The sequence below is a fragment of the Anomalospiza imberbis genome, chromosome 21 (genome assembly GCF_031753505.1).
Source record: "Anomalospiza imberbis isolate Cuckoo-Finch-1a 21T00152 chromosome 21, ASM3175350v1, whole genome shotgun sequence".
NCBI classification, from domain to species: Eukaryota; Metazoa; Chordata; class Aves; order Passeriformes; family Viduidae; genus Anomalospiza; species Anomalospiza imberbis.
This window is the reverse complement of record NC_089701.1, coordinates 52,416-195,745: the sequence shown is the minus strand read 5'-3', so window position 1 is coordinate 195,745 and position 143,330 is coordinate 52,416. Positions and strand designations below refer to the sequence as shown.

At 39.4% G+C, this 143,330-nt stretch overlaps 6 protein-coding genes across 20 annotated transcripts in view; 4 read left to right on the top strand and 2 right to left on the bottom strand.

The window, feature by feature from the left end:
* Window positions 1-20,474: 20,474 nt before the first annotated feature.
* On the top strand, window positions 20,475-29,706 carry ZBTB43 (zinc finger and BTB domain containing 43). Of its 3 annotated transcripts, XM_068210856.1 has the most exons (3): window positions 20,999-21,407; window positions 22,562-22,706; window positions 22,815-29,706. In XM_068210856.1, exon 3 carries the CDS (start codon window positions 22,838-22,840, stop codon window positions 24,230-24,232), a length of 1,395 nt encoding a protein of 464 aa, XP_068066957.1. In that variant the 5' UTR covers window positions 20,999-21,407; window positions 22,562-22,706; window positions 22,815-22,837; the 3' UTR covers window positions 24,233-29,706. The 3 variants fall into 3 exon arrangements, with proteins under 3 accessions (XP_068066958.1, XP_068066957.1, XP_068066959.1); XM_068210857.1 differs by lacking the exons at window positions 20,999-21,407; window positions 22,562-22,706 and adding an exon at window positions 20,475-20,613; XM_068210858.1 differs by lacking the exon at window positions 22,562-22,706.
* Window positions 29,707-31,145: 1,439 nt separating this feature from the next.
* On the top strand, window positions 31,146-42,536 carry ZBTB34 (zinc finger and BTB domain containing 34). Of its 4 annotated transcripts, none has more exons than XM_068210852.1 (3): window positions 31,170-31,304; window positions 38,677-38,790; window positions 39,419-42,536. In XM_068210852.1, the coding sequence occupies exons 2-3, from the start codon at window positions 38,750-38,752 to the stop codon at window positions 40,938-40,940; spliced, it is 1,563 nt and encodes a 520-aa protein (XP_068066953.1). In that variant the 5' UTR covers window positions 31,170-31,304; window positions 38,677-38,749; the 3' UTR covers window positions 40,941-42,536. The 4 variants fall into 4 exon arrangements, with proteins under 4 accessions (XP_068066956.1, XP_068066953.1, XP_068066954.1 ...); XM_068210853.1 differs by lacking the exon at window positions 31,170-31,304 and adding an exon at window positions 31,353-31,773; XM_068210854.1 differs by lacking the exon at window positions 31,170-31,304 and adding an exon at window positions 37,209-37,727.
* Window positions 42,537-49,230: 6,694 nt separating this feature from the next.
* RALGPS1 (Ral GEF with PH domain and SH3 binding motif 1) lies at window positions 49,231-127,303 on the top strand. 7 transcript variants are annotated; one of them, XM_068210841.1, is made up of 22 exons: window positions 49,231-49,318; window positions 51,544-51,660; window positions 55,682-55,869; window positions 57,653-57,768; window positions 59,558-59,665; window positions 60,091-60,141; window positions 63,072-63,155; window positions 63,674-63,763; window positions 63,879-63,971; window positions 64,329-64,455; window positions 94,423-94,560; window positions 96,244-96,337; window positions 105,445-105,512; window positions 116,543-116,669; window positions 117,217-117,368; window positions 118,574-118,625; window positions 118,900-118,980; window positions 121,097-121,202; window positions 122,256-122,348; window positions 122,523-122,628; window positions 124,020-124,111; window positions 124,501-127,303. In XM_068210841.1, exons 4-22 carry the CDS (start codon window positions 57,712-57,714, stop codon window positions 124,528-124,530), a joined length of 1,749 nt encoding a protein of 582 aa, XP_068066942.1. In that variant the 5' UTR covers window positions 49,231-49,318; window positions 51,544-51,660; window positions 55,682-55,869; window positions 57,653-57,711; the 3' UTR covers window positions 124,531-127,303. The 7 variants fall into 7 exon arrangements, 5 of the variants coding, with proteins under 5 accessions (XP_068066942.1, XP_068066945.1, XP_068066944.1 ...); XR_011005543.1 differs by lacking the exon at window positions 49,231-49,318 and adding an exon at window positions 123,288-123,418 and having other exon boundaries at window positions 51,409-51,660; XR_011005544.1 differs by lacking the exon at window positions 49,231-49,318 and adding an exon at window positions 123,288-123,445 and having other exon boundaries at window positions 51,409-51,660.
* Window positions 69,942-75,993, bottom strand: ANGPTL2 (angiopoietin like 2). The gene is made up of 4 exons (XM_068210845.1): window positions 75,113-75,993; window positions 71,219-71,412; window positions 70,707-70,977; window positions 69,942-70,175 (listed from the first exon to the last, which is right to left on the bottom strand). The coding sequence occupies exons 1-4, from the start codon at window positions 75,918-75,920 to the stop codon at window positions 69,976-69,978; spliced, it is 1,473 nt and encodes a 490-aa protein (XP_068066946.1). The 5' UTR covers window positions 75,921-75,993; the 3' UTR covers window positions 69,942-69,975.
* A 9,706-nt stretch (window positions 127,304-137,009) lies between the features above and the next one.
* Window positions 137,010-138,715, top strand: LOC137486005 (uncharacterized). Its single transcript, XM_068210851.1, has one exon. It carries the CDS (start codon window positions 137,010-137,012, stop codon window positions 138,315-138,317), a length of 1,308 nt encoding a protein of 435 aa, XP_068066952.1. The 3' UTR covers window positions 138,318-138,715.
* A 2,378-nt stretch (window positions 138,716-141,093) lies between these two features.
* The window catches only part of FBXW2 (F-box and WD repeat domain containing 2), an 8,219-nt gene continuing 5,982 nt past the window's right edge, over window positions 141,094-143,330 (bottom strand). For 3 of the 4 annotated variants that reach the window (XM_068210847.1, XM_068210848.1, XM_068210850.1), the window contains exons 6-7: window positions 143,143-143,312; window positions 141,094-141,695 (exon numbers count right to left, since the gene is read on the bottom strand). In XM_068210847.1, coding sequence (XP_068066948.1) covers window positions 141,389-141,695; window positions 143,143-143,312 — 477 coding nt within the window. In that variant the 3' untranslated portion in view covers window positions 141,094-141,388. The remainder of the gene's footprint in view (window positions 141,696-143,142; window positions 143,313-143,330) is intronic. The other variant, XM_068210849.1, reaches the window with a different exon arrangement.

The window sequence follows — 143,330 nt, the reverse complement described above, 5'->3', positions numbered from 1 at the left end:
TTGCCTTGTAGGAAGCATAAATCAGGGCTGCTTTCAGCTTTTAAAATGACGTAAAGTTTGTATGAATATACTTATAGCCTCTGATGCAAATAAAACAAGATGTGACAGATAAAGAGGGCTGCCACTAGTAAGCTAATGTTATAAAACTTCAGTAAGTGACTAGCAGTTGGCAGGATGTTCAAAGAAGGTTTTACTCTCCCTGACACTGATATGGTGTCTGAGATATCTCTTTTTAAAGCTTTTTGTTGAATTTTATATGCTTTTAAAAACAGTGATTAGTTAAGATCGCCTTGAGCTCCATCCTTTAAGCCAAATTTATTGATTCCAAAGTACCAAATAATTTTCTTTAGTCATGGAAAACAAAGGTATGCTCTTTGTGGTGTTTGTTTCTTGGCAGTGATGTTGCATTTTCATACGGCAAACATATATTCTATTTTCCAAATTCAGACTAACTGGGGTTATTACGTAATGTCTCTCTGAAGCCAGTCTTACCTTATCTCTCTGAAAGACTGTATCACTCCACAAATGCCACAGACTGACACATATACACAGACATATGTGTTCATACCCAGCAGCAATGAAGAGTTCAGCTCCTCCACACCCCAAACAGCTCCCTACAGGGACTCTAAGACAAGAGCAGCTGTCCTGATTTGCATTTGCTTTTGTATTTTTTAATATATTGCTTTCCATATGTGTGTAGCAAAGCAGTGTTTAAATACTTGGGCAATGTTCTCTATGAGGTGTGCAGGTTTCATAAGTAGATATAATAATGCATACATGCACACACACACACACACACACATATATATATATATATATATATATGCCAGGTAAAGGTTGGACCAGGTACAGAATATCTGGAGGACTATCCTGTCAGGAATTTGCAAGATTTAGGAATTCTCTCTAAGAAGTTACACAACTCTTCCCCATTTGACTGCTCAGATACTCACCAAGTAATCAATCACCATGACTCCTCACAAAGATAACATTCTGAGCAAGAGTAAATTACAGAGATTAAATCTCTAAGGGAGTATTTAAACAAACTATAATTACAAAAGTTTACTCTCTATAACACTTTCAACTCCTTATCACCAAGTCTTCTACAATTTGTTACCTTAAGTACGAGTTGCCAAATTTCTCTGGTCTGACCTCTAAAATTATCAGAAATAAGAATGCCTGATACAGATTCTATGTTTTTCTAGGCCAGACACTGTAAGGGTCATAATAATGACTGCCATAGTGGGATGCATCATTGTCATAGAGGTTTGCACCAATGTCTTGCATTGCTTTTACTTCAATACATATTAACTTTGTTGGCACACTTTTTCCCCCTGCAAATAGAGCCCAGTGCTGACTATACTGGTCTTCAGTATTATCTCTGTGCCCCTCTGTCACGGCCTCTTTTTGGTGGCAGGTGACATTTACATCTCAGGTGACTTACATCTCATGTGATTCCATCTTGCAAAGGTTACTCGTAAGAACAGCTACTCCAGCCCAAGCAATGCACTCTGCCAGCTCAGAGCAACACAGAACAAAGAACCAGATTTACTCCCTGTGTAGGGAATTCTTACTTTTCATTCTGGAATAAAGCATTCTATGGTGAGCTAATTCCCCAAGGAAGTCTTCCTTCTGTCACCAGCACACAGCAATTCCTACAGATCTAAAGCAGATCTTTCCATACAGTGTCTGGCACATATTTCAGTGTCAGTTCTACTCTAGAAAATCTCTCTGACCTGTCAGAATGAGCTCTCAGAGCTACACAGGACAGGGAGGACCCAGCAGCCCACAAAGATGCTGGGATGAGTCACCCCAGAAGGCAATGAGAGTCTAGTTCCACTCAGTGTAAATGTCAGCTTTTGTGCTGCCAGAGTGGGAAGAGGATAGCTATAAACCTCTGACCAGAGAAAACTAGAACCTCAGACCTGAAGATTCAGCAGGCACCCACAGGTTTGAGGTTTCTGGTCTATTGCCTTCACCATTGTTAAAACCAAAGCCAAGCCCAGAGGACGGGTGTCTTGCCTCAGGCTGCAGAGCAGAGTGGATGCAAAAAAGGACAGGGACACGAATAGCTTGTGCAGCCTAACAGGCTGCTTTAAATCTCAGGAACTGCATTTTTGCTGTTTGCCTTCCTTGGGTCATTGCAGCAAAGGCAAGGGGACCACTACCATATGAAAAATGGAGTACATGATGTAAGAGCTGGTCATATTAGGCCCTATCATTCTGCTTTATCTCTCACTATTGCAGGCCATTTAGTCTTCACCTTCAGCAGTTGTGAGAGTCTTTGAATCACAGCTGCATTCTCTCTGAGCAATATGACTTTCACCAAGGCATTTGGTGTTTTGAGCATAATAGAGGTTTCCAAAATGCCCTGTTTTCAACTGCACTGAATGAGACTATTGAGTAACCTAATGTTGGCCAGGGCCAAAAAGCAGCTAACCTTCCACAGACAGTTCAACATCACTCCCCGTGCCTCAGCACCAACTCCACTCTGAGATGTTTTGACAGATCTCCTGAAGGATTTAGAGTCAGAGTTACAATGGCAGCAGATCCCAGCTTTGGGCAAAGTAAAACAAGGAGATCCAACAGCTGTAGCACAACAGCTGGCAGCAATTTGCCCATTGATGCTGCCATGGCAGAAACTCTGGGCCAGTGCTGGGAGGGCCATGCAGCAGCTGTGGTTCATACTATTCAGTGAACAGTTAATACAATCAATTACTTTCCAAGAATGTCTAATGAATCACTGGGCCATTAACCTGAACAGTCATAATGTATATTCCCAACATCAGTATTGCTTGAATAATCCCCAAGGGAATAATTAGAAGTGCATCACTTGGAAGAATGCATTGTATGTAATGCATTACTGGATCCTAATAAATACAATGACTCCTCAGCATACTGTCAGGGATTTAGAAAGAAGTCAGTGGATGGAAGACGAAGAGAGACAAAGAGAGTCGAGAGAGAGAGCATGACGTGAATAATACCTTGTTATGAGTTTAGAGAATTTGTGTATCTCTTTTATGACATCAAGATTAAAGATATGAAGCAGAGAAGGAAGGAAGTAACTTAAATGGTCGTACTGATTCTTGACATGTGATTTAGTCCTCACTGTGGCTAACCTACCAATCTAACTTGCTTCTTATTTAACGTAGACCCTGGTGTCTGCATAACCCAAACTTCAGTTACATACTTAAGTTCCTTTCTAGTTGTAGTTAATTCCATCCTTTAAGTAACATAAGCAGAGCTCACTGACTAATTCACACAAGGGATACTCCAGGAAGAAATTATGCATGAGAAATGCAAATGTATAATTTGCATGAGAGGCAAATTACTCTGCCTCTGTCCAGGACAGGCACTGAACACTACCTCAAAAGCCTCCAATCCACCTTTGTGCCATGCCACAAGGCACAGAATATTCATCCTCCATGCAATGTTTTAAAAATCATCTAGCCCCCTGCACCTTTAATTACTACAGAAATTACAATTAGGTGTTTTGGGAGTACATGGCATGCAAGGAAAACATGACCAGCTTCTGCAGGTATGGATAGACATGCTCTTTCTCAAAGGACACTAACCATGAACAACACAGACATGACCTATAGGCAGAGCAGGATTGTGTCTTTGTATGCTTCATGTTCCCACTCTCATAAGTTACTATTGGTATTAATATTTGTTTAGGTCAATATTAAGGCCCAAGCTGAGCACTGCAACAGTCTGTGTCCCTACACAATAGGAGCTGGTAGGCACAGCAGGATCGAGCTATGACCCTAGGAGTCAGTTATTGCAAAATTAAGCTAAGCTAGCTTCTCAAAAAAGCCCTTGGGTAGAAAAGCTCCCTTTACACACCTAAGACTATGAGAGGACATAAATAATTAATTGTCCTGTATCTTTCTTACTGCAGAAAAGATTTCAGGTAATGCAACCGTAAAAACATAGATATATATCCACCATCCACATTTTTTTCCTCATAAGGATGAAGAGTATATTAAGTGACCTTCCTCTCCAATAGGATAAGAAATCTAATGCCAGCTTAGGAAACTTAAAGTTATTACCAGTTACATATTACTGGCAACGTATTTTAAACCAGACAGCTATGAAAAAAAAAAAAGTCATAAAAATGCAATTAAATGTCTGAACTGTTGCTATTTTGGAAATTAAAACAACACACAGTGTCCTTGCTGCAGCTTATATTACTTACTTATGACTTCTGCAGTTATTTTCACCAGTTTAACCATGCTTCTTTTCCATAAATGTCTGCTGTAAATAGGTCCTTTGGGAACCTTGAAAATAACAAGATCTGTAATAAAAAAATTAATAACACTGAGAGAAAACTCAGGTTGGAAAGGCGTTTTTAGAGCACATTAAAGGGTCTATTTAAAAAAAAAAAAAACTTGCAGAGAAACACCCCAGTGCTCTGTAGCAGGTAGATCTGAACTGTCACTGCTGAGAAGCAAAAGAAGGGACACCAAGTTTTCAAGAGATTGGACTTTATGGCTGCTGGGAATACTGCTAGACTCTCCAAAGTGGCATTAAAAATTTTTGTTCTCTTCATAAAATCACACAAAATACCATTGTGAGTGAACAATATCAACATCCAGGTTTACATTATTTCTACATATCAATTTTTCTTGTACATGAAAAGTTCTAAGGCAGCACTCCCCAATTCAATTCACAAAGAAGAAGGTAGAATTCATTTACAGTTATGAATATTCCAATTGGAAAGTATAAGCTAAGGGAGAAAAAAGAATTATATCAACACATCACAGAACATTGTCAATAAGTAGCATGCTGAATTCTGGACTTCTATGGTTTCATAAGATAGCAGTTTGGTCTTTCTTGTTGCACAAAATTTGTCACATCTTTGTCTAATTGGGAACTTTGGTGTTGTATGCAGTAAGACTACAAAGAGTTCTAAAGATTCTACTGTTTCAAATGAAAATGGTACACTGTCTAATAAGACAGAAGAAGACAGTGTTCAGCATATATTTCTATCCCAAATATGAGGGAAAAAACATAAAGAATGGTTATTTTGATCGAAGGTGATGAAACAAACATTGTCAGAGTGAGTCTGATGCTTACGAAAGAGCAATAATTAGTCAGGTATTTTTAAGTCAGCAAAACCCAATCATTTGCATCCAAGCATTCAAAAAGAAATCAGTCACTGACTTGAACTTTGATGCTAATTCTATCTAGAGGGCTTTGAACATTTGGCAGTTCAGAAGAAAATTAATTTTTACTTAGAAGGTATATATGAAGGGTTTAAAGCCAGTAAAACCAGTCTTCAGTTTCACCTAAGGCCAGCCATGTCCTGGGCTGCATCAAAAGAGAAGTGGGCAGCATGATGATGCCCTACTCTGCCATCATAAGGCCCTACCTGGAGCTCTGCAGCCAGCTCTGGCTCCTCAGCATGACACAGAGCTGCTGGAGCAGGTCCAGAGGAGACCACAAAGATGACTGAGGGCCAAAACCCCTCTGCTATGGAGACAGGCTAAGAGAGTTGGGGTTTTCAGCCTGGAGAAGAGAAACCCTGTACAGCATCTAAAGAGGGCTACAAGACAATGATCTCAATCTATTCTTGATGGGTCTTCCAGTGTTGGACTTCATGGCTGTGTCTGCCACAGATTCTGATGCTGCCTTTCTCAGGACTGAGAACGTGAACAGATACAGGGAGCAAAGCTGGGAACTATCAGTCAGCAGGTCTCTCAGTAAGCCAAAAGGAACCCGCGAGGGAGCAAGATTCACTTAGAGAAGTGCTGGAAGCAAAATCCACTTCAGGAATAAATCAGTGGCCATTACAAAATGAGTAATAGTCTAATTACTTTCCAATCTCTCAACTGTTGTGGGAAACATGAGAGAGCTGTGGATTATTAGATGTTCTTCTTGTGCTTGAAGATTGTGAGGATTTCTTCCCACATCCTCCACGAGCCGCTGAAGCTAAACATGCTGAAAGCAGGCAGGGAAACCCAGGCTTTAGATGGGGCTGTGAAGGTGCAGCATTCATAAAACCTCTCATGTCCCATATGAGGGTGTGCAAGCCCTCTTTGTCCAGCCATCTGAGGGAAAGGGATCCTTGGAAAAACATGAAAAACACACTGCAGAAAAGACTGCTGTAACCTGTTTGGAAACAGGAGACTTTCAGTGGCTGGGAGTTGGGAGAAGCATTTCAGGACATGTGTCTTCTCTTTTCCAAAATGCCAAGTGGGCATCCTGTCTTTTTTTTTTTTTTTTTTTTTTTTTTTTTTTTTTTTTTGAGGCCAGAAGCCAGAAATAAATTGAGGAAATAATCACATTTATGCTGGGCCCTTAGGCTGCAATCTGTGGTCAGGGTTTTGAATCTTAGACAGACTCTATGCATCATTATTTCATTTCATATATTTATTATATGACTATGAATTATTATGATATGAATATTTTTTCAGTCCTAGCCCTCCTTTTTAATACAAAATAACTTCTCAAATGATTAAAAATAATTGCAAGAACTGATCACACCCAGACGAGGTCACCATCTTAGTTTATTCTTACAATATCCAGGCTTTGTAATGTAAAACAATAATAGAAGAGCACTTTTGTAAAAGCATATGCAAACCCCTTGATGTGATGGAAACAGCTCTGAAGACAAGTTGTAAAAACCCAGATACGTGAGAACTCTTACTCTGCAGAATTTTAAACTGCGGATTTGATGAGAGATGTATTTTAACAACTAAAACATCCTCTGCAAAGATGAACAAAGATTAATGGACAACATACTACATCACCACTAGATTATTTTTAATTATCTGCCAGTTTTATTATTTATTATCCCAGCACCCAAAATGTGTCACGCAGCAAACAAATGTGAAAGAAAGTACTAACATACAGGTTACCTGAGGGAGAAGATTTAAGATTTGCCATACTAATCCTGTAACACAAAAAACTCTGTATGATTAGAAATTTACGACAGCAGGCAATCAGAGGTCCTTATTAAATAATAATTGTACATGAGATAGTAAAAATCTCTGGTTTTATTTTTTTAACCAAACATTGCTGGCAATATTAATATAGTACTACAGCAGTGACATCCAAGACCTAGGTCTCTGACAGCTGCTCTGGGCTCAGACCAAAACTCTGGCTCCCACACAGTTAAAAGATTGAATTATTATGCTTTGTTGAAAATTTCTCCTGCTTGCCCTATCTCAAGAACGCTGTATGTGGCTGAGAGCTGCCTTGCTACATGAAGAAGGCAAATGGTTAATAGTAAACTGACATCTGGTACTCCAAAAGAGCCAAGAATGTTACTACAGAGGTCACAAGGTGAGTGGCACAGTCCCCGAATAAAATTAACTCAGAGATTTCATGCAGAGTATCACATTTCTGAGCATATTCTTGACATCTTGTCGTATACACATCACCACTGTTACAAATGGGACTAAATGCAGTTCCCTTTGAATGTGGTGCTTAAACAGCCGATATTCTTCCAACAAATTTCCTGGTTTTGAAGAGAATTGAAAGCTATACATTTTTAAAGCAATATCTCAATATGAATGAATAACAAGTCCCTGCGAAGTGTAGACAATGACTAACCAATGGAGACAAAGACTTCTACACAATTTCTGCCACCTTTTTATTTAGTTCTTCTTTTAATATACACATGTACCTGGCAAGACTGCAGTGGGATAAGCATTATCTACAGGAACTGTTTTTGAAATTATTAGGATGTAAAATGTTCTTTGAGCTTAGTGGTTTAATGTGACAGCCTCAGCTGGAACATTGGCTGGCAGTGGTGGCCACCACCTGCTCTGCCCCTCCACATGCTCCTTGGCTGTCCAGCCCGGATCCCACTGGTACCCAGGTACTGACAGCAAACTAGGCACAAGCACGAGATAAAACATGTTAGTATTTTCTCATGGGGAAAATGTAAAGCAAACTATTTTGGTTTGTATTTGCAATGCACTGAGTGCAGAGAGGGAGAGGTGCTGGTTCTGCTGGTACACAGTGGTGATGTAGTATGTTGTTCATTGCATGAACTATGATAAAGTGTCTGAGCATTTTGTCTTATTTAAGCTGAGTATATAAATACTGGTCTGTTTATAGCCTAATTTCTGGAGACAGCCCTCAAATACCATCTAATTTCACCTTTCCTTCTGTACTGCACTGCTGTGCAGTCACAGCTGTAATACATGAGGAAATGCCAGTGGAAAACCCTTTTCTACTCTGCCAATAAGATGGCTGAAAAAATGTTCTTAGAGTGGTAAGAAGGGTGAGAACATACTTCTCTGGATGGAATAGTGGAAGCAAACCCAAGACTTACAGAGTAATATATATCTTTTATTATATCAGCTAATACAGGAGCATCAGACAAGCTTCTAGGTATACAGGCATTGCTCACATCTGAAATAGCAGCATATGAGAGAGAACTGAATAGAGCAATTCAAATTGGAGAGGAGAGGCAAGGTGAGGCTGAATCTTTTCCATAAGATTTTGGCAGGTGCACATTCCATTATCTCATTCAGCTTCCCTTTGCAGGGCCAGTTTCTTCCCCAACACACAACTAATGTTTGTTTCATCAGGAGCAGCAGTTTTTAATCTCTCTAAAGGTGAAAGGAACCATGAATGTTATTTCTTTTGCAGTTTAAAATCTGGTAAGCACCTGCTAGAGCATCCTGTGCATTCCACAGGATGACCAGGTAGAAGAACCTTTCCTGTCCTCAGCTGCATTTGCTCTTACATTATGAGCAAGGATAAATGTGAGTGTGATTTTCTGTGGACTTTTTTGATTTCTCATTATTACATTCTCTCTTTTTCATCTCTTCTCTCAACAAAACCAAGTTATTTACAGTAAAATTGAACACTTTTTGTTGCCTGCCTATGGACTCACTGATATTTGCATTGTATCATTTTAAGAATGAGAGAGTAGCCCTAGAGCTTAGATCTCAGTAATGTAATTCTAGCAGTTTGTAGTAAGTTTGTCCAATTTTTATGAACTACTTTTCTTTGACTAAAGGCTGCACTTTGTCTGCAGAATTTGCTCTCCCAAACCATCTGTTCTCCTTGCTAAAATATGTTCTCACTTCTCTCTAAGACTGAGGGTACCCAAACATCCCACATCCACAGTGTCTGCACTTCCATAGATTTTACTTTGCATTGACTCTACATGTGAATGCCAGCAGGTCCTGGTGAACATTCCAAGAGTGCAATCCCAATTTGAACACCACTAGCCTTTGCTGTGCTTTTGCATCTCTTTCCTTCACTGTAAGCCTTCTGTCACCAGCAGCACCAATGCCAAAGGCAACTTATCACCAAAGTAATCTTTTCTCAAAACATGTCAGTAGAGTACTTCAAAGCTACACTTACTGTAGAAGTCATACTTGATCCCAGATATACTTCAAAGCTACGTTTATTTTAAAATTAATATTAGATCCTAGATAATGTCTATTAGTACATTCACGTGTGTTTGTTCCAAATTGTCTTTTTAGATCAGTTGCTCCATCATGTTTTCTCTGGTAATCTGACAACAACAACTGATCAGCAGTGACACAGCAAATCCAACAAGTCATTAATGGTTTTATGAATTGTAGCTAAGAGCCATCAATTCATCTAAGATGTGAATAGTCTTTACCAGCCTCGTGAAGTCCCCTCGCATCTGCTCTGCCCAGTGTTGAGGGAAACATCACCGTTTCAAGCCACTGTCACAGCACAGGGCTGGGGTACCAGCTGGTGATGACTGCAATGTGACAGCTAGCATGTACCTATGACAACAACTACCCTGAGTGTTGAATAAATGCTGGAGGACACAACAGGGCCATTTCAGTAGAATGCTAGGGATCAGCAATAAATTGTAACATGACCACTCTTCAGGCTTATGATAAGGCAGGCTAGCTATAATTGCATTCTGCTAAACTTGCCTTTCTCCCCTGTGACACCAACAATGAGCCTCCAAAGGTAAACTACACAGGGCAGTCTCCTCACAACGGCAACAGTGAGCAGACTCCATGTTCTGTGCGAAAGCAAGGAGAATTACAGATCCGATTCTTTCATTGCCCCCAACTACCATCCTAAGCAAGATTTAATAAAGACACTTTTTTCGAGCTTACTGGATGATTCATTCCTGTAAAAACATTTCCAGTTCAGTAACAGTCTGTACAGAAAATAAATTCTGCTGTATGGCTAAACAGACAGTAAAACATTTTTCTAGCTACAGTGTGGCAGAAGTCCTATTGTACTACTAGATAGGCCTATAGAGTCCTGTCTCTAGTTTTACCCTAGGTGAATGACTTGTTAAAGGGACTACATGACTGCCGTTTCTACCACAGTCCTGTCCATTGCCTGTGCACTCTGCACTGAGATCTGAGTGTACAGGTCCTCCCAGTGCTTTGGGATTGTACTGGGCGCTGGTTCTTCATCACCACTTCTTTTTGAAGATACCTACTGTCAGTGCTGAAAATATGTAAGTCTGCCTTCAAACAATAACTGGAAATATTACTGGGATTAGCTTGCATGTCAGTGTCACTATCCAGTCACTTAACAATCACTCAAAGAAATGATATAAAATATCACTTTTTTACATAGATGAATAATAGAGTGTTTGTCAGTCACTTCTATGCTGACTGAGCCCCTTTGACTTGCTGAAACTAGAGTCCTTTTTTTTTCCTAAACCTCACGAGAAAATGTTGACAAAACAGGCAATTTTCTGTAATTTCTCTGCAAGCTTCTGTCAGCACAAGAGGCAGCCAGAGCCCGCTCATTTCAGATAACACCACAGGGTAACCTTTGACATCCACCCCCTCGCTGCCGTCGGAGGCTCCTCTAAGTGCAACAGTTGTGTCTTTCAGGTTGCAGGATGCAGACCCACAATTTGGGCTCCTGTTCGTTGAAGGCAGCCTTTGTTTCCCAGCTGACTAAGAAGCTCTTATAAAAGGGATAAGAAATGTAGTTAATAGCTTGAGAGTGGCCTAATCATCGGCTGCTATTACCCCTCCAATATTAGGGAGGATGACAGACCTATCAATAACAGAGCCCCAGGTGAGGTACAGCAGCTGATAAGGTGAACTTTGGCTTGATCTTTGCTCTGCAGAGCACAGCACTTATTTGAAAAAGAAGCCAGCGCCTATTTTTTTTTTTTCTTCATATTGTGCTAAAAATCATTCAGCTGAGCAGCTTCTGTTGTGCTTTTCTATCTTAAACCACAGCGATTTGACCAATTTAATTTATAAGCAGAGATGAAAACTGAAGAACTCCCCTATCAGATCATGGAAGCTAGAGATATGCACCTGTGTGATGTGTCCACTCATGTGAAAGTAAAAGGAGGTGAAATGAGAAAGCAGGTCTCCATGTGCTACTCCTCTTTACGCACATGTGATGCGTGCACAGATTTGCACATGCATACATCATACACATACCAAGCAGCTACCGTTTCCTTGAGTAGACAACATGCAAAAGCTGAACATGCAGCAAATGCATTAAAACATCATTTTATGGTCACAACAAGTTAAAACAGGCAGAAACTACAGACTAGAGTGACTGGATACACTCTTGCTTGGAAACAAGACCACCAAGTTACTTTTAGTACCACATAGTCTCAGAAATTACCAGCACTTACCTAAGAGAGGAAGGACTGGGAGGTATGGGATAAGAAAGATGAAGAGTCAGAGTTGATGAGAGGACAAGGAAGAGCAGAGAGTGGATATGATGTTTCACTGACCTCTCCCCTAGCTGCGTTCTCTGCCTCCAGTTTGGAAAGGAAATGAGAACAGGCCCTCATTACCATGGGCTTAGTTCCATCTCTGTGGCAATGAGTGTGAGTCCTTCTACTGGCTGCATTGTGCTAGGTCTGGGGCTGTAAGCAACTGGTGCTCAAGCAGCTGGTACTGGGACTAACTCACCTTCCACCATGACACTGAGAAAAGATGCAAACCACAGAGTCCTCAGCAGGCAGCTGCAGGCTCCCATTATGTTGCACTGAATGGAGGTTAGTATTTAGAAGAGATCACAGCTAAGCAGGCTCTCTTCATTGTCAAACTATGTTTAGTTTGGTGGGTTTTATTAAATCTGTTTAATCCTTTTCTTTTGAAATAAGGGAACTTTTAATATAACCAAAGATGCTGCTTTTAAACAGATCCAGGTTTTTGAGAATTTTTTTTTCATCAAGTATTTAACTGGAGTTTTGTTACTAATGCTGGACTTATAGTAGCTAAAGCAAATATAATACTTTCCTAGTCTTGCTCAGAACTACTTAAGCTAATATTTCCAAAGCCAGAATTCTTTAAAAAGCTATGGGCACAATCTCAAATGGCTCAGAGCCATGTACTTCAGAGTCTGACACTGAAGTATTTTTTTTTTTAGGCAACTTCTATGTTCTTAAACTATTGTGGCAAATCTTCTCTGACAGCAGCCTTCTTCTGAGCATAGTCCTGGCACTCTGAAAAGCATTAGAATTTATAATGCTATCACTCATGAGAAGATGCAGTGAACAGATTAGGATCTAAACCCTAGGAAACATGAGCCTAGAAGAAATAATCTCTGTGAATTCTAGCAGCATGCAGAGGTGAAGGAACCTCCCTGGCTGTGCTCAGGGGCCCTCTGTATCTCCTGGCTCAGAGGATTAGGCAGCTGCCGGCACACAGGTTGCTTCACCCTGCAAAGGCTAACATGGTCTGGGAGCACAGAGGGCAGCAGCTTTGGTCTGAATGTCGCCGTGGTTCTGGAGGTTCAGCCTGGTCACAGCCAGGGCCTGGAGCAGGCCAGCACCACGCCCACAGCACCCGTGGTCCCACTTTTGGCAGAGCCGGGCACTGGCCGCGGCTCCACCCTGAGCTGAGCCCTGGGGGCCAGGCTGGCTCTGTCCCTCCGCCTGCAGCAGCACCCCCACGCCGCCCAGCCCCATGGCCCCGTCCCTTGAGAGCCTCAGTGGGCCAGCAGCCACGCCATGGCCAGGGGCTGGCAGAACACGAACAGGGCTGGACACAGGTGCTGGTTTTCTGGAGCAGGTGGGAACCTGGCTGGTCTGGCTGTGCTTTTTACATGCACTTCCACCAGCATGCAGCTGGGTAGCTGCCATGTCTTGTCAAGCTCAGGATATGCACTTGGAACATCTTTCTTTGCCTGCTAAACTCTCTCTGTTCTCCGTGTGTCAGGGTCGATGTCTCCGTTGTGCCATAGCAATGCCATTAGTTATATTAACCACCCTCCACCCAGAAATGACAATCCGGCATATCTCCAAATTAGCCTTTTTATTGAAATCAATAAAGGAGAAATCACATGGCACTAAACTATTTGGTGGCAGCTTTGTTACAAACTCATTACTGGAAAAACCTTTTAAGAGACCTTTAACCACAGCCATTGATTCCATCACAGCGAGGGTGATCTATGGAGTTAATCAGCTGAGTCAAAGCAAAAAGCCCTGGCTGTGTGCTGTCCTGCCTGAGACACGTCAACAAAAACTATTTACGTGCCCTAGAGTTGTAGCCTCACAAAAGCAAGACTGACACCACCACCAATCCCCAAACAGACTGATTTTAAAGGCAGTGGCTCACATTCCAGAAATAATATTAATAATAATTTAAAAATATGCAATTTCAGTGCCAAACTGGCTGGCAACACTCACTTTGGCCTCTGAAACTATCTAACCTTGGGGCATGACCTGCTTTCCCCAGCACCAGGTCTGGGGTTGTTGCAGGTTTTGGACCCACACACCCTTTGCTAGGGTGCCCAGCTGGCTCCTTGGCCCTGCCCCTGAGCTCATTCTCACAGCCACACAGAACCAGCCCTGCAGGAGCAGATCCCAGCATACCCCCAGTCTGAGCAGTTCTATTCCTAAGAGCAGTGCTTTTAGGAATAGAGCAGAAGTTTCAGAGGATCCATTCACGGAGTCAATTTTTGCAGGACTGACCCTTTCTGACCCTTTTTGACCCTCTACCAGTGACATGCTCAAAGTTGTAGCCCTTCATTTTTGGATAACTCTCATGCCTGTACATCTGAGGAAAAGTTAACATGGCTTTTTTTCCTCAGTAACTACACGTTCAAGCTCCATTTGAGTTCCTTTTTCATTGAGGTTGCTGAAAGAATAGGCAGCACCAGTACATACACTGAGCCCTATGTCTCGTTCCTGGCCTCATGACAGAATTTAGACAGTAAAACACTTAGAATCAGATTGCTTCACAAGAAAGAATGAATTGAATTTTTGCAGGTATCCAATATCTAAGAGCTTTAAAGAGCCAGCATCTGATTACAAATGATTCCTGCAGGAGTCTGGTGTCAATTTATTCCAAAATATGTCTACTTGCAGTCATTGGCATCAAGCTGCTTCTTGAAAATACCAGGATATAGCATATGACGCCAAATAATTTTTTACCTTTTTTTTTGGCCAAGGTGCTTCCAGAGAGATATCTCCTCATAAGTGCCTGTGCAGTTCAAAAAAAAGCCAGGACCAAAAGAAATTCAGATGGAATGCAAACACCTTGTGTAAAGAAATATCTGAGAATAGGGCACATTTTTTGAGAGACGTGACACTGAATTTTCTTTTTACCTCTCAGAAAACTTCTATAACAGCCACCACAACTTAGTAGTAAATTTGGAAGTGCTTCCAGCCACATCTGCACTTTCCATGCAGTGCCTCGAACAGGGTGGGATAGGACAGCACCTCAATGTGTAGCTGTAACTTTAAAATTTATCCCAATTCCCAGGTTCAAGGATAGAGGCTTCTCTGGAGACAGTCTGGGCATGTCATGCTTGGATCCCTCAATGAGTTCAGAGGAAAGGTGATAAAAGGCAAGGAAAGCATTTTGTTCAATAGCCAAGTCCACCTTATTCCCATTGTATTGCAGAGTCTACTCCACCCCATTTAAAGCAGACATTTCAGGGTCTGCTCCACCCCATTTCTACGCTTTAAAGTGTGCAGACTCTGATTTAACACTGGAACAGACTTGTGCACCCATCATGAGAGATATATAAATGCAAAGCTTACAATAGTGCTCTCGGTGCACCGTAATGCTGTATGTGTTCAGATATAAATATAATAGAAATTTTTTTGAAAATACAAATAAGGAGAAACATACAAATACTCTGTATTCCAAAATTCTAAATTTTGATCATTGCATGTTTTTTTATGATTGAGCCAATATCCAGCAAAATTAGATTTAGTGTCCTTGCTTCTTATGAAATTACACAGAGGCTGCTGCTTTATTCCTCTCCAGGACAGTAAAAAGCAATAAAATTCTTGCAGATTTCGACAGCAGGCAATTCAATAAAAGGCTATGTATATTTTATAAGTACAATAAAAACAAGTCTATAGCTGGATCATAAATGGAGGTTTGTTTGGTTGGTTTGTTTTCTGCACACGTCAGTGTTGGGGTCCATTTTCAACACAGGGTGGTCTTCTCAGCACACAGCCATCCCTTTTTGGGGAGAAGCAGAATGAAATTTATATTTTTATAATGTATTATTTAAGCTTTGCTCAAGGGATTTTGCAATGTGTGTCTGTTTAAAATTTAAAGGTGTTGTGGAACTGAATACTTTTCTATTCTTGATGAGTACTATAAAATTTTACAATTCTTTTTGTTACACTTTAAAGTGTATCTGTCTTATCATTGTGGCATTCCCTTTTTTATGAGCAAACAATAAATATTTGATACACACAAAATTATTTCCTAGACTTCCATCAATGCTCACTGGTTTTTTAATTCTTCAATAATATAATGGGGAGATTAATAGATTGTTGTATTTCTGAGCAGTAGTGCTACAATGCATTTTGTGACAGTGTCTGTCTGTTGAAATATAAAATTTTATACAAATGTAAAACCAAAACTAACAACATAAAAATGACCCACCCTACATAATTACACCTGTATCAATTTTTTCTTCTCACTTACAGAAAGAAGTTTTAAAACTCTGAAGAAGTTGATTAAAGAAAAAAATACCCTCCCTTTTTGTGTCTGAGATAAGTTCTCCAGCACTGAAAATCAGCAAGAGGTTCATTTGAGCAGGGTCTCTGGTGTCAAACCTCAAGTTTTCTGAAGAAGGAAACTTTTCTATGTAACTACACAGAATCCACAAGTACCAGTTTGCCCTTCTGAGTAGTTTGGTAGTTAAAGTCTGACTCATACAGCAAAGTATAGCCAGTGTCATCTTACTAGATGTACCAAGAATACAAACTTTCAGAATATATGAACATTATGGGACAGATCTAAAGACATTTTTTTCACCATCAGAGTGAAGCTAAAGCACTGTTGTCCTCATAAAATTGTAGAATCTTGTCATGCAAGAATTATAGAGACCTTTTGTTTACAAACACAAGGTGATGCAGACTGTCTCCATCTCAAAATCCAAACAACTATGCTTTGGAGAGACACCTGTGTCAGCCTAGCAAATGTCAAGAAAAAAATCCCTTTCAGCTCACTTATTAGAACACAGTATTTCTTGCTATAACAGAAAAGGTATGAAACCCACTGCCTTAAAAATAAATTATTTAAATGAATCACAGCAGGGAGTAGAGAGGAGTCAAAAAACATACTATAATAAGAAAAGCATTCAAGGGAGGAAAAATATAGTCTCTAAGCTTAGCTGAGTGATCATTCATAACCTCAGGAAAAAGTAAAACATACAAACATTAGTTAATGCTGTTTCCATTTGCTTCCTTTGTAAAACATAAATTTTGATTTAACAAAATAGCTTTGACACTGCAGCCCTGCTCCTGCAGTCACTGTTATCACATGAAGACTGCAGAGCTGATCATATGAAGGAAATCCAAAGTGCTTTTCATGCCACACTCATGTTTAATTATAACTGATACTGTGGCAGATGTTACCTTTAAAACCATGATTTTTTTTTCTGAAGAAAATGCTGGAAAGAAGAAAAAGATAGCAAAAAAAGTAGCAGAAAAGGGTAGCAAAAGTAGCTGTTAATTCCCCAAATCCTGAAAAGTAAGCCTTTACAGGAGCTCACAGCACAAGAGTTTCAATGCTAATTTGAGAAGTGCTTTCTATCTCTTAACCATATAGAATGATTTTTTCTGTATTTCAAATAATAATCATTATTATTGTTACTATTTCGCTCACACCACAATGCCCTTCTCCCACTTATTCCATCTACTAAGTGTGCTGCAGCCAGCTGCCATGTCTTGTATCCCTTTTCCCACAAATATTTGTGCAGGAACGTCCTTTGTTTATTCATTACTCAGTCCTGTGGGACCCTGACTCTTAACGGGGACTGCCAGCGCTAATTCAATATAAATGCTGAGCCAATATAATATTCCAAATCTTTCACTGACAGTGTTATGAAAAAGAGCAAGGTTGTATATATTCTGTAAACTTGAAGAAAATTCAAGACTTCATGACTGGCAAAGGATCAGGTGGGATGGAAGACAATGCTTTATTATTAATCCTGTTTAAGCTGCTGTATCACATAAGTGCAGAAATCCATCTTAGCAAAGAATTTAGTAGTTTCCAAAATCAGGAGAGAGAAAATGAGGGTTTGGTTTGTAATTCTCCACCATTATCTCAGAATTCTGCTCCATAGTTCAGAGCTGTACCAGATGATTCCCGTTCCAGTTGTCTTCTACCAGCCATGGCAGACACAGAGGCCATTCAGCACGAGGAGGGGAGAGGAGTCTGGAGGTGAAGAATCATCAGCACCATTTTAGCAGAGAAGGTACAGGAGATTTCAAGACTCTCACTGAGATCCCAGTTTGCAGTATGAACTTGACATTGGTTGGGATATCTTCAAAACTGAGATACGCTGCTGGGGCTCCCTGCTGGGGAGCTGTGCTGTCATAGCCAGAGAATGAAGCTTGCTGAGCCTGCTGTCAGCTGTGTGTGTGTTTTGACTCTTTACAGAAATCTCTCTTTTAAAAAGTGGAGTACATGGTTTCTTTCCTATCCAAATGCTTAGGAAATCTACCTGGCTGACCAAGTAAGGTGCAGAGTTACTAGACTGGTAGTCTAGAGAAAATATCCACAATACCTCCCTACAAAAGTGGTTTGTGCAATCAGTTGTGGTGGGAGTCAGATGACCCTTGTGAGGCTATACCTGAACAACTTCCCCAGAAGGGAGTAGTTACCTCCCCGCACCTGGAGCAACTGAAGCCTTACTCTTGTCTCCTGAACATGCAACAAGTGCTGCCAGGGCAGCCCCTGCTGCTGTTTATGACACTGGGGCTTGAGCTGAGTTCTCTTCTGTTGTGAGTTGATTTCACATCTGCTCTATAAATCATTATTCACTTTTTGCAACACTCTGCACTTCTAACTGTGAGATCACAGTGTTCTCCACACAGGCAAAAACATATGCTTGGGTTAGCTGTGTGCTATTTCATCTCTCAAAACTTCCTTGCCCTACTGCTTATAATTCTTATGTAGTGCTTTATTTGGTCATGTACTCTCATAATGCCTGTAAGAGACAACTACATAATTGTATTATGCTAAACATCGTTCTTCTCTTTTCTCATTTCTGTATTACAGTTTTTATTAGGATTCCAGTCCTATTAATGTAGGAAGGATACGTACTTAATATGGGAATGTGCACTACCAGACTTGAAAATACAGGCAAGAGACCAAATTCTGTTCAGATATAGTACTTGCTAAAGCAGGGATGGCTTCTATCTAGAATTCCTTCAGCTCCCATAGAACAGCTTGCTCTCCTTCCTACCCCAGGGTTTTAGCACGTTCTCTTGCTCCAGTTCACCCACAGGTGACCGCTATGGCTTTCACTCAGGTGAGATTTTCAGGGGCACGAGCTGGGAGCCGGGACAGCTCCGCTACAGAACCTCATGCCCCGGTTCAGAGCTCTGCCGAGGCTGCTGCCACTGCCCAGGTGTGCGCGGGGCCCTGCCCAGGTGTGCCCAGGTGTGCCCGGGGCCGTGCCCAGGTGTGCCCAGGTGTGCCCAGGTGTGCCCGGGGCCGTGCCCAGGTGTGCCCAGGTGTGCCCAGGTGTGCCCGGGGCCGTGCCCAGGTGTGCCCAGGTGTGCCCAGGTGTGCCCGGGGCCGTGCCCAGGTGTGCCCAGGTGTGCCCAGGTGTGTGCGGGGCCGTGCCCAGGTGTGCCCAGGTGTGCCCAGGTGTGCCCAGGTGTGCGCGGGGCCGTGCCCAGGTGTGCCCAGGTGTGCGCGGGGCCGTGCCCAGGTGTGCCCAGGTGTGCCCAGGTGTGTCCAGGTGTGCCCAGGTGTGCCCAGGTGTGCGCGGGGCCGTGCCCAGGTGTGCCCAGGTGTGCCCAGGTGTGTCCAGGTGTGCCCAGGTGTGCCCAGGTGTGCCCGGGGCCGTGCCCAGGTGTGCCCAGGTGTGCCCAGGTGTGCCCGGGGCCGTGCCCAGGTGTGCCCAGGTGTGCCCAGGTGTGCCCAGGTGTGCGCGGGGCCGTGCCCAGGTGTGCCCAGGTGTGCCCGGGGCCGTGCCCAGGTGTGCCCAGGTGTGCCCAGGTGTGCCCAGGTGTGCCCGGGGCCGTGCCCAGGTGTGCCCAGGTGTGCGCACACAGAGCCGGCCCGGGCTCCCAACCAACCGGGAGGGCCGGTCTAGCTGAAGTCGTTGTGATGCATTTAAAAACTGAAACAGTCTCATCTCTTTTCTTTAAAAAATATTACAGATTAAGCATAATTAATACTAATTTCTTCTCAATTTGTTCGGGACATTTTCGCGCAGAAAGGGGCGGATTTCGGGCCCGGCCAGCAGGGCCGGCCCGGGCGGGGAGCGGCGCCCCCTGCGGGCCGCAGCGGGGCGGGACAGCTCAGCGCAGCCCCGGCGGCGGCTCGGATGTGGCGGAACGGTTGTGGAATGGAACGGGACGGTTTGGCTGCGGGACAAGCCCCGCGCCCAGCACATCAGGAGCTGTGCGGAACACGCGGGCCGCGCCAGCGCCTGGCGAGGACAGCGGGCTTCAGATGTACTGTCTGGTGGTCCCCTCCTGGCAGAGCTCACAGCAGCGCTGGGACTATTGCCCTGGGCAGCAGCTGCGGCGCAAATGGAGGGGACAAGACGGGACAGGAGAGGAGAGGACAGGGCAGGACAGGGCAGGGCAGAGCAGGACAGGGCAGGGCAGGACAGGACAGGACAGGGCAGGACAGGGCAGGGCAGAGCAGAGCAGGACAGGGCAGGGCAGGGCAGGGCAGGGCAGGACAGGGCAGAGCAGAGCAGGACAGGGCAGGGCAGGGCAGGACAGGACAGGACAGGACAGGAGAGGACAGGACAGGGCAGGGCAGGACAGGGCAGGACAGGGCAGGGCAGGACAGGGCAGGACAGGACAGGGCAGGACAGGACAGGAGAGGACAGGACAGGGCAGGGCAGGGCAGGACAGGACAGGAGAGGACAGGACAGGGCAGGGCAGAGCAGGACAGGGCAGGACAGGACAGGACAGGGCAGGACAGGGCAGGACAGCTCGGCCCAGGGGGTTTTGGGGTGCGAATCGTTCCCGCTGAGCGCTCCGGTCAGATAGCTCCGCTCCCACACGGAGCCAGCAGGGGGCGCCGCCGCCGCCCCGGGCAGGAGCCCCCTGCGGGCGGGCAGGGAAGGGCTGGCGATCGTCACGTGACCGGGACGCGGAAGTGCCTGCAGGAAGGGGGGGCAGCTGCTTCCGGTGCGGGACGGGGCGGGCGCGGGCAGGGCCGGGGCCGCAGCCGGGGCCGCACCGACAGTGTCCCGCTATGAGAGAGGCGCCGCGAGCCGCAGGTGAGGCGCTGCCGCTCGTGGGCCCCGGGCGGCCGTGCTGCCGCCGGGCCCGGTCCGCGGGTCCGCGCCGGGGCGGGGCGGGGCGGCGCGAGGCCTTGCCGCGGGTCCGCGCTCCGTCGGGCCGGGTCGGTGTTCCGGCGGGGCCGCGGGCGGGGCCGCTCCGGCCGCAGCCTGCCGGCCGCGGGCGGCGCTCGGGCCTGTTTGGTGCCGCGGCCTGGAGCGATTCCCGGGCGGGCCCCGCCGGTGGGGGCGCTGGGAGGGCGAGAGATCCCGATCTGCGGGCCCGCGCCTGGCGACGGGAGCGGGCTCCCTGCGAGCGCTCACTGGAGCTAAGGGTGCGTGAAAGCAGCTCAGATGTGACTTACACCTTCTACCGAAGGCTCCAGCACGGAGATTGGTTTTTTAATTGCTATTAATTGAAGTGGAAAGACTTTGTTCTTGATGAATTTGAAGTAAAAGTGCAAAACAAAACAGATTGTAGAAGGAGGGAGTGAAACCCCTTTCGAAAACCGGTTTGCTTGACTTCTATGGCTTTCCTAATTGAAAATATTTTACTTACATTTTGTCTGCATGACGACTTAAAATACAAAAAAGTCTCCTATCATCTGGAACTGTTTTTGTGGTGACGTGCTGACTCCCTGCTGAAAGATGGCAGTTTAGATTATCAGTAGTTTTATATAAATTCTATAGGCATCTGTCTTTAAACTTCAGTTGAACATCTTCTGAAGGCTTGTTTTTTTTGTAGGCAATTATTGAAAAATAGAATCTTAAATCTGAGAATATTCTGAAGGGAGGTAAGGAACTGCATCTGTATAAGAAAATCTCATTGTTTCAAAAAATGGACATAATATACACAAGGTATAAGATAACTTGAAATACTTGAAAAATTATGTCAAATTGTTTTAAGCAAAGTGGTAAGAAAAACTTAACAATTGAACTGGCAGGCGCAGTATTCCATTGCTCACTGGAAAAGTATTGGTAACTGATTCAGTTCTGAAGAGGGTTGGTGCTTTGAGGAAAAGAACCCGAGCAGCACTGAAGACAGTAAATTTAAAGGACGTCTTCTGCAATTACGTGAGTGGCAGCTTCATGGAACTTGACCACAGCAACCACTTGCTGCTCCATGGCTCTTCAGGAATCCCACAGCACTCAATTTACACATTATCAAATAGAAAAATTGCACAAGTTTAACTTACTCAAGCAGTTAATGTTGGTTTTTCATAGTGGCATTTAAATTTCTGTCATTTTTAATTAAAACAACGTGCAAATTTATCTCAAATTCCATTTAAAATTTCAAGTATACATTTGAAAAAGCTGTATTACTGCTAAAAGGGCTGTTAACCTTTTGGTAAGACATCTCGATTATGTGAAAATACAGATGTGAAAATCTGGGAGCTCTTATCTGAGATTCTGTCTTGTAATTGTTATGTTGTTACAAATACACGAGGAACAGGCAGGAAAAGTTCTGTGCACCAAAGGTATCAATTTCTTGATTGACCTTTTAAATTCTCTATGATTTCCCTAAAAGGAGCATTATAATCCTAACCCTAACATATCAATAAGCTTGCAGTTAAGAACTGTACAAGCTGTTGCTATTCTACCTTTCAGTTAGTGAAACAATAGGGAAATACATGAGAAGGGTCTTAAGCCTTATTCTTAGTGGGGTTCTGCCTGTGCTTCCAGTGTCATCCTGTGAGTTGATGCAGTTGCTTTTGAAAAATTGATCTGAAGTGAAATATTTCATGAGTAAAATCAGTGTTTGTTGGGGGATAAATGAGATTATTTTGTTGGCATTTGAAATACAGAATCTTTAATATGCTGGTACAAACTGTGGGACATCATGGAGTTAGAACTCTACTGTATAATTCCATGAAAAAATTGTTTCATTAGCCTAAACTCGTGTTTGAAATGCTTAATCTATCCCAACTGCATAACTTGCTGTTTGTAGCTCCTGCTGTAGTTGAGTCCTCTTGAAGAGAAGAAGCACAACAAAATATGCTGGCATAGCAATTTATGGTCTTAGTACAGCTTTCAGAAGAGAGAAATGAGGTGGCTTGAGAGAAATACAACAGTGGCAAAAGGTTGAGTTCCATGTGAGTCTGTTAAGAAAAAAGCATAGAAGAAAATGGAATGGTCAATACTTGACCAAGCAGAATTTCTAATTTTATTTCTTATTTTTATTTTATATTTTTTTCTTGCAGCACAACACTAAATTTGTAATGAAATGGAGTCTGGGTCAAGCTCCTTTCGAGTGGAATTTCCAGATTTTTCTAGCACCATATTGCAGAAGTTAAACCAACAGCGCCAGCAAGGACAATTATGTGATGTGTCCATTGTGGTTCAAGGCCATCTCTTCAGAGCCCATAAAGCTGTTCTTGCAGCTAGTTCACCTTACTTCTGTGATCAGGTTCTCCTGAAAAACAGCAGGCGAATAGTCCTGCCTGATGTGATGAATCCCAGAGTATTTGAAAACATTCTTCTGTCTACCTATACAGGCCGGCTGGTAATGCCTGCACCAGAAATTGTTAGTTATCTGACAGCAGCAAGTTTCCTTCAGATGTGGCACGTAGTGGATAAGTGCACTGAAGTGCTTGAGGGAAACCCAACAGTTCTGTGTCAGAAGATGAATCATGGCAGTGACCATCAGTCCCCAAGCAGTAGCAGCTACAATGGCCTTGTTGAAACCTTTGAACTTGGCTCTGGAGGACAGACAGAATTCCACAAAGTGCAGGAACTAAGGGATGGTGAAAATGAAGAAGAGAGCTCTAAAGATGAACTGTCGTGCCAGCTGACAGAACACGAGTATCTTCCCAGTAATTCTTCAACAGAACATGATAGACTTAGCACTGGAATGACCAGTCAGGATGGGGAAGAGGGAACTAGTGATAGTGCAGAGTACCAGTATACCAGACCAATGTATAGCAAACCCAGTATCATGTCTCACAAGCGGTGGATCCATGTGAAACCAGAAAGGTTTGAACAAGACTGTGAAGGAGTTGATAATCCTTATGATGAACACCAAGTTTCTGAATCCATGAATACCATCCAGGCAGATCACTCAATCCAGTCTTCAGGTGTTGAAGATTTTCACATAGGTGACAAAAAGATGGAAGCAGAATTTGATGAACAGGCAGATGAAAGTAATTATGATGAACAAGTTGACTTCTATGGGTCGTCTATGGAAGAATTTTCTGGTGAAAGGGCAGATGGAAATTTAAGTGCTCACAGACAGGATCTTATGATGGCAGCAGGCTATGGTGAAAGCATTGATATGGCTGCTGGGATTAAAGAAGAAACATCTCTCACTGGATTCTCCCATGCCGATAAGCTCTATCCTTGTCAGTGTGGAAAAAGCTTTACACACAAAAGTCAGAGAGATCGGCATATGAGTATGCACCTTGGTCTTCGACCTTATGGCTGTGGTGTCTGTGGTAAGAAATTCAAAATGAAACACCATCTTGTAGGCCATATGAAAATTCATACAGGCATAAAGCCGTATGAGTGTAACATCTGTGGGAAAAGATTTATGTGGCGGGACAGTTTTCATCGGCATGTGACCTCCTGTACCAAGTCCTATCAGGCTTCTAAAGCTGAGCAGAGTACTACTGAGATGAACTAAGACATTAGTGCTTACATTTGTTTGGTAGAGTAAGAAAAATAAACTAATTATGCAAATAATGTCTGGTACTTGCTATTGTACATTCTCAAAAAAGAGGTTTAATAAGTATGCTGGTATAAACAGATCAAATATATTTTGCTTCCTGCAATATTACTTCAGGTGTTTATTGTGGGAAGTGCATGTGGTTAATCTGAAAGGTGCCTGTAAAATGAGGTCTGAGATTGATTGTAATCACAGCAGTATTTAGAAGCTGTCTTGTATTTCCAAGTCATCTCAATTCACAGTAAAACTCAGCTCTAAATTGACAAAAATCCTGAAAATACTTAGATGAATGAGAAATTCAGATAGTACTCCTTAATGGAAAAGAAAACTAAGATGACCAAACTGGCTTGTACGATTCACATTTAAATGAAGAAAAAAAAAGAGAATTCCATCTCAAGGTAAAGACTGCCAACATACTTAACATGCATCATTAGGTAGTGTGCATCATTCAGTAGCCTTTGTTGTATTGCATAATGAAGGCAGTGGTAAAGGTGGTTTGGCTTTCTGTTATCCATATTCTTTTTTTAAATTTATCTTCAGTAAAATAAATGTCTAATTTTGTGCTGATTTCTATTTAGAGTCTGTAATGCACTTACAGTTTTCACTATATAAACTTCAGTATATATTAAGTATACTTCATACTTGCTCTTCTAGGGTCTAATGCTGTACGACTCTTGACTTCATTAGATTTTGATTACTATGTTATGAGAGCTTCTAGAAGTGTGTGTAATAAGTATGTCGTATTAAAAAATAAGACACCAACTAAAAGTAAAATGTAACGTTTGGAACTTAGTCAAAACAGTCAAATATTTAAAGTGTAAATTTCTGTTCAAAATTTGTGGCTTACTACAGTAGCAAGTACCAAACTCTGGATTCATCAACTGACTTGTTATTGGTACAAAAACTTCTTTGAGAACTTCTATCTAGGTTTAGAAACCTGCTTTAGGAAAATTACATAGTCATTGATAGGTATTTATACTTTTAATTCTTTATTATTTGAATAGTATATAATACTGATTCTTGGTACTGAACTACTGTGACTGGTGATCACAAGCAGAGATCTTGTTTACTTCCTCAAAGTTGCTTGTGGAAAAAAATAGGAAGTATGTGATTTGGATCTTCTAATGGTACTGCAGAACATGGTACCATGCTTGTCTGAAGCTGGTATTTTTGCTGAGAAAGTGACACTTGTTCTATGTTAACATGAGGATCTATGTGTGGGGCTCTCATTCATGGAGATGGATGGAGGAGTGTGTATAGTTCTAAGGGATGCTGCCAGCTCTGCAGATTGAGTAAAGGCATCAGTTGAAAGGTGACAACAGGATCTTGGGGTTGAAAGCTTAATGCAGTCCAATGCAAAAGCAATTGCTTCTTAGTAAGCAAAAGCTTCTTCGTAGCTTACTGAAATATGACAAGGAAAGAACATACATAGAATATAATACAAAGAGGTGATAACCAAGTACAGTACACATGGGGAAAAAGTTAACCAGCTTTAAAGACCTAAGCCTGTCTGGCCCCAATTTCTGTATTAGGCACTCCTGTGTGCAGGATAATGTACTGGAACAGATGACCCTGTATGGTGAAGCAAAACCACACAAAGATTATTACACTTCAGATTCTTTTTTGAACTCCCAGTTCCAAATTGTCTTAAGATACAACTGAACTGTATCCTGAAAGTGAATGTCTGCTGCAAGCTGAGGGTTTTCTACTCAGTGAGCTGTAATTACTGTAATTTCTTTACTGGCATTCTACTTAAAATATTTTTTTTAAAGAGGCGCTTAATTATTAATCTTCTAATGCTTCAAATATTTTTTCATATGGAATACAGATGTTCCCAAGTACAACGAACCCATTGCTGGCAATGGGCATGAATGATCAGTGCCACAGAGTTCCTGTTCTTAGCACTTAATTAAACTCTACAAATACCATGGTGGCTATGTTTAACCTTTGTGATCAAGGTACTGAAACAGGGATTTTGCTCATTAACACTGTAACCTGCTTAATGTATAGCACTTTGTATTTAAACAAAACAAAACCAAAAAAAAAAAAACCCAGAAAACCCAAAAACAAACAAACAAAAGAAAAAACACCAAACCATAATACTTTATAAGTATGTTTTTTAAACTTAGAAATTATATTCCCTCTATGGTTTGTTTACACACTGCAAACACTGTCCTTTTTAATACTAAAAAGTACTATAATGCTTGCCTGTTTACATGAGGGCAGAGGAAAGGGTTCTTGCACTCGGTGGCCCTATTCTTCCATTCTCCAAGGCCTTACCCCATACATGGTGTCATTTCTGCAAGTACCATCATCACATTTGAAGGAAGGCATTAGAATCATAGACTGGTTTGGGTTGGAAGGAGACTTTGAAGGTCATCTACTTCCAACTCTCCTGCCATAGGCATGGACACCTTCAGCTAGGCCAGGTTGCTCAGAGCCCCATCCAGCCTGGCCTTGAACATGTCCAGGGTGTTTATTCTCATACTCATTTTAAGAATGATCTTGTATATTACATTAGTTCTCAGCCCCTTTCCAATTGTCACTTTAGTTTTGCATAACAAGCTTAAGGGTGCCTCTTCCCATTTAACCATAAAAAAGGCTGGACAGAAACACCAGTCTGAAAACTGTGGTCAAAAAAAAAAAAAAAGTTGAACTCAGACCATCCTACAGAGCTGCCAGCAAAACTGTTTCTTTTACCAGCTTGGAATGACTTTTATATGGGATATTTCAAGGTTTGATGTTACTTCTATTTGCAGTTAGATTACTTTGAAATAAAGCTTTAAAATCAAATGTACTGCGAGAGACACTTTAAAGAATTTATAACAGGTTCAGTAGATCGTATTATAGAACCATATCCTTTTTTAATGACTTAGCATGAATAGTAACTTTTTAGTATTTGCCTCTTGCTGTTTTACCCCATATTATGGCATTGTCCTGAAAGTCCAGCAAATGTTGCTCCGCTGATTTTTGTAGCACTTGGCTTTCTGCTGTTAATTTACATGAAACCAATTGATTGCAGGAAAATACTGATCTGATTGTCATGAGATCAGGTTGAGAGGGTTGATGAATTAAGGACAACTTGAGATACATGTCTAAAATCCTTACTTTTGCATGTCACAGGTAAAACAGTTGTCTTGTGGTGTTTTTCTTGAACTCAGTTTATTGCCCTTTGTGAATTTCTAATCACCATTTCAGGTACTGGGGAGGAAGATAAAAAATCACTTAAACCATCTTCCTCAGGCTCAGCTTAAATCTAACACCTCTTCTCCCTGCCTTTGTATTCTCAGTTTCCCTTGCTTTCACCAAGAGTTGTATTCAGTTCCTGCCATTTCCTTTAGTAAGGTGACAGGTCACAGAGGAGGTTGGGGTCATATGCACAGTTCCTTGTCTGATGCTTTTCATTTCTTAGTGGGTGTCCTCTGAGGCTTTGGCCTGGTCAGTGTCACTATTCATGGTGACAGTGGGCCACAGTCCCTTCAGGAATGTGTCTGTTCCAGCCTGGTTCTTCTGTGAAACTCAGTTATTTCAGAGGTGTACCTGCTCTGACAGGGCTTTAGCTGTAGGCCAAAGTCATCTTAGAAGTGAATCTCCTCAGGCAGGAAGTGTGTCCTTCTGTGAGTGTGTCTATACATGTTCTCAGTGACTTCTTCAGGTGTTTTCCCAAGAGCAGCTCTTCAGTTTCTCCACCTGTACCCAGGAGTATCTTCTCCAAGTGTCTCCCTGCACCTCTTGCTAGCAGCTGCCACTCTTCCTTAAGTATATTTAAACAGAAGCATTATGTGCACCTCTGATTGAGATTTTGGCTTGCAGTAGATTGTTCTCCTCCATTTTTTGTGCACGCTGAACTTCTTTTGACTAGTGCAGGGCAGCCTGCAAACTCTAGCCATGCATCACCTCTGCCACTGGTGGCCAGTGCAGTTGAACATAGCAAGCCAAGATATACAGATGCCGCTTCTGTCAAGCTTCTGATCTTTGCTAACGGAGTGGTCTTGTTCAAGGTATGAAAAATTATTTCTTATTTGTGGGGAGGAGGGAAGCAATCCATATATATATATATGTATATATATATAGTATGACTGCATATGTATATGATGAATTTCATTAATCTTCCCGTATGCTTAATTACCTTTGTTGATGTGGCTGTTGGCTGTAGTAAAGTGAGTGTCTTCTGAAAACCAGCAATATTGTATGCCCAGGTGGCTTTCAGACTTTCCTGCTGCTTTGAAGCCATTCATTGTCCTAGAAGTGGCAAGAAGACGTAATGATACTACAGCTAAGTTCCTTTTCATTCCATTTTGTAACTATGATGTTAATTACCATGGAATCTGTGTGACTGCCATTATGAAAAATTCAACTGTTAGCAGGGTTAAAATCTGCTTAGGTGTATATCGGACCCTTTTGAGGGAGAAGGTTCCTATCTCACACATCAGTGTTGGTTTGCAGGGTGCTTTTTTGTTGTTTCATTTTTTAAACTTTCCTTGTTAGTTTTATGGATGAGCAGATAGACCCTAGAAGATATTGTCAGTATAGTTTTTGGTCACAGCTTTTTTCATCTGAGGTGTGTCTAAGGTTGAGAAATCATCCTGTATCATAAGCAAGGCAGATGATCAAAGGCTGATGTATTGAGCGTTCCAGTATTACAGATTGTGAAAGAATGGAGGCATATCAGGGTTTGTAATCTCAGTACTTTTGCCAGGGTGCCAGCAAGATGACCTGTCTCTGAATTATGAGAGCCCACAGCAGTACATTGAGTGTTTTGCTATAACAGAATTAGGACCTTTCTCAAAGCAACAAAGGAAGGTTGGGGTTTTTTTGTCTTTTAAGTGCATCATTGGGTAGCTTGGCTTCTTTAGCTATTTGCTGTAAACTGTTAGTGGCCTAGGGGAAGATGCTGGAAAAGAAGATGGTATATTTTTAATGTGATTAAATTGCAAGTTCTGATTTTTGCTTGAAGCCTGTGTCTGTCGATTGCTGCTCCTTTTATTTTATTCATGGGATTCCATATTTCTTTCAGAAATGTAACTGTTTATGCAAGTCAAGTGAATCTTCCTTAATGAGCTATAAGTTTTTATTCTAAACAAGTCATTTATAATAGTAAATTTGCATATCTTGATATTTTGTGAGATGTTATGCCTGTATTGCAGAGGTTGGATAGTTTAAATATTGCTGTCCTAATTGTACAGCATGGTTTTAATTTAATGTTACTGTTCAATATTTTCTTCTTATAGAAGAGTCCCATGCCCCTTTTTTTCTATAACATGTTTTAATAAATGTTATCTGTCAACTTTGTAAATGTTTTCTTAAGCTTGAATGAAAGGAATGCATGTCTAGTACTAGTATTTAATATTTCACTTTGCCAAAATAAGTGCTCAAAATACAAATCCAAAAGTTGTTGATATATAACTTTATTAAATATATTAAAAAGTGTATCTAGTAATGTGTCTTCTTGAAATAATGATAACATGCCAGCCTAGTCTAAGAAAACTTTAAACTAAAACCTGATTTTTATGGCAGAGTAAGTTTGATGAATTTGTGGAATTAGACCCATTTCTTTGCTGCTTTAGGTAATTGGGTTCCATGCTAGTTCAAATTTGTCAAACAGGTTTTGTTGTAACTGTTTTTTGCAGAATGGTGATCTCTGAAGTTACAATAGAGAATGTACATGCTGATAGGAAAATTCAGAACACTCACTTCATAGTAGCAGCAACCACATGTCCAAAAGGCCTCTTGGTACAGTTGAAGTAGGTACAGATAACATAGATTTTTTTTTTCTTGTGTAAGTATGAAGGAAATCTCATGCTGTGAAAAGTATTAAAGATTAAGTTTCCCTTACCTTCCTGTGAGGATTCTTTCCCTCCTTGACTAAATTTAGGTACTTACACTGAACACTTGATTTTGTCCAGCCTCCATTTGCTCAGTCGTTGTGGAACTGTCCCAGCTGCTGTTTAATATGTAACCAAAAAATGAGCTCACTCTCTTTGAAAACATGTTTAGTCAATACCTGAAAAAGTCAATATTTATGTAACACACTCAGTCTTCAGCAAATTCAAATGGAATATGGTACAAGAAAATTAATTTTCTATTTTGGTTACATTTACTGAACACGGAAGAATGAGCCCAAAGTTTTCTGCCTATTCAAAATTAGTTGTTTGAGTGGTTTTTATCTGAGGGAACAAATAGAGTTTGGCTGTGTGTTCTGTAACTCTGTTATTTGTGCCCTGGCCAGGATGCTTCCCGGGCCGCTGCTTTATTTCATCAGCACAGTGCCTAATGTATGAAGCTTCTGTTCCGTGTCTTGAAGGGAGAGAAAGACGTACCTCGAGAAGACAGCATGTGGTGTCTGGTTAGCCCGGGTGGGTACCCCAGCAGGACCTACTGGCACCAGTTACTCTGACTGTTTTCAAGCAGTGCCTCATAAGCAGTACATGAACTAACTGTCTGGTTCATAAACTGAATCGTTGCCTTACCTGACCTCCAAGCATATGCAGGATAACACAAAACAAAAAGTTAGCACATGCTTGCTGAAGTGATTCCTGTGAGTGACAAGGCCAGTATAACACATGTGAACATTTTAATTCTTTGCTCAGTAAAGGTGGCGGTTAACAGCTGGAGCGGGGGATGTCCTCCCCAAAAGCTCCCTCGCTGTATCTGCGACTGCCCGTCGGGGTACGGCTTTGAGTGCGCGTTCTCTTCTGGAGCTGCACGCCGTGAGAGTTCTCGAAGAGCTCTGCCCGCGTACGCACCGGCTTCAGCCGACGCTCGAGTCCTTCTGCCTTCGTGAGGAGCCGCGCTGCTCCGGCGGCTCCGCCCTGCTCCGGCGGGGGCAGCGCCCGGCTCCGCACGGGAGCGGGGCGGGCTCCCGAGCGGCCCGGGGCACCGCCCGCTGCCGGGGCGGCGCCAGGAAGCGGAACGGCCGCCAGCGGAATCAGTTCCGGGTGCGAGCGGCTGTGGGAGCGGGCGGGAAGCGGCGCCGGGAGCGGGCCGGGCCGGCCGGGATCCGCCATGTGAGAGCCCCAGACAGCCCCAGGTGAGCGGCGCGCGAGGGGCGCTCGGCCCCGCGGCGCTCCCGGGGGACGGGCCGTGCTCAGGACGGCTCCCGGCGCCTGACAGGCCCCGCGGGGGCGGCGACCGCGGCCCGGCAGGCCGTGCCTCGCTTCGGCTGCCTGGAGTGGCGGCAGCGGCTTCGTCGAGGCGGCTTTCGCCCGGCCGTGCCTCGGCGGGAGCTGTCGCGTAACCCGAGTCGCTGGCTCTGGTGCAGCTTTGGCGTGCGGGGAGGGAGGGCGGACGCGCCTGTGTCGAGCTCTGCTGCTAACCCGAGCGAGGCGTAAAATCCTCTGCACGGCGGACTGGGGCGGAACGAACCTGGCACCTTTCGGGGAGGCGTTCATTGCCAGGAGCCGGGGGACCTTTCAGCTGCCGCTGTTCCGTCAGAGAAGGTGGAAGTTCTAGTGAAATCCCAGTCTCTGTAATGCAAAGGTCTTTCCAAATCCCGGCTGGTGAGCACAGCGTGCAGAATTGGAGCTGGCTTAGAGTAAATCGGAGTTGAGAGTTAATTTGGAACAAGCCAGAACAGTCTCAGAATCATTAACCAGGGTGAGCCTGGTTTCCAAGGGAAAACGAAGTGCTTTAGGATTAGCTGCACTGCAGTTGTTGCATGTTACAGAATACTCAACATCTGGATCAGAATATGCCTGTGTTTCATTGCCTGTCCAGGGACAGCTCCAAACAGTTCCATCTGTCCCGAGTAGTGTGCTGGAAAAACACCACGAAAATGTGCTCTTTGCAGCTATTGTAAATCTACTGCAAAAAATGTTGCTGATATCTAGAGAACATAGTCACTTCAATACTTAAAAGAAACATCGGAGCCAAAAAGTCAACAATTTGATTAAGAATGGCTACTGTTAAAAAACAAACAAAACCCCACCAAAAACAAAAAAGGAAAGTGGACAGATTAAAATGCACAATAGTGATGAAGTATTACCTTGACAGTAAATAAAATTGTAATATCAGAAGGTTCAAGAGTTCCCTTCCCACTTTGTGAAAGTTCTGGCTATGTATATATCCTCACTCTCAAAATGCAGGCTGGAGTTTTTTTATAATGGTATTGACATCTCAAAGTTGTCAGGTATTCAGAAAATGTGGCCATTTAGCGTTACGTAATGGGGATATTGTGAAATTTGTGCACAAAATAAAAGTTTTTGATCATTACTTGTAAGATCTTGCTGATTTAAAGCGTATGTATCATCAACATGGCCTTTTGTTTTGTTTATCAGGCACAATGCATTTGTTGATACTGGATTCATAGACACATAGAATAGTTTTATTTGGAAGGCACCTTTTGATCTTGGTTTCTCTGCAGTTTGCTGCCTGGTAACTTTTTTTTTTTTTTTTTGCATTCAGAAATAGATGTGTACCTGCAACTACCGTTGTGGCAATTTGATTTCTTGAGTCAAGATGTAGAGATTATTTCTACTGAGGTTTCTCATTCTTAGGTGAAACTATTTTTATGCATTGATAGGTGTTTCATTTTTTCCTTTTCAATCACTTCCACACAGGCAAGCAGTTTGAGGAAGACAGTTAAGAGAATAAGGGACGAAGGTGTCACTTGGATTTCAGTTTCATATCTGCTTTCTGTGGATATTTGCTCAAATAAGAGGGTCCTTTTTTTTTCCTATGAAATCCTAAATATGCAGTTCCAACAATATCTCTGCTGCACCATGCTGACCACTGAGAATGAGTTTGCAAGTGTTGCTGGTATTGGCATGTGCGTATGTATGCATGTCCATGTATGTACATACATCTAAATAAATTGATTTTATTTTGATGCTAAAATCATCCACTCTTTGAAGTGATTTTCTGTACATCATGTTGTGAATCTTGGTGAGGTAAAAATAAATACTCTGGAATTTTTGTTAGACAAATGTCTGAATTAGTAAAGCTTTACTGAACTGAGTGTCAGGGGTTACTGCTTTGTTCCCCAGGCAGTTAGTGAGGTTGTGTCCCACAGCACTGCCAGAGACCTCACCTGCCAGGCAGGTTTCACTGCAGGTGTTCAGTACTTTGGGTGGAACGTGGCCTGTCTGGCTGCAGAGAAGGAATAATGATTTTCACTGAAGTGTTCTGATATCTTTGGATGCAAGAATGTAAGAGCTAAGTTTTCTAGTAACTACAGTTCAACCTGTAATTAACTGGCTTGTGTTTCTGAGGAAGTGGGCATTTCCTGCATTTTTAGGAGGTAAAGTAATAAAGTTTTAAATTGTTGTGTAGTTGTCACCTAACAGATATTGTATTGTAGTCCAAACCAGACATGAAGCAGACTGAATTTCAAGGCTGTTTTCCAATTAATAATATGCCACATGCACCTTTTGTGTGTGCTTTCCTACAGATAAATTGGGCAAACTGCCTCTGTCTTCTTTGATTACAATGGGCATTTTGGAGGAAGTGAAGAATTAATGTAAAAACCAATTCTACATATTTGCATGGTGCTGCTTGTATTATTAGAAGTTTCTTGTACTTCAAAATTTTCTCAGTTGTTGGGAGATTATGTGGAGTTCTTACCCTCCTTTAGTTTTGAGGTCTTTTATTGGCTGCAGAATTAAACTCTGGCTTTTATCAGTGGGGTAGTTTACCCTGCTTTGGGGATGGAGTTTCAGTACAGCAGCAGTGCTGTGTGGCATGTTATTTAAGGCCATCCAGGAGCACTATATGTTGACTTTCAAAGGATAATTAGTATTTCACTGTTATGAGAGGTATAAACTGATAAAATGTTTCATGATCAGTCGCTCCCCTATTTTCAAAGATTATTTCAAGAGTGTCTTGGAGACCCCCCTAGCCTGTGACATGCCTGATGGCACAGGTTTCCTTCCACTAGATACTGCTAGTGTTAATTAATGTGGCTGTTGTAAATCTGAGAAGTGATGCAAATGCAGTCTGAAAAGAGTAAGAGTGATGAAGACTTTTGCCCAAAAACTTCCATGATCATAGCTGATAAGGTAACATTCCTAGGTTAAAATTCTCTTAAATTATATTTGCAATGATGTCCTGAGTTCTCACACGGATGGTGCAGATACTAGGTCCTACAAAATGCAAGGGAGGGGTGCACTGATTTATACAAACACCTGTTTATTTTCTTACCCTTTCTCTGTATTCTGAGCAGTAATGTATGGAGGGAGTATCACAGAATCACTGAAATTGAAAAGACTTCCAAGATCATCGAGTCCAGTCTTTAACTGATCACCACGCTGTCAACCAGACCATGGCACTCAGTGCCACATCCAGTCATTTCTTTAACACCTCCAGGGATGGTGACTCCACCACCTCCCTGGGCAGCCTGTTCCAATGCTTAACAACCCTTGCAGTGAAGAAATTCTTCCTGATTTCCAACCTGAACCTCTCTTGCCACAGGTTGAGGCCGTTTCCTCCTGTCCTGTCACTTGTTGCCTGGTAGAGGCATTTTTTGCTGTCCTGGAGTACTTTGTTTTGTTTTTGTCTTTACTTTCGTTATGACCCTTCTGGCTTTTCTATGCATTTCTGTTCTCAGACAACAGTACAGACAGTACTGACAACAGTACAACAGACTGCTACAACAGTAATGGTTTGTAATGTGGGTTTTTTCCCAAGGATTCCTTGTTGCTGAGCTAATTTAAGAAAATGCAAGGGATCTTTTCTCACACCTTAGTGTGAGTTAAAATGAGTATAGTTTGTGTCATTCACCTGTCTGTGGCTATGGTGAATCATACTTCAGTGAGTGAAGGAAATTAAACAGGTGCAGACTTAGAAGCAGAAACTAATACTATGTTGGCAGACACACAGCTTCGTGTTATAGTTATACGATGCTTCTCCGCTTCTACTGTATGATGTCAGTAAAATTAAATACCTAACGTGATTTGTCAACATCTATTCTTGTTTTTTAAATTAAATAAGAGTTTTCATAGAACATAATTTTTAAAGGAAATTTCTTTTGAAATCTAATAAATGTTAAGTGCCTATCCCTCTGATGTTCAGAGGTACTTCAATGAATACTTTTCTTTGAAGACACAGGGCAGTGATCCACTACTACTGAAGCCATTTTGTGGGCTATATTTGCTGTATAAAGCCCTGATGAATAAATGTAGTGCAGGTGCAAAGAGAATTTATATGATTCTTTTGAGTGTGACTGCATTATCTCCTACAAAATAGACATGAGGCTCAACACAGAGCCCTTCCAGGTCTTAGTGAACCTAGTGTGCAGTTTTGGCCTGTGCCTTCAGCCTGTTTCTTGGATACATAATACCTGTGAAAACCTTAAACACTTTGACCTACTTTTGAGGAAAGGTTAAGAGAGGACCTAATTGTAGATAGGTGCTCAGACTCAAACTTTGCAGGGCTTTGCCCTAACTGTACACTAACTCCCAGGCAGGGATGAATGCTAAAGCAAGACGAAATGCATTACTTTTTAACAGTGAGTGTACCTGACACTGCTGTGAGTTTAGAGAATGGCAGAATATTCTCAGTTGGAAGGGACCCAAAAGGATAATTGAATCCAGCTCGGGTTATCTTAGCTCTCACTACCCCCCAAATAGCTTGAGTTTATATATTGCAAATAAAACTGTCATAATTCTGAGCTATTGTTCTGTATGACTGTACTGAGCCTAAAGAACACAGGTTCCCTCTGCACGTCCTGAGATACCGTGGAAGGTACCGAATGGGACTTCTGACTGAGCGTGATTTCTTTTTCTTCTTCGCCTGTTCTAATTCTGTAAGCAATGTTATGTGTGAAAGTTTCATGATGACTGTCTGGTTAACTGCAGAGACATTTTTTTCTCTTTAGAGCATACAGTGGATGTCTCCAAAGTTAACTTGTGTTTTTAAAGTACCTTCTTGCTTCAGTTTAATGCTATATCCCCAAAAGAGAAGAGGTTAGGAAGATGTTTCAACTTGAAGGAAGTTGTTAGAAAATTGGAGGGGGTTCTTACTAGCCTTTTCAAACTGTAGTGATCTTCCCAGATTCTTTGAGAAATGTTTCAGCCACAATTACTGTTGTCTTGAAAGTACAACTGCTCTGCCAGCACTGAGGAATAATTGAGTATTGTTATGGTACCCTGCTGAACATTATTTTGGTTAATGTTACTAGAATTTTATTATGGAGCTGCTAACTTGATCCTATATACAAATAAAATAAAACCTTCTTGTGTATGGGAATGTAATCTATAAATTACTTTTATTTTCTAGATAGTAACATTTGGGACTTCTGTGAATAAAATAATTTTGTTTCTGGCTCTTATTCACCAATAAAACATGGCAAGTGGTGCCCGCTTCTCTGATGTGTGTAATGCCCAGATTTTCCCCCCAGGTCTTGCTTTCCCCAATTGATATGAGGATGTTGGGATGCTGTGGTACTAACCCTGCCAAAATTACTGCAGCCTCAGTGCTGTTCCTGCTACAGTCCATCCTGCTCCTGAATGGAGTGTCCATTGGTAACCTGATCAATTCTCCTCTAGCTGGAGATTTAAGAAATCAGAAGGGTTCCCTTCTGTACACTGCTGTAATATTTCAAAATTCTTGTCATTTAACCCCAGCTTTCCACAGATGATTTCAAGGTCACAGGAAGCATGAATCTGCAAAGGAAGAAACAAAGGTGGAAAAGTACTCACAGGAGTATGCTGTAGCTTGCTCTCTTTGTTTTTTAAGAGCAGATGGGTATAGAACCTTCTTGTGCACTGCCTTTTAGGCAGTGCGTACTTGACCTGTTTGCTTGCTCTCAAAGCAGCACTGTATGTTCCCTTGATCACTGTTGCAGGTTTTTACTGCTTTTCTGCTACACTGATGAACAGACTTACAGACCTTTAACTCCATGATCCTCTCCACTCACGGGCAGGATGTGCTGTATACTCCTAGCATCTTAAGCAAAATAAGCTTCTTTCTTTCCTAAAAGAAAGATGAAACAGCTCTGAGAACAAGGATGTAGAGATACTTACAGATATGTATATGCGTATGGAGACAATGGCGTGGTCTAACAGTCATGATAGGCAAGGATCACAGTGGATTCCTATCTCCTTGGTGTCCTTCTGGTTCTCATGCTTTCTCTGGTATGTGTTTACAGTCCATTTTCAATGTGTGGCCGTGTCCCAGGGACTGTGAATTCATCTAGAGATGCCATGATGAAAAGAACATAATTTTTTTTTCCTCTATCTTAAGGCATAAAATGTCCATCTTCTTTCTTCTCAGGTGCCTATCCTTAATTAATTCCTTCTGTCTGAACCAGTGCTAGTGGTGGCAGTTTATATTTTAATATTTTCTTCAGGAGTAAGTTATTCTCCGTTTTGCTGGGTAAGAGCCCATAGGGGAAGTATGGGACAAGGAGGAACTCCACTGTCTATATGTGACAAACTTTCTGTACATCCTAGACTAGAATGCCAAATTATTGCTGCTGGGGGCTGGTCTTTTGGTTTGTACAGAGTCCCTGACCCAGGTAACTTGTCCATTCGTGTCACTTCAAGTCAACACAAACTCTTCCTCCATTTAGCAGAGAAACTTAATCAGGAATGGCTGATGTTGCATCTGTGCATAGCTAATAAGCCCCACAAATTAAAGGTTTCCTATGTTGGGTTTCTAAGAAGCTTGCTGCCCTGTTAGACCCAAGTGAAGGTGACAGATTGTGATGGTGTATTCCCTCCTCCCTGGTGATTCCTTAAGTGACCTTAAAACACCCTTTCGTAACACAAACATGCATCCAACTGCTGAAACTCCTGTCTTCTGCGTGGGACCGGGAGAGTGATTCTCTGCACAACAGGCAGGGATGCTCAGAAAAGCAAAGTTAATCTTGCCATGTAACCACCCCACAGCTGGGATAGGTTACGTGTTGTGCTGTTTGATTTTTGACTTACAACAGCTCATAACTCTGAACTGTTCTGTAGCTTTGTTTGCTGAGTAAAAGAACTGTCCTGCCAAAGCTATCTCTGAAAGGATTGCTGCAGTCATATCACTTCTGGTAGCCATCTTGCAGTCCTTATTTCCCACCTCAGATGTAAGAGCCTAGAAAATGTCTTTTTTCTCACTTTGACGTCTCAGCCAAAAAAACTAAAATGAAGTCCCATTTACCCATTTTAATGGGTAATGACACTGGTAAGTTAAAGAACATATTTAGCAAGTCTGATAACTTAATTTTGAATGTTCTGTGAGAGTTTTTGCTAGTTTTCTAAGTCAAACATAATGTCCAGTCAGGAAGTTGGCTTTCTTGTGTCTGCTGAAAAGAAGTTCCATTTTTGAAGGTTGTGAAAGTTAGTTTTAAGTGAGGGTCAGCTGATAGAACTCCATTGCTTCCTTTTGGGCTTTTTATCCTATTTCTACCTGTCAGTTTTCTTTTTAGAATACCTGAATTTTCATAATTTGATTTAAATTGTTCCTGTGTCCCATTACAGCATGTAACATAATAGAAAAAAAATCCACTAGTATATTGTGATACATTGGATATGCTTCCTGCATCTGAAGTCAATGGATGATGTTGAGATCTGTTTGTTCAATTGGAAAAGCAGGTATGGTGGCAATCTTATATCTTTAGACTTCTGCATTGATAAGAACTAGAATAGCTATAAAAGTCTGAAGGTTCTTGGGCACTTGATTAGTGTCCAGTCTTGGAAATGCAGGGTAATGTTGCATATCAACATTCTCAGGCTGATAGTGTGTGTGTGTGCATTTTAAAATAGTAATCTGTGAAAAGTGCTTTTCTTTAGCTTTTGTTTGGAGCTCTATACATTTCTTTAAGGCCTCTTTGAATGTCCTTTCCTGCTGTTTAAGTACCCATGGCTTTTAAGTTAGTTAAATGTCAAATTATTCTAGCTGGGAAATCACTGCTGTGTCAGATGAGCTTCCAAGTTCACACCATGGTTTGTTAAAAAAAAAAAAAAAAAACTAAAATCACAAAAGAATTTTTTTTTTTTTTAATTGAAAGTCCATGGGTGGCTCAAACGTTTTTCTTTCAAATCTTTCAGATTAAGACTCTGCTTTTTTATTATATGGAGTATTTATGCTAAATGTTTTGTTGTAATGCACCTTTAACAGATCAGTGGGGTGATGTGACTTAAAACATTTGCAAGCATTTGTTTTTGAATTGGAAAACTCCATATTCATTCTCTGTTTTAAATCTTCTAATTTTTCTTTCAGATTACTCTTTACATCTGTAGAAATGGACAGCAGCAGTTTCATTCAGTTTGATGTGCCGGAGTACAGCAACACTGTTCTGAGCCAGTTAAATGAGCTCCGCTTGCAAGGGAAACTCTGTGACATAATCGTGCACATCCAGGGTCAGCCGTTCCGTGCCCACAAAGCTGTCTTAGCTGCCAGTTCTCCGTATTTCCGCGACCATTCAGCATTAAGCACCATGAGTGGCCTGTCTATATCAGTTATTAAAAACCCCAATGTTTTTGAACAGTTGCTTTCTTTTTGTTACACTGGAAGGATGTCCTTGCAACTGAAGGACGTTGTCAGTTTTCTGACTGCAGCTAGCTTCCTACAGATGCAGTGTGTCATTGACAAGTGCACGCAGATACTGGAGAGTATTCATTCAAAGATCAGTGTTGGTGATGTTGATTCTGTTACTGTTGGTGCCGAAGAAAATTCAGAGAATCGCAATGGCGTTAAAGACAGCAGCTACTTTGCCAACCCTATTGAGATATCTCCTCCCTATTGCTCTCAGGTGCGACAGTCAACAGCAGGCAGCGATCTTCGGATGGAAACTACTCCAGGCAAAACTCTTCGTAGTCGTCTGCAAGAAGAAGGGCATTCAGACCGAGGGAGCAGTGGGAGTATCTCTGAATATGAGATTCAGATTGAAGGTGATCATGAGCCAGGAGACCTGATAGTAAGGGAAAGTCAGATTGCAGAGGTGAAAGTTAAAATGGAAAAGTCTGACAGGCCAAGCTGCTCTGATAGCTCTTCCCTTGGTGATGACGGATATCACACTGAAATGGTGGATGGAGAGCAGGTGGTGGCAGTAAACGTTGGTTCCTATGGGTCTGTCTTACAACATGTTTATTCATTTACTCATGCCTCATCACAGGCTACAGGTGTGTCAGAAACCTTTGGAAGCATGAGCAATACAAGTCCTTCAAGGTCAATGCTGAGCTGTTTCAGAGGGGGTCGTGCACGCCAAAAGCGAGTACCTACGGGTCACTTGCACAGTGATGTCCAGGGCTTGGTGCAAGGGGCTGACAGTGAATCCATGGTGAGTAATCCAGGATATGAAAATAGTCCACGGGAAAGAAATGCAAGAGGTCATTGGTATCCCTACAATGAAAGGCTGATTTGTATTTACTGTGGCAAGTCTTTCAACCAGAAAGGGAGCCTTGATCGACACATGCGATTGCACATGGGAATAACTCCTTTTGTGTGCAAGTTTTGTGGAAAGAAATATACCCGTAAGGACCAACTTGAGTATCATATTCGTGGTCACACAGATGACAAACCCTTTCGCTGTGAGATCTGTGGAAAATGTTTTCCTTTCCAGGGTACACTAAACCAGCACTTGCGAAAAAATCACCCGGGGGTTACAGAAGTGAGAAACAGGGTTGAGTCTCCAGACAGAACAGAAGCATTTGTGGAACAGAAAGTAGATAATGATGCTTCAGCTTCTGAAGCCATGGATTCTAGTATGGAAATTCATGCAATGTCTAACACATCTGATTAAAATCTTACATCTAAGTGAAACACAAACAAGCACATTACTAATGTATTTTTAAAGTATTTTATTCTTTTAGTAATCTTCAGTACAAGTGTAACAACCTTTTAATTTTCCTGACCTTCTGGAAATCAGTTAGAAATAGTTTCTGGAGAAGACTTCAGAAGTATTCTTTGTTTTTGAAGGAGGCTGAATTGCTTGGGGTTTGTTTTTTTTATATTTGAAGACACTCAGAATATAAAGACTGTACTGGGGAAAGGCTAGGAAGAGTCTGGTGAAGTGTCCCTGCTGATTGATCTGGTGAGACGCAACTGCCAGTGGAGAAAGATATTAGAATAAGATTGGCAGCTCTGCTGAATGCTCAAAGAAGCTGTAATTTCCTTTATTTCTTAAATCCTGTTGCTGGTAATGAGTTACACAGCAGTTGGGAGAGAGAATATTTCAGCTTTGATTCCTCTCCTGTCACAATGAAATCTGTTCACTCTTACTAACTGGTTTTGGTAGTGAGACTGTTTATATATATAAATTTGCTTTATATATATAAAATGCTTTCACTTTGCCTGTTCTGTGTCAAGGCTAATACCATACGCCACTCTGTCAACCGTTAGGACTCCTCTCTGCTTAGGGTTTAGCACTTCGGACTTTGGGAGGATGGTTTTGGTTTTAAACAAATGTTGTTTGGTTTTCATTTTATTAAACTATTACTTTGTGTGCAAAAGTGAGCAAAGTGAATTACCTTGTTTTAATAGCTTTGCTTTATAACATATGTAAACCAAATGCCATAAATCTATTAAACTATGGTTAAATTGTTGAAAGGTTTTGTTAGTTGTCTAGAATGCAAGCTGGACAACCTGTGGTGCTGACCTTTTTATATATATAGAGATAGATATATCTATATATATATAGATATACACATATATATATATATCTATATATTAAAAAAAATATTAGCAAACTTAAAAGTAGCATTGTGGTCTAAAATGTGTTTTTACTGGCCTCAGAATCTACCTTCATTTTGTACTGTAGAACCATACCAGGTAATTAAACTTAACTTCATCACTCTTCATGGTTGGTTAAAACATGAGAGAGATGTAGTTTAAACCACAGTATTTCCAAGCAGTATTTTAATAGGTCTCTTCACAGAGAGCTGTTTTCAGGTGCACGTTGGCTTCCTACTTAAATCTCCGAGTGATATGCCAGCACTTGGAATTTGTACTTTTTTTGTATAGAAAAACAAATACTTTATGGGAATTTTGAGCAATATGTTATTTCATGTGTGAGTATTACAGAGTTGCTATGGCTTCTCTGTTTTTTCAGTGGTTTTTTTCTCTATAAAGGAGCTACCAACAACTTTAAAAATACTCTAAATCTTTTTTGTTTCACCAAATATGTGTTTTTAAAATGGTGCTAACTTCATAATTTAGGTCAGTATAATATATAACATGTGAAACATAATGGTCAAGGAAAAAAAAAAATCCCCAAAAACAGAAAAACAAAAGCCCCCCTACACAAACCAAGTTCCCCAAAATCCCAAACAAACAGGGAAAAAAAAAAATTGAAAAAAAAGGAAAAAAAAAAAAAAAAAAAACAAAAAAGGAAACAAAACCCAATCCCATACCACAAAAAAAACCAATGGCTTAAAAGACCTCAAAAGCATGGGCTGGCAAACACTACTGTTTAACATTCTACCTGATGAACAGAATTAGTTATTAAACTAATCACATACGTCTTTAGAATACAGGTTTTATATTATTGTTATTATTGGGTCTTATGTTTGTTTAGCTGATACTGAAAATACATTTGTGAACGTGCTGTTTAACTCCCAGAAATTAGAAAATAAAAGCTCATTTCTAAATTACTGGAAAGAAAAAGGCAGGTTTGCTATCTTGTAAAACTTTTTGGCCTCTTTGAAGCTGGGGCATATTTGTGCAGTGGCTTTATTAAATACACTAGTTCTTAATATTGTGACACTCTGCAGTAAGAATTAATCTCTCAAACATGGATTTACAGTATTACTGCCACCTGCTCCATTGGAGCAGTTTCAGTTAAATTAAGTACATCATTTGCCTCTTTGTCCTAAAACTGCCAAAATAAAGAGGCAGGGGGTGGGGAGATGTTTCTCTCCTTGAAGCAACAGCAGAAATTTTGTTTCCAGTAAGGGAAGGGGTAGTCTGTGTCTAAGGCAGGGTAGTCTGTGTGTTTACCCACCTAAAAACATGGTGTTTCTGATACAGTTTTTTCCTCGAGTGTTTGTTTTAAGTAATTAAATGCAAAAAGCGTGTTTTGGTAAATTAAGTTTGAGACATGCAAAATCCAAGAAATGTACAGTTATTCTTAACCCTCTATCTTGAACCTGTGCTGTGGTGCCTTTGGTGTGATTTTTTCCCTGGAAGGATGACTTGAGGATAACAGGATATGGGTACAAATTTATATTTCTTGAATTTCTCTGTGTCACAATCTTAGCATTATTTAAATCTAGTTCTTTGTATTTGTAAATGTATCAAAATGGTTTGAGTTTACCAAAGAGTGACTTATCCAAAATTGTCTCAGACAAAAGCAAACAAGAGAAGAACATGATGTTGATTGTAAGGTTCAGGTTCAGAGCATTGTAACAGACTGTTAAGGGGCAGGAAATGATCCATTTTTGTACGCCCGTGACCCAGCAGCATGCGGGCAGCACTCTTGCCTCCAAGCCATAGTCAGCTCCGCGGGGCAGCAGCGCCCGGGCTCGGGCAGTGCCCCGTCCGAGCTCTGCCGGACACCAGCGGCACCCCTGGCAGCAGCAGTGCCACTGTGCCTTGTCACATAGCGGGCTGCCAGCATCAGCACTGTCACAGACACCAGGCGTGACCCAACGGACTTCACGTCACCGGCCCACGGAGCAGGAGGCCACAACTTTAGCCAAGGGTGGAAACACTGTACCGTGTCTCGTGTCTGTGCAGTTCTCAGCACAGAGCTGTTACACATTTCATTTACAATAAATGCAGAAGTCAACAGAATATGTGAAGAAATATTTGACAGCAAAATAAGTAATGAAATTATACAGGCTGGTTCATAATTGAGTCTCTTCTTAATCTACCTTTTTAATTCTAGACAAATGTGAAAACAGTGACAGTGTCCTTTCCTCTAGATGCTTAACCTATTCTGACAAACTGTGAAAATAAAGGATTTTATACCTTTGCTAATGTTTCTGGTTTAAAACTATTATTTTAGTTTTCTTTATCAGTTATTTTCCATATTACTTCTTTTAAACTTGTAAATACATTTAGAAAATAGCTTTGTAAATACTTACAGTGTATTAAAAGTTCAGTTTGGTCACTAAGGCCTCAAGATTGGCTCTGCTTTTTGGGTGTGAAATCTTTCTGTAGCATAAAGGATACTGTCAGTTCACTGTCAGCAGGGTAGACTGTAGGCCTAAACTGAGAGTTTTAATGCAGTCTTCCCCAGCATAAATTCATGTTTTATGCTGAAGCCTTTGGTTTACTTTAGACAAAACAATGAGGCCTCTTAATATGTTTAAGCCGAATTATGGGAAGAACAACAGGAATAAAATCAAGGGCTGGGAAAATACTGAATAAGCTTTACCGTTAAATATATATATATATTATTTTAACTTTTGTATTAGTTTACTGTGATTCTTTTATTATCATTTTTCTAAACAGGTTTTACATGAAACCATTAAAAGGGACTCAAATATGCAACACCTAATCTATTTTCCAAGGGAATTTTACCCTTGAATGGTGCTTTTTGACTGGTCAGGGTTATTTATTAAATTTTATATTTGAAAGTATTTGGGGAATTATGTAAATTCTTTATATGAATCTCTTTATTTCATGAATTGTAAATTTCATAATACTCAGTGATCAAATTGGAAGTTTAGTAAAGTCATTCAAAATGTTCAAACTTTATATAATCTGTGTGCATTTTACATATATTTTATCAAGTGCCAGAATACTTGTATTTAATATTGTAGATTTAATACTACTTGCACATCCCTGTGGCAGCATTAACTTAAGTTACGCAAGTTTACATTTAAAAAGAAAAAAAAAGCTAAACAAATAAGTAAGCCTGGGACACATGTTCCTGTATTTCTTCAGGGGATGTGAAGCCACGGATCACTGACTGAGCAGGTTTGCTTCCTGCTCCTGTAGCTCACTCCTGCAATGGCAGATACAGAACTGCTGACTCCCATTCCCACAGGCCAGGGATTCAGCCTTTGAACTCAGCCTGAGAACCTCTGCTTGTACATCTGGTTAGAGGCAGAGCTCTTGCACGATTTTAACAGTGTTTGTTTCTGACTGAAAATTTGTATTTTTAAATAAATTTTATTTGTATGGTTATTTTTCAAGATAAATAATTGAACAGTTTGAATGACTTGACTTGGTGTCATTATTTTGCAATATAAACCGGGAACCTCACACCTCCGCACTTCATCGCCATGTGAAGTAAATGAAGCTAGCTAAGCTGATGCTGTAAGAATTAGTAACTTGCCATTAAGGATTATTTTACAGCATGAACTTTAAAATATTTATTCAAATGATATTTTACTCTTGTATTCACTTTGGTTTTAGATTTGTGACATGAATATTTCTGTGCTGCTTTATTTTGTTCTGATGAATTTGTTTCTTGCTTGTAAATTGCCTTTTTTATGGTATAAAGTCAATCGGAATTGCTGTTTATAAATTAAAATGCTTCTAGAGCAAATCCGTGGTGTCGGTGTCTACATTTAGATATTTAATTACTGAGGAGCTTGCACTTTAGATGCTATTACTGAAGTGTTAAAAGAAGCATTTTAATACTGATCTACCAAATAGAAATCAAAAGTCTTTAGAGACAACTACTCTTGAAGTTTCTCTGTTTTGCCAGTATTAATTGCTTAGTTCTGAACAGATGATCATTTGAGTTGTGAGCTCCAAAACCTCATCCAACTTTCAGAGCAAAACAAAAGCCCAGCCAGGTGGTGGCAATCCATCCATGCCATTCCAAGGCTGGTCTGTTGAGGAGGCACACCCTGCTTCGTTCCTCCAGCAGCATTTACGTTTTATGTTCTGCTGCGTATATCAGCAGGGGTGATGCAAGTGTAGGCAGACTCCTCCTCGCCCACAACGTTGAATTTAACAGGAGCAGCCCCAGTGCAGCTGTAGGCCATGGTTATCTTGACTGGCAGTGGGATTTGGAGGGACTGGAGTTGAGTGGGTTAGTCCCTGAGTCCCTGTTGGTGTCAGAGTACCTATTCCAGCAAAACCTCCCTTCAAAGCCCCTTCTTATAAGGTATGAAACTTCAAGTAATGCGGAATGGGGTAAGCAAGACCTGACTGTTAGGAGTGGGATAAACATACTGTTGCACCAGTATCCAGGCCACTGAGATGATCGGGTGTCTGGAGCATCTCTGCTATGGAGCCAGGCTGGGAGAGCTGGGGGTGCTTACCTGGAGAAGGCTCTGGGGAGACCTCAGAGCCCCTTCCAGCACCTGAAGGGGCTCCAGGAGAGCTGGAGAGGGACTTTGGACAAAGGCCTGGAGTGCTTCCCACTGCCACAGGGCAGGGTCAGGTGGGATATTGGGAAGGAATTGTTCCTTGTGAGGGTGGCAAGGGCCCCGCACAGGGTGCCCAGAGCAGCTGTGGCTGCCCCATCCTGTAGTGTCCAAGGCCAGGTTGGACCAGGCTTGGAGCAGCCTGGTCCGGTGGAAGGTGTCTCTGGCCATGGCAGGGAGGTGGAATGAGATAAGCTTTTAAGTCCCTTCTAACCCAAATAATTCTGATTCTATGAGTGTTCTGAAATACCTGAATTTTTCTCATCCTAGCTGGCACATCTGAATTCAGCATCAAGGGAAAAATGGACCCAGAGATTGAATACTTGTTTAAAAAGTGCTATGAAATACCAATTTCAGCAAAGCAGAAAACAAAAGACAAAGCTTTTGTGCAAAAGTTTTGTTAAGATGGCCAAGAAAAAAAATTGGTTTAGGTTAAAAAGAACCAGGTCTGTTCACTTGATCTTTGTGTACATGCAGACACAGGCCCCATTGCTTAACTTTTCATAATGCAAACTTCTTGAAAACAGGTTGAGGGGAAGGTAGAATAGCCAATGAACATGGCATACAGAATTTATACTCCTCCAGCAATAATCGTGCAGAGAAAATGAAGCCAAATCCCATGGATGCTACATTTCATGAGCTATATGAAATAGCACAGTACACAGTACATTTGTATCGTGCATGGGTTTAGGAAAAAAAAAGAGTATTATGTCAAAAGTCAGTTGAATTAGAGACAGAAACATTTCATTACAATTCAGGGAAATTATATGGCTGATGACATTGTCTAACATTACTTGTCTAAGCATTCTTTTCCACCAGAGGGTGCTGGCTGATTTTTAAAAATATGTTATGCAGGGGTCATTTAAGGTGCTGTACATAGCAGAAGCCTAAAATAGGAACAAAAGAGGTTTCCAGTCCTCATTATGACACCTTCAAGAGGAGCAGGTGCTGGGTGATTCCGTTGTTAGCAGAACTGTGTTTATACCCAGGATTTTAGAGCCTGCCCTGCTGTGCTGCACGAAACCTACCTGGCCAGGGAACACCACCATTTTACAGTACTTTAAGCATCAGTTTGGCAACTGTCAGAATCTCATAATCATTCGGATAAGAAGTTAACTGGTTTTCAGATAATTTTTTTCCAAATTTCTGTAGAAATACCAGTAACTAATGTATATTTTTCAAAGACTCTAGCACATGGACTGCTGTTTTAATGTCCTGGCATGGTGATACCAGACAGAGAAGAAAACATTTTGCCAGAGAATTCTGTACTTTTGCTCTAGTGGGAACTGATGCTGTATGTATTAAAGGAAAGTGTGTTGCTTGGCAGTACACCAATAAGATATTCAAATAAGAATAGTCTATTAAATGGTTGGAGATTAATATGAAATTAATTTTCTTTAGCCTTTCTGAGGGGGAGGGAAGTGTAGGGAAAATACTTTCTGTGTAGTGCCTTTCACTTTGATATAGTTATTGGTGTTGTGAGCATCAGGACTCATAAGCAGATCTCAAATCTATGATTAAAGTTATTTTTACAGTTTATTCTCAAACTGAATTTTTCTGCTTTGAAAAGCACACTCATACACATTTAGTTGTGATGCCTGAAGATGTTTAAACTGCTCTGAGTTTGATAGGTACTTAAAGCCTTTGGTAACCAGGAAATTGGAAAGACACCTTATACATGTATTCTGGGCATCATGCAGTACCTCAAAGCTTCCTCTGCATACCCTCACCAGGCTTTTGTTCTCTAACATGTAAACCTGCAGGCCAGTCCGATGGGCTGTGTGGAATCCTGCATGCACCTACCAGTCCACAGAGCCAATGCTTTCCTGCACTGATGCCTACACACACTGTGCTGAGCGTTGCTTTTAGAGAAGCTGTAAGCCAGAGAAAGGCGCACCATCCTTTTGCCTCGTTGCTTCAAGTACCACTCTCAGTTACCAAGAAGCCCACAAAGCTCTATTGGATTGCCTTGGAAGAACACACACGGTCACTGACCTGCAGCATCATCACCCGGACCTGAACCTAGCCCCGGCTTCAGTTCGGAGGTTCCGAGAGGTTCATCGGGAAGGGAGAGACGCAGCCCATGCTGCGGCGGGGGGACGCGAGCGGCCGGCACTTCAGCGACTCTTCTCGGGGAGCGACCAGTCCCGCTGCCCAGGGCCGGGCTGCGACCGGGGGGACGCCCGGGCTGTTCGGGAGCCCTGCCCGGACCCCGGGCTCGCCCCCGACCCCGGGCTCGTCCCCGGACCCCGGGCTCGCCCCCGGACCCCGGGCTCGCCCCCGGATTCCGGGCTCGCCCCCGGACCCCGGGCTCGCCCCCGACCCCGGGCTCGCCCCCGACCCCGGGCTCGTCCCCGGACCCCGGGCTCGCCCCCGGACCCCGGGCTCGCTCCCGGACCCCGGGCTCGCCCCCGGACCCCGGGCTCGCCCCCGACCCCGGGCTCGCCCCCGGACCCCGGGCTCGCCCCCGGACCCCGGGCTCGCTCCCGGACCCCGGGCTCGCCCCCGACCCCGGGCTCGCCCCGGACCCCGGGCTCGCCCCCGGACCCCGCGCTCCTGCCGCTCTCGGAGTCGCGTGCGTAGCCGCGCTGCGGCCGCCAGGGGGCGCGGGCGGGGCGGGCGCGGCCAAGGACGGCACCGCGGCACCTGCGCTCGCGCGCTCCCGCCCCGCCCGGGCCATTGGTGCGCGCTCCCGCGCGGGGAGCCGGTTGGCCGGCGCGCGCGTCAGTCCGCGCGCCCCGGCCCCGCCCCACGGTCCCCTGCCGGGCCGGGCCTGGTCCCCGGTGGCGCTGAGGGCGCCTCCCCTCACCGAGAGAGCCCGTGGGCGTTGCTGGGGGCACCGAGTCCCGAGCAGGTGAGCTGCGGACGAGCCCCGCGTCCCCGGCAGAAAAGGTGGGACAAGCCGCCACAGCCCCTCGTCCCTCCGCCTTCTGCCGTCCCCGCTCCGGGCGTGTGTTGCGGGCGGAGCTCTGCGGCGACAGGCCCAGACGGGCGCTCGCCCTCCGGGGGCGCCGCTTGCGGGACGCCGGCGGCGCCCGGCTCCTCGGGGGCCCGGCTCCTCGGGGGCGGCGCGGGGCGCTGCCGCATCGCCGCCCGCCGCTGCGGGGCCGGGCGCCTCCCGCGCGGGGTGCGGCAGGTGCGCGGCAGGCGGGTGGGCGCCGGGCTCTGGCGGGGCCGGGCGGCGCCTCCCCGCCCTGCGAGCGCCCCACCGGCCCCGCGGCCTCTCTGGGAAAGGGCCCCGGGCTCCTCCCCGCCGGGCCATGTCGCTCCGGCGCGGGGCCAGCGGTCGCCGCGGCCCTGCCCGCCCGCGGGGCTCCGGGGCCGGCCCGGTGCGGTGAGGCGGGCACGTGCAGCTGGTGCTGCGGCTGAGTCCGGGCGGACAGCGGGAGCAGCCTTGGTACGGATGCGGGGTCTGGGGGGAACAGATGTAAACCACCCGGGGTTGGCCATATCCTCATCTGTCCTGAGGAATGAATTTGAAAACTATTTGCATGTCATGTGGATGAAACCGTGCGGGTCTTGTTGAGAGCCTTGACCGCGATCTGTTTTCAAATCACTTCAGATAATTTTTGGTCTAGCTTCTGCAGCCTTATGTCAACCTGGAGCTTTGGCATGTAGTGGATGGAGGAATAGATGTTGAAATTCTTGGTTATAGAAATACATCATGCCTTTTGTCTGTGGTTTGTTGTCCTGAACCCAACAAAATGGAGCACATGTATTTTTGTCAGACTAATTACTGAAAAATTTGAAATGCGTTGGTGTCTGAAATACAGAAGAATATTGCTTGCCTCAGAAACCCTATCTATGAATGTTGCAATCTGTCTTGTATGTCTAGCTTTGATAGTCAGATATTTCTTCTCTTGTTGACCATTCATGCCATGCCTGGTAGATATTCTTCATGTCTGAGAAGGACAGGAAGCTGCTGTAAAGGGCAGAACTACTTCTTTGTTCGTTTTCTCTATGTTGCCCATCCTGCATGATGTAGCACCAGTTTGAAGAAAAATTAGTACAAAACACTTTCAAACCAAGTTATTTTATTTGTTTTTCTGTTTATTTGCCTTATTTTAGTGAAGGGAAGACATCTAGAAATTCAGGTGCATGGTAATTACAAGGTTTGCCCTTTATTAAAATGCCATGTGATGCAGGGCAGACAACAGGCATCATGTCTGTAATTTGATTGGAATACTTAAGTAGGTGGTAACCCATTTTTAACTTGTCATTTTGATTATTCTATGAACTAAGATCATTTGCTTATGCAGGGATTGCCTACTGGATGAGTTTTGGGTGTGTCAAAAGAGCACTGTTTTTCTAGCAAAAATTAGCTTGCTTTGATGCCGTAGGAATTGCATATAGTTATAGTTTAGAAGACAGGCTTTTTTAAGGGGGAGGTTCCCTAGTGATAGAACGAAAAGAAAGACTGTAGTAGAGGTAACACCAATTAACCTACAGTGATTTTTTACCTTTATCAAAGCAACATGGGCTTTAATGAGATTTTCATGTCAGTCTATATAAAATAAGCTATCTTTGAGATTATTTCCTTCTCATTTGATGTGTAATTTTATTAAACATTAGGTTTTATAAAAGTTGGTATAAAGCAGAAGAGGAGAAAAGGGAAGGGCTATGTCTAATGTAAATATCACCAAAATGAGTTACCTAAGCAGTATTTTTCTCAGGGTTGTAGCTGCTGATGTTTATTGGAAGAGCTATGGCTTTATTTGCTGATACAGAGATAAAAGAATTATTCTATTTGGATTTGTGTCCATTTTGCTTTGTTTAGTTAAGCCTTGAAGAAGATGGTGTGAGGATGAGTAGGATTTACAATTCATAAAGCACCTTGAAAGAAGTAAGTGAAACCAATAAATAATGCGTGTTGGCTTGGACAACTATATGTAGTTCTTTTGAGTTCGGGAATTTATCACATACCGGTGAAACTAGAATGGGGAACTGACAATGAAAGTTGTGAGGGAGAGGTAAGAATAAAAATACCAGAGCACATGTTTCAGGTGAGGAGTGCATAGTTTGAGAAGAATTGAATTGTAAAATAAATGTCACTGTAATCCTGTTTCCTGGTATTTACAGCAATGTTATGCTTTTAAACAAGAGATAAAACTGCTGAAAAGCCAGAGCTGGACCCAGCAATGAACTAATGGAGGTGTGCAGCAAAATGGGTTGAGAGCACAGCTGCCTTATTCCACCGTAAGTATGCAATTGTATTTAAAGTTACAGGTATTTCACATTTTCACCTACATTTGATAACCAGAGATTACGGAAGTGTCTGTCAGTTCTCTTCTGTTTAGAGAACTTGAGTTGTAGTAGTATTTTATTATAATTCGTAGATATATATTTCTTTTCCTGTAACTGAAGATTTTTTCCTTTCATGAAGATTCCCTTAAAGTAAAACTTCCCTAAACATTTATCTTGGTCTTCTAAGATATTCAAGTTTGCAGACTTGCTTGAAGGGTAATGACTTTTGAAGGAGGACTTCTGCTGGAGAGAGCACTGCAGCTCTGTCAGCCTTGATGTAAAGATTTCCAGACACAGATAAATTCCAGTCTAAGCAAAGTTCTTCAAATGGTTACTAATGATTAGAAACCCGTACTGTATTTCTTGTCTTAATTTGTTTAGGTAGCCAGATGGAGATCTGTCTACTATCTTTATTTAGTAGAATTCACGTTATTGCACTTTTTTGGCTTATACAAATAATTTTGATCATATTATTACTTTACTTCCTGATGCAGTAAGTGATGTTGCAGATAGAAGAATGGAGAGAAGAACACACTTAAGAGTAAATTTGTAAATATAATAAATGGTCATTAGAGTGAGCTCAGTAATCAGTGGATATATATAGTAAAAATGTGAGCCATAATCAGAAGAATAGCATTGCCCATTCAAGCCAGCATTGTCAGCTTCCTACTTTTTCATGGTTTTAGCAACTGAGGGTTGTGTGAGATTTGAAATAATTTTTGACTGCCTTTTGTTATGAAATTTTGCATACAGCTCTCAAACTAGAAAACTGAGACATTGCATTCATTATAATTTTGAAAAATAAGACATCCTTATTTTTATTCCACTTGTAGAATGTTAGCTTACCTTTTTGATGTAGAGACTGCCACATATGTCTTTGTATCCAGGTTGCCCTATGACAGTTACTTTGAAAAGCTGCTATTTTAATTGTTGTAGGGCAGCTTAGTGACAACAAAGGGATCAATGGCAGTCTAGTGTAACACGTGACAAATCAAGTAAAGCATGTCATAAATGCATGACCTGCCCATTAGGTGTTGTTTTTAATACACTGTTATATATAATTCAAATCAGTTGTGTATTCATAAAGCCCAAGAGTTTAGGACTTGGATTCTGAAGTTGTTCTTGAACTCATCACAGCAGCTGCTTCTCTGCTCACAGTTGAACTCATTTGAGTTCATGTACTGGAGGGGTGGAAGTAGGAGAGTTGAGAGCATTTTAGAAAGGGAAGTCAACTTTGAATGTATTTTTTCCTGACTTAGACTTGATCCATTGGCAGCTATTGCAAAGTGATGCAAGATTCAGTTTTTTTTCCAGCCTGTTTACTCAGGGACAATGCATGTTATTGAGGGATAGTTATTTACTTGAGTGATTTCAGTTTATGGTCAGCTGAATTAATCCACAGCCCCATTTTATTTCTGTTACATTTTCATTATTCATCATTAAATATAGTAAGAAGTTTCTCAGAAAAGCATGTGCATGAAACTACTAAATTGTTCATAGTGTATTTTATCTATAGGTGGTACTGTTGCCTAAAGCACAATGAAATATATTAGGGACTTCATGGTGAAATGGACACTGAAAATACACAAGTGTTTGCTTTGGAAGATCTTTAAAAAGCCATCACATTTCTATGACTAATCTTCTGTAGCCTAATTGCTTAGTTCTTAATAAACTGTTAGTAGGCAATTATTATTTAAATCCAGGCTTTCAAATGCTCTAGAATTTTTCATGTTATCCAAATATCCATCAAGGTCTATTAATTAATTACTTCAGAAGGACTTTTTGAAATTAAGAGATTTTTCATATAAAGCATTATGACCATTAACACAGGTCAACTGTCTGGTCTCATATCTGTGTTTGTACATGAAGTGGATGTCATAAAAGGGCTCAGAGTGGCATACAGATAGTTATTTTCTGAAGGAAGTGGGGTTCACATGGGTAATTTTTATACTTACTCTAGGAGATATGATCCTTTTCCCCTCCACTTTGCAGGAATCATATGTGAGGGGGTGAGAAATGGGGTTTGAGATGTAGTACTTACTGGATGGGGCACAAATGAAGACACATGATGTTTGTACCTTTGGGAAAGGATGCTGTCAAGAATTAAATGGTCTTGCATCAGTCCTGTTCAGTGCTTTTGAGGTTTGTGTTTCTCTAGGTTAGCAAGTATACATGTAGCACTCATCAGCTGCTGCTTTGAAAGAAGTAAAGAAATTCTCCTCTACAAATCCTCCCAGGATGGTTTGCTCTGTCACTGCAATGACAAACAGCTTCTAAATTGTGCAAGCTCAAAAGGATTTTTAAATCCTTTTGAATCTGCTTTTTCTGGACATGATGTACACAAGTGATACAAGTTTCACATCAGTGACTGATTGCAAGCACAGGGGCAAAAAATATAACCCTGTTACTGTTTCATTCTGTTTTTCTAATAGAACCATTTTCTTCCAGTAGTTAGCTGTGCTAACATACTTTGGTTTGTACTCTATGCCCACAGCATCTGAGTGTGACTTTGTTCATGGTTCATCAAGGAAAGAAACGTTCTAGTGGTGAACATCTGGAAGAATAGTTTAGGAATGAAGAAAAGGAAAATGAATGCAATGATGAAAAACAGTTCAGAACTGAATATGAGCTCTGAATATACGGCGTGTTGTAAATGTGTCTTCAGGTTGGGTGTTGCCAGTGGAGTGTAATAGTATATTGTTGGTCTAAAGGTAAAAAGCAAGATTTTTGTGGGTATTCTTCATACCCTTGTCTTGATCAATGCCAGTTAACCATTGTGATGTCTGATAGCAAATTCTGGAAGGCATATCCTCTGAGGAACAACTGAAGACTTTGTGTTTGTCTAGTTTGGAGAAAAGGAGGCTGAGCAGCAACCTCGTTCTTCTCTGCAGCTTCCTGAGAAGGGACATGGAGAGGGAGATGGTGATCTCTTCTGCCCAGAATCCAGGGGCAGGACATATGTGAATGATTTAAAGCTGTACCAGGGGAGGTTCAGAGTAAACATCAGTAAGCATTTCTTTAGCTGAGAGGGTGGTCAAATACTGGAGCAGGCTTCCTAGAGATGTGGTTGGTGCCCCATGCCTGTCAGTGTTTAAGAGCCCTTGAACAATGCCCTTAATAACATGCTTTAATGTCTGGTCATCCCTGAAGTGGTCAGGCAGTCAGACTAGATGATCATTGTATGCCCCTTCCAAATGGAACTAATCTGTTGTAAATTTATTTAGAAAAACCGCAAACCCCACTGGTTACTTCCGTTGGTTCTAACCAAGTTTCAGTGCCCAGGTGGGGCCCTAGTGCACTTTAACTGTTCTCACTGAACCAGTTGTCCAGCTAATTTAAGCTTAAGAAAGAACATTTATCTTTTGGTAGAATGCTGAAGTATATTTTCTTAAAAGCATGTTGCAGCTCTCAGTTCATGATTCAGTGGTATTAGGAAAACCATAATCAACTAAAGAAAGTAGTAAGTAAATGGTTTTTGAAATCAGCTAAGCCAGTTGACTTGTGGAGTCTGGAATGGCTGAATTGGGGCTGGTAAGAGGCATATATAGCTCAGTATTTTTCTCTTCAATGAAAAAGCAGTAAGAACAACGGTCATCAGTGGTTGCTGACATGGTTATCTTTGTATTTGCTGAAAGCAATGTGGACAGTCAGCAACTTCCTCAGATTGCTCTGCTAGCATTCAGAAATTAGAGCACGTGGACTGAGTTGGCCAGAAGTGGTTTTCTGTGCTTAAGAGTCTCAGTGACTTTCTCGTGAGTTGGGTATCTAGTACTGAGACTGAACTTATGGGCACTTTGACTGCATTACATGTGTATTACTAACAGCAGTATAAAATTTGCATTTTATTTTCGGAGAATATTGCTTCTGTGGCATAGGTAATAAAATTTCACAAATGCTGGTAAAATAATGGCTCTGAGGTTTACTTCTGTGCTTGGTTTTGATGGTGATATTTTTGTTTTTTTTTTTTTTCCAGTTGTTTTTGCCGTGTCTTCAGTTTTGCTTCAGAAAGCGCTGCATATCTAAATGGGTTTGTCAAATTGGCAAAGAAGAACAGACAACCTCTGGTGTCTGTTGCATCCTGATTTATCCACTTTACTTCTGGCAGCCTATGAAGGAGAGCTACTGCAGTGTGCCTGTGAACCTTCCGTGCAAACAGATAAGGTGTTTCCTTAGTTTTGATTTTTAGCACTGTTTGTGTAATGCATCATTTTAATGAATAACGTGAACAAGTTGAAATAAATTGTATGAATCAAAAGCTATGAAAAGAAGTTGTATGTCATTTAAGTGACTTCTTACATTTTATTGCCAACATTTTGGGCCTTTGATAATTTCTGAGATTTGAGAAATTTCTTTTTAATCTTGTTAGTGTGAAATACGGCGAGTGCAGGGGAATATTATTTTTAATATCTTTCCCTATGTTGTCTGACAGCCTCTTCATACCGTGGGCATAGTATTAGCTCCTGTGTTACTTTGTGTGCAGAGTAATGCTTTCTGCAGGTGGAGAAGCACTCCAAATGATCAAGCAGACTTGACTTAAAAGGATAATTGCTTCCTATGACTTTCATGAAGGTAGCAAAAGACGTGGGTGTGTAGAGAAGCATTTTTTCATAGATGTGAATCTTGGAGAAATCTTTGCACATAGGAAAAAGCAGTGCATTTTTAATGCTTGTATTATGTTTGGAACATTTTGGGGGAAGGGGGTAAGGCGAGGGGAATCTATTTTGATCCTGTCTAGAATGAAAGTTTCTCGCCTTGCAGGATTTATGTATGTGCTGAATGTTGTAAGGCAAAAGTATATTAGTGATTTTGAGTTTAGGTATTAAAGCATTTTTGTCTCACTTTGATATAATGAACCTTAAAACTTTGTGTAAAACCGAACTTGGGCATGATACAAGTTCACATAGGGGATTTTTCTTTCCCCTTTCACATCGTTATTGATTCCTCATGCCCTGGAGAACCTATTCAGAAAGGCAGGGATGGAGGACACAAGAATATTTTTGTGGCCTTAATGTAAATGCCACATGTTAAAGAAATTACATCTACAGAATTGCTTTCCACTTCAGGATTGTAAAGACTGTTAAGAAGAGCAACTCCAGACCTAGAAATACTGAGCAGCCTGTCAGTGCTCAAAATGAGTTAACTTTATCAGGAGAAAATATAAAAGAAATTGACTCTTGCCTTGTTTAGCAGAGAAGATTTTGGCATTATTTGAAGCAAAATTAGTGACTTGTTTCCTGCGAGATCCTGGGGACAATCGTTTGTCATTGTAGGAATGAGAAGTGAAGACTTCCATCTTTCAAAGAGAGTAAAATAAGAGGTTGTTTTTATTCCTAGCTGTTTTGCTTTTTCAGAATTTTTCTGTTGGTGTGATCAGTGTTGTGGGAGGGAATGTGAGGGCGCAGAAGGAGATGTGGCAGTATCCCTTGCTGCACATATGAGCAACTACAGATTGTGCCGAAAGAGTCCATTTACAGGAGTCAGTGGCAGTACCTGCCATGGGCTCATCCATGTGTGCTGTAGGGAATGACGACACAACCATGCTGTTCGCTCAGTTAAAGGGAGTCAGAGCCTGAGCTGACTTGTTAGTTCTGTAAGCAGTCTGTGATAGCCTGCAGTTTCTGAGACTTTGTCCTGCCTGGGAGGGACTTTGTATAAAAACTTAATTCAACATGAATGACAAATAATACATTTTCCCCCTGCATTTCTTGAGCTGAGTGGAGGTAGGGGTAAAGACTTGGCATGGCTTTAGCAATATTTGATTGTATTCCTTCACAGCTGGTACCTGGAAAAGAAAAGAGCATCTGTCTCCTAAGATAATCTTGTTTCCTAAGTCCTTTACTCTGAGTAGGAAAAATGAAATATCTTGTATTGCTGGGTTATTTTCTGTGTGCATTTTGGGGGTTTTTATAAATTTGATTTATTCCACAAATAATTTGCTTTGCAGGAATTTCTGTTTTCAACCAGTGCTGGCTGAGCTGAAACCTCCTGCATCTTGTGGAGAGCATGTATAAAAGGAATGACCTCATGGCCAGTGTGATGGTCACCTCCGCCACTCCAGAGGTACAGTTTGTTGAGTTTTATTAGCTCCTGCATCAAAATGGATATTTTGGCTTGTTTCAGCTTTCACAGAAGCCCTTGCCACTACTAGTCAAATACCACACCATTTGTAAGAAAAAGAACTAACATGGCAAGGAAGTAATTGTAGAACACTCCATGGTTTTTGGTGTTCACAGCCATGTTTTTTTTATTGTTGTTGTTAATGATTACTCATTTTGTTTAAATAGCACTTTTGACACGTTGCTCTGTAACTTAGAGCAGCCGTCAATTATTGGTGAGTTCAGAGCAGTGTAATATACCATCAAAGTGGAGTCTGGCAGAAATAGAACCCAGTAATATACAGTTTTTATACAGTTTTTTTTAATGCAGAAATATGCAGGGTGGGGTTATTTGGATTTTTTTTGTTTGTTTGGGTTTTTTGTTTGGTTTTGGTGTTGTTTTTTTGTTTTTTTGTTTTTTTTTTTTTTATTTACTGGTCTGCTAGTGAGAAAGTGCTCTACGATTTTGTTCATTTTAATGTTTGTATCCTCTGGGGACCAGGTGGCTCTTCTGTGCTACTTCTAAAAGCTACCTTGTTCCATGTTGAGCTGTGCACACAGCTAACAGCCTGTTTGTTGCTCCACGACAGCCAATGGAACACTGCTTGGGAATGAGCTGCTGGAGTTTTTCTAGTTTTTTGCTCTCATCTAATAATATGATGAAATATTATTAATCAGCTACAGTAAAGCTTGTCCTGTAAAGCACACATTTTAAATGTGGGATTGGAGAAACTTTTTCGGCTTTAAGGTGGACAGTAATACTGTATATGTATTCCAAAGTTGGGTGCACCATGGATTTATAAAGGAGCATATTAATAATCTGTTACATATTTTCTCCTTTGCTTTTCCAGACTTAATCAAATCTTGTGACCACCCTTCTCAGTTTTTCATTGCCAGGTTTTTTGTTTTGCCACATTAAATAAATGAAGATCCATAGTTTTCAATAAGACTACAGGGTTACCAGATTGTTGAATATATAATAAGCATCACTTATCTATATATAATTCTCTTTGGACTCGCATATTTTCAGTGCTAGTAACAACTGCCTTGTGACTAATTATTTACTATTGCAAGGACAGTTTTTGTGCTAGGGCTTAATGTCTTTGGAGTGAGGAACAGCATCAAAAACCTTTTGGAAGTCCAGCAAGACTGTATTAATCTTGATCCTTTCCTCACTACCCTCAGTAGATAGTGAAGCAGTGCTTCTCTTTCTGAATGCTAACTTGGCACTTTCCTGATACAACATAACTGTCTACATTTCTACAAATTCCCCTTTATTCTCCTCTTGGATTTGACCAGTACAAATGTCAGGCTTTCTCAATCAGTAGTGTGCAGGTTAAATTTCAGAATGTGTCAGTTTTCCCTTTGTTACAATGTTGTGGATAAAGCAAGTTGCTTTAGATCTGCTCAGTCTTTAATTTGCACATTTAATTTGAAAAATCCTGTGGAAAATGAATCTTCGAAATCTCAACACATTTCCTTTCATGCGACAGCTCTTTCATTTAGTCTATGATTTTAAAAATGGCTTGCAAAATCTGAAAATTTCATAGAGCTAAAACTTTGTCGCTGTAGTTTTTGCAGAAGGAAGTTGGAAATGTTTGTGAACAGTGCAAAACTAGATTTGATAATTTGGTCTGAAACTTCTTGAAGTTCATACATTTTCTTGTCCTTACTTAGTATTTCTACACATTTATTTCCTGATTTTGAGATGAAATTAATCATTCTGCAGATAAGCCTACTGTCTTTCTTTATAGGGTAGTAGCAGCTCAGATTCTCTGGAAGGGCGAAGTTCAGATTATGCCAATAAAAGCTACGATGCAGTTGTATTTGATGTGTTGAAAGTAACTCCTGAGGAGTTTGCCGTAAGTATAAATGTTATTTTTGCATTGTATTTAAGCTTGTATAATACTTGTATTTTGCATTGTATTTAAGCTTGTATAATACTCAGGGTTGCAGAGTACTAAAAAATACATTAAATACTTCTTCTTGAAAAAAAAGCCCAACTTTTAAATAAATCTCCAGTGTTTTTGAAAACAAATTTCTGACTTTATCAACTTCAATAAAATAAGACTGTCTTGGGATTTAATCATTTAGTACTGACCTGACACAGCATATTTGTTTTACTGTATAAAGTCATTTGCATTTTTTTAAGTCTTTTAGGAGACCCTAGCATAGGTTAGTTCTGGTTAGTGGGGAATATGTGTATGGTTTGTAGTTACTGAAGGGCAGATAGAATTATCATGTAATATGAAGAGCTAACAATGACTTACTTCTGTCTTCATTGCAGAGCCAGATAACACTGATGGACATGCCAGTATTCAAAGCTATACAGCCTGAGGTAGGTTTTCTTAAACCATCTGCTTACATCTTTGCAATTCAGTGCCTGAGGAAATGTGATGATTCAAAGAATGCTTTTTTTTTGTTCAAAAATGCTCACCTTCTTGCACTGCACTAATGTTTTTCTAGGTATATTCCCTGTTAGTACTGTGAATCTGTAATCCAGCATGAGTTACTTTGGTTTGTCATCTGTTGCCAAAGGGGATAACTGTGCTTTTCCTGATGTCTTCTTGTCTTGCTTTGAGTGGAGTGTTTCTTCAGGATAAGCTTATCAAGTGTAAAAATTCTTTATTCTCCCTTCTGCTGCTGTTTTTCAATTCATATCTGATTTCAGACTTTTGACTCCTGCCTCTGGCCATAATCTCAGTGTTAGACTGCATCAACTACTTTATAAGCTTCTTAATTTGTACAATCATTTTTAAGATTCAGAATAATAAATGCTGTGGTTAAATCAGCCCAAACCCTTAAAAGTTAATGTTATTATCGTCTTTTAAGATTTTAACCTTTTAAGAAAGACACAGAGGGGAACTTGAGGCCTGTTGAGGAAAAGCAGTCAAGGTTAACACAGACATTTGAAAATCAGTAACAAGAACTTGAGAAATGAAGAATAAAAGTAATTGTCAGAATATGACAGAATTGTGTGAAAATATGATACATTTATTTACTGCAAAAGGTACGGGAATCACGTGATTCCTGCTTCAGCTGTTTTTAATATAAGAACATGTGTCCATTGTGGCTTGTTGTCTTCGTGTCCTAAGGCTGGAGTATCATGACTGTATAATGGGCAGCCCATGCCCCCCCCATAATGTCAGCAGAACTGAATTTCTGACATCAGTAGGGGCAGTCAAGTTTAGAAGGTTTTGAGCGGAAGCTCTAGCCACCTAATGAGGTCACTAACAAAACAAGTCATCATTTATTACAGTAGTTCAGAGAGATGAACAGACTTCTATTTTGAGAAAATATAGGAAGGAAATAAAAAATTGGTCTATCTGTTGTCTGTCCTTCCTGTCAGATAATTACATTTTTTTCCCCTAAGAACACCAAGACAGTTTTGTAGCTGAAAACACTTCCATGCTTCTGAAATTACATGTGTGCTCCAGGCAGCTGGCGAGACTTTTCTTTCCTGTGGGGGGACAAATAATGCAATAAGAAATTAGCAATGCCCATAGAAAAATCTGCTAGCAAAAAAATTTCCATATGTACAAATTGATACATAGATATTTTTCCATGAGGAAGTTTTGTTTAGACAAATACCAGAACAAAATGGAGGAGTTTTTTTATTCTAATTACCTTTGCCAAAAGCAGAGGTAGTGTCATACTCTGAGGAGATGAATTAACTGAAAAATAAAATATGAAAGTATAGATGTTAATTTTTAAAGCAAATTTTGCATTTACTTTAGTTGCTATGAGACCTGTGCCATAGAATTTTATAGCAAAAAAATTCCCAAAACAATTGATTTGCTGTTCTTCTTTGTAATTGCTTCATTTTGCCTTTTGGAAATGAAATTTCCTGAAGTGCTACTTTGGCAAATAGATGTAACTCACTGACGAGTGATCAGAAGGAAAACTCTTGTATCTTCAGCTTCTGCTAGAATGTAGATCTTAGAATATGTAGCAGTTACCATGAACTATTAGTTGTTAATTGTGCTTTCTGATTTTCATTTTATTTGAACTGTTAATATAGTTTGCCAAAAATAAGCAACTGTTTCTATCCTGAAATTCTGCCAACCGTAGGACTAGGTTTTAAAGCAAGAAATAGTCTGTGTACTTGTCATGAAAGTGCCCCTTGCTATTAGGTAAGTTATTAGACTAAGAAAGTTAACACTTTCTAGTTGAAATTGAAGGTTTTATTATTTTAACATGACCTTAGGCATAGATGGAAATACCTAAGATTTTACATTTGGTTGCTAAGTCTTATCTCAAACACACAAACATCCTTTTAGTGTGGTATTTGCTGAGGCTTTTTCCTGCTTTTCAGTAGCTATTACTATAAAACATCCGCATTTTACTTTGCAGAGTTTAGAAAGAGGATGTCTAGTTAACAATTCTTTGTTCTCCAGCAGAAATAATTATGCTTACATTTTAGATTTCTATGTGACTTTATTTAGATTTTTTCCCAAGTCCTGAAATTGCAATGTCCACAAATTTCAGGGTTTTGCACACTTGATGGGAATGTTTCCTATGACTGTGTGCGTTGAGGAAACCACCAGCATCCCTCCATGCCAAAAACAACAAAAAAAAAAAGACATGAAGTGTAATTCTCAAACACAATATATTGTAGCAGTATAAAAAAATCAGCAGGGACATTTTGAATCACTCACATTTATCAACCTTCCTATTCAGTCTGAATTTAAACCTAGTCAAATGATTTTGCTGTACACAGGATTTTCTGTTGTTGTTACTCACTAGCCCTCTTGCAACCGCTTAATATTCTTAGGTTACTGATCTCTTCCACTTCTCTGACAAAGGTAAGTTTTGCTGTCCCTAGTAGAGTGTCTGAGATTTTTTTCCACATAAACATATGATAGTATCATAAGACAAGACATGGACTGTTCATGTGGAGAATCTGTGTCCTGACAGATGCAAATTGGCATTTTTATCTGCAGAAGTTTAAAGTCCTGGAGATGGGGAGTCAGAATGTGTTTGGAGCTGGAAGTGCTTTTCCTGCTGCTCACACAGGCATGGGCAGATCTCTAGAGTGCGTTCCATGTATCAGCATTACAAAGTGCTTTACAGAGGCAGAATTCTCTTTGGCTGACTCTGCCTTTTCATATGAAGGTGTCTAAAATCAGTAGTGTACATTTGGAAAGTTGAACAACATTTTGATTGAAAATGAGACTTGTGGTTCTAAAAACAGAAGAGTGATTTAGAATTAGTGTTAAGGAGAGCTCATTTCTGTTTTTTAAGGCAATTTTTAAATGTGTTTCCTAGGAACTAGCCAGCTGTGGATGGAATAAGAAAGAAAAACACACCCTCGCTCCAAACATTGTTGCCTTTACTAGGAGGTTTAACCAGGTATATAATTTGATTACTGTCATGAACAGGTACTGTTTGACAGTCATCTTTGAGTATAAAGTTAAACAGAACTACTCATGTGAATTAAAACCTATTTTTCCAAACGGGGATTAAGATTTTTTAAATTATAACTCCTGTTTTCAACAGGAGTTTTCAACATTTTCATGTTTTCAACATGTTTTCAACATTTTCATGTTGTTCCTCTAGACCATTTGTTCCTAATTATTAGTTCCTGATTTGTTTTGCTATGGTGCAACATTAGCAATTTTTTTTCTTTTTTTCTGGGTTTCACTTGCTCATTCAGTTATCTTGTTGTCTCACTTCTCTACTTCTTATGCTGGTAATGCTTCAGGGCAATTGCAGTGATATAGATGAGAATTCATGGGATCAGAAATCTTTTCTTTCCTTACCCTGTTTTCTTTCTGGAGCATTGTCAGAGTTTGCAAATATTTCATCTAATAGACTAATAAGGTCCATTTTTTAATAATAAATTAAAGTTTTATGTGTTTACTTTATAGGTCAGTTTTTGGGTTGTACGAGAAATATTAACAGCACAGACCTTAAAAATAAGGGCAGAAATACTGAGCCACTTTGTGAAAATAGCTAAAGTAAGTGCAGATTTCTTACGCTATCATTCGAAACCTTAATTCCTTCGTGTTTGTTTCTGCACTACTCCTGTGAACCCTTTCCAGTGTGCTAAAAGCTATTACTCCCTTTTTTCAGAAGCTTCTAGAACTGAACAACCTTCATTCTCTTATGTCTGTGGTGTCAGCACTGCAAAGCGCACCTATCTTCAGGCTGACCAAAACTTGGGCTGTAAGTGTCGCCTTGACCCTTGTCCCTTCTGTCTTGTTTGAATTCTGAGGTTCTTTGGAATTTGTCATATTGTAAACTCTGGAGGAAGATACTTATATGTTCTTAGCGACATGAGAATCACTGACAAATTAGTCAGAAATAGTGGTCATGCTTTTTCATAGCTTAAGACCTTAGCTAAATGGCATTTTTTTAACAGGTAGCATGTTTTCAAACATTGTGCTGCTTTGGATGATGATGATAAATTTAATCTTAACTAGACTATGCTGTCCTTTACTCTGGGCAATTCAACAAGTTATTGACTGTTAGTTTTGTGTGGATTTGTCTTTGAAAATTTTATGATCTCTGTTTTCTCTGTAGCTTTTGAATCGGAAAGACAAGACCACCTTTGAGAAGTTAGACTATTTACTGTCTAAGGAAGATAATTATAAAAGGACACGAGAGTACATCAGAAGCTTAAAAATGGTTCCTACAATTCCATATTTAGGTGAGTGTGAACAATTACCTTATTTATCTGTATTCATTGACAGACGAGTGCTAATGTACCATGTTGTGCACCTGAAGAACCCTCTATGTAGAAGAACGGTTCACTCCATTTCTTATTTGGAAAAATTAGGTCAGGTTGAGATTTTTGGGCTATACATATGTTTACATACTTTTGGAAGGAGTTTTTCTCTCGGATGCTGAATAAACATATGTGTAATTCAATGCGAAAATGTATTAAAAGGGAGACCTACAGTTAAAATTCTGTCCCGTCTTGATATTGTGTCTTTTTCTTTTGTGCCATACACTGAGTAGCCATTTGATGAATTGGTTTTTTGGTCAGTATTTCACCTGGAAGTATTTCTGCACAAAGGTTATTGTTAATTAAAGTAGTCTAATATAATGAACTATTTTCTGGCTTTATTATTGATTTAGTCAGATGCTAAACTGCAGCTAAAAGGAATAAAAGTTTTTAAATTGGTGACCCTGGATAGTAAGAGCTCAAGAATTCTGCTTAGCCTTCCTGGGCCAAAATTGCTATCTGTATTGGTAACCCCTAATGCCTCAGTGGATTTATCTTCTGTGAACACTTGCACTCTTGCTTTAAACACACATAAACTTGCATGCACAACACCCAGCTGGCAGGATTTCTTCAACTCTGTCCAGTACCACATTATTTTGCTTGAATTGAACATGGTAATTTTTACCTTCACTAGATAAACCCTACCTTGTTCCTTACACAGCTTGAGGCTACTCCTGACATTATGGACTTCAGTCATTATCTGTTGCCTTCACAGTAAATCTTCAATTACCTCTCTTCCAAAAGGAAGAGTCCTTGGATTACTTGATCATGCCTTGTACAGATGCCACTTGGCATCCTTGAAAACTTGCCTGGGCCGTGTTTCAGTCCTGTATCCTTTTTTTAGGGGAAGAGGGTGCACATGATGTGTACTGCCTGTAAAATTCAAGATAGAAGTGCAGGTTATATTTTATACAGTTACTTCAGGAAGCTTTTTGTGCTCTACTTAATAATTTCTGACATTCAGTTATCTCAAAGTTTAGCAGCAATCACAGAGTAGCATGAACTGTTTATTGTAATGCTAAGACTGTGCCTTTATTGGCACTGGTTTGCTCTTCTTGTTTTATATGGAAAGTCAGGATTCTTTGTTTACCCCTTGTGTGTAACACTGTCTGTAGATTTTCATCTTCTGTTTTACTGTCCAAGCAGTTTATCTCATAAATCCTTCCGTAATTCCAATCAGTCTGCCCTTCTCTTTGCTCCTCTCAGTTAATGAATCTCATTAGCAGATTTTTGTTTCTGTTAATTCCTGTTTTCAGATCACTTATGAATAGGTCAAGCAGCATGAGTCCTAGTACAACTTGCTGTGGAAAACAATCAGCACTGTTTGTCTAAAATATTTCTTATTTAATAAATTTGGCGACCATTCCTAATGGCCATCCTTTTAAAACTGTATTGAAATCTTGGTATGAGTTACTGAAACTGCTGTGTAAATAATTTCAGAGTTGAATGAATATTTAGCTTATCAAAAGAGAATATTCAATTGAGTCTTGTTTCAGTGAATAAATGTCTTCTCAAGGAAGACAACATTACTTATAGAACAGCTTCTTTATTCTATGTAAATGAACAAGTAGACCAGTGATTTTAGGAGTAGATGATTTTAGGAGTAACTACTGAACATAAAACAACTGAATTGAGGATGACCAGTTGTGAGGACTTGCAGAGTTCTTGGGGATCCTGTTTTGTGCTGTAGAGCCTCTGTCTCATTGCAAGAAAGTTACTTCGTTGTGAGAGAATGTTTCTTATTTCATCTGTGGAAGCCTGAGATTGCTTGAAATGAGCTGGAGAATGTACTGGGAAATTAAAACTGCCACTGAAGTTTTCCATTTACTCTGGTTTATAGAATTAGCTCACAGCCTTTTGTGAGAAATGTTTTAATACTACCCAGTTATTACAAAATCACTCCAAGTCACTTTTATTTAAGATTTAAAATATTTCTGAAATGACCATGTGTGTTACAAGCCTAATGAAAGACTTGGGTAATGAAAGGAAAAAATCTGCATGTTTCCTTCCTAATCCAACTGAGTTACAGGCTTGAATCTGAAATTCCTGCTGGTCTTTAGCCAGTCTCCTTGAGACTTTGAATCCTCCTGCATATGTTGTATCTTGTTTCATACATGAGAGACCCTCTCCCTCTCCCTGTTGATGGCAAAGACGAGGCTATGTTGCTCTTCTTGTAAAGTAAAGCTTTCCCTGCATTCCAAGAGGTGCAGTTGGACATTTTGTGTAACCAGATGAATACAGGAGACAACTAGTTATGTTTCCAATCTCAGGCTATAATATGAGAGACTAATTCTTACTGTGTTTAAAAGTACCTGTTAAACATCCAACATTTGTTTTGTTTTCAGACAGGTCTTTCAATTTTAAAAAGGGAGAAAGAGAGAAAGAAAAAGACAAATAATGAGATTGGCAAGGCTGCGATGTGGACTGTTGGAAGTGTTTAGCCACAGTGTGATTTAAGAAAAAATAGCAGTCACATTGTTTTAAAAATTCATGGCTGTTATTGCTAGTTACAGTCTTTTCTTGTCTTCACTGCTGATGATCCTTTAGGTTATCTCTGTATGTTACAGAACAAAGAAAGTTGGGTATGATCTTTATAATGTATAGATTTATTGCACTGTCTGCTTCTTTTCTGCTTGGAATATAACAGTGGGGGTAATTCTGAAAACTTCAAATGATACTAGAACAGTTTCAGGAAAGAATTCTTTGGAAATGTGTATACAAAAGAATAACTAGTTGTCTTCTCAGTTTACAATCTTGTGACAGCCTTTTCTCTAAATGCTATAGGTGGAGCCCCTCTGTTTCATTCCTGATACACAGATCATGTATTAGTTTGACAGCATTTTCTTTACTCTTCTGAAAAAGGTAGATACACTTCAAAAATTCAGAAGAGCAATGTCAGTTTCCTATGGCACTGCTTGAAATGGAGGTTTACAGGAGAATTGCAGTTGTTAGTAATCTTCTCTATAGTGCTGAAATTCTCTCTTGTATAAACTCACCTAATTGCTTTTGCTAATTATGGTATGGGATTTTTAGACTGCAGGGTTGCCAAAAATGTACATTTGGGGAGCAATGAAGTAATGTAATTAAAACCTTTGGAAATAATAAGGGAAATGGGAAAAACTAAGGCCTTTCACAGTTTGTAGTAATGTCATCTAATACGGTAGGTGAACCTAGTGTAAACTCAGTTCTGTTATGTGGATTTTTTAGAAAAATAAGCATGGTGAAATCTGTGATTCTGCCAATGTACTTGCCAATAATTTCACAGTATAAGTTCCAAATCCCTAATATTTAATTATTTTTGACGTGCCAGGCTCTGTGTTTAAAATTATTTTATGCAAATATGCAAACTTTATGTAAAATATTAATAAGTTGTGTTCTCACATGTGGTATCTCCAGGTAATCATGGACTGACTTCTGTGCATTATCTTTTTCAATTACATGGATGAGTATCTAGGTAAAAAGGTTAGGAAATATGTTTATTTTAACAAAAGACTGTCAGCTTGAGCATAGGTTTAAAGCCTGTTATGAGTGTATACTATAAAGATGCATTTCCAGCCATATCTCCAGCTACAGAAGAGCAACTGTAATAGCTTTTCTAGGGAATGCCTCATTCTTGAGATCTGCACAATGATACCTGAAGTTCTCTGTGTTCTGTCTTCAAGCCAAGCATGAAGTAGCCTTAATGCTACAAATTGTAAGAGCACTATAGCCAGGCTTTGGGCCAGTAGGTCCAATCTGAAATACAATATTTCCAGTATTTCCAATCTGAAATACAAATCTTTTCCAGAATTCAGTAGATGACCCCATGGAAGATAAAGCTTGAATACTGTTTGAAAAATGTGGGTGTTTCATATAACCTACAAAAAGTTATTCCTTCTTGAGCTGTGTGGAAATTGTGTATTTTTTTCAGCAGAAAATTGTTTTGGTTTTTTATGTTGCAATATTTCAATACTTCGCACACGTCAGCAGTGGTTGCATATCAGAGTTAGTTTGAATCAGGAGGTAGACTATTGTGTAGTAATCTGAACTACAACAAGATGAAATCTCAACATGTCAAAATAACATTTGTTACTTTATTAAGGGTTACAATATTACAGGGGTAATCTAATATATTATAAACCCTACTTTCAGTTATATACAGCACATGCTACATCACACATCATACTGTGGTAAAGATGTGATGAGGTAATAAGGGAAAAGTATGCAAACACACACACACACACAGAGTCAGTGTCATATAGGCTGACCAAAAAATATGTTGAACTTCTGGAGGCTTTCACTCTGCTTCTTTTATGCATTCTTCAACTTGTATTTTTTGTAGTAGTTTGATTGTAATGGGTGTGTTAACAATCTGTTATAAAAACTTATCTCAGAAGAATATTAGAATTACGCCAGTCTGTATTTCATAAGTGTGACTGACCTCTCAATATAAATGAGTAAATCTGTTTAATAATTTGACAGTAATAATTGTGAAATATGTTAAAAATAACTTTTTTGCTACTGATAAGTTCTCTATATAATTTTTTATCTAAAGGCTAAGGCTATTAAATAGCTTATAAACTGGTATCCATCATTTGCCTGCAAAGTTGGATAGACCCTTTAATTTATATCCAGCCATTTCTGATTATAGAGGTTACACACCAAGTAATCACTGAAGTCAGGTACAAAATACTGTAACAGTTGTGTAGTATAACATGTTGGCTATAGAGCACACAATACCTATTATGAATTTGGGTTTATTTCCATATGCAAATAGCTACTTCATTTTGGTAAGAAAATAATTCATGTTTTTAATCTAAAATATTTGAATTAATAGTGATCTTTTATAGGAGCAGATTATTTAAATGCACATAGTGAAGGGAAAAGGCCAGATTTATCAGGACAATAATAGTTTGAGTATCTGCTCTCAAAACAGAATTATATAGTGCTAACTTTATTCATGGTAGTTAACAAAGATTACATAATCATCACACTAATGCACATATACCAGCTACATAGTTCAAAGGATATGATTCCTGTGTCAAAAGATTGCTTATAATAACAACAACAATAATAATAAAACTCTTGCTGTACAGTTTGTAATATTTCCTGTATTTGAGAATATTTATACATAACATACAAAAATACTTAAATGTGGTGGCAGTATTTTTATCATCCAAACTTAATTTACAGGGAATAAAAACCAGGAAGTTTATCTACAGTTTTCATCTAAACTGCAAGTTCCAATAGGACCAAGAGGTGTTTTGAATGTTATTACAGTTCCTTTTCTTCAGCTCTTTTTCCTGGGATGATTCTTGAAAATATAATATACAAGCCCTCATACCTTACCAATAAATGTACAGTATCTTACATTCCTCATTTCTGAAAAGATAATTTCAGGTGATAAAATCATAGCTTTATATGATTTCTAGAACAACAAACCAAACTGAGAGAAGAGTTATTTCAGTGAAATGTGTTAGGGTTAGGTCTTATCATCATAACAACTTTCTTTAGTGAATATGATCCTCCCCGGAATTCAGCCCAGTAAACACCATCCTGATATCGACTGCGGTAGTGTCCTCCACGATACCAGACTCCATTGAGATTTGAGTGAGCACATGCATTGTACCACCATCCTCCCTTCTGGTAATGAGCACAGTTACCTGTAAAGGAAATAAAAGAAAGCTCCAGTTCAGGCTGAGAAGTAAATGAAAGATCTTAAAGCAAACAAGCGAAGTACAAAATTTTGTTGGTTGGTTGGTTGTTCTGGGCTTTTGTTAGTAACTGTATGTTTAACATGTAGCTATCCTGTGGTACAAAGTGAACTTAGGCTTCTTCAGGAACCAGCTAAGTAGTTAGGTTCTACAGATAGAATCCTTTTTGTTACTTCTCTTGCCTGAAAATCAGTGGGTGTTACTGTCTCAAATAACCCTCCACAGCATATTTTACAGACCCTTGTCTAGTGTAAAAACTTTTAATTTTGGTGTTAGTATATATAAGGGTTGACACATCAGTTTGTATTTCATAAGTTACTAATTGACAAATCCCATTGTTCCTGCAATTTCTTTTTTTTTTTTTTTTTTTATGTACGACCATGAGTATTTTTCCTTTTTCAAAAGAAAGAGATAAAGAAGGGGGAGGGAGGTGAGGATGTAAAGGCAAAAATGGCAAGGCAGCTGAGAGGGACCTCCTACCTGTGTATACGTCATGGTCCCGGTCTAGCGTGGTGAACTGTTTGCCGTTGTGCCAAGTGAAGGAATCTCCCGCGTTGCCGTTGTAGCGTCCCAGTCTCAGCTTGTAGTACTCACTCTCTGGCTCCAGCCTGAAGCTGGCATACTCAGCAAATACTTTTCGACCTGACCAGTCTTCCATTGTTATGAGCAGTTTGTAGTTGCCTTGATTTGTTAACCAATAAATGTTTTCTAATCCAAGCCAATATTCTCCATCTATATTACCAAATCCTTGCTGTAAAGGAAGCAAGAGAAACATGTTATTATCCTGCATCTGTGTTAGTGGTAAATCTGAGTGTATTCTTAAGAAGAAAACTGCAGTAACTTATTTTATAGAGATTTCCTCTTCTGGAAGGGTAAACATTTAAGTTCTTTTTTAAGTAGGCTCTTAGCCAGACTCTAAAACCACCCTTTAAATTAACTTGATCGGTAAGTTCTAGAGGGTAGAAAACATTAATTGGCTTTCTTGTCCTAACCTTGTATGTCTCCCAGTTCCTGAAAAAGTTGACAGAGCCGTCCAGCCGTCTCTGAATGACAGTCCAGCCACCGGGGTCATGCCGTTGGTCACACCAGACCTGCATAAGCTGGTTTGTGTTTTCTGGTTTTACAAGATAGATGGAGCTTGTGTCATGGCCATCTTCTAATGCTTGTAGACAGTCTCTCCAGGGCCCTGTGTCAAAACAGAAAGGCTCTGCATCAAACTGCCAAAAGCATTTCTTTAATGCAGGGCAGTATTTGAGTTGGTGACTTTTTATATTAGTTTGGTTTCACTAAATAGCATATTTGTTTTTCCTCTTATTAAAGGATGAGTATCCACCAAGTGTTTTCAAACAGATTCATTTACTGTAGCTTTATTTCTGGAACATTTAACAATGAGTTACTGGTAAAGGTAGATTTTGAAAAAAAATTTTTTTTAAGGCAGCTGTACTGGTACTTTTACCATCAGTTATATATTTGAAGAAATAAATATGAATGACTCCATAGATAAATAAGAATTTCCTTTAGAAAACAAATCAGTAACTTTGACCTTGATTCTGTCTTTGAGAAATTCAGCTTTTTAGATCCCCAAAAATGTCACTGGCACAGGCATTAACAGTGGAAGCAACAACATAAATTCAGACTGTAGGTCTTACTGCTGCCACCTTAATAAATTACAACATAACATAGAAATTAAGATTTTTTTTTTAACATAAGGTGCTTGTGAGAGAAACTTTATATAAGTGAGAGGTCTCTTAATATACTTTGAATTCACAGAAATTTCAATTAAGACAGTCTTGTTTTCAGAAGGAGAATGCATTTTTTCCTTCAGTTCAATAGAGTCTATAAAGAGCTTATGCTTTTTTGAAGTATATTATATTCCTGTTTTTTCAATAAATTTTCTCCAGTGGTAAGATAGATTATCTTTTAATGTATATGAGATATTCAGAAACAAATTATTTATAAATTCAGGTATAAATTATTTATAGTCTGTGTTGATATCTGCAGATAGACTCCCCCAGCTCCTTTGCTTCCTCAGCAGAAGAGTGAAGTCAACAAGAATCCTCAGGATTAGAGATTTGAGTCCCTGGGTTGATTCTCCCTGCCCACTGAAGGAGAAAGGCTTGTCAGATCTTCTGACTAGGAGTCTTACTGAAGCATATACTGCTATCAAGAGTAATTTCTGTTTTAAACTATGTCAGTCCTATGGTTTTTCATAATTTATTGTCCAACAATACTAATGGTACTCAGCAAATGCATTAGAAATAAATTAGTTTTATGGAAATAATCTCAGTGTTTTGGAAATTAAAACACTGAGGTTTTGATATTTTTAACTATTTTAATCAGCAAGTCAGTGTACAAAGAAGCAACCCAAGCCTTTGTTCTGTGGATGCTGTGTTCTTGCTGCCTCAGTCATAATCAGAGACTGTACCTGGAGCTGTGCTTATAAGCCCCTTCTCCATTTCTTTTGGGGCTAACTGTTTCGATTTCTGGCAGTTAAGATATAGATCCCATGCTCTTGTCACACCATTGCATGGCTCGTTATGAGAAGTGGGAAAAAAATGTCAATGAGCACTATTAATTTAAATTGCTCTGGTTTAGTTTATCACAATGTGTATGTAGTGGCACTTACTAAAAATAAAAAAGGAAGTAATTATTGAAGAACTTTCTAAAATAGTCAAACAGCTTTGACCTCTACTACACATGATTCTTTTTTCTGAAAGTGATTTAGGAGATTTTTGAGAAAGAGAGACTGTCAGCAGATTAACAGAAGACATTTACTGTTTTTATATTTTGCTCCTGTTTTCATTGCACAGGTTGGCTGTGATCAGGTGGATAGTACAGCCAGGAGCTTTGGATAAGGTTCAGAACTCAACACATAGTGTGGAAAGGACTTGATAAAGTATGGGTGGTTTTTTCCTGCTGGCTGGGCAGTTGTGGTAGTAGGTTTTGTTTGTTTTGTAGGATGTTGTTTATGAGTTTCTTTTTGCGGGTTTTTTCTACGTCCCTCCAGACATCTGACTAAAGCATCATTTATGGCATTAATTTTAAGGAGGGGTTTGAGATGTGGTTTGTAAATTGAGAACATTCTGGAGGATGAGGAAAAAGTATTAAATGTTTCTTGACTGAAAAGAAATGTGAGGAGAGGGGAAGGAGGATACTCTGGAAATAAAAAGCTTGATTAGCTTAACTTCAGTGGTTGGAAACTCACTTGAACAAATAAAAAGCTGCAAGTGAGAAAATGAGAGAATATTATAATCAATTTGTGCAGAAGAAACATGAAACTTCTTTTTCTGATAAGTGATGTGATCCAGGGAGAAGAAACAGATGTTGAAATCTATCTTAGAATTGTGGACTGCCAAAGGGACCTCTGGAGATCAATGTGAAAAATTGCTGGATAAACAGCACTTCCTCAGGTGAAGATTTGGGAGTTCTACAGGGTTGCAGACTGGTTCAGAATGAGCATTTTACTTTTCAAAAGCAGGAAAATGTATGAGGATAGATCAGCAAAAGTACTGTGCACCACAAGTAACTTTTCTGTTCTGCTGTTTGATAGTGAATCCTCAGCTCCAGTTTAAGGACTTGAAAGCACAAGGAGGATGTAGACCAATTAACAAGTTTTTGTTCAAAGAGTGTAAGGGAATGAAGGAGAAAGGTATTTCACTTCCAGAAAGATAGGGGAATACTGTTCCAAGCTTGAATCTACTTTGAGATTGAAGTAAAAATGCAATTATTAGAGACACCATGGTTTATTGCTCCAAAGGAGTTGTAGTAGATCTGATTTTCTTCTGAGAATTTTTCCTTACATAGTACATCAGAATCATTAAATTTCTGGCAGAGGTTTTGCATGCCACAATGCAGGCTTTTGGTGCACTATCTTTGGTATTCTGTGGAAATACTGCTTTGTAGTAAAATGTTTTAGAGACTTACAGACTTAAGAGACTCAGTGCATACTTGCTCAAGTTTCTTTCATTGTATTTTCATGGAGAAACAGTACAGGGGTTGTTTAGTTTTTAACATGTGGCAGTTGCATTATTGGATAATCTTAAAAAATTTGTTGATATCTTTTGGAATATTTTGCAGATACCCATGAAATATATTGAGTGCAGTTGCCCTGCATTACTCTATTTCAGTTAGCTCTGAGTTCAGAGATCTGTGACTCTCTATCCTTTTTCTGAAGAACGTTATGTGTTGCCCACACAGAGAAGAGCAGTATGGAACATATACCTGAACTGGTTTGGGTTTGGGTTTTTTGTTTTTCAAATGTGGGGCCATAGGTGAAACCGAGTCCTTTACCTGTATCAGTTGATCTCAATGTGATTTTACATCGTCAAATCACGCTGGGGGCAGAACTCCTAAGACTCTTAATAAGGGCTGTATAATATCCCATTACTATTCCACCACTTGCTTCCTTCTACTCCTGTCTAGAGCACAAGTGCCCCATATAAGGCACAGAGCAGATACTTACTCCTTTTTTAATTACACAGCCACGTTATCAGATGCTAGAGCAAAAAACTTGTAATAATTTCATATGTTTACACAGTGTCAAACTCCTTCAGATGTCATGAATTGTAGCAGTTCAGTCTTGAGCAAGGGTAAATAAAATTTAGATGACTTGAATTGCAAGATTTTTCTGAATGTCCTTTATCTCATACATGTAGTATAAATGACAGGTTTGTCTTAGCAAAGTAACATGAGAAAAATATGTGGGTATAGAGTGTCTTAGACATTCAGAGGTGTTTTTTTTGCTTGCTTTCTGTGTTTCTACTACAGCATGTATGTAACATTCATTAGCTAAATAAATTTGGACTCCATTTTTGACATTACAATTAAAATGATGTGCACTACATATTAGCATAAACTAATGTAAATGTATCAATAATATTACTTACCAGATGGTTTATCAGTTGAAGTTGGAATACTAGTAACTGCAGGCATGGTTGGTAAGGTAGGTGGCAGAACCTTTAAGTTCTGATCACTTTGAATCTCATTAGTAGATATCTGGTTATTAATGCGATTGTAAGTAGGAGGCTGGTACACTTTAACTGGTGGTTGAGGAGTTTGTGGCAGTGGCTTTATGGATGGCATTCTTTGACAATGTTCTTCCAGCTGGGCAATTATTATTGTCTGATTATTGGCAATTGACATCAAATGTTGATATTTGTGCTCTAAGTCTTTGTATTTGTTTGCAAGCTGCAACATGTCTGCAGTTTGGTTCAAAATCTTATTTTCAAGTTGAGAAAGTTCTAAGGCATTATCACGTTTTCGGATAATTTCATGTAATAGCTGCATGTACAGTTGTGTGACACGAGAATTCATATTTCTGCTCTCTTTTCTTAAGAGTTTAACTTCATTAACAATTCCACCATCCACCTCTACCAGTTGCTGGAGAGTTTCTATTTGTCTCTTTTGTTTAAGAAGTTCATTGTTAAGTAACTGTAATTCTTGTTTATTTACCCTGTTTTCAAGCAGAACTTCAGGCTCCTTAGAATTAACACAAATGGCACCTGTCACTCTCTGCTGAGGTACAATAAAGGTGTAAGTGCACTTGTCCTGTGTGTCGCTGGAACGCTTATATCTATTCATATAAATGAATTCTTGAGCTTTTTCCTTGTCATTGTCTTCAAATTCCTGTGTTTCACTTGTAGTAACTCCCACAATGGTTACTAGTATTAAACAGATGAATCTTGTTGTCATCATGATCCTCTAGTTCCCGTCAAATAATCTTCTGCAAAGAACTTTGTAAAATCTGTTTAAAATAAATTTAACAGTAATGAGTAGGAAAACAGCGTGGATTTACAAAATATAATCTCTTCTAAAATGTACAAAAAGTACATATAAACTATGTGTACAAATGAGGTCCAGCATCAACTTGTGCTGTCTAAAGGGGACCTCATGGGGAGTAGTTGTATCTTTCTATGGTCAGAACTGTAGTGACTAGTTGCTACTTCATCTAAAGCCTGCCAAGAACCATAAGGAAGTAAGCGGTAAATACAAGGACTTGAAGAGTCCTTTCTTCCAGGCAAATACCACAAAAGTTTCCAAGATTGGCGTTTTCATTTAAATATTAATTACACTTTCCATTTATTATTGAAAAAAATACAACCTTTAAATGTAAATATAATGGAAGTTAATATATGCATTAATGCTGCTAAAAGTTCTAAAAATATCAAAGTGTTAATTTGCAATATTTTAGAACTGCATATACATTGCAAGAGATACAGTTTAGGTGATACGTAACAATTTTACTTTATTCAGTAGTATTGAACCTCCATTGCTTAAAAAGAAGGAAAAACTTAATTTACATTGGTCCTTAATAACTGTAAGTTAAAAGCTCTGCTACTCAGATATTATAGGCAGTAAAATCTGTTATTTTTTTGGACTAGTAGAATTTACAACTGAAACATTTACTGTGACTCTCACTGGAGACACTGTCACTACATCAGCCTAGTCATCTCACTTCAGAGTCCCTTCTTGAAAGGGGAAAAATAGCTACAAATGTGCATGGTGGACAGTGACAATGCATCGTGATTTAAATCAGCTGGTAGTGTCTACTGGCATACTGCAACAGTTGCCCTTTGGTGAAATTGCCCTAACTTAGTTCCCCATGCAGATTCATATTCAAGGTGGACAGCTGAGGCCTTCACAGTCTCTCAAAAAATAATACTTGAACTTCGTAGGCAACAGTAGACTTGGAAACATGGGCTTAGCATTGTCACTGCTGCCAGAAATTCCCATGTCACAAACCACTCTCTTACCAGCTACTTCAACAGCCCTTTGATGTAATGTATTTCTAAAGCCTTTTTGTTGTTGATTTTTAATACTCATGCGTATATGCAACCTAGTTTTCTTAAATAAAATGAATGAAAAATGCAGTATGGAGATTTTTCAGTGTATAAAGTCAGATACTTCTTAACCAAGGTGGTGTTGCCATAGTCACCTTACTATTTGGTCATCTTTGGTACAATATTTTTTTTAATTACATGAAATGGTGATAGTAACAGCTGTGAGAAACTGGAGTGAGTCCAGCTGAGTACACCCAGCATGGCTAGCTGGAGGCTGGCAGACATAATGAATGAAGAGCAGCAGGAAGAGTGAGGTTTGTGTAGCCTCCAGGTGAGAAGGTAAAGAAGGACATGTTCAACTACTTAATGGGTGTTTGTAAAAAATTCTTTTTGTAAGTGCACAGTGAAAGTATATGGTGGATACAAATTACCTCAGGAAAAAAATTAGGTTTTATTAAAAAATTTCATTGTGAGGGTGACTGAGGACGGAAGAAGTCACCCAAATAGGTGGTAGACTCTCCATTCCTGGAAATACATTAAGTTTTGATTTAGGTAAGGCTATGAGCAGTCTGATCTAATGTCGAAACTAGACTTGCTCTGTAAGATGAAGATAAGTCCCATCCAATCTAAACTGTTTTATGATTCTAGGCAGCTGCTGACTTTTAAGAGATTTTTTTTAATGTCAAGCTAATGCTGGATATGCATCCTTTATTATTCACACTGAGAAGAGATATGGTTGTCATTTGTATTTTTCAGGTTTTGCGAAATAAACCATAGATGTTTCTGCAAAAGATTCAAACAAAGTGACCAGGACTTAATCCCTCTTAAAATTTTTGGTTATATACTTTTGCCTGTGTTTCTTACTTGGAATAAACTCATTTTCATTTTGCAAGTAGAAAGGAGTTGTGCTGTACAGAGCTTTTCAAAAATCTTGAAAACATTTCAGATGAAAATCTGGAGTTTGACACAGTTTCTGTAAGTGAAGCAATGCTATTTGGAGTCCTGGAAAATAGGGAACATAAATTCACCCCAGACAGCTTTAACTTGCATAATCAGCATTTGCACAGCAGGTCACACTTGGAAAACCTGGCAGTTTTCCAGGCCTCGTGTTCCTGCACAGATGACTGGTTTTGCAAATGTCTCTTGCGTATAGGTGTAAAATAGTTTTATTTTGCTGTTGGAATTCTAACATCCTTTTTCCCCCCTCTAAACCTGTACTTATTGTGACCACCGAAAAGATGCTTTTTTCCTCAGACTTCACTTCTGTCTGTTACAGCATCTCATATCAGCATCTCTCTGCTTTGAGTATGGCTTTGGGGTACCCATACTTTTCTGAGCTGAAGAAAGAGCAACATGTAACAGATTTTTCTCCTGATTTTTTAAGAACTGTGTAAGAAAATAATGGGCCAGAGTTCATCAGCCTCATTACAACATATCATCTTAATGACCATCTAGTCCCACTGCCTGACCATGTGCGTGACCCCTCTCTAGGAAGCCTGTTCTAGGGTTTGACCAGTGGTTGCAGATGGCAGGCCACCAGTGAATGACATCGGCATAATCAGACTGTCCTGAAATGTTTCTCTGTCATGATCTTGCCTGCTTGTCAAGACAGATGTTCTTATAAGAAAAATCAGTGGAAGGAAAGTGACATTGGTTAGAGAATGCCCCAGTACAAATAGAAACAAGAATCATACTGTCATTAGCTGTCCTCCTTCCTGCAGTCTGTATATGATAATTTTATAAGTCTCTTACTGTTTGTACTTGTTTGGTTAAAAAAAAAAGCGTTTAGAGTGAGGCCTATTTGTTGCATATTGGGAAGGACTACATGAATAAATGGCATTCCTTCCATTCTGCAGTTGGATTAAAATGAAGTTCACAACATGGTCATTTGAGCAACTCTCAATGATTAATCTTTCAGGGACAAAAAAGCTTTCTGGAATGGAGAAAGTAGGGAAGGAAGCCAGAGAAACAATTTTAAGGAAGGATTTAATGCTTTTTTAATACCTTCCTCTTTGAGTAGCAGAACATCAGATTCTTAGGACATTAGGATTCCTTCCAGGTGAGAGGAAGATCATACCTGATGTCTAGGACATTAACTTCCAGTTTTCTCCTGTGCTGAGTAATTGCTGATACTCCTTGTACTTGACTGCTGCCGTTGCTTGCTGATCACTCAGTTCTTCCTGTTTCTCTGGCTGCCTACCCCTTGCCCTCTGCCAGTAGTTCTTCTGCAGTGGACTGTGTGGAAACTATATTACTAGGGCCATATTTGTTCCCAGTGCAAAATTCCACTTGGGCAGCTGTAGACTTTTCAATCTAAAAGCACGCTTGCAGGTTTGGGGCAAATTTTCTTAGTTACTGGAAATACAGCATTGTCTGTCTCTTATCCTCAAGCATACTGACAAAACTTTAACACACAAGCATACAGGTGAATGAAGCACACTTAAAAAAGTAATTATTTTGGTTAAACATCAAATGGAGCTTCTAATCAGATTGAAGTAATTTCATTATTTTATTTCTAGATTCTGGCTGTTCAAGACGCATACTTGTAAAAGCACTTTTCATAGCAACTGAGTTGGGGCAAACTTGCCCTAGTGCAGATGTACCTCAGTTTTTTTTATGTCTACCCTACTTGGCAGTATATTTCACTTTTTATTCAGGCCAAATACGTTTTTTTTTCCTGTTTGTCTTTTACCAGTATAACTGCATTTGTATGAAAATGTTTGGCAGCATTGTTGTGTGGCATATAATTGTAGCAGCTTTATACTCCTAGCCAGCACAAGGGCTTTAGTTCAAATTTCGGCTTGTATACCAGATGTTTGCCTGTCTGTGTATATAACTGGAAGTAGGTGGTTTGCTCATTCGTTGTTTACCCAAGTAAGGATATTTCCATGATCTGGTGACAAAAGAGGAAATAAATTGTCTGAAAGGGATAGGGGATGTTTCAGCAGTTGATTGCTTTTTCTTTCCTTTAGAGAGAAAACATAATCTTACTTTGGCTTTGCTTTGAAATATTTTTGTCTTGTGTTCTGTCTTGTTTATATGCAGCTTTTCATTAGTCAAAATGTGTTGCCTTTTGATTTTTACGAGTATTTTGAAATTTATGTACTTCAACAAGATTTTAGTATTTTACAATATAAAATTGTACGGATGTTTCATAACGTATTGTTTAATCACTGTTGTGATCCTGAAATTATAAAGGTAAAAATATTTCTACATGAAAATATTACTGTTTGGCAAATGTTCATTTCTATTTTCAATCAGCTTGCCTTAAGAGGGAGCAGTAAAGGTCAATGTCAGGACTACGGTCTTTTTGGGTTTCAGCTACTTACAATTTACATAATATTGGATAATCCAACCTGTATACCTTTCTTCATTATTTGTTGGTTTTGATGCCATGCCTTGGATGATCTCATTTTTACTAAAGAGACTGGTTAACTGTCTCTTTCAGGTTTTATGAAATATTTTGCCTGTGGGATTCTGTGTACAAGTGAAGGTCTATCTCCATCAGATGAAAAATATTACTTACAGTAATAATCATAGAATCATTAAGCTTATCTGAAAATGCTGCCAGTAGCTTTTCAATGTTATGGCTGTTTTTTGTTGAATGAAATTTGTTCATAAAAGAGACACTTGCCACATTACTCTGGAAAGAAATGTGTATATGAAAGCCTGAGTATATAGTGTCAACATTCTCGCATCTGAATCTCAAGTGGTTTTGCAATGTTGAGGCTTTCAACCACTGAGAGATTGGCATTTTGTTTCTAGGAGTTTATACTATGTTCTTTTTATACCTGTGCTTTTTGGTGTCCTGCAAAAAGTAGAGCAGGAAGAATACTGATGGTGGCTGAGCACTGAACTTCATTATGTTGCTTAACATTACAAGTCAGTTTTAGGAGGAAAGGCTTTGATAAGACATTACCTGTACTATAGCATTTTGGAAAAGTACAAAAACAAAATAATGATCTGTGTGAATCTTGTGTGGAACACTTTAACTAAGACAAATGGGAAAAATAATTGCCTGGACTTCGTACCAGAATAGAAGTTTTGTATCTTAAATTGCATTATTATGGCTTATTTCTACAGATAAGGAACATAACAGATGTTCCCAGTAGGTAAAAGTAACAGAATTGCTTCTTGCTGCTGCTCTTGAATTTCTATGTATAGTAAACTGCAACAAAGCCAGAGAAACATAGGTGTGACATGGTGATGCTTTGATCCATGGACAGGCAGTTTTCAAACACATCATACATGACACTCTCGCTACCCTTGGAGACTCCTTTACAGAGAAGGCAATTTTCTGTGCTAAAACTCAGATGTTATAACAAGAGCATTTCTGGCGGCTTGAGTAGCTATTTGGATTGCAGTATAGTTGAGTTTACTGCAAAGACAAGAAAAAACACTACCCGTTTGGTTTGTGGAACTGATAGTGAGAGCTGGTATATGAAGCAGACAGCAGCAAACTTTACAAGTTAGAAAAGGTTTCTAGTGGCTTGTATGCTGCAGCTGAGGAACTAAGGAGGCAGTAATAGTTTACTGAGCTATGATAATTATTGTAAACAAGGTGATGCAGTGGGTTTCCTACGTGACTTACTCTTAGCTGAATGCTCAGAAGCTGTTAAACTAAAAGAGGATTCTCCATTTAAGTCATTGTGTCTTTGGGATAACAACTGTTGTTTTTACAATAACCATTGTCACTCAGCCTCCCTAAAAAGACTCCCACAGTATTACATATCTTAGAAGTTAATTTCCAGATTGTGGGGGTTAATTTCTTTTAATATTTCACCCTGTTTTCTGTGTAAGGTTTTATTTTTGTGGTGTGTGGTTTTGGGGTTTTTTTTGTGGGGGTTGGGTTTTTTTTGTAATAGGTACTTCCATTTAATTAAAGAGTGGGTAGGCTAGGTCAAACACTCAGCATTTATTTCCATCTCTACAAATTGCTCTGACTGAGGAAGGGCTTACAGTCTAGAGGGTGGATTGTTAAGAGTTCATGTAGGTCCAGTGTGCCAGAACTGAATGCACTGTAATTGCTCTCACACATCAAAGCCTTTTAGAATACCCACATAGGTGAAAAAATATAAAAAGGATAACACACACACACACTTTTGCATAACACTCATATTTTCTGAAACGGTTGCTTTGACTATGAAGAAAAAATGATACCATACATACAAATGAGCTCATTCAGCAATGCTAAACCACTGTTAATTAGCCTTTTTGTGCTGGTCATATTTAATAAAACGAGGCCAGGAGTACTTTTGATGGGCTGTCTTTTCCTCTGTACCTCTGATACGCCATCTTCTGTGCAGAGTCCTCAGGCACTGAGGCTTATAAAGGAAGGCATGTTCACAAAAGGCATAGTGTTAGCTATGACAGCATTTATTCTCCAGAAGATAAACTGCTGTATCTTATTGTGAATTCATACATAATTTGATAGCTGTGCATTCTAAAGAAGAAACATGAACAGCTAGCAACACATCTTCACTGTTTAATACTTTTGTCTTTGAAAATGAAAGGTATTTTTATATTAGTGCAGTTCTACATTTTTATTGCATTATAAAAGCAAATGAAGCAAGGGTGTTGAAAATGTAAAATCCTACTATGAAAAGATCAGAAGGCTTGGTTTTGCATCTTTTTAAACAAATCTTAGGTTTTTGCTTCTACAGAATCCTTTGATAGCCAGTGTTTGTGGACTTACAGTTAGCTGGCATGTTCCAAGCACCAAGCCAGTAATATGATCTGGATTTCACAACACTATTGTGATAAGACAGACAAGCATGAATTTTTTGAATCTGCTTGCTTTCCTACTCCCTGTCTCTTGTCTTAGTGCTCATGCTCTGTTTTTTACTCCTTCACACGTTTTCTTCTATGGACTGATGTTAATTTATCCTGTCAATTTTTACCTCTCAAAAGTAATCTTCAAACTTAATGTGAAGTTTGGTCTTTTCTAAGAGGAGGGTCTTCCACTGCTGCAGGGTTTCTTTTAGAATAAACGTCTTAACTTTTAGATGAAAGGCGTTGCTGTTAAAAACCTAGATAGTGATTATTTGGGTTTGTTTGTTTGTTTGTTTTTGTTTGGTAAAAGGAAACAGCAATTCACAGCGAAAATACAGCACAGTCATATGTAGACCACATGTATTGAAAAAAAACTTTAAAGTTGGGCTCTAAGTTTTAAAGTAAATACATAGGAAAGGGTTGACACATAGCATGCAGTGAAAGTTACGAAAACGTGATACTAAACTGAATTGAAAAATTTAACTCCAAACTTACAGAGGGAATCACTTTTGCAATTTTGCCACTAGTTACTTACTTCCATTGTAAAAAGTGCCACACTGGCATTAACCAATTAATTCCTTTAACATACTTGTGTTAGAATACTTCTCTTGTCAGATTTTCTGCCCACTTAAACCTGAGCAAGCAGTTTAGTTTTCTTAAGCAGTTTCTCAAGCAGCAGTTCAGTTTTCTTAAAAGGTAATACATCTTTTAATGAGGGGAATGGATGATTAAGCAACACATCAGAATGAGAGTGTCTTCATGAGGTCTTGGAGAACTTTTGTTTTGAAATACTATCAGTTGCTGCAAGAAACTGCAGAAGTTTATGTATCTTTTGTTGCCATGTCACTTTCTTCAAGTTTTGGCAAAAACTTTAGTTACAAGAAGTACAAATATTCTTCTTGATTACCAAGAATTTTAGTTGTTTGTGGATTGTTCTTTGTGCTTTACTAAAGTTCTGTCATAGATGTGGAATGTAATTACTGAGAGAAAGCACTGCTTTTTTTGTTGCTTCCCTCAACAGCGGCCTCACCTTATTTTCACTTAATCCAATCACTACCAGAAAGCGCTCATACTGTGTGTGCTCATATGTGTGCATGCACATTGTCCATAACAGCCTTTAAAGAGATTAATATTTTAATAAATGCGACTCATTTTACCCGTGAAAAATAGCACTTAGACCCTGTAATACTTTGATGCTTACATGAATGTACTCATAAATGCTAGTTTCTTCTTTAAATTAAGTTTTTGTGAAATACTTCAAATATTTACTTTACACACTGTTAAAGTATCAGAAAGATTTCTATCTCCCTAATCAGACACGAGCGTAAAAAAGACTGGATGTTTCATAATTTTTAAGACAGACAGTCCTTTGGAAAATAGTATGTCCTAGAAACATTCTTGGATGGAAAGTTTAAGGAAGTGTGAAGATCAAAGTTACGTGCAAAAATAAGTAAGTTTTTTAAAAAAAGAAAATCGTATTCTTGAAAATAATACCAAGGCTTTCACTGTCCGGCACATAACGTCTCAGCTGTCTTTACAGCTTTTATTTCAGTATGTGACGATTTTTGTTTGGGCTCGGGGGTATTTTTTGTTCTTATGAAGTCAAAAAGCAGGCTCGCTGCTTTATCTTCGGGAGCAGTCCTACTCTGCTAAGCTTGCAGTGGCTGGGGGGCTCGGTGCAGCTCGGAGCCGCGCGTAAGGAGCCCGCCCGGCACCCCCGGCACGGCCCGTGCTTACCGCGTCCGCTCCGCTCCGCTCCTCGGCCGCTCCGTCAGCAGCTGCCGCCGCGGCCCGACCGCCGTGACATCGCCTCGGCCACCCGCGGTCCGCGCGTGCCGTGCCGGGACCGGCCGGGACGTACTGCGGACAGAGGCGCAATTACTTTCCTCTTCTGCCTTTTTCTTGCTCAAGACCCTTCTGGGCTCGTCAGCCCGGCTGCGCCCCGCGTCCGAAGCGGTACGTTCCCGCGGGGCGCTCGGCGCTCCCGGCCGTCCCTTCAGGCGGCCCGGAGCTGCCTCATTTGAACCCCTGCTCTTTGTGGCAGGCTTATCCTGGCCGGTAGAAGGGGAGAGAAGGCAAAGCAGCGGCGAGCTGCCGGGCGCTGGTTGGACGGGCGAGCTGCCTCCGCCCCCGTGCCGCCGCGGCAGCAGGGCCGCCGGGAGGAGCTCCGTGCTTCGGCCGCCCCGGCTGAGCCCGCCCCGCCCGGGCTGCGGGACCCGGCCGCGGGGGAAGCCGAGTTTCAGCCGCGAAACAACGCTAATGCCGGGCTTAAGGGGAAGCGGGGGAGACGGCGAGGAACGCGGCTCCGCTGTGTTAGATCAAGCGGCAGTGCGGGTGGGGAGCTGCACGGGACTCGGCCCCAAAATGTCGGGGCCGGGGGCACTTCCTGCCTTAGGATCTCGTCACGGCGTGCTCGGGGATGCAGAGAGGGATGTTCGTCCCAGGCACTCGGCGGGCGCCAGCCGAGCCAGCACACCCACTCAGTGCAGCGCCGAGGGGCTCCTTTCTTAGTACTTCCTAGGTCATCTTTGTCAGGCAACAGCTCGAAAGCAGAAATAATGGGCAATAAAATCGTCCAAATTCAAGCAAGCTCTTAAAACGTTCCAATGCAGATTGAGAATTCATTATTTGGCTGAACCTCTGTGCAGTTTGAGTGATTCTTCGTACTTGTCCTGCTAATCTAAAGCCTTTCTCATTTGAATTATAAGAATTCCTGCAATTTTCCTAAAACCTCTAAAACTTTGCTATTATAGAACTCTGTATATAGAGTGGTTTTGGTTATTAGCTACTAGCTCTGGGTTTAAAAAAGATTTGTCGAATGAATGAATGAATGAATTAATAAATTTAAAATCTGCCTTTATAACTTGCTGGGAATCCTGCAAAGAAATGAGCAAAATTAAAAGTGAAACTTTGCGCCATAATAATGGGGCTTTTATTACAGTTTAGGAAACTAAATGGTTATTTCAGTCACTGTATATCACTGACATCATAAGAAAGCTGTATCGTATTGCAATAACGGGCTTGTTTGCAATTTGTCAGTCAGTTTTGAAGATATTTGGGTTTTGTAGAATTGGAGGAAACCAATATGAGGGCGCTTCAGTTAACCAGAGGACAAATAAAGAGATTTAAAGATACTGTATTGAAACCAGTTCTGTTCAAGTTAAAACATGAACACGTAGTTGTTATTATAACGACAAATTATTTCCATCATAAAAGTGAATGTCAGAAAAATCCCGTGTCTAACTATGTTACGCTATCAATTCAATATGCCTTAGGCTGTTAAAGTTGTTTGTACCTTTCCCCTATAGCCTGTGATTCCTTCAACTTACTTATATACTGTTAATTGTTTTCTATTTTAACTCAGAAGAAGAGAGAGGACCACTGACTAGAGTGGCCATTTCAGTGCTAGTAAGGAGCATTGTCTGGATGCTTGTGATTAAAGCAGTCCAAAGCTTTTCCAATGTACCAGTTTTATACTGAAAAAACTGGATTAATAGAACCAGAAAATGATAGTTCTGTTATTTTTTGACAGATTTAGCAATATTCCCATTAAACTTCCAACATGTGCATGATTCCCAGTCCTTCCTTCCCAAGGTGCTTTTTCAGCCAGGACAGACAGAGCTGCTCAAGGGAGGGGAGTGGGAGCAGGAAGAGCGAAGGGAGTGGGTTGCCATGAATGTTTGTCAGGATATTAGAGTGCTTGTTTCCTGTCCTCGTTTCCTGATCAGTTTCTCCAGTTCCTAACTGCTTTTAGAGCTAGATAAGTGATTCTCTGGCTAGATTACTACTTGGGTGGAGTATTTAGTTTTCATTTTAAAATGAACAGTTTGAGATTCTTTGCTTTTGTAGGAAAATACAGGTTTCTAACTTGAAGTTATGCCCCGCAGCACCAAGGTTCTTGAAAAAAAATGTTTCCTGAGGATGCGTTGTTGATTTAGGCCCATATTTATAAAGTATCCATAACCACTTTTAAGTTCTTTAACATATAGTTAGGTCCACTGATTTTAAGGCACTTAAACAAATGCAGTTAAATGCCTAAATTTTTTACACAGTGAAGGAGCCTAGAGACTTCTCTTGTGGTGTAATTTTTAGTCATTAGCTTTCTCTTACAGGTAATTTTGTTACAAATAAAATATTTGAAAAAATCAAAATTAGCCAAACTTTGTTTCTTTGACTATACTCTTTGCTGAACAAGAAACATATTTTTACACAGATCAGCCTTTTGATTAAGTACTGAGTGCTTTTTGGTCTCGAAAAAGCTGTCTAAATAACCTGTAAGCTTTTGTGTATAGGTTGTTCCAAATAGCATATGCCAAAGCTTATTTCTTCAACCTTTTGCAGTTTTGTCTACAGGGAGAAAGAGAAGTTGTGCCAACTTGACAGACGACAGGGAGCTTTTATTTGGATGTGCCGGGGTTTGTGGCATAACTGAATTGTTAGGATGACATTAGGTGTTTGCTCCTTGGGAAGGACTGAAGAGAAAAAATGGGATTTGCCTTTGTGTGGGCATTCTGCTTGGACCAAATGGGCATACCTTTTCCTTGGATTTGTAATGCTGTGGAGTGCAGTTCACTGGTTTTTTTAAGAGGCTTTAGGCTGAATGATGTGACTTGCAAAAGATTTCATAGTTGATTTGTCCTTCATCCTGAGAATCTTGGCGATAGGCTTGTATTAAAGTCTGTGATTACAAAATAAAGCATCCTACTAGCAGAAAGCTACTAACATCCAGTTATTTCTGACTTTGAAGTCTGACAGTTGTCTTCAGCAGGGTAATGCAGTTGGCAAGGAGTGGTTTGAAAGACTTGGCTTTGAGAATGAGTGAAGATACTATAAAATATCTGGTCATAGAAATTAACTTCGAGTCAATGATCAGAAATTCAAGGTAAGCAAAAAGAGATAAGAATGTGCCAATCTTAAAAAGGTAAACTTTGAGAAATCAAACAGATTGTTTTTCCAGACAGGGTGCAGTTCAATTGCCAGATTCATTTGCTACAAGATCTTTCAAACCCAAAAGTTAAAAAAGGAAAAGTGGTTCTGTAGGAATAGCAGGAAAAAGAAAAAAAAATGATGGATCTGGAGAAAAAACACTGTAAAGAAAAATTACCACCCAGACTTAAACCCGAAAGTGTTTATGTAAGATCTGTCTCAGGAAGTCCCTAACCACCACTTGCTGCTGACAGGAAGCAACATCTGGAAAACAGCTATTGTACCTTTGCCTTTTTCCTATAGTCTTTTTTGAAGCATTTTCTGCTTTCTGACATTGGATAGCATATGTTTAAAAATGTTAAAATGCATCACTCTTAAAGCATTTAATCTTCTGTAATGTATTTTTCCTGATTCATGGGAAAAGTACTAGGAAATAGCTGAGTTGTGGAGGAAAATGAAAAAAAAAATTTACAATATTCTGGAGAAAATCTGATTTGTTTAGGGGGAAGGCTTTGGTAGAAAGCTCCAGACAGCTTCAGAAATTTTTAGCCTTTTCAATGGATAACAAAATGATTTGCACCAGTCAGAGATGATTCACAGTACAGCTTCTTGAATGTAATTTCAGTTGAGTTCTTGGTAACATTTTCTTTCACAAACTGGTATCTTAGTTTGAAAGTTCCTTGGGTTTTGCAGCACTTATTGGTATGTTTTTTTCTATATTAGGCTTCATTGCTGTGGTGACAAATGTAGGATGATTAATTCCCGGGGTTGAATAGGGTGAGAGTACTCAGGAAAGACCATGGGATCAACATCAAATTTTAATTTTGTTAGTTGATGTTGCTGAGACAGATTGAACCAAAATAAGGTGCCCTCTCTAGCTCTATTTTTATAAGGTAAATTTTGCTTATATCACATGATAAAAGAGATTGCTTGAAGTACTCACTTTATTCACAGTTAAAATCAGGGTCCATTGTCTGCTTGTACATACAGAGTCTACCTGCTGCAGCAAATTAGTCCATATAACTGCTGTACTCCAAACTCCCCTTCAATAATACATATGCAGGTATAGGCTAGCACATTTTTCAAACTTGTCATATAACAGTAGAGTTGTGGCTTGAAGAGACCCCTGGAGAATATCTGGTTTGCCTTCTGTGGAAAGCAGGGCCAGTGTCCAGTCAAGCCATATCTTGAGTATTTCCAGCAAGGGAAATCGCCATCCTCCTCTGGGAAACCTATTTCAATACTTAAGTGTATTTGCAGAGAAGAAATGTGCTTTTATGCAGATAGAATGCTCCCCCATCACTTCTTGACCTGTTGCTATCACTCTGGAGAGAGTATTTCCATCTTCCCTGTGACTCCTCTCTGTGTACTGGAGGAGCAGCTAGGTTCCCTCCCTGCCCCTTCACTTCTCTAAGCTGAACAAACCCAATTCCTATAGCCTTTTTTCCTATGGCAAGCTTTCCAATCCTGTAATCACCTTGATGGCCATCCATGGGACCATGTCATAAATGTGTAAAGTCTCTCCTGAGACATTTTCTGATGATTACATTTCTGTATGTTACAAATCACATGGTGTTGCCTTAGCAAAGGTTTGTCTTCAGATTTTTTTAGAGTATTCCAAGTCCTACCAAGGTTAACCAGTATATACACTTGGTTTTGTAGAAAATTTTTCCAGCCCTTAATCCTGGGAAAATATCCAGTCTTCTTGAAACCAGCAATACCACAAAACAGTTGGCTTTTTTTGCCTATGAGCTAATCTCCTAACAATGGTGTCTTTGGTTTTACAAACTGCTGACTATAGTAGTTTGGACTTTCTACCACATAGTTAATTGATAAGTTACTGTCCCTCTGTCCTCTGCTTTGTTTAGTGTGATACAACCACACTACTGAATGTAGGAAAATGCTTTCATAAATATGGTTGACTACAAATTGGAAATATATCCTTGTCTTTTCTGGCCCTCCTATCAAACCAGTGTCATTATTCAATTTGTGAGAAGCAAAATTGGAAAATAATTACTTTCCATAGATTCTCTTCTGTTATGTGTGCCAGTTACTGTGTGTCTTGCAGACTCTGCTTCCTATACTGAAGGAATGCTCTATGCCCAGACATCTGTGTTACACAGCAGCATATGTGCATTCAGGGGCTGTGAATATCTTTAGAAGCGTACATGATTGTAAGTAGGGAACTAAGTTGTTCTTAAAACATCTAACTTTTTTTTAACCTTCTTTTACAGCATGTGTTTGTGGTTTTCACAGTAATAGTACAATTTACCAAATAACTGTGATAGTTTATTATAGTACTTGATCAAAATGTTACCTAAGAATAATAAATTGAAGTCCCCAGGCTTGTGTGAAATACTTCTCTACCAGCTAATTATTTTTTGTTGCAAGTAGGGAATGTCTGACTGACAAAAATATCATACATCAGCTATTTCCTAGCTTACTTGCATTTGCAGAATTGCACAGACCCTTAACAGACCGCTATGCATGAAAGTATATATCCAGTATGCAGTAGTGGTGTGGTTTAACCACCTAATTTTTGGTTTGTTAGCCCGACTATTTTTCAGTATGGTTTTATAGTCATTATAAAAAAAAATTAAAAATTAAAAAGTAAAAAAGACACAGTTGATAATGATGCAAATTTTCAGTCTTTATCTGCACAGATTTTTTTATGATCAGTTTTGCAACAGTGTATATTTGTGAAACAATTCTAGGTGCTGTAAGTTTTGGATTGCACTTTGTGCCTGCAAGTTGTCATAAACCCCCCAAATTCTGACTTGTTAAGAATAAATGGTGCTGCTCAGGTAAAAGAAATCTGTGGCAGAACAGAAAACTTGAACCAAGGCTCTGTTTGTTTCTGTTACTGCTGTTTAATACCTGCCCAGCTTTTCTCATTAGTATAAATTTGTACATGTGATTTACTCGACTGAAAGTGTTTTGTCTTTCATAGCATGTTATGTCAGTCTTTCTTAACAAGGAACAAATTGCTCACCGTAGTTGTTCATGAACATTTTAAAGCTTACATGCTCCAGTTCAGGTTCTTCAGAACTGAGTGAAGTTGAATAATCACTGATTTTTCAAAGGCTTGGGAGTATTTTTCTTAAGACCTCTTCGTTACCCATCAACTCCAAAGCATGCTTATTTATTATCTGCCTCAGTGCTATTTTCTCAGAAGCCTTGAGTATTGAATAAAGAAAATAATAGAAGCTTAACTGTAAATCAAGACACAAGTATACAGACTTAGGTTTGCATCCTGCTGAACACTGCAGTTCTCCGTAAATATTTTTTTCAGTAAAATTTAGCCCTGGAAATTGTTGTCTGGTGGATGGAGGACACAAACTGTGCTGTCCGGGTGGCACTGACTGCTACATTTGAAGTTCACTTTTTGCTGTATTAATGTTTTCCTGTCTTTAAACTGTTACTAATATTACTTCTTTGTTTGAACTCTCCAGCAGAAGTTTAAAAGCTTGGTATTACAGGTTTGGTTTTCTTTTACCATCTTAAAAATAATTTGTCCCCTTTACACAGTGATTTTCATTAATAAATGTAATCCTGGCTTATTTGGCCTTGGTTTTCCTTAGCATGTGTTGTTACTTCCATAGGACCATAAACTAATAAACACTGTTGTCTGCATACAATATCCAGCTGCAAAATTAGTTCTGGTGACAATGGAGAAAAGTGAGTATCACGGGAAAATGATACTTGCCTGTGGAAGAAGCTGCCCATGAGCTCACCCTCTGGAAAATATCCCGGTGGCCTCACATCCTAGCTTTTTTCAGTGCACAGTAGCACAAATGTGAGCCAAAGTTTGAAGAGCTAGTGCTGTGTGTTTGCTTTGGCACGGGGCAGCCCTGAGGCTTTCCTTTGAGAAACGGGTCTTGAAGTCTTCTGCTGAAGGGAATAATTTAGTCATTCCTCTGTGCAAAACGAGCTGATTCTTATCTATACCTACTATCACATCATATATATAGAAGAGTTTGAAATATCACTGCCAAGATTAAAAAAAAAATCATAAAACCTAATTATCCTTCTTGCTTTAAAGGAAGAGAGGGAGTGGAACAATATGGGAAAGGGGTAGCTTGGTGTGTAATTACAAAAAATGTGTTATTTTATATTCTAGCATATTACATTAAGTTTAATTTTTTTGACATCTGTCAGTTTGGGTTTTTTCTTCCTGCAGCCCGCTACCTACCAAAAGCCCATCTTGTTGCACTTCTGTTTGGAATTTGCAGGGCCTAGGCTAACGCCTTTCATCCTTTTTGGTGCTTGTATACCTTATTGGTCCTCATCTGCATGTTGTCCTGGAAAATAAATTCTTTGTCCTGAAAAAATGCTTACAACCACTGCTGCAGAGTGGAAGTGTGTTTATACCTTTAGTATCAATGAGAAGAGCTGCTGACTTGCTCAAAATAGCTGGAAAGTGGCCTTGACCCAGGCTGCCATAAGGCATGTTGCAGTGTGGAGGCTATGAGCAAATAGAAACTTTACAGTCATAACTCTAACTAGGGTTTGATGAGCCAGTTGACAAGAGGGCACAGTGAAGTGCTGCTGTATGGAACCTCAGTCTAGGTAGGATCTCTAGGCCATTGCAAAACCCTGGGGACTCAGGATTTGCTCAACACTGAACTGCTACAAAGCCACTCTAATATTAGGGGAATTGGAGTTCTTCCCTCATTCTGAGGTGTAAGGTGCCTGGTCTGTGCTGGCTTTGTGTAGGTGTTAGGATCTCTCGAGTGTGTGGGATGATGGCTGAAGCAGTTCCCAGTGTGGTTGAAACCCATGTTCAGATAAAGTTCAGAAAAGGTAAAAATAATAATTTGGTTTGTTTTTCCCTCTCTAAAAGCTAAGTAAGACTGAAAAAACAGGAAGCAAAGCAGGACAAAAGTGCTGTTTATATTTCTCTAGTATGATATGTGAAATGTAGTATGGGGTATAATAAACTAGTATGATTAATAGCTTATCTTCGCAAGAGTGAAAAAGGACAAAGAGAGAGCAGGTATTGCTGCCCTTGACAAACTTGTAGAAAATTGTCTTCTAATCACATAAAGTCATACTTTTTTTTCTTTTTACCTCTCTGCTTTTGTATATATTTTGATAATCTAGGAAAGCAAACCCTAATTACTCCTTCCTCCTTTAAAGTCATCTTTTGGCTTGGGAAATTACTGTAGCTGAGAGAAGTAGAATCACATTGGCTTGCTTAATCAGTAGGTCCAGAATTGCCAACTACTAATATAAATTACAAAAACAGAGTGTTTTTTCTTTTGTTTTGTTTTAAGAAAAGAGAGCAAATAGAACAATCACTGAAAACATTCATAGCTTTTGATGATACATCATTCTGTCTTTCTACAGGTAGAAATGTGTAGAGAGACAAATGAAGATAAGTTGAGAAGGGTTTTTAGAAGATACATTTTGGGAGAAAGCAATAAATACCACAGGTTACTGTTAAGATAAAACTGTTAAGGTAGTCTGAGTTATATGAACCTCTGATTTATAAACTGTACTCATATTTATGAAATATTAAAAAATATATAAACATTATATATTAAAATATCAAGTATTTTTATATACATATATATACACATATATGTACATATATATATATATAATTTTTTTCAAGAGAGGATTTTTAATATGGGATGAAAATTTTTGAATGACTGATGTGTGTTATTGCAGAAAGTTAAACTAGACTATAAAACTTGACCTGATTTCTAAGCATCTTTTTTCTTTAACTCCAGCATGATTGGAAATACCCATGGTTTATATGTTGTTCAGTTGTTAATCCAGCACTCCTCCACTCATTTACAAGGTCTAAACATCCCTTTCGGTTTTGGTGGGATTAATAAATTACCTTTGGTCTCTGGAGCATTCTCCTGTTTATCATGTCAGTGGGTCTAATGGGCATATATGGTTCTTTCGTAGTCCAAATTCACAGATTGCTAGGGACTTGAGGGACAGTTATGGCCTTATGGTTTCCAGGCAAAGCATTAAACAGTTCATAACAAACTGAATTTGTATTGGCTTGTTGTCGCCTCTTTGTCTGTCTCTTCAGTTTTCAATAACAGGTCATAAGATTTCTTCATTCATTCCTCCCTAAGCAGTGTAAGGCTTTTTCAGAATGCATGAATGAATACGGTAAAGACCTAAAGAAATTAGGTATTGCAACCTGGCCAATGCTGGACCTAACACAGTGTGATCCAATGAGCAGCGTACCGGTCAAGATGGTAGAGATCTGAAGAAACAGAAATGTGCCGAGCTCAGCTTGAGTGAGAAAAAGTCTTGCAAGGGATTTCCATAAAGTATTCCTAAGTCTCAGGGTAGAAAAGTTAATGGAGATCTTCCACACTGGTGGCAGACAAAGGAAGTATTGCAGTGGTCTCGCGTCATGGGAGCCAGCAGCATTGTGTCCCCCCACTGTCAGCACCACTGGCTGGGGCAGCTCTCCCTCTTTTTTTAGTGTCCTTTTTATGGTCCTGCAGATTGTTCATAGTGGGCAGTAGCCTAAGTGCAAAAAAGCTTTTCTGTCTTTTTAAGGGATGTCATAGAACTCAAGCAGTAATTATGGAAATTTTCAAAATACAAATCCCAAGCTCTCCTTTGTTTAATGGGCCCAGAGCCCAGGGTGGGGTAAACAGCTTCTGGCTGCTATATTCATTAAAAATTATGCAACTCTTTCTGTTTGAAACACTAGATCAATTGGTTGATTGATTTGTTTGTTTCAGGAATTTATCTCTTGGATTTAATCTACATAGATTCTGCATATCCTGCTTCAGACAGCATAATGGAGAATGAACAAAGATCCAATCAAATGAACAATATTCTCCGAATAATAGCTGATCTGCAAGTATCCTGCAACTATGGTTGGTAAATTTTGTTATGCCTATCAAGCCTTAACTAAAATTTCTTTAGTGTGAAATTGTGGAAGCAGGTTTTGGCCCTGAGGGAACACACAAGAGGCTAGTGATGGTAGAGTTGAACACTAGCAAGTGATGTAGCTTCCACTTCTGTGTAGCTTCAGTCTTACCAGTAAACTGGGCACATAAGCATGTATTCTGAATTGTGAGAGCTGTAACAGAGGTTGTGTAGAGTTTACTGTTACATGTGGGGTACAAATGACATACTTTCAAGTGCAGCTATTGCATTTGGCTTATATACTGTTTCCACCAGGGGCAATCAGAGAGAATTAGCTTAATATCTTCCCTGTACTTTGCAGTAGGTACGATATCTAGAGTGTGGAATGTGTTCATTTGGTTATCATTTTGTTGTTAGCATCCTGGTGATATATTTACAAAATGAAATACAAATATTTCAGTCTACACTGCAGTTGTTCAGTGTGCTAAGTTTTTGCACGTATGTTGCTCCTGGACAAAGTCAAGAAAACAAGGGATTGTTTCTTTGTGTTAACAGAATTTTACTCTGAAAACAATTTCTGCAGTTCTAGCCTACTAGTGAAGCTGTATATCAAGAAATATGCTGGTTTTGGTATCTTAGTGAATACTCAGTGTACTCTTGGTGACTTAGCATGACTTTTAATTGCTTAAACATGTAACAATCTGAAAAGCCTTGAGTGCAGCTAAACAGTAACATTCACAAAATTTAAAAGCTGCAGTTTTGGAGAGCTTAAAGAAAAAGGATTGTTAGATTGTGAAAAAACAAGGTGAGATGTTAGCTGTATGCTTAAGTATCCAGCCCTTTTTTGTCAACTTTGGTATTCCAAAGTATTTAAAGGTACGAACTAGGGATAATAACGTATGATTCTGAACATCTGGATTATTCAGGTGTCATTTTCTTATTGCGAGTTTCATATTGTCTCTGAATGCTTTGGATGACAAAGAAACCTCCTTATTTCATTGACCCTTTCCTTTTTTTGGGTTTTGGTAGCTTGCTGCAGTGCTATGCATTAATTTTGAGTCCTTGGTTAAAATTAAGATGAAAATTAAAATACAGCCTTGAAACAATATTCTGGGATAACGGATGCCTTTAAAACAGTTACCTTTACAAGAGCGCAAAACTTAGGTTAGGTACTACAAGGCATGTTCCTATCCATGCACCATGTGTCAAGAGGTTTTTCTGTCATTCTGAACTTACTGTCTTTCTTTCTTGATATTCAGCACTGTAATTATTAATTAGTTGTTTAATAACTTTTAAGTCTCCTCATTTCTTGGACAGATGAGAACCACTAATACCTGTAGCTACAGGCTTTGATTTTCCCCAGAAGAATGAACAAAAAATTCAAGCAGTTTTGCAGCAGATAATATTTTTCCACCAGCGAGATAGCACCTAATAAAATCCACCAGCTTTCATGATGATGAAATGCATCTGTATTTTCTTGAACAACTGAGAGCATCACTTTTGCTCAGTCAAGTGTTTAACACCTTTTTAGAGTCAAAGTAGTATTTCTGCCCAATTTATTTTTTAGGGAGGTTCACATTCTGTTTCCATGAAGGTATCATAAGAACAAGGAAAAAAAAAACTGAAAAAAATATAATTTTGGATGACATAAATGTTAATGGTTTTTGTTTGTTTGTTTGAACACTCCACAGATCATCTCACAACACTTCCCCATGTGCAAAAGTATTTGAAGTCTGTCCGTTACATTGAAGAACTTCAGAAGTTTGTAGAAGATGACAATTACAAGTAAGTACTATTCTTTTCTTCAGGCATTGGGAAATGTAACAGAAATATTACTTAGTCATTAGTTTTATTAAGAGCTGAGCAAAAAGCCCTTGGCTGAAGATGTTTTAGGGTGTTTCTGCTAAGTAAAATTCAGAATGACTGTCTTTCTTTATGACTATAAGCAAATTTACAAAGTGAAATATACTAGTGAAAAGTAACAGTTTAGAGTAGATGAAAATCTAGTCTTTATTCTATTACATGATGATTGTGTTCTGGGAATTTTGTTCAGTAACACTAAAGTCATCTCCAAGATGTCCAGGATTGTAGTATTATGAATAATACATTAAGAACATCTAGCAGTTTCAAGTTCCTGTTTCTAATAAGTCAATACTTATGATTTACGGGTTTAAGTTTTGGGGTTTAAGCATGTTAAAATAATGTTTACAAAAGACCTGGAGAAGAGTTAAGTCACACAGAGGTTTGACGCAGACGCCAGAGAGCACATTGGTCACTATATGAATGTGCTCTAGTTAAAAGAAGTGATAAACCCTCGCCAGTAATTCTGAGAGAACTAGCAAATTAAGTCATAGGCTAAGGAATCAAGGTTTTAAATAGCTCAACTAAGCTAGATGCAATGCTATACAATTAGCTATTGACAGATAGAGTAACTATTTAGGTGAGCAGAATTTGAAGTATTCAAAGCAAACATATGTTCAGTCATACAGTGAAGTATCAAATAGTATAAATAGTATAAAATATTTTAGCATATGTTTTAGAGAGCAAGGTTGGTAATGAACTTCCTTAAAACCTGTCTTGTTGCCACTTTTGTTAAATACTTCAGTTAAGAATTTTGTCTCAGAATTTATGTGTACGTAGACCGTATGCTAATAAAACAGTGATGGAAGGGTTCATTGAAATAGAATATCACAAAGAAAGAATCTGATGACTAAAATGATAGTGCCACAAACCCCAGAATGTTATGTACTTATTCTAACATTAGTTTATGATGTTGATCAGTAGATAGCCGTCACAAGTGAGATACAGCCATGAAAGGACTAATTCATCCCTACTGCCTATCAAATATAATGTTTCAATGAAAAAACAGAATTGTTTCTACTGCTTCAGAAGGAACTGTGAGAGCTTACATGGAGCATTATATGCAATTCTGGCCATCCATGCTTGCATGCTTGAGGGTTTAAATAAATGGTGGTGCAATCAGATGAATAAAATCTATCTTGTAACCCCAGATGTAAAGAACTAAGTTGGGCCTTAACCTGGGAAAGGAGAAGTTTAGGTAAGAGAATCACTGTGGAAGAGAACACAGCTGGAAGAAAATGGGGAGGTTAGAAAGAAATTTAAATGAAATTTTAATGATATCACAAGGATAAAACGCATAGAAACTTTTTAGAAGTTAAATGTTGAAATGTGGTTTCTAACTATCAGAGTAATTGAATTCTGGAACCTAGACAAATAATTAAATAATTTTAAGTTGAAACCTGATCAGTTAATGAAGTGAAGGCTACCAGTTAGTGTTTGTGAAAAGAAAATAGCGTATTCAGTAATCAGAAGACTCTGCATTACCAGCGTGGAGTCATGTACACACGCATGTGAAGAGTGACCTGCACCAACCATTTACATTTTGCTGCAATTACTGCTGACACTGCTGGCATACAGATGCAACCTCCTACTGAGATGGAAAGAAAGGTGTCATCATAACAGAGACAAAACAGCCCGTGTTTTAGCATAACATGAGTCAGACAATTTGCCTTTTCAATTTTGAATATAGCTGGAGTTGGTGGTAACCCCAGCTGTTCCTCTGAGCTCTGGCTCCAGCCGCAGTGCATGCAGGACTATACCTTAACCAGATCTGTTGATAGGAATTCTTGTGATGAATTCGTGTGGAACTTTGCTTTCCCCGAGAGAACAGTTCTAAAAGTAAAAGCATTCAGATAAAGTGTTATTTTGGAACTTCTCAAAGTATTATCAGGGCATACTGCAAATAGAGATAAAATGTCTAAAATTTGTCCTCTTGCTTAGGCCAAACTTCCACAAAAGAAGCTGAAAGAGCACTGGGTCATTCACTTCAAAAGCTTATGCTTGGTGATGATTTGAGATGTTTGTGCTTTTGTGTCTGGTTGATCACAGATACTAAGAATAGTGATGTTTCTCTAGGAGAATAATTTGGAAGAAAAAAGAAAGTGTTTAGTGTTTTCATAGCAAAATTTATCTGCTCTGTGGAAGTAGATTTCCTGCCAGAGTACTGTGGTAGAATGTGTGAATTCTTCCTTTGATCAGTCTCGTGACATTGTATATGTTTCACTCGCAGACACATTGTGCAAGAGATGCACATTGACCATGAGCAGTGTTCACAGCCTTTGAAAAGGTCAAGTGGTCCAGGACTTTTGTTAAGGGTAGTCTGAGATTTAAATCTCAGTGTTAAAATTTAACAAATGGTCTTTATTTACTAATTTTGCACACACATCTGTGCTTCATAAAGTTATGAAGACAGAGAAAAATTAAACTAAGTAGTCATTGGTAAAGGTGAAGAACTGTAGTTAGTAGAGGCTTTACATCCGCTGGATTGGATTAAAGAAACTGTTCATATTGTTCAATTTGATTTTTAGATGGAGTTTCCTGATGATGCAACAGTGTTAACACCATGTATACAATAGCTTTCATGAACTGTACTATGAACTTTTCATGAACTGTACTATGAACTATTTCAGAAAAAATGAATTAAACAAGTATTTTCCATAAACATATGATACCATAACATAATATTTGTAAAAACTAGAAGTGATTCCATTTTAAATTTGAATATTAATGTAACTTTAGTAGCAACCTTGCTAATAATGCTTGAAGGTATTTGATGTATCTTAAAGATAAATTAATCCTTTTTAAAAACATTTAGTTATTTGTGAGATTAATTCAATCAAGTTTTAGTGGTTTTCTTTCCAGGCTTCACTGTGGCAAGGAAAAACTGGACTAAAGTCACAAAAGGTATTAAAAAGAGGGAAAGATTTGATTCTTACCACAGGAAAGTTGGTACAGCTTATATACATTGGAGAACTTTGATCTTTTTCTAGCATGTTTGTTTCATCAGAGTAAAACTTTAATTTTTTTAAAAATTAATTTAATTAATTCATCAAAACTCATCACATCTACCCTTAAAGAAAACTCTCATTCCTCTTCCTTTTTTACACTTGGTAAGAAGTTTTTGGATTTTGTTTTGAGTATTTGATTTCAGATTTTCCTCTCAGTTTCCCTTTCATAGCATTTTCTGGTCCCATGCCAGAAGAAACTGTAAGCTTTAAAAATGCTGAGAGTACTAAGTTTTTAGATTGGGAAGAATCTCTTCTGTCTTTTTCTTTGCAGTGACTGCTCTTTTTGAGCCAGGGACAGCATTAGTGCTCTCTGCAGAGAGGTATGTGTCACTTTTGGCATGAAGAACAGAACTATCTCAGTACCAGGCTGTCAGGGAGAGACGCTTAGATAGTTGTCCTAAAATGTATTGGCAGAATCCCAACACACGTTTTGCCAAATGGGAACCTCAATTACACTGGAAAGGAAAATATGGCAGCTGCTTTATATAAACAAAGCTTTTCTCTACAATTTTTTTTGTGCCAGTCCAATTGCTTCCTTTAGGTTTGTGCATGTCAGCAAGTAGGAATGCTCCAGAAAACCCCTGACAATGATGTCATATCCTAAAAATAACAGATCTTTCTTGGTCAGGCCATATACTGTTTTCTGCAGAAGCTGCTCAGTTTTAGCAGTATGTAGCATTGTGGCACAATGCCACATCCTCTCCTAACCGGACATACCGTGCAGCCATTCCTATAAAGTTTTTTGCTGACCTTTTGGTGTCGTTAGGTCAGGCCTTGTATTCTCACGGCTCTTTTTTGAGTAAAACCAGTTTGAAGACTGTTACTTGTATTACAGTATTATCTGTCTGGACAGGACAGGACAATCAGGCTGCTACCTATGCCTATAAATTGGTTCTTCAGAGCATATTAGGCAAAATAGTAATAAGATGACTTACAGAAAAATCAGTTCAAATTTGGGTTCTGATAAGCAAGATGCTATGGGAAAATATTCAAGAGAAACTGATCGTCAATTAAAAGGCTATACTGACTCCTAGCAGTGCTGGTGCTATAGAAGTCCTAGCTGTACCATGTTAGTTCCAGTCCTATGGGAACAGGTATTAAATGGCAGGTGCTTAGTACTTATAGTATTTGTACTTAAATTAGTACTTGTAGCAGTGAACCTTGGTTGCAGTTCGTCTTCAGTCAGCCTCCCAGGCAGCTGTATTCCCTGGATCTTTTCCACCAAGAATTATGGTGAAAGGAGGGGTGGAAGAAAACCTTCACTGTTAGTCTGAGATTCATAGGGATCCAGTGGCCATATGGTTCAGTTGCTGTAATTGTGGCTTGACTGCCTCTACCACAGGACACAAAATAGAATCATAGAAGCATGGAATCACTAAGGTTGGAAAAGACCTCCAAGATAATCAAACTCAACCTTTGACCGGTCACCACATTGTCAATTAGACTAGGTAAACTGAGTGCCACATCCAGTTGTTTCTTGAACAGTTCCAGGGATGATGATTTTACTCCCTCCCTGGTCAGCCCTTTCCAAATGCCTTACAGCCCCTTCTGTGGAGAAATTCTTCCTGATGTCCCACCTGAACCTCCCCTGGCACAGTTTGAGGCTATTTTGTCTTGATCTGTTGCTGGTTGCCTGAGAGAAGAGGCCGATCCCCCAGCTGGCTATACCCTCCAGTCAGGGAATTGTAGAGGAGGTCCCCCCTGTGCCTCTTTTTCTCCAGGCTAAGCTCCACCAGCTCCCTGAGCCGCTCCTCATATGCCTTATCCTTTAGGTCCTTTCCCAGCTTTGTTGCCCTTCTCTGGGCACGCTCCAGTGCCTCAATGTCTTTCCTGCAGTAAGGTTTGCAGAGCTGAATCCAGGATTCAAGTTTTGGCCTCACCAGTACAGAGGGACAATCACTTCCCTAGTCCTGTTTGCCACAGTACTTTTGATGCAGGCCAGGAGGCCATTGGCCTTCTTGCCCACCTGGGCATACGTGAGCTCACGTTCAGCTGCTGTTGGCCAGCACCCCAAGGTCCCTTTCTCCTGGGCCGCTCTCCAGCCGCTCTTTCCCATCCTGTAGCAATGCATGGGGTTATTGTAACTCAATTGCAGGAACCAGCATTTCATCTTGTTGAACCTCACATCGTTGATCTTAGCCCATCAAGCCAGCCTGTCCAGATCCTTCTGCAGTGCTTTCCTGCCCTCCAGCACATCAGCACTCCCACCCAACTTACTGTCATCCATGACCTTACCAAGAGTGCGCTCGATCTTCTTGTCCAGATCATCAACAATGATACTAAATAAGACCGTGCCCAAGACTGAGCCATTATTAATACTAACTCCGCAGTTTTGAAGTTTCAGTTTCTTGTGGGCAGTTTCTGAGGCTGATATCTAGGATTTATCCTGATGTGTGTCTTAGCTGAACTCTTGCAGTATAATTTTGGAATGTTGAAATTTCATATGTCAACATTTAGACCATGGACTAAAACTAGGCTTCCTTACAATAGGTAAAACAAAGATTTGTTCTTTGAAAAGGATTCCTGAAACAAAAAATAAATCCTAACAGTACTGTGCTATTGGATGAATATAGTGATTTTCAAGATGAATTTCTTATGATACACAGGGGCAAACACAAAACTGAGTGTCTTTATGCCTTATGAGTGGTTTATTAGGCATGCTGGAACCAAGGTAGGTTTTTTTATTTAAAGTAATGCTAGTGATTGACATTGAACATTCAGCTGTGAGAATGTCGTTAGGTGTGTGAGGATATGGATGATGCATGTTGGTGGTATGACATCAGGTCTCAAAGTATGCACTGATCTATTGAAAGTATCACACTAAGCCTCTCAGGGGCCACAGATTCTGGCTCCAGGGATCTTGTTTGGGAAACACTGAGCATGTGTGTGCATGTGTGGAACTTGTGCTGCTCCATGGAAAATGGAGTGTCAGAGGAATTGCAAAATTGAATTTGGGTGGTGGCAAACAAGCCAGCACTGATTGAAACTGTACTGACTGTCAATATCTCTTCTTGGAAATAAAGAATATTTTTGATTGTTTCCAGCCTTCTGGAGGAGAGGGGGAATAGAGGAGAAGGTGGCTCAGGAATGACATCTCATTGTCAGAATATATTCCCTTTTCTCAACAGTTTATTTTAAATATAACATGTCAGTGTGAGTATTTTATATTTACCAAAATACATTTTGGCTCGCATTTATTTGTTCTTCTTTTAATACATTCTGTATTTTCGTAGGTTGAAAATAGATAAATTGCATTCTAGTTTTTCTGGAAAAGTTGTAGAATTCTGGCGTCATGGAAGTCGACATCCAAACTATCAGAGACTTAGAAAGGGCTAAGATTCAGAGTGCAGTTTAACATAACCAAACAGATAACCAACATTACCTAGGGAGATGACCAGTGAAGAGGGATGTAATATCATTTGATAGCCCTGAAGACTCATTTGTTGCTCTGTTAGTGAATTTCTAAGTTTCTCAGCACACAACACATGTGCTTTCTAGATGGTGTAATCATAGCATACCTCTTCCTAAAACCTTGTTAAAAGCATAAAGGTGTTAGGTCTTTCTTCCTGCTGTCATGTTCCTCTTTCCTTCCTTACAAGAATAATTTTAGACAGAAAGAGAGAGAAATTGTACAGTGCAAGCAGTTGCATGGAAGTTGATCTCACTTGGCTTTTGTCACTAAAGAAGGTGTAAGAACGCACTTGCCTTAAATCTTTTATCAGGTCATAGCACTTCCTCTGATGTACCTATTCATAGGCAATATTTCTCCTGTGCTGTTTTTCAAACATATAAGAGTTGTACTGGATCCAGGAGCTTGATACACAGTAAACTGATGAAGTTGGTAAAAATTGTGACATTAGACAAATGATTTCTGGCCTTATCAGATATGTGAGGTAGTCCTGCCATTCTTGCTAAAAAAATACATGATGAAATCATGGACTGGTCCTGCTTAATGAACACAGTTCAGCACGCTTTGGAATAAATATGGTCTCTAATCCTTACATTCAGATTTAAATTTATTTTATTCTAACCAAGCAAAAAATTTCCCGGAGGAATGCATTACAAATGACATCACTGTGATATCTAGAAAAATCACACAAAAGAAAGAAGCTATTGGCTGCGTAGACTGAACTGTAATCATATCTTTTAGCAGTGGACTTACTAGATGAATGTTTCCACAGTGACCAAATAAACTGTGGCTATTGCTACAGAGGACTAATAAAACTGAGTACCTTCTGTGATGCAGGATAAGGAAAGAGCTTCAGAGATGAGTTTCTCAAAGCTAGCAGAAACTAAAAATGCTGTTTTCACCAGTGAGAAAAGATGAGTAACATCTCCCTTGTATAGACAGACACACAAGAAATTAGCAATTGTGGAACAATGATGGGTTATCAGAAGGAGGGTTGTCTGCTTCCATTTGCAGAAAACCTGTGAAACAATTTGAAATGCCTGCTTTGCCTGGGGACTTTGGTTTGTCAAATATGATCTAACCCAGTAAAATGGGCTTAATACCCAAATTTCTGAATAGCGTCTGTGGCACAGTTTCTGCAGAAGATTATTAAAACAAAACAAACCAAAATACTAAAAAGCTTTCTTTGCAAAAATCAAGTTCAAGGCATGGGAATAATACAGTTTGAATATAGTGAGGAACAGATCAGCCTTAAAAGTGAACTAAAGAATAACTACCGTGCAAGGGATGCAACTGAAACATTTCTACAGACGTGGAAGATAAATTCACACAGCAGGGCCTTATTTACAGGGAAGGACTTCATTAAATTCTTTTGTCTTTTTTCCATACTGAAAAATTCCCATGTGATCAACATTTGAATCGTGCACTGACTTATATTATTGTAACTCTCTAGGAGAGTTATGTTACTGCTTCCTGGTCACAGAAATCAAGTTGACAGAAAGAAAAGTAGTCCGCAAGAGAACGATTCATTACCTACTTGAAGTACATTACTTTGTGTAGTTAAAAGAATCTAGTACTGTTAGAAGGACTGAAATTTGAAAACAAGGAATGGACTGTAGCTTTGTTAACTGACTTCACACTAAAACATAGTTGATAATGTTGGAATATTGTAGAGAAGGAACTGAAAGCTATTCCCAATAAATAGTAATAAGGAAAGTGATGGCTGAGCCATAGGTGATAGTTTGAAATGCTGTCATAGGTTTCTCCCTCCACCCCTTTGCATTTTTTTATCTGAAGTCAGAAAGCCTTTCCTTGGGGTGCACAGCAGGGTGCTGCAGCTAGAAACTTTCCAGCTTTTGTGTGTGTTCACTGCTGTACAATGACAGCAGTTATTTCCTTTGGATTTATGCCTATTCCATTAAAATTTACTTAACATTGTAGTTCTTCATGTAGACCTTTTTGTCAGACTGGTACAGAGCAAAGGACCCATTGAGGTCAAGTTAAGACTGCCTAAACTTGAGAAATGGCAGAAGTGATGTGCATTGGGAGGTTGAGATTTGTTGGAGTGCTGAGAGCACAAGAGTGAGTGAGCACATAATAAAACACATGGAGTGAGGCAGCGTGGCATATAATACTTTCTTCTAATTACCTTCTTTTAAGTGTTGGTCACTTTGTCCTATTAAGCTTCTTTTCTGTAAGTCGCAGTAATAAAATAGCTATTTCTGTGTGCACTTTTCGACATGATAACAGTAAATTTGCTTTCATGTTTAGAGGGAATAAAATGTTAGGTTTGTATCTAAATTACTAACTTTGTGAGGTTTTTTTTTCCCCCAAGGCGAAAGACTGGATAAAGTTACGTTTTTGAACTGAGAGGGAGGATTAAATAATGTTTTCTCTTTCACAGAATTTCCTCAGAGTTTCTTTCTTGGTTCTGACAGGTAGTGATTTACTTGAAAAAAATAATTGTTTTGTTACATCACAGAATAAATAACTACGCTTCCTAGAAGGTAAAATTCCTAGTTAGCACTGCCAAAATAATTACTTCTTCAATTTCTTTCAACTTTTATTGAGAATTTTTTTTTTTTGTTAATTTCTCTAAAAACTTGTTTTTCCAGATTATCTTTAAGAATTGAGCCAGGTAACAGCTCTCCTCGACTGGTTTCCTCCAAAGAAGATCTTGCAGGTATAAAACATCATTTCAAAATTTGAGTAAGGAAATAATTTTAATTACAGAAATCCTCTACTGAATTATATGGGAAAACCTGGAGGTACATCAGTAGCATGAGTCAACAAGAAAGATTGCTGACTTGTATAAAAGCAGTCCCAGTTCAAGGGATGTCACAGAATGTTTGCTAGTGTTGGAACAGGTGTCAGATTGTGTGATTTTTTTTACAAATGCTTGCGTTTTCATCATTATTTAATAAGTGAAGAAAAAAGAGCCCTCTTGCAGTACAAAAAAAACCCAATGCAATGAATAACACGGGAAATTCTTCCTTCGGGTTTCTGTGTGATCACAAACATTTGAGACAATTTCATTGTGGACAGAAGGAGGACAAAATATTTGTAGCAACAACAGCTTCTGGCAACATCTGAAAAACTAGAGTACCATCCATAAACTGACAAAAACTAATCTGCTGTTTATTGCTATGACCAGAGTAAACAAACATCAGGCTATGTGAAATGTACTTCCTACTATATGAATCATTATCTCAAAAGCTGTTCTGTTTTAATCTCTTGAACCTGAGTGGCCAATTTTCTGTCTCATTATGTTAAACCATGTGTGAATGTAAAAACCACAAGGAGTCCAGACCAGATCTGACATGCAGTTTTAATTGGCATTCAAAATGTCTTTTTTTCTCACCAATGAAAGGCAAAGTAAATGAGAGAAAGAAAAAAGAAGATGCTAAATATAAAATAAAGAAAAATCCCATGTGTTTTTCCTCTGCCTCCCTGCTCTTCATGTTGGCTGCTGTCAAATGACCAGTTGTTTGTAGGGAACCTCTTGTTTGTCCTTGTATTGTGATTGCTATTCCCAGAGTCAGATAAACATTTGACCTGGTTTTCAGTTTCTTTAGGAAGGTGCTTTTCCTTTCCCTGCTTAATGCTCAGCGTTTTTAATTGCTGCATAAAGGAGTAGTTCACAGGATATATTATTTTTTTCTATTAGATGAGTTCAGAAGTAGTTCGTAATGAGCACTTTCTTCATACAGAAATGCATTTGGAAGTTAACTTCCCCACAGGAGCCATCACAGTGTTGTTCTCTGAATCTGTGTCTGGAAAGGTGTTGATAAGTTACCAGGCTTCTGCTAAGCAGTGCCCACTGCATCAAGGCTATCTCTCCAAACCCAAGCCCCTGCCAAAAAGGCCAATAGGCTGGGGATGGACAAGAGGCTGGGAGGGTACATAGCCAGGACACCTGATTTGAGCTGCCCAAAGAGATATTCTATACCATATGACACACTCATCAATAAAATCTAAGAGAAAGGGGGGAGCAAGGCATTTATTATTAAAGTGTTTATCTTCCTAAGCATGTACTACAATGCTTGGGTTAGGCCATGGCTTCTTATTGCCCGCTGATGGGAAGTAGATGATAAATTTTTCTTTTGATTTCTTTTGCTTCTGCACACATTCATTGCTTTTTAAAATTAATTTGCCTTTATCTCAGCCCACAAAGGTTTTTTATCGTATTTTCTTCACCTTGTCCTGTGAAGAATGGGGAGTACTGACAGCCCATGAAAGTCAACCCATCACATCATGCCACATTTTCTTTTGCTTTTGTGAGGATTTGGTTTTTCATACTAAAGACTTGAAACGAAGTCATTGCCTCTGATTTGATTACATCTTTCTTACATATGTAAAGCAGACAAGTAAGCTCTTTTTATTTTCTGGCTTTTACTTTGTATTACTCACATCTACATGCTCAACTCTTGAACTTTGATGTTAGCACTTCATTTGTATGATTATGGAATATAATTTCAGTCGTAGCAGCATGGCATGTGATCATTGCCAGTACTCTGTAAGTCGTAATCAAGGGCGGAGACCTTATTAGAACTCTAAGGGAAGGCAATTAAAAATACAGTTTGAAAGTTGGAAATGAGAACTTGGAACTTGTTTGATCTAGGCAAGGAATACATCATGATACTGCAGTGAGCTCAGCTGGAGTCCACAAAAAATAATTGGGACGATGTTCAGTAGTACCTAATTCATTGACTATGTGATCCTATAGTATCTGGTGGTATTAGGAGAGGGTGAATTTGCAGTGCCCTTAAGTGCTCTGTAAGGTTGCTTTACTCAGAATGAGAATTAATGTGATGACTAGACACCAAGTGCTGAGTCATTCCTATTGCTCCATTCTTCTGTTAGTTTCCATTTCCTTCGAAAGCTTGATCCTTTTGTGGACTGCTGTATTTATTTCTTGCTCAGCTAGAGAGTTCTCACTTACTGCCAGTTAGACAATGAATGCCATCAGCATTTTGTAACACCCACGGGAATTTTTTTGTGAGCTGCACCTGTGAGGCTGTAAAAATGCTACTAAATGGAATACACTACATTTTTCTGAAAATAAATTTTACTGAAAACTTTATTCCTGGAGAAGGTTTATTAAGTAAGTTAGCATGAATTCAAATTGAAATCTAACTAAGCATGAAGGCAATAATTGATTGTTTATTTCACAACATTAATAAATAGGAGTATTGCCATATGTTAGTTTTGAATCATTCTGAACAAAAATACTCAAATACCAATAATGAGATATTTGAATATGGAGAATTAAAACACACTTACAGGTATTGCTGTCATTTTATTTCAATTCAAGTTATACCTTGAAATGAATTCCACTTTGGACATTGTATGCCAGAAATAAGTCCTTTGCAGGTGGTAAGCTACAATGATAATAGATGATCTCAAAATACTTTGGGCCGTAGTTTAATGTTCCAGTTGATAGTTTAAGGCATGGGAGTCTGATAATAGTGATTTAAATGAAAGGTTCTTAGCCCATAAGGCCAGTCATCAGTTCCATTGTCTCGATAGTACAGAGGTTAATACATTACTAATAGCAATAAGTCTAGTTGAGTTTTGCCTGTGACATGCTGCCTCCTTAGAGATCAGCATGTGTTTCCAGAGACACAAAAAAGTTCAATGTCATTGGTAATATTGGTAATTCCAAGTCCTACAATGGGATTAAGTGCAGGGAATACTGTCATCTTAGTATTCTAAAATATAATTGCATGTGTTGATGATGGAAATGGATTTTACTTGCCAGCACTGTGAATTGATCTTCTACCCAGTTTTCTCTCTTTCAAAAAAATAGTAAGTTTACTGTAGCCAGAGACATTGTGGGTTTCTTTTTTTCCCCTTGAAATATCTTTATGAGTGTGAGGCTCAATAAAAACAGTCAAGTCCTGCAGCATTTCTGTTTGCAAAGTGCTGGAGAAAACCATGTGTCCATTTTCCACTTCTTTTGCCAACTCGTTTTCCAGTAAATTCAAACAGGAGGTAGGCATCTGATTAAAGTGACTGTCTCACAACAAGCTATGTTTTGTATATTAGTGGCTAAGAGGGTCTCATTTAATTACCAAATGCATATATAATTGTGAATAGTTCTTTCACAGGAAGATTTAATGTCTTCCATAACACTGCAGAGATTCTTGTCCCTCGCAAGTAGCATTTAAGAAGGAGCTTTAAGCAGTTTAGTTGAATGCTTTTGGGAACTGTGTGATTCACACAACTTCCTTGGCAGCAACTTAAGTCTGTTCATTCTGCCTTGCTGTGGTTTGAGAGAGAGAGAGAGAGAATGTAGCTGGAGAGCTTATAGTATGCTAACTGTTCACAGTTTCTAGTTGAATTAGCTGTAAAAGACATCTCTGTTCCTCAGTGTTAGCTGAAAGGTGCTTGTCATTTATGGTATGTTGTTTTGGAAGGTACAACTCAATAAATTTTCCCAGAACAAAGGAAAAGATTTAATGCAATATATGGTAAATGTAAGCCTTCTAAGCAACTGAAGTGCCTTAGAATTTGCACACCACATGTAGCTCAGTCGAGAAATGTTCTGTTATGCTCACTCTTTCTCATCATGTTATTTGGAAAAGTTCAGGGTGCACTGCTAAGCAGAACATACAAAGTGGTTACTCATTCTCTGGAATATAGTATATTTACTCTGTCCTGAAAAACAATATAAAAAGTTAAAATAATGGTAAAATAATTGCCACATCCAGAAAATTGTATCTAATACTAAGTGACTCAAAGACTGGTCTTAAAGATCGTGTGATTTTTAATGAACTCCTTCATTAAGATTAACACCTAGCATTAAATTTTTGCAACAGCCAGGCCTCTGCTGTGGGTAGCCCTTACTTTGGAGGATTTGTTATGCAGTAGTCAGGGATGGACGCTCACCCCTCCTTTTTTTTTTTTCTTTTTTCTTCTTTTTTTCTTTTTTTTTTCTTTTTGTTTTTTCCCCATAGTAGGTCTTGGTGTAATTCTTGAGGGGAAAATAATTAGACCAGAGGTTTTCTATTACCGTCTTATCGGGAATGTGGAATAATTAATCTGAAACAGGTATATTCTCTTCTTTGTTACTGGGGTAAAATTCAGCCCATGTTGCCAAGTCCATTCAGCTTTGAGAGCTAGCACATAACAAGCTTAGAGTATATATTTTAATTAATTAGAAGAGGTCAGTTATTGGATGTAGAGTATGTGATATATAGGAGTTGAAAATCTAGAAACAGAAGGAAGAAAGATTGGTGAAAGTTTGCATGTTTGTAACCCTCTGAACTAACTATACTACATTAGTGATATCTCTACAGCAGTTACAGCATTTTATAATAAAAAACCCCCACACCGTCATTTTCCATGTAAACACTGAGTTTGACATTTAGTTTTGCCATTTGTTTTACTGGTTGCTTTGGCAACTAATAAATAGTTTGTGCTAAGTGCTTTAGCAGCCAGTCATTCTGTGGAAATGAGGATTGTCTAATCCTTGTGCAAGTTCTTGGTCATTGCTTCATGTGCACCATGTCTGCTTTTCTTGCACAGGACTTAGGGTAGAAATGGAAGAACTAAGTTTTCTTCACATAAATTTACAGACTGTCCAGAAAACTTTACTCTTTGGTTTACATTCTCTTCCTCTATGATATTTTCCTGAGAAATTTCTACAACTCACTGGAGTATTTTTGAAACAAATCAATACCAGACAAATCTGTGGATTCACATGTTATCAACCACTAAATCCAGCTGGAATTAGTGTCCGGTGGGTTTTTTCTTAACATACCAAAGACTAAAAAAAATTGTAGAAGAATATTCTGTCAAAACAAATATGAATTTTCCATGGAGAGAATGATTGTGCTTAGTTTTTAACTTCCTCGCTTTCTATTACTTTCTGTGACTTCCTTACCAAACAAGTCTAATGTCCTAGTTCACTGATGCTTATTTTAACTACCAAGCTATTATCCTGAGGAATGTTACAAATATAGACCAGCCAGAGCACAAAGGGCTTTTCTACCTTGTTTTTTGGAGGTTTAGTTGGTTTTGGTCTTTTGTTTTTGACTCTTTTTTCACAGCAGTCACCTGAAACAGTTTCTGTTAAAAGTTGGGCTTTTTTTTTTGATTCATTGGTTACTTTAGTTTCCCTACAGCTATGCTCTCACAATGGCTATGTCTTCATTGACAATCTTGATGTCACCCAAGCCCATATACTGCCTTGTAGATCCAACTGCAAAAACTTCAGCATTTTTGATGAAGTGTAATTCTGGGGTTTGCACATTCCACTGGTGCAGAATAGGTAACAGAAATGCTGACAATTAGTCATTCCATAAAAGTGACATTTAAATTGAAAGTATCACTTCTATACAGGAAGCATTTGAAGGAAATACACTCAAGTGTGCTTACTGTGCAATCAGAAGTACGTGTGTGTGTGAGTGAGTGTGTGTGTCACAGCTTTTGGGGAGCTTTGAGAAGCATGGGGAAGAGCAGTCAAGAACACAGATTCTTGTTTTTAGTTTGCTCTTGTCTGAGAAACAGCCATAACATGCATGTCTCTTACATGTTGTATGCACTAGTAGCCTTTTGTTGAATTGTAAAGCAATAATCTGAAAATTAAAACTGCTCTTTTACAATAGCTGTCATTCTAGATGTAATTTTGTTCTGTCATTCTTGATTCTGTGCACAAAATTAATCTAAAGTTATTTATTGTGTGTTTTGTAATTAGGTCTTTCTCTTTGAAAGTTTTAATTATCACATACTGGTTACAATGGAAACAGAGTAGTAAAAATTTACAGTGAAGATTTAACTAGCGAGTCTGTGGCTTGGAATGTCTTTATTTTTTAGAAACAGAGCTGGTGAATTTTACTTCTTAACTGCTCACCAAAAATTAGTGAATAGTTGAGAGTGTTCTACTTTCCTGAAAAATCACTCAGTTCTTCATCATATAATATGCAACTCATTTTCAGTTTTTAGTTTGCATATCTAGTACTGGTTTATTGATAGCTCTTTAGTGGAGAAAAATTGTGAACTGTAACTCCCTCACCCTGCTGGTTTTTTTAAAAGCTCTGGAGACTGTAAATGTTCACATGTTTTACTGAAGGATTGCAAAAGTAACATTCATTTATAACATTTGAAGGATTATTCATGGAAAAATTATGCAAAGGAAAAAACAGTGAGATCCTTTGGGATATGTGTAAACTTTTCCAAATGTTCTTGCCACAGATCTCTGAACAGCACTCGACTTGCTCTGATGAAGTTGTCTCACGTTCCCTAATGCAAACACATTTTTAATAACATTTTAATATTTTTATACATCATTCCTGTGCATGTCAGCATAATCTTGAAAATGATGCTGAGAAATAATGAAAACCAAACTAACCCTTGTTCATGCCAGCTGACTGGAAAATCCTGCTAAGAGTGCTTTGTCTCCATGAAAGGCAAAATAACAGAATAGCAATCATGGTAACAGTATGCACTAGGAGTGGAGCCAGAAGAGTAAAGACAAGAGTTAGCAGTAGCAGATGACTTCACTTATTGGAAAAAAGGGGCAAAATAGCTCAATCCCAAATGAATTTATTTAAGTATTGGAATTTTGTTATCAGCAGTATCAGGCATAACTTCCCCAGCTAATTGCTCAGCAGTCTGGTATGTCCATAAACATCCCTTGGTCTATGCAGTTGTCAGTATCTCACTGCTTACCCTCTTTGGCATCCTTCTTGACATGGACTCTCTTTGTCTCTTACTCCTTTACAGAAATGAGGTCATCTGCCCTATGCCCCATAACTCATGCTGACACTCATTGCACCCCAGATTTCTTGCTGAACTAAGTGTAGCCAGCTGAGGAGAACTCTATAAACTTCACCATTCTTCTTCATAGACATTTGGCAGCAGAGCAGATACAAAGACTATATAAAGGTGTTAAAGTTCAGATTCTTATTACCTTAGCACTGGGCTAACAGAGCTAAACTGTATGGATTTCCTTCTCTTGCCTTGGAGATGAGGAGGATGCAGAACTGCATTGAAAATGGTCAGTCCAGCCATAATAATACCAGCACAGATGATATTTCTGTTTTCATCTGATCCCACAAAGCATTCTATTTTCTGCCATCAGGATCTTCACTGAAGACACCTAACTCGGAATTTGAATAAGTCACAGAATCACAGCATAGCTGGAAGAGACCAGAGTGGGTCATCTAGTCCAAGCTTCTGGCTCAAGTAGGGTCAACCTACGGCACATGGCACAGGACTGTGTCAGATGGCACTGGAATACCTCCAGTGAAGGAAGCTCCACAACCTCTCTCTAGGCAGCCTGTTCCAGTGGTCTGTCAACTTAGGTCCATTTCCTTCTTTGACAGGAGTGATGCAAGCAATTGTGCTTGCCTTATGTAACAGCAAGGAAGCCAAGCTGGACTGTTGTCTTAAGTTGTAAGACTCTCACACCTATTTCCACAAAATCTGTCACCCTTGACACGTCACACCTTAATTTAAGCCTGGCAGTATTTTTATGTGAACTGAAATTTTATTCCCTAATATTATTTTTATATTATTGATAATATTCCCTTGTATTATATTATAATCTGAGATGTGGAGTCCTTTTAGACATGCTACGTAATTTGTTTCAGGGGGAGGGTGGCAGTTAATCAAACTTTTTCTGTTCTGAAGCTGTCCAGGTAATAAAAGCTCTTACTTAAATCAAGCAATTATCATCTTTATAATGATCAATCTTTAGACAGTTTCATTTTGCAATTGTATTACAGTAAATTTCAGTCCATGCTCCCTAAAGAGAGGGAGAAAAAAAGGGAGTGTAGAGTGAAAAGTCTCAAACTATTATTTATCTTAATATCTCTTACTCTTTGTAGGTTTTTATAGTAACATTTGAACCTACCTGGAGTCAAATCCAGCCAGCTTTGATTTTGTAATAACTTGATTGTGTCAGCACTGGACTTGTTATTTTGCTGTTCCTTCTGACAAAGTAATTTTGATGCAGTCTCATGCTTTTGTTTTGTTGCATATCAGTGTTTTGGAACAAAATTAATCAAACTGCTTTCAGGTCTCTGATTCTCCACTGTGAGAAACTTAACCTTTAAACTATTATGTGTTACAAAATTAACAGTTATTTCTACACGTGGCACAATGTCTTTGTGAAAAAGCACTGCACTATACTGATAATCCTCTAGGGCTATGCCTTAAGATTGCTACTCTTTTACAGGCTGTGGTTTCAGTAACTTGTTAAAAATAATACTTCATTAGCATTCAGTGAACTTAAAAGAACCTAATGTCATCCATTTGAAAAAAACTTAATGTAAATCAAGATTGAGAACTGGCATCAGAAACTCCTGAATGACACAGCAGGAAGCAATATAAAAATGAACAAATCCTGCAGCCAAATTAAGGGACAAGCCCCAGAGTGGGCACATTAACACTGAAGTTTATGCTGAGTTTCAGATTAAACTCTTGCTGATAAATGCTCATAATTTTCAGGGGAATTCTCTTTTAGCTGCCACTGTCTTTATCCTGGGTTTCAGTTCCAATATTTTTAGGCTTCTTAGCAAGTAATAAATACCTCAATAGTCCTAAGTATTTTCCTGTTCACAAGTTGAAAAGTATCTGATGGAAAGGCACTACAAAGAAAGCATGTAGAGCAAACTCCTTTTTTGGGAACCTAGTCCATCAGAAGAACTGGAGGTTTTCAAACTAAAGAACTTGTAATAATTTCTGAAACTTCTGAAGGCATTTGTTTTGTCTCTGCATAAATTTTAATTTGTAATGAAAATCCATAGTAAAAGACTTTAGTGAAATGCATATTCTTGCTACTAATGTAGCAGATAAGATTTTTCAGACCTCATGGTAAATTCTGAATCCATACAGTTTTTACAATAAACTAGGCAACACGTAATTGCATTCATAATCATACTTTTTCTGTCCTAATTTGTGCTTCACCTCCATGGCAGAAATGGAAGATTAACTGCTTTGGTTTTAGGGAAGAAGCTTCCAGTGTTACAGCCCAAATGCAACAAAATTTTAGTTGTATGTGCAGCAAGAATGTTGTACTGGGCCCTCTCCAACATCCCAGATGTGCATCTCTAGGTGAATCTCTGGATGAAGTAATGTCTGAAAGTGCATTTTTAAAAACTGCATGTGGCCATTAGGTATAAGACCTTCTCTGAAGCTGCATATGCCAGTGACTGATGCTATGACTGCTGTGTTTCACAAATTTGCAGCTGTGTGATGGTAGCAATGACGGGCAGGCAAAAATGCTGTCCTGATGGTATATATGAATGAGGAAGAAAACGTGCTTAAAAACTGTTTTGTCTTTGTTCTCCTACTAAATTGATGGTCTGATGAATCATACTACTGAAGGTTCCTCTAACAAACTTGTCCCTCCTCTCTGTATTGCTAAAAGAATTTATAAAATTATATGTCTTTTTGCTTGTCTTGGGACTCCCTTCATTATTAATTAAGCAGCATAATTTCCTGCTCCTTGCAGGGCTACATAAAACTAAATTATATCACTAAGAGTGTTGTGATATAACCAGACTCACCTTGTACTCTGACAGGCTTGGTGCCATGACCAGTTCCCTGGGAAGTCTTGTCTCTCAGAACCATTTCTGTTAAAAGTTCATGTTCGCATCCTGTTGTCAAACTGTGCCATGGAATGCTGGTGTTTTGGATTGGTTTTGAGGGGTTTTTTTTTCTGTTTCAGTTTATTACTCATTTGATGCCAGACACTTTTGTAAGGATTCTGATGATGATTGTACATGGCTTTTCACATCACAAAGTTTCTTCTTGTGTCAACTTCTTAATGGGTGGGTTCTGGTAAGAGTCCAGAAGCTGACTAAGCTGAGGTTGAAGCTGACTAAACTGAGGTTGCTGGATCCTCCAAGAAGTAATTTTTGTAATGTAGAGGAAAGTCTGTTCTGCTAGTACCTGGACTGTCCCAAGGAGAAAGATATGGGGCAGATGGTGACTTTCATGACCACTGTTCCCACTTTCATCACAAGCACCAATGCCATAACTAAGTGTTGAAAAGTGAAATCTCAACTGTTTGCTGTGAAGCCAAGAAGAGCCTGGCATTTACTGAGGATGATGATAGTCCGTGTTTTCCACTGTATTGCAAAGGTCAATGCTTGCCTTTTGTGAACAGCGTCAAGGAGCTGGAACAAAACCAGTTTGTCCATGTTTTCTGTGAGGCCTCATAAAATCTGTAAATTGAGAGAAAGAATGATTGCAGTGAGACATCTCTAGAGCTCATAGATGTTTGAGAAGTAATGCATCTGTCTGTCCATTAGGTGTATGAAAAGTCCTTGGTTTTTCTTACTCAAGCTGTGAGTCAGTATGAGCAGATTGTTTACAGTTTATTCAAAACAAAGTTGAGAACAAAATTCAAAACACGTGTGAACATTCCTGTTCACACCTGAAGTACAAACCGACTTTATGGCTCTGCATATTACACTTTGGCACAATCCAGCTGTTGTCAGGATGCCGAGAGTTTTTGTAGTTCATTGTTAAAAGTATGAGCAAAACTATTTTAAAAATTACTCCAGGGTGTTCAAGATTATGGAAATGAATTTATAACAAAAATTGATGGTTTAACCTTAATGGGCAAGAAACAGTGCTTCAGAAATTGTGCCTTTTGGTTATCTGTAAAAATTAATTTTAATCAGTTCCTAAACACACCAGCCATTGAAATTTCTGGGATTTGCATCAGTCCAGTGTTAAATAATCTCTGTCTTTTAGGTCCGTCTGACATGTCAGTAATTATGAAATTCAGCAGGAGACCCACATGTCCTGATGCCTCAGTAGCAGCAAGTCTACCTACACCTCCTGTACCAAGGCACCGGAAGAGTCACAGCCTAGGAAACAAGTGCGTAATCCCAGCTATCTCACGCTCAGGCAGTTACATGTGTCACAAAAAATTAAGATAGCAGCAAAGAACATGCTAGTATTTGTCCTTTCCATTTCTTGTATTGCAAGAGTGTTTCAGGCTCTACTATGTAGTCTCTAGGTTTTCTCTTGACACTTTTGTTATTTTTGCTGACTATTCTCTGCTAGTGCCAGGCACTGGCAATACTTGAAAGCTGCTTATCCACTTCGGTCTGTGGATTCCTGGTGTGTCTCCTTTTTCTGGGTTTCTGCTTTTGCTGCCATCGAGGATGTTCAGGTTTTGTATGGAGGAGTTAAAACGTTTACAACTTCCCAGCTGCAGAAATTTAATAATTGTTACTGACAAGTGAAATCTGAAACTCATTTTGGTAGTAAAGGAGCATAGGTACAGTACATGGTAGCCTATAATTGTCTGCTCCTTAATAACCTGCTGATGAGGCGGAGGCTGAGTGAAAATAATGTGAGCCAAGGGTTGCTGTTAGATGACATAAGAGGGGTTTCATTTTTTCTCTTCTTCCATGTTCCAGTATGATGTGTCAGTTGAGCGTCGTGGAGAGCAAAAGCGCCACCTTCCCGACGGAGCGGCCACGGCACCTGCTGGACGACAGTGTCCTGGAGTGCCACAGCCCGGCGCGGGGCCACACGCCCGGCACGCGCCTGGCCAACGGCCTCTCCATAGGTACCCTCTGCTGGGCAGTGACACCCCGCTTCTGTCCCCAGAGCGCTGCCGACTCACAGATAGCTGCAAGCAGAGAATTAGGAAGAACATTAGCTCCCTTGCAAAGACTGATTGTTTTCATTGATGAAAGTAAATCAGAGCTACTACCTGGTCAATGTTACATCAGCTTTCCTCAATTATCCACTGATGCTTTTGGTAAAAGTGGCATGAAGGAAGATTGGTTTTGTAGATGCTCGGTGTGTGACACAAAGTGTTTGTCAGCTTTTACGAGGGGGAAAGTGGATATATATTTTAAAATCTACCTTTACACAAAGAAAGCTTTCATTTTAACTATATGTTTTAGAAGATGAGAGAATTGTTTGGCAATACTCTCTAAGACTTACAAAGAAACGTAAAATGAACACATTATGGTATTATAATTAATAAAGCAATTATTATAATATCAAAAAAGTGATCAAGAATCTGTGTTCTAAGCAAGAGAAAGCCACCTTTTAAGAGACTTGGGCAATTTCTAGAATAAGAAATTGACTGTGAAAGATAGCACATTACTTGGCCAAGAGTTAGACACTGAGATGATCTGTGCACTTCTGAAAATACAGGAACAGCTCACTGTGTTAAAACTGAGCATTAGAAGATCAGTCCTGGGCAAATTAAAACTGTGAGCTAAATAGTTGTGCCGGAAAAGGAGGGCCAAATGGGTGATGGGCTTGAAGGAGAGATAGGAACTTTAGCTGTGAATACCATCATATATATATATTTTAATAACTCCTAGCAGCAACGTACAGCTGACATATCCTCTATTAGAGGTGTGTTTGCTTCTTGAAAATAAAATGTGATACCATATCTAATAACTTCAATTGACTTACGGATATTGTGGTAGAAATATTGTCTTAAAAAGGAGCTGGATTTTATGTACCTGAAGTGCTCAGCTTCTGAAGTAAAAGCATGATGAAAATTAAAGTAATGGTATTAAAACACAGCAATAACATGAGTTAAGAGTGAGATACTATAAATGGAGAGGCTCATGTAAGCCTCTTCCAACTAAAGATTTTACCATGAACTCTAAACACTTCTTCAAAACATGATTTGAGTAAGCGGTGTCCATGGTACTATACAAAAGAGTATTCTGGTGATCCACATACATTGGCTTTGTATTTTCCCATGGGTGGTTTTCTTACTCCTTCTCTGTACTACTCTCTTTCTAGATAGCAGTGAAAGCTCAGAATTTAGTGAGGAGCTGCCGTCAGGGCTTGAAAGGTGAGTTAGTCTTCATGTACACTCACTGAGCACTCTACAGACTTAGCTAAGAAATTCACAAATGATCCCTAACATAGGTAAGCTCTAAATCAATAGTTATTTTTATCAAATTATTGATTAGTTAGGGAAAAAATGGCAAACATTTTGAAATAAAGCACCGTAAAGGTATTGGACCTGAAAAGATTGGAACCTATCTCTGTCATGTTTACCAAACCCTAACTGTTGAAGTCTCAAACTAGAATATCCCTCATCAGATATTTGCATTCACAAACAGGGGTCGTTTATATGCCACACTGGGGCCTAACTGGAGGGTACCAATCCGGAATTCTCCTCGGAGTCGAAGCTGTGTCTACAGGTACAGTTCAGGGTCTGCCTCTTTCATTGTATGGTGCTAAACTTCACTTTGGGTCTTTACGCTTTCCCAGTGTAATGTATTTTGTGTCCAAATAGCCTTGTATGACCATAACAATTTACAAAGTCTCCCCTCCTGCTTGTAAGAACTCCTCTTAATGGTAAAGCAGGGTTATGGCCCATTCAGATGAAATTCAGTTTAACTATTGATTTAACTAATGATATCTGGCTTCCATTTTGCAGAAAACTAGGCTTTACTTAGGGTTTTATGAAACATTTATGGAAGCAGTTTGTCATGAAAGCCATCTTTGACTCTCTTACAAGTGATGATGTTAGAGGGATACCTTCTTGACCCTTTTCCAGAATCTATTTCCTGATTTACCAGACAGCTGTCGATAATATCTGTCCGTGTCTGTGGTGTGTTGATTTTGTTCAGTAAAAGGGTATGACCTTGGACCTCAAGTAAGAGAGGGAACATCCACAAGCCAAATGTAGCCGGTGCTCGCAATGTTGCTAGTCACTAAGGAATGGACTTTCTAGAAGTAGGTAATCCATTTACAGACCTAAGACAGATGATACTGAAATTTTGATATCGTTTGAGGGATAAAAATAATTCCTTGCATGTATACCTGACTTGAACCTGATAGATTCTGTGATGCTGTGAAATGAAGACATGTTTGAACAGTTAAGAAAATAGGGCCCTGAATCAGTATTCTGCAAATACTGTGATTTAGTTGCAGTTTAAATCCAGTAAGATTTTATTTTGTTTAAATTAGTTTGCTTCAGCCATTGTAGAAGTATTGATATAATGTATAAATTACACCTGCCTTACTTGTGCCAGTAACATCTGACAACAGTACAAGTTAGAGGTTAGACAAAAATGAAAATGCATACTTTATAAATTCATAAAGAAATACATTTTGGAACAGTATTTCAGCTATTGCAGCTGCTCCTGGAAAATACTTTCTTAACATGACCATGGTAGACCTGTTTCAAAAACATACAAAAGCTAGAAATATAAAATGTACAAAGATTAAAACGTGAAAAGCCTATTAAATCCACAAAGAGTTACTCCCTAAAATATGTTTCTTACATTTATCCATCGTCAAGTAATTCTAATGCTTGTGGTCATTCTGCCTTTTCTGAAACCTTCTACTACCTCTGTCAAATATAAAATTGGCAAGAATGCACATTAGCAGAGACCAGGCAGGTGCATGCAATGGAAGAAGATGCACCTGGCAGTTGGAAGGGCTGTCCTTCCCTGGACATTGTTGTGCACAGCACTTGGCACCAGCATGAGTTCAGATTCATTTGTAGACAGAAATGTGTTCCTTTCACAACTGCGAGGTAGATCCTACATGTCCTTTTCCTTGTATTCACTATTAGACATGATTTAGTTGGCGCTGATAAACCCTGTTGGTCCACAGAAGAACATCAGGGTTGTGATCACGTGGCAATGAAGAGACCTTAGCAGCAGATAACCTACCAATCAACACTTGGTTGTGGCATTATTAATGGCTGTTTGCTTTTCTAACTTTGTTTATACTTGGGTTCTGTGATCTGTATCTCTTTCTCACTTTATATGTGGGAAGCTTTATGTTCATCCTGGAAAAGGAAAAACTATACTATTCTCTGTAAATAAATAATTGAACTTATTTTTAATAATTATTAATAATTATTTAATTTATTTTTTAATATAATTTTCCCAATTCTTTTCCAATTAGGCAAGATATTTTCATTTAATTTAAAATAACATTTGTGCGAGCTCTTATAAAAAAGAGCTCTTGTAAAATTGTAAGTAAAAAGTTCCAGAAACTCAGGTAATTTCTGTAATTTACCAGAATAAAAAAAAATTTGCCTGTTTTCACTTTGACTTTGGGTTTCAGTATTTATTCTGTTTTATTTTTTCATGACTAAGCCCCCAGAATAGAACCTTTTTGAAAGATCTTCATCCTATTTGATAGCTAGGTTAGGAAAACACATATTCTAGAGTCACATTTCAGATTATACAATATACGTAAAGCAGTGCAGGATGAATATATTTAGAGCTAAATTATATTGCTCACTTATCATCCTTATTTGTCTGCTCAAATACATAGAGGAATGCTTTGTCTCTCCAGCCCAACAGGTGCATGCAGCTGCACAGCAGGTAGTTCCACAGGAGTCATTACCATGGAAGGGCCTTTAAGAAGAAAAACACTGCTCAAAGAAGGCAAGAAACCTACTGTAAGTTGATTCTAATTATAATTATTCCTATGGTCCTAATTCATTACTGGCTGGTTTAATTTTCAGGATTATATTAAACCTGCAGCTTGATACCACAGGAAACAATGGTTTTATCAAGTGTAATTTTCTGATCAAAGTTATAACCAGGTTACAACAAGGTTGTAACCTTTGTGTGTCATTTGATATACAGCAGTTTGCAAGTCATGTTTCTAGCTGTGCCAGCAGAGCAGGAGTGAAGCAGTTGTATAACCAGCAAGCAGTATTGTGAGGGCAGAAATAAATCTTGCAGCACTGCCTGATGACCCAGAGCATCCTGATACTTTCCAGCTAAATAACCCTGACAAAGGCAGATATTGCAAGATGGACAACGTCTGCATTACATTTCTGTGAAAAGAAGTAGATTAATATCTATTAATGAGCTTGTAGATTACAGAACTTGCAGTGGCACTCATCAAAGACTGAAGAGGGAGATCTTCAATACAGAATTTTCCAGGGAGGGTACAAATTCAATTGAACATATTTCTACAATATATTTTGGTGCTTTTGAGATATCGCATTAAAATGGAAAGGCTGCAGGGCAGCCATCCATAGCACCAAAGTCATGGCAATTCATATTTAACCTGAATTCATAGGTTTCACATGGTTCTAGTCCTATGCATTTGGTAACTTCTTTGTTTTCTGTAGAGTTGGTTGATGCATTTCGCATGCAACCCAGTTCAGTTCAGGGCTAAAAGATTTGAAGAATTGCAGAGTTGTCAACTCAATAATTTTTTAAGAATCATAATCTGAGGTCTGTACAGCAGAAGGCTGCACACTATTCTTCTCTAAACAATCAGTACTGATACTTTCATGAGATACCCAGCAAAGAAGAATTGTATTCACAGCCAGCCATCAAGCTTTAGGTGGCTGGGTTGATTTACACCAGGAGACATGCTTTATCTCCATTTCTTGCTTCTGAAATTAACTTTGGTAGCACATGGACTTGCCTGTGAATAAATTTTTGAAATGTCAGAGATACTAAGTTTTTTCTAATTTTTTTCCTTTTTCATTCAGCTCTCCTCATGGACTAGATACTGGGTCATGCTCTCAGGATCAACTCTTCTGTACTTCGGAGCAAAAGCCTTAAGAGGCACTGAAAGAAAACATGTGAGCTTTAAATTTATTCTAAAACCAAAAGTTGAATACTCATAAGTAGATCTGGAAGGGCATCCAAAGTGTACTTTCTGTTCCAGGCTAAGCCGTATTTCTGCACAACTTCTACAGTCAAAAATTAATCTCTGCTACAGTCTCAGCTATGACTGACTTGTCTGTCTTTTCCAGTATAAATCTACACCTGGGAAAAAGGTCTCCATTGTAGGCTGGATGGTGGCACTGCCTGATGACCCAGAGCATCCTGACATTTTCCAGCTAAATAACCCTGACAAAGGTAGATATTGCAAGATGGACAACGTCTGCATTACATTTCTGTGACAGGAAGTAGATTAATATTTTTTAATGAGCTTGTAGATTACAGAACTTGCAGTGGCACTCATAAAAGACTGAAGAGGGAGATCTTCAATACAGAATTTTCCAGGGAAGCTGCAAATTAAATGGAACATATTTCTCCAGTATGCTGTGGTGCTTCTGTGCTGCCTGCAGAGAGATTCCTTTCTTTTGACAGTTACTGTAATTTTTGCAGAAATTCCTCAGCTAATATGAGATTGCCATGAGATCCATGTATCTCCATACATTGATCTCCACGTCTTTGAATAGCTTCCTTAAAATCAGTCAGTATCAAATCTTGACTTACACTGAGACCAATTAAAATATCAAACCATTTACTAAAATAAGTCTGCTAAGTAATTATTACTTTTCAATAATTAATTTTGCAGTGCCATAACTTATTTCCCTTGATTAAACTTGAAAAACTTCAAAAGATAAGAAAACTCCTGGAGTTATTTTGCACTTTGAGTGGCTGCTTACAGGTTCTTGAGGCTTTCTTCAGTTTCCATGTTTTCAGCTTTGGTGCTGGATATGGAGTCCCATCTACTCTGTAAAGTGCATCATCTGGGTGTTAACTAAAATGCACAAAATATTTGATTGCAGGAAACAATTTGCAGTAGGACATTGAAGAAAACTAAGTTTACAAATATGAAAAACTTTATCAGAAGCCTTGATGAGAAGAAAGCCAGGATTAAATTAGATCTGACCTGCGGCGTATGAAGTCCCCAGTTGTGGTATAACCAGAAACATTTATTAAAAGTGTATATAGCTTTTATAATATTTTCACTATCAGAATAGAATATCACATGCCTGGATAGCCAATACTGTAACTGTTCATGCATCTGCTAACCAATAATATAAGGGATCACATTCCTAGTATTCATGTCAGCCTTTTTTCTTTAAATCAAGTGCTTGTATAACAGTTTTTTCTGCCAGCTACTGAGGTTCTGCTGCCTGTTACATTTTAGAAACTTTGTTACATCTCTCCTTACTTGACTAAATAGTTCTTGTTCTTAACCAAGTGGGCTTTGTTCTCTTATCACTAAACGTTGTTTTCTTGCCGCACACCAACCTACCTGGTCTTTTCTGTGGCTGTAATTCAGCATTTCTGCCTATGAGGCCACATATGTTCTCATACTTGCTTCACCCAAGAATTGCTGGGTAACATGCCTCTCATGGGCTCTGTTACATTAGCAGCATCATGTTTGAGCATTTGAGGTGCATATTAATTTAAGAGTTTACTTCAGGACTTTGGCTTCTGCACAGAAATCAGAGTCCTTTGAAATTACATGTCTGTCTGCGAATTCTGAGTCTTGCATTTTCTTATTTTTGTAGGCAATGTTTACAAGTTTCAGACTGGTTCAAGGTTTCATGCAATATTATGGCATAAACATCTGGATGACGCATGCAAAAGCAACAAGCCTCAGGTAAGGTTGTGAAAACTATTTCTACCCGCTTTTTCCTATTTTCCAGAAAATCCTTACTAGAAAAGTTACCTCTTTCAATCTGTGTGCACACACACTCCTGTGAGGACGCACATAATTCCTCATTCTGTACATTGATCCATTTTTTCAATAGGAGAAAGAAAGATTATTTAAAATTAGAGAATTCCCATCAAATCAGGTTTTGTGCAGGTCTAGCTCTTGGTTTGGTTACCTTAAGAGCATATAACCTCTGCTCTCAGTTGCTTCATCTCTTCTTTAGAAAAGGGACTGTCCTATGGAAAATGAAAGCCACCATACTAGGATGGACTCAATGATCTTAGAGATCTTTCCCAAATGTAATGAATCTATGAGTAATTTACAATCTCTTCCAGGTACCTGCTAATCTAATGTCATTCGAATAATTTCCTCTCCTACCTGGTGTGACTTCAAGTGCCAAACTGAAGAAACAGGTTATTGTTCTCTAAGGAGGAAGAGGAGAATTGTTTTCCTGGCATGAGCCAGCCACAGATATTTCAGCACTTTCCTATGTAACTTGAAAGTGAATCTGACACAGCTTTTAAAAGCAGAAAGTGAATGTTATCCCTAGGACCAGATAAAGTCTCATGCACTGAATGAAAGCAGACAAGTTAGATGGACAGAAGATTAACCCTGACTCCTGCAGGATTCTAGAGCCCTCAGCTGTTTGTGGTCAGAGACTGCATGAACTGATATTTGGCCGCAAACTGAGCACTATATCTTCTGCCTGTTCTTTTTCAAATGGTTCTTTTTATTGTTAAGCTGCTTTGTGTGACTGAAGAATATTTGGCCCATGTTGGGTTTCAATTCTTTCTAATGCACAGAATGATTGACAGTGTTAACTTGCTCCAAAGTGTCAATTAGAATAGAAAATTGTGGAACATTTTTATAATCTAAGTGCACTGAGTTGCTTGGCAATGTGGCTGCCTCAAATTTTTTATCAAAACTCTGGACAATATGCTGTTCATATTTGAGCTATTTGGGGAAAATGTATTTTGGCACAGGACAGTTGGTTTTCTTTTTCATTCAGTTATTTTGCTCAGGAATACACTGGTCATAGATTTAAGGTTGTTTGTGTTGTGCAGAAGTCTGTCTTTCATTCTTTTACCAGTGGCATAGTTGCTTATAAATTTGGTGTTTTGGTTCAGTCTGAATGTTGTTAATTTCAAATCCTTTAGCATGGGGAAGCAGGTAATCAGGTGTTATGTATCACATGGTCCTGGCTCCTCAGAATAACTCCATATCACTGTTTCTGTTCTGTCCTTCTGTGGATGACTTTTGGCTCCATTCAATTCCAGTATGTGTTGTGACTTCAGGACATTAGTACTGGTAGATGGTACTGCTATTATAAAATCATGGTCGCAGTGAAAGACTGTCTAACAGTGGAGCAAGTACAAAGAAGTCTCCACATCAATATCCAGAGGATAAATGAACAAACAAAAGAAGTGTAACTGGGCCTTCTCCTCCGAAGGAACTCTCTCTGTGCTGTATTCCTGCTGTACCCTGCCACTCCTGCAGTCAGAATCGTTTTCTGTTCATATGTTAAATTCATCACTTTTTCTTTTTGAAACTCTTTTGCCATATAGCATCATTATTCAGACTTCATCAATCACCAGAAAACCTCTTCTGACTTTCCTAAGATTGTGTAGAAGAGAAATTGGCAAGTCAGCCTCTAACTTACAAACCAGGAACACCGTGAAAGTCAGTTTAAGTGAACAGAACCTCTACTAGAACAAGCTCCCTGGCATTAGCAGTATGTATTGTGTGGACTTCCATGATTTTCTACATTTTAATTTTGAAACTTCTCTAACAACAAGGAGAAAAAACCATCTGTATTGTTAAATGTAGGTCAAAAGTAAATTTATTGTTCATTTAAGAGTTTATGTTACAATCCTGAAAGCCTAATACATACCAAGTTTTCAAGAAAAACACTGAGAACTGCATTTAGATCCTGGGACATGGGAAAGTGTATGTAAAGTTGACAGAATTTATTTGATAACTGAGGAACTGTGTGAGAAAAGTGGTAATTAAAAATATATTTATATTGTTTTTCTCTTTCTTTGTTAACGTAAGACAACTTTGAACTAGGAAAAACATGGTTATCTGCAAGGGCAGAGCATCAAATGCCTTTAGAGATGCCTTTTGAATGTGATAACATCCTGTCAGCAGTAAATGACTTCAGGCTGTTAGGCTATGATATAGTCTGAACTATTCTGCACCTGTGGATTTTTGTGATTAATCATCAATGAAATTAAACATCTTTTCTGTATAGCACAATTGTGAAATTGCTGCAGAGTAGTGAGAAATTCGGATTGATGGCAGTGAAAGAATAATGACAGCAGTGAAAGAATACTAGTAAAACATCTTAAACCAATTTTAAATTAGTCTTTAGTATTAAACAGTTCGTAGCTGCTGATTGGAGGTGTTATGATGCCATTTACCTGGTACCTGCTATTAGCAGGTACTTCTATGGTTAATTGAAAGCTGCTATTGAAATACAATAGGTTGCCTATCACTATTGATTGTTAGAGCATTTTCACAAAAAATATCACAAACCATACAAGTTTTCCTCCATCAAAGAGAACAACTACAATAGTTATGTAAAAGTAAACATTGTCATAATTACCATTTTCAGAATTGTGAAGATATAATAACTATAGGTAATATTATTAGTTTATTAAATGTACAATTTTTATGTAATTCAGTGCCAAAATGCATGTTTTTCCAAATAGCACTAAAATGAGGCAAAGAAACTAGTTTTCAAAATGAGACTGACTTGTCACACTATAATGTTAATCAATTTCAACATTTTGGTTTGTTTTGTGTGGAAACTGTTGCACTATTCTTGGCTGTGTTTTCCAGCAGTCCACTGCATGCCATTTGTGTAAAGGATTCTTTCTATAATTCTTGTGAACTGCCTCACCTGTAAGAACTCTGGTGTTGGAATCTAGGTTTTTGGCAAAGTATTTTGTTACCTCAGTCTTGTATCGAGTTGCTGCATTTTTCAGTTTGTTACATTGATAATAATGATTGTTTTGCTAATTAAATACTTTAATGTGAAAAAAAGTTTGTTTACTACAACAGTAATAGCATTTGGTTGTAAGTTTAAAAATGTGCAGGGTACGTATGCTGTTGACAATAAAATATTCTGAAAAAGAAGAGTAGAGGTACAGAAGGAATGTTTTAGCTCAAAGGCAGCATGCATGTTTTATTTGTGAATGAATGGTAATATAATTGAACAGATTTTATAGAGCACAGTGTCTAGCCATAAATACAACAGAATCAACATTTCTAGGATAAAATTGAAAAAGCCTCCAAATTTGCAACTTTTTCAAGTGAGATTTGGAAAGTCCAAAGAAGTAGAGACAAACGTAAATTTCTTTGCACTTCAAATTTAACTCAGCAGGTTTGCGGGTTTGACATCAAACTGAGTGATGTAGTTGCCACACCTGAAGACTGGGGCCTGGACAAGCTTGATGAGTGGCTCGGGCTGACACAATTCTAATGAAAAGATCAAGAGAAACTCTGCTGAGAAGGACTTGGGAGTGCTGGTGTATGAGAGGCTGGACATGTCCTGGCCATGTGTGCTGGCAGCTCAGAAGTCAGCATGTCCTGGGCTGCATCAAAAGCAGTGTGGGCAGCAGGTGACAGAGGTGATTCTGCCCCTCCACGCAGCTCTTGTGAGACCCCATATGGAGTGCTTCATCCAGCTCTCGAGTCCTTGGTATAAGAAAGATGTGAACTTGTTGCAGTGGGTCCAGAGAAGAGCCACAAGAACAGTCAGAGAGCTGGAGCACCTCAGCTATGAGGAAAGGCTGAGGACAGATGGAATTGTTCAGCCCAGAGAAGAAAATGCACCAAGGAGATGTTATTGCCACCTCTCAGTACGTGAAGGGGACCTACAAGAAAGATGGGGACAGATTTTTTTAGTAGGGCCTGTAGTGGTAGGAGAAGGGATTATAGTTTAAAACTAAAAGAAGGTTGATTCAGACTAGATACATGGAAGAAATTTTTTGCAGTGAGGGTAATGAAACACTGGGTTGGCCAGAGCAGTGGTGGATACCCCATCCCTGGAAGTGTTCAAGGTCAGGTAGGACTGGGCTCTGGTTGAAGATGTCCCTGCTTATGGCAGGGGAGTTGGACTATGTGATCCAACTAAAACCATTCTATGATTTTATTTCTTATGCAAGGTAAATAAGGTCCAGATTATGACTGGCAATGAAGGCCTTTTAATTTCTGCAGAAACATAATTTCATGATCAGTTGCCTGAGAGAAATATTACAAGTGAAGATGAGAGCAAAACAAATATAAAAAAAGTTACTTCTACAGCTGAACAGGAAAGCATATATCCTTTTCCTGAAGTAGACTCCTCCTTTTCCTGTTATCCCCGAGAAACAGGAAGAGTGTTTAAAGACTTTTTTATTACTCAGTAGTCTTGGAAATAAGTTGGATCTGTGTAATTTTCCCTCAGGGTTATGTCCAGTGTTTCACTGTAAATATTTTATAAAGGAAGCATCTGTAAGTGTCTCTCATATCTATCAAAAATGGTTCTTTTTACTAATAGCATCAGTTATAATGGGAAAATTGACTAGAATTCTTCTCCTTTCCATAGGTAACAAGATAGAAAATAAACAAAGTGAGCTTGTTAGGAAGGAGAACCAACAATCATAATATCCCAGGTTGACACTGTTACGGAATCAGATTGCAGGGGGGGAGAGAGGACTACCTTCTGCATTGCCATATTTCACTATAAGGTAACGTGCTTTTGTCATACAACACCCGAAGATAAGTACTGAAGAGTTCATTAAATGCTCATTATGTCCAAGCATCTTGTCTTGTAACCTGGGAGAGAGAGTAAAAAAAGAAATATTAAATAACTTTGTTCCTACTCTGGATGCTGTGCTAGGTGTGCAAGGGAGGCCACTAGCACACAGCATTAGTTTTTCTTTGGAAATAATTAATGGATGGTTGTGGTATTTCCATAGCTGTGATCGATTATTCTGGAGATTTATCTATCAAATTCAGAAAATACACCATATCTTGGAGAGCGTTTACAGGTCTCACTAGAACCCAGATGTAAGAGCATCTTATAATTATATTAGGAAGGATAGAAACACCCATTTTGCATCAGCTGATACACAGTGGTCCATAAGAAAATGCAGATTGTAGTGAACTGGAGGATGTATCTTTTCTATTTCTGGACTTTGTAGCCATATTCTTTCTGCCAGAAATCAGGTTCAAGGAAGAATAGACTGTGGTGGAAGAATAATTTGGTGTTGGAAATTGTTACTTGCTTCAGATGATCCATGTTTTGGGTTTGCAAGCATAATGTAACTGAGTATAAAGCAAACAAGCAAGGTCAGAAAACAGATTTGTTCTAGCAGAGATGTAGAGAAAAGTCTATCAAATTCTGCCAAATAAAAATAGCAAACAACCAGCTAACTAAATTATTTTACATACAATTTGTTAATGATACCACTGTCTTAATAAAATACAAAATAAAATTTGTGAACACAAAGAACACCCTAGAACACTTGGAAACACTGGAAGATAGTTGTAGTAAATGGTTACCATTTCTTGTAATAGTACAAAACTATAAAATTGAACCAGACATGAACACAGTAAATACATCTTGTCTTGTTGAAGGTAATGTCATACTCTCTCATGGGGCAAACAGACAAAAACATGGAAGGCAAGAGAAGGGGCAACTAACTGGTGCAGAATGTGAAGGTTTCAAAAACAAACCCACCAAGCAAGTTCCTTTTAGATTACAAGGTATTCTTTGCTTGCATTCAAATACAGCATACTTGGAAGTCCAACTACTCCTGACTGCATTATTTAGCAGTCCAATTGTTTTAATTATTTTAACAAGTGGGGGAGGGAGAGGAAACAGTTTTTATTTCACCTACCATCCTCCAAGAGTGTACATTTGTAACTGCCGAGGAGACTTGATCTTCAAATCCTGCTGTGAGTTTTTACTGGCTTCCCCCTCCTCCCCCATGCCATATATATTTATGGAAAGGAGAGGTGATGGGGTGAATACACAGACCATGGACACAATTCACTTCTGGCCTTACACTGAACCGCCAGCCTTGGCTTGCACCATGAGGGGTATACGGCCTTTGGCACTAGAAAAGAAAATCTCACCACAGAACTGCCGCGAACGCCAACCTTGTATTTTATTGTAGAAATGATTCAGCTATCACATCTATCTCTTAAAGTAGACAGGACTCCACTAAGCTACTGGATTTTTATCATTATTATCACTTTTATAATTATTATCATTAATTATCAATTTCCCTGTACTTTTTTTTAATTGACCTGCATTTTGAAAATATAGTGGCTAGTTTGTGTTTCTCCATTTTACACAAGTTAATTTGACAGGCGCCGGGCTCGAATCCGGAGACCTCCTCGAGAACAGTGCACCACTGTGAGGCCCTTCTTTTGCACTGTGCCGTCTACGCCGTTCATTTCCAGGATGAGGTGTGTGGGAGCGTTCCCCTCGGCGCACAGCACGTGGACCTGGGTAATCGGCGCTCCGGAGCCGCTGGCGTCCAGATCTGCGGCGGCATGGCCAGCTTTGCCACCCAGAACGCTCCGCCGGCCCGGATCGGCGGCACTAGCGTCCCGGGGCCGCCGCGCTGCCCCACTCGCGGTCTTACCCGGGGCCTCGGTCACCGACGCCTCGCGGAACCTGGGAAAGCGGCGGGAGCGGCAGGCGTGGCGGGGAAGGCCGCGGGCCGCCCGGGGGTCCCTCCGGCCGAGGCCGACTCGCCGCCGCTCGCCGAGCGAGAGCTCGGAGCCGCGCTCCGGCGGGGCCGATGCCGTGCACAGCAAGCCGCGCGGAGGCACCGGCACGGTTCGAAGCGACGAGCAGCCGCCTCAAGCGGGAACGGCCCCACCCGGACCACGCCGGGCGGGGGCTCTACCCGAGGTAGGGCGGGGCGGGGGGATCTCCGCAGCCACAGCAGCCGCCGCCTTCCCGGGCGGGAGGTGAGGGGACGGAGCGCTCCCGTCAGCCCCGGGCCGTAGAGGCGCCTTGCCGTTGCTGTTGGTACCGCAGAGGGAGCCAGGTACGAGACGCGAGGGTTCCAGGAGCGCCGACCCAGCTCCGCGCAGCTTTGGGGCTCGCTCGGGGCTCTGCCCGGCCCGGCGCGGGTGGGCGGTCCCGCGGGACAGGAAGCCGGGCGCGCTGCCGGCCGTGTGCGAGCCTGGTGAACCTGCCCCGAGCGGGGCGGAGGTCGGGCAGCGGCACCTGCTCGGGGTCCTGTGACTGGCAGCGCTCGCAGGAGAGGCGCGACAGATCCGGGATTTTATTTCCACTCAAGAAATAGGAGGATGGTGATCATCTGTAACATTATTTTTCAGTAGTGGGGTCAACCGCTTAACGGTAAGTTAAAGGGATCTATTAATTGTCCAAATCGGGTTCTCCGAGTCTCTGTCTGAATTCCTACTAAGGGTGCAGGTTAACTTTAGATTTGAAGAATGCAAAACTCCTCCAAAGTTGTGGGTTAATCCGGGTAGGCAGCTCAGTCCTCACCCTTCCTCTTGCAGTGGGGCGGGGATAGAATCAGAAAGGCGATTGTGGGAAATCCTGTGGGTTTTCCCTGAGATAGACAGTTTAAAAGGTAAAGCAAAGCAGCATGCAAAACAGAATGTGTAATCTATCCATTATGTCCCCTTAGCAGGCATGTTTCTAGCCATTTCCAGGAAATGCAGGACTTCGTCAGGTTTAGCGGCGACTTGGGAAGCCATATGCTGTCATGTCGCGTGTTTCCCCCTTTCTCCTTCTTCCCCCAGCTTAGATGGTTGAGCACAGCATCATATGGTGTGGAATAGGCCTTTGGGTGGTTTGGTTCAGAAGTCCCAGTTGTGTTCCGTGCAAACTTCTTGTGCCACCCAACTCCTGGGACAGCAGCCACAGAGATGACCTTGACTCTGCGTAAGTACTGTTCAGTGATAGCTAAACATCAGTGTGTTTGAAGCACTTGCTTTGGTCACAAAACACAACACCCTGCTAGCTACTAGGAAGAAAATTAACTCGGTCCCAGCTAAAACAGTAGTGTGAAAGAAAATTTTGAAATAACAGTCTTTTAAATGTCATGCAGTTTTTGTTTTGCCCAATCTGTTTGATTTTCAAAGGACACAAAGTTTAAATGTTAACAATAGGAGGAGTTTGGCTTAGGGATGTACAGCAGATTATAATGGAGAAGTTTCTGAGTGTATACAGGGAAGTGTCACAGGAAGCTGTCAGTTCTAATGGCACAAAATAAGTACAACAGCTGCATATTGTTCTGGCTTATTGTCTTTGTATTTAAAATAGAAATAGACACTTTTAATTTTTTTATAGTAGTATTTTATGAGTGGAAAAATACTGCCTTCAGTTTAATCCTTCAAACAATATGCTTTGGACTTTGGATCTTATAAAAGAGGGAGGACACCTGGTGTGTCAAAGAACCTTTCTGAAGAAAGCTATCAAAAGATTAACAACAGGCAGTTGAGATAAAGATGGTAAATTATTGTTCGTATTTGTTAATGTTAACACTGTGTTATTAACACAGTGATCTGTTGTTCTGCTTTTGACAAAAATCATAAACTAAAGGATAGAGAATAACTTTTTTCAAAAATGGTAAGTGTTGTAAGGCTGTTTTTCTAGTGGGGGGTTTTTAGTTAGACCTTGGATAAACAAGGATTAGGTTGTTTATTCTTCTTAAACTGCTGAAGCTAATACTTCATATTAGCAACTCAAACTCTGCAGTCACCTCTTGTCACTTGCCCTCTATCCTTACCCTAGATTGGGAGATAAAGTAATAAGACGAGAGTTATGAAAAACTTTATGCAATGTAGACATTGTCAAGATACTGAAATGAGCAGCATAAATAGTTGTCAGCCATCTCCATGCAAACAAATTACAAAGGAAGGCCACAGAGCATGTGAGGGAGATTAATTATTACTCACAAGTAACTCTTGAACTAAATTAGCAATTGGTACCAGCTTTTAGTAAGGACAGTGCTAGTTGTAGAGGATTTTAGAAAGATGTTGGAAAAGAAGGTCTGAAAATAGAAGTTGGCCAGCAAAGGTAAAAACAACATCCAATTTGAAGGCGATACAAAAAAAATTCAATTTCAAAATTCTAAGAAGACAAGTTATTGGAAGAACCTGTAATGGGAGATTAATAAATGTGTTGTGAGCGCAGTGTTACAGTGCAGCTAAAGCATGAGTGATTCCTTGGTTTAGGACAGGGAAAAAAAGATGATTTAAATATATAAAAGGTTTAAGTGTATTCTTGATCCCATACAAGGTTTTCGAGTAAATTTTAACAGGACTGTGACCAACGAAATAAGGAGAAACACGATGAATTTGAGCAGCTCAATCTAGTGAAAGGTATCTCACCTACAGTAAGGGGATTGGGACTAGATATTTTAAAGTCCTGTCCAACCCAAGCCATTCCACGATTCTGACCGTGAAAAGAGCTCTTTATTATGACCTTGCTGCAGAAGAAAACATTGTGTAACTGCACTTGCCTGACTGGGCAGATGTATCAATTGTAGGCTGATGACAAGCTCAGATGTATCTGTGCAATATGTTGCATCTCCAAAAAATGTCATCCTAGCACACATTAAGAAAGAAAATTTCCAACAAAAATCCAACATACAAATGGATAAGGTACAGACATTTCTAGTCTCCTATACTAGAGAGTAATGGAAACTGGGCCAACTGCAGAGAAACAATTGGTGAAGAAAGACTGTTATGACATGGTTTTACCTTTCATTCAACTATTTTGTTGAATGAAAAGGTAATGAACATGAAGATGAGGAGGTGATACTACTGCAGTCTGTCAGGGTGGAGGAAGAAAGCCTGTTGTATTCCTAAGGGGAATACTGCAAAGTAGCCATTGATACCATTAGCTAAATTTAGTATTAAAGTAAATCTGCATAATTTCTGTCATGTTTACTTGCATATTAACTGGAATTAAAAATGCAAAATCGAAATGAATTGTTACTATAAAAGAAGAGCATTTAAATATGCTGAAAGCATACTTTTAAAGTTAAAACTTGCCATTTTACCCCTTCTATAGTGAGGAAATATAAATGTAGTGTTCTTAATTACACTGACTTCATGTATTTTATGACTACATATTTATGCCGTTTCTTTCAGGAGAGCAAAATTAATGCGTTGTGTTGAGGAAATCATGAATTTCACTCATCAAATAACTACGTATTTCTTTTCTTTAAGATTCAGTGTTCTGATGTGTCTTTGAGCTCTTGATTTTGCTCTTTTTCTTAGCTTCTGGAACTCACTGTTGTTTCAGCACTCACTGTTGTTTCAGCACTCTCTCACAGTTCCTAATCAGAATTTGTATCTACATGTTCTAACTAGGCCTTATAGCATCTTATGAAAAAAATGTTTGTCCAAGAAATGTCCAGATATATATAGTGTATTTTTCTTGTTATTTTTAAGTATGTGTGCAAACTGAGTTTATATCAACATGCAAGATTAATTTTCAGAAGAAAACTTACGTAGCCTTAAAAAAATCCATGAAAAATGTTTTTCTTCAACAACTCCATACTCATTTGTAATTTAAATTAAGTTCTTACAACACAACTGTGTACTTTGCTCAAGAGAAGGAAAACTTGTTTTTCTGGTAGGTGTGGCTGCTGTTACATTAAAAGAGCAACAGCTATGTGAAATACAATGTACCAGGAAGTATCTTAGGTATTGTACCAGTTTTTCTCCTCACAGTATCATTCTGTATTGAACAATTATTGCAATTTACCTTAAAAGTATTTAAGTTTTTATCTGTTTAAAACAAGGTAATAAACAAGGTAGATTATTTTAGCAAAATAACTTAGCAAAAAATGGAGGACTGAACAGAATCTCATTCTGCTATCTACTTTAAAAGGTACTTTTTCCTTTGCAGTGTTTGCTGTTCAAAACCCAATTGAAAAGATATATCTTTTTCTTGTTAGATTTTTATTCCTAGAAAAAGCAGAAGAAAGAACAGGTAATAAATTTGTTTGTTACTTACTGTTGACGTAGTTTGATATTTCTTTAATTAAAAAATAGTTATTCTGTAAGATCAATATTTTAAGTGATAGATAAAACTGAGGGGAAGAATGTTAAATGTGACCTTCTCTTTGTAAGAATGCTAAAATACATAACATCCTTGGAATAAGAATGCTTGGGGGAAACCTCTACTTTAGAATGTATCATAAAAAGACTTAAAAAGTTTGAGTTGATTCAGTCACCAATCTCCAGCTCAAAGTCGTATGGCAATAGCAAGCTCTTACTATGTGTTTGCTGTTCTGCTCTCAATTTTAAGGACTTATCTCTCCATTTCAGAGATAGAAGAGTCAGTGCTTTCTGCTGCTTCTTTTCTGCTTTGTGCCTAGTGTGATATAGTGAGATTTTTCGGTGCCCCTATGACTAGTCTCATCTGAACAGCAATTTCTTGGTAACTAGCAAAGGCTGCTGTAAATCACATCAGCCTTAGCATATGGGACATTTTCAGGGGTGTGTTGTGACTGTGGTTGTCCCTAGTTCACTTTTTCATGAAATAGCAATTGTGAAAATATGGTACATTATTTGGAGGGCACAGGCAATTATTTTTCGCCTGCTAGAAACGTTTTCGTCATCTTAAGCAATAGCATCAGTTCATTCCATCTTGGCATTTTACTCCACGCTTCCTGCTGGCAGTTGGGGAAACTCTCTTCTACAAATGCAGTTTTCTGATGTGACATGAATTTAATCAATCTGGGACACTTTTTCCCAGGAATCTCGGTGATACAAGCAGGCCTTGGAGGAGACTTGCTGTCACTTTTCTGTTTATGGATCATATCTGAATACCTAAAGATGAATTTGCAGAGAAAACTTTTATCTAGGCTCCACTTGCAGAAATTAGTGCTTGAGAGTGCCATAAACTTCCACTCAGGCATTAACACTTGCTAGCACAAATACTGCTGAAGACTTCGGTCATCCAGTCACTCAGGACTGCTTACCCGTTCCTGTAAGAGTTTTAAGCCCCAACCCCCAAATCATGCCAGGAGCTGAGCCAGCATTGATCCAGTGTGAAGAGGCCCAGATCTCTTCACATTAATATGAGATGACCTTTCCTGCAACTCCTGCCTCCTACAGGGTTACATAGGGTAGAGTGGCAAACTTGAGTTTTATACCTGCATAGATTTCACCTGCTTTTGCTGGATTATATGAATTGACTTTCCTCTGTGTGTGTGGTCTCATTTGTGGTGATCTGCAAGTTAGGGAATTAATAAATTAGTGATTATATCTGGACCATAGTGTGTAATCTGCAATTAGCATATTTATTATGAACTTGATTAATTCTATATACATTTAATTTATCTGCCTCTAGCTTGTCTGTGAGAAGTCTGGTTGAGTTTGGTTTTTTTAAACATAATTTACATACACACTGTGTAGGCAGAAAAAAAAGTTTTGCTTTGCTTTAAGAATTAGTGCCTAGTTGTTAAATTGGATATTCTAAAATTTGGATTCTTGAAAAAAAAAAATACTCCTTGTATTGCTGTATCTAGACCTCTGTTATATTTTTCTACAGAACCCTCCATGTAGAGAAACTGCTCCACACATCTGACAAATAGAGACATTCAGAGTGTCACATATCATACATATCATTAAATGCATGTTATGTGACTGGTTTTTCATAAAAGCACAGTAGCTGGGTCTCTGAGTAAGTCAGTACACCATGATACTTACCCCCATCTTGTTTGTGAAATTCTTGAGCAATGATCATGGGTCACTATTATCTCATACTGCCTTTTCTTTTCTGCAGATAAGGCAGCATAAAGTGCAAGGACAAAGAAATTTGCATGGACATTTAGATACGTACAAAATGTTGTGTGCTGGGAAAAAATCTTATTTTGCTGCTGCTGTGTGCATTATGACTGTAACTTCAATGCTTGCAGTTTCTTATCTGAAGTTACAGAGACTTTCTCATCAGCCAAAAGTAATTCAAGAAAGTAGAAGATGTAGAGGGAAAATTGCCCTTAGCACAATAACAGCATTAGAAGGTAACAAAACCTTTATTATATCCCCATACTTTGATGACAGAGAAAGCAAAGTCACTCGTGTGATTGGGATTGTTCAGCATGAAGATGTAAAACAACTGTACTGCTGGTTCTGCTGTCAGGCCAATGGAAAGATATATGTATCAAAAGCAAACATTGATGTTCACTCAGATAGATTTGGATTCCCTTATGGTGCAGCAGATATAGTTTGTTTGGAACCTAAAAATTGTGATCCAACACATGTATCAATTCATCAGTCTCCATATGGAAATATTGACCAGCTGCCGAGGTTTGAAATTAAAAATCGCAAGCCTGAGACCTTTTCTGTTGACTTCACCGTGTGCATTTCTACCATGTTTGGAAACTACAACAATGTCTTGCAGTTTATACAGAGTATGGAAATGTATAAGATTCTTGGAGTACAGAAAGTGGTGATCTATAAGAACAACTGCAGCCATCTGATGGAGAAAGTCTTGAAATTTTATATAGAAGAAGGAACTGTTGAGGTAATTCCCTGGCCAATAAACTCACACCTCAGGGTTTCTTCTAAATGGCGCTTCATGCAAGACGGGACAGACATTGGCTACTATGGACAAATCACAGCTCTAAATGACTGTATATACCGTAACATGGAAAGGACCAAGTTTGTGGTCCTTAATGACATTGATGAAATAATTATTCCCCTTAAACACCCAGACTGGAAAACAATGATGAACAGTCTTCAGGAGCAAAACCCAGGGACTAGTGTTTTCCTCTTTGAGAACCATATCTTTCCAGAAACCGTATCTTCTCCCATGTTCAACATTTCATCTTGGAATACTGTGCCAGGTGTTAACATATTACAGCATGTGTACAGAGAGCCTGACAGGAAAGATGTTATCAATCCCAGGAAAATGATAGTTGATCCACGAAAGGTGATTCAGACTTCAGTCCATTCTGTCCTACGTGCTTATGGGAAGAGTGTGAATGTTCCCATGGATGTTGCCCTCATTTATCACTGTCGGAAGGCCCTTCAAGGAAACCTTCCCAGAGACTCTCTCATCAGGGATACAACACTGTGGAGATATAACTCATCATTAATCATGAATGTTAACAAGGTTCTCTCTCAAACCATGCTGCAACCTCAAAACTGAAACCTTGGTTATAAGGAGTGAAAGTGGAGGGCTACCTGTATTGTGGGAAGACAGAAGATACAATTTAAAGATCACATTACATTGATTTCCACATGGAGTCTACATTTTTCTGCAATTATTTAGGGAATCTATAGCAAAGCCATGAATCATTTAATGATACCAAGGGTCAATGCAGATTGCAGTATCTGTTCTGGGAAATGTACAATTTCTTTTCAGTTAATAATTAAAATCAGTATTTGTCAACTGATTCAAATAATGCAAAACAGTTTTCAACCTATGTACAAAAAGTACAAATACAATCATTAGTATTAAAGGTAGCATTGCTTAATTCTTGCAGTTTGTATGTCACAGAGTACTAAATTTGTATGCATCAATTTGAGTAAAAGGTAGACAAATAATTGAGTACAATCTTCCTTTCAGTTGTAAAAAAATTACCCCGTATGTTCTTGGAAATAGCGTATGTTAAAGATGTGATGGATTGTAACACTAAGCACAGCCATTGGAGTTTTGCTGATAAAAAAAAGTCTTGTTCAACTGGATTTTGGAGACATGCATAAGTTTGAGAAGAGTGCACCTGTTCTGAATTACTAAAGTGGTAAGTGCTGAGTTGTGTTGGAAAGCTTTAATAGAGGCAAAGGATAGAGATTCATCTTAACAAAAAAGATACTTTGGTGAACCAAAAAGAACCTATTTCAAGGAGGAAAAAATAGATGGCCAAACAACTTTTATGGAATGTAAAAATGGGGTTTTTTTTTCTGGCACCTTGAAGCCTCGTAGGAAAATGTTTTGTGAAATTTAGATACATGTTGGATTTTAGTTCTTTCTGTGATGGGCAAGTTGAATTATATTGCTTCCTTGGTAGGTGTAAGAGTACAGAAGCTGCATTTTTTCCAACCTCTGTCTGGAAATAGTGGTAAGTAGTGACTTTCGCTGAAGGGCCAGATGGAAACCAAAGCAAACAGAAAAACCGTTTCAGTTTCAGTTTCACAATTTCAGTTTCTGTTTGATAAGCCCCCAGAACTACATGCATCACATATGTTGTGGCAACATATGCACACATATGCATATGTGCATACTTCCTACTGAAGGCACACCTGAAGGCAGCGATAGCCTGACACTGGTGTCTGACAGAGAGAAGTGTGTGCGAGAGCAAGTGTGCTTTTTAAAATTTCTCCATTAGTGTCATACTTTCGTTCCTTTATCTACTTGGTAGTGGCACATACCTGTGCCCTTAAAGAGTATCATTACCAATGTCCAAAGGGAACTCTTCCTTCACTTCACAGTGACTGCAGCATCTCCCAGTCTGTATCAACAAACTGGCAGCTGTATTAGGACCTGAGATGCCTGCTGCTGTTAGTCATACACTCTTGTGTGGCCTCAGGTCCATTTAGAATTTCAGCATTTTAGACTTGTTTAGAAGGGGCATCTGAAAGTCCAACTCCCTGCTTCCAGCATAGGAAGGCTGGGCAACCTGTCTGAGTCTTAAACTAAACTCACTGTGGAGAATTGTCACAAGAACCATTGACCATTGTCTTGCTGCAAGATGCCAAAATGAGTCTGACAATTTTCCTTGTAGCTTAGTAGTTAGCTGGAGACAGTAGCAGTGCCTCCCCATCCCATGCCCACCACCTTCCCTCTCGCCACCATTCTTTCTGGATGGCTCAGCTTGGGTCTGTTCCTCAGCCATCTTGTGCTCCACCTCTCTGTGGACTCTGTATAATCAAGGTCACTAATAAAAGTAGTTAACCAAGTTTTCCCGTTTTGCTGATTTGGAAACAAGGACATTTCTGGCACGCCTCTATTTAATCTTTCAAAGTTAATGCAGTGCTGTATAGGTGGTTCCTTCAGAAGCACACATCATAATGATACTGCTATGTTACTCTCACATCAAGAATGATGAGAATCAGGTTTCAGGACAAGTTATTTAAGTTATTGAAAACATTCTTTTTCACTGAAGCTTTCTTCACTTAGGAGTGAGACAACAAAAGCTCACTTTTGTGAGCTCATCATTTATGCCCCACACAGTGAAGTTTGAATTGAGAGTTGTGAATTTGGCTTCCAGTTGATAAAATCCTTGCGTATAGACAACATTTTTCAAAGTAAATTGATGTAAGTAAAGGTGGAAAAACTGAGTGCTTAAGAGTCTGGCCTTGTATTTAAGAGACTGCTCCACTGTGACTTTAAGAAACTCCTACAGCATCATTCAAATACTGATTCTTGCATATGAAAACTCCCCTTCATTGGTGTAATTCATACCACATACGATTGGGAATCTTGGCCTTCATTCAGTATTAAGTATGAAATCAGTTTTTGAATAGTGGGAAGAAAAAAACCACTAGTAATGCTAGACAGTTTTGTCTTTTCAAGAGCATGAGCCAGTTTTCATGAAAACTTACGTTTTCAAGTTTTGTAAAAACAAATGACATTAAGGCTGGAGGGAAGGAAAGGAAGGAAGGTCAACCTAAAGCATTTCTAAAGCATGTGATCTAGATACAGCTTTTAAGTACATGTCAAATAGCACAAAAATACGTGGACAAGTATTTGTTAAAGGACTTGTTTGATTCTTCTGTTTCAAAGGCTAAGTATTTAAAGCTATCATATGGAAAAACATTTTGAAGAGAAAGATTCTGGAGAGAGAGGGAAGGTTTGCTGTTTTCTCATTTTTGTTAAGCAGCCATGCACTGCAACCAGTATTTGCTGTTAGACGTACAAAAGCCTATGGTTCTAAAATAGTAGCTTCGCCTTCTGTTTCAACAACAAAAAAAAAGGTCAGAAGTCAGGTCAAGCACAACTTGATTTCAGACTTGGTAGCAGATTTGAATGGTTTAAACATTACAAGCTATACTTCAGAGCCCAAATAGGTGTATTTAAACATGAATATAGACAAAAATTTGTGGTGAATACTGTTAGCATGCTGCATTGCATTATTTCCAAAACAACCCATTCCCAAATGCCCAAATAAAAGTAAATGATTGTGCATTGCATGATGATACCATTGGATGTGCAACTTTGGTTCATGCAAAGTCTGGTTTTATGGACACACTGCTGATAGGCCATAAATTCCTGAAGATTCAGTATGTGTGAGCTTTTCGGCCATGTTCTTTCCATAACACCAAATGGATACTATGGTCTGGCATACTGGTGGCAAAAACCAAGCCCGTATCATTCTGGCCATTTAGTCCATTTAACCAAGACATTTCACCGGCCAAGAAGCTTGAACCTCTCTTTGACTTTCTATATTCTGGTAAAGGCCAGCGGCTTATCAGTTTTTCTGTCCTCAAGTCCATTATGTACAGGTATCTGTTGTCAAACAGTAGAGCAAATATCTCTCCAAAGCCCAGCAACGACACATTTGAGAAGTCTGGAGGTTTGATAACCCTAGAAGACAAGAAAACAGTGTTAGTATCTCCCTTGCAATGTCGTCATGAGCTTGAATTACTAAACCAAATCCTGTGTGTCTACAGAAAATGTGTCTAAATTCATCATTCTGAAGTAATTTAGAAAGAACTGGATGCAAATCTTTCAAGTTAAGCAACTGAACACTTAGCTACAGTCAGGCCTGTGGTTTCACTTCTGACTTTATGCATTCAGGACAGACCCATCTGAACATAAGTGAAGGCTAAGGTTTGAAAGGGATTATTCTGCAGAGCACAAGAAAAAAAAAAAAAGAGCCATTTCTACATACAAACGAAAGAGCAAATGTACTTGTGTTTTACAGTAAATTTCCATATGGATTTCATGCCTCAATATTTTTACATTAAGAGGTAAAAGCTGTTATTGTTTTGATCACCCCTCTAAAAGGCAGAAGTAAAACACAGACATGCCTTCTTGTGATAAGCAAGTTAGTCCATGACTGGTCCTTAGAATACTGTTTTACTGATGTTTTATTTTAAATTAACCATGGGGAGAAATAAAAGTATTTTTTTATTTCCCCAACACCTTTATGATGTCTTCCCTTAATAAATAAAACTTGGAACAGAAACTGAAGAGTTGAGTCTTCCACAACTGCCTGCATGTTCGATCATAAGAGTTACATAAAGCAAAGAACTGAGGCAGAAAAATGTGTGGGGATTAAAATCTGCTCTCAGCAGTAGGAGACCATCTTTCTGTTTTGAAAGATGGGAGAGTAAACTAAGAGGTGAAATTACTCAGTTATTCTTACTGATAAGAAGCACTTCTGGAGATCTTTCAAATATCCACAGTTATTCCTATTTGAATTAAGGAGTCTGCTAGCAGTTCTAAAATGCATTTTTTTCTTTAGTAAGCTACTATCTTTGATGTCACCATTTCCAACTCATACAGCCTGATTCTTTATGTGGCAATGGAATGCCATCATGTTCAGTCCCTTAACTGCAGTCTGATAGATTTCACTGTCATTCCACAACATTAGAAGGAGTGACAGATCAGTAGTGCTATAAGGAAAAAGAGTATTTTTAAAAATTTCTTGTCCCATCAAAGGACCCCCAGAAATTTCTGCTTGGCTGTCTGTATAGCAGTATCCATGGTAACATTAGCTCTGCGTCACTACATTTTCACATTCATAACTACAGCATTGTAGTCTGGTTTAAGTCTATACTGAAACATTTCATCTTACAGAATGAAAATATGAAAGAGAACTAGCATGTGGCCAGAAACCAAAATGGCAATGAAACTATTCATATTATCAGATGACAAAATCAGAATTAAACCTCGATATGTGTAAAGCAAGATGTTTACAGGATTTTATTCAAGATTATTTTGGTCTACATCTAAGGTAAGTTATTAAAACTGGTAAACTACTTCTTATTTATTTAATGAAGACTGAATCCTAAACTGAACAGTTTACCTGAGAATATCATAGCTGGCAAAGTCCCACTGGTACAATCCTAGTGCTGAACTGCACACTATGTATTTACCATCAAAGTGCAGCCTGGGTTGTAGGGAGATGCTGCGGTCTTCAGAAACAGACAGTGTTCTTAAGCATTTGCAGTTTATTTCCCTTCCAATAGGCCAAATCTACAATTAAAACACAAT

Bases quoted from the DNA above. Each gene is read 5' to 3' on its own strand.
- ZBTB43 (XM_068210857.1), top strand. From the start codon at position 22,838: ATGGAGTCTGGGTCAAGCTCCTTTCGAGTGGAATTTCCAGATTTTTCT.
- ZBTB34 (XM_068210852.1), top strand. From the start codon at position 38,750: ATGGATGATGTTGAGATCTGTTTGTTCAATTGGAAAAGCAG. The intron at 38,791-39,418 runs GTATGGTGGCAA...TTTTTCTTTCAG, and splicing joins TTGTTCAATTGGAAAAGCAG to ATTACTCTTTACATCTGTAG.
- RALGPS1 (XM_068210841.1), top strand. From the start codon at position 57,712: ATGTATAAAAGGAATGACCTCATGGCCAGTGTGATGGTCACCTCCGCC. The intron at 63,156-63,673 runs GTATATAATTTG...TTTACTTTATAG, and splicing joins TTACTAGGAGGTTTAACCAG to GTCAGTTTTTGGGTTGTACG. The intron at 122,349-122,522 runs GTGAGCTTTAAA...TGTCTTTTCCAG, and splicing joins GAGGCACTGAAAGAAAACAT to TATAAATCTACACCTGGGAA.
- ANGPTL2 (XM_068210845.1), bottom strand. From the start codon at position 75,920: ATGATGACAACAAGATTCATCTGTTTAATACTAGTAACCATTGTGGGA. The intron at 71,413-75,112 runs GTAAGTAATATT...GTTTTGACACAG, and splicing joins TTCAACTGATAAACCATCTG to GGCCCTGGAGAGACTGTCTA. The intron at 70,978-71,218 runs GTTAGGACAAGA...CTTCCTTTACAG, and splicing joins GGAACTGGGAGACATACAAG to CAAGGATTTGGTAATATAGA.
- LOC137486005 (XM_068210851.1), top strand. From the start codon at position 137,010: ATGTTGTGTGCTGGGAAAAAATCTTATTTTGCTGCTGCTGTGTGCATT.